At 46.3% G+C, this 142,560-nt stretch overlaps 8 protein-coding genes across 9 annotated transcripts in view; 4 read left to right on the top strand and 4 right to left on the bottom strand.

The window, feature by feature from the left end:
* Positions 1-22,708: 22,708 nt before the first annotated feature.
* On the bottom strand, positions 22,709-32,767 carry LOC8041852 (HCLS1-associated protein X-1). Its single transcript, XM_040219729.3, has 7 exons — positions 32,536-32,767; positions 31,178-31,329; positions 29,703-29,797; positions 28,211-28,283; positions 25,880-26,019; positions 24,897-25,050; positions 22,709-23,129 (listed from the first exon to the last, which is right to left on the bottom strand). Exons 1-7 carry the CDS (start codon positions 32,592-32,594, stop codon positions 22,978-22,980), a joined length of 825 nt encoding a protein of 274 aa, XP_040075663.2. The 5' UTR covers positions 32,595-32,767; the 3' UTR covers positions 22,709-22,977.
* A 421-nt stretch (positions 32,768-33,188) lies between these two features.
* On the top strand, positions 33,189-49,070 carry LOC8041851 (cytosolic iron-sulfur assembly component 2A; the record flags this gene model as incomplete). The annotated part of the gene is made up of 5 exons (XM_040219731.3): positions 33,189-33,249; positions 33,305-33,466; positions 45,368-45,417; positions 45,992-46,037; positions 46,566-49,070. Coding segments are annotated over 5 exons (420 nt in total), but the record flags the coding sequence as incomplete, so codon positions are not given.
* On the bottom strand, positions 48,076-64,335 carry LOC120847834 (cAMP-regulated phosphoprotein 19). 2 transcript variants are annotated; one of them, XM_040219732.3, is made up of 3 exons: positions 63,862-64,335; positions 60,402-60,509; positions 48,076-51,222 (listed from the first exon to the last, which is right to left on the bottom strand). In XM_040219732.3, the coding sequence occupies exons 1-3, from the start codon at positions 63,937-63,939 to the stop codon at positions 51,040-51,042; spliced, it is 369 nt and encodes a 122-aa protein (XP_040075666.2). In that variant the 5' UTR covers positions 63,940-64,335; the 3' UTR covers positions 48,076-51,039. The 2 variants fall into 2 exon arrangements, with proteins under 2 accessions (XP_040075666.2, XP_040075667.2); XM_040219733.3 differs by having other exon boundaries at positions 48,076-51,219; positions 63,862-64,082.
* A 945-nt stretch (positions 64,336-65,280) lies between these two features.
* LOC120847831 lies at positions 65,281-66,245 on the top strand. The gene has a single exon (XM_040219727.3). The coding sequence runs from the start codon at positions 65,329-65,331 to the stop codon at positions 66,169-66,171; it is 843 nt and encodes a 280-aa protein (XP_040075661.2). The 5' UTR covers positions 65,281-65,328; the 3' UTR covers positions 66,172-66,245.
* A 2,512-nt stretch (positions 66,246-68,757) lies between these two features.
* Positions 68,758-90,003, top strand: LOC120847832 (probable ribosome biogenesis protein RLP24). The gene is made up of 5 exons (XM_040219728.3): positions 68,758-68,939; positions 85,477-85,663; positions 86,295-86,358; positions 86,447-86,529; positions 89,855-90,003. The coding sequence occupies exons 1-5, from the start codon at positions 68,859-68,861 to the stop codon at positions 89,932-89,934; spliced, it is 495 nt and encodes a 164-aa protein (XP_040075662.1). The 5' UTR covers positions 68,758-68,858; the 3' UTR covers positions 89,935-90,003.
* Positions 90,004-94,164: 4,161 nt separating this feature from the next.
* Positions 94,165-111,893, bottom strand: LOC120847835 (mitochondrial RNA pseudouridine synthase Rpusd4). Its single transcript, XM_040219736.3, has 8 exons — positions 111,381-111,893; positions 110,279-110,344; positions 108,027-108,162; positions 103,625-103,732; positions 102,163-102,250; positions 97,963-98,095; positions 95,627-95,769; positions 94,165-94,411 (listed from the first exon to the last, which is right to left on the bottom strand). The coding sequence occupies exons 1-8, from the start codon at positions 111,610-111,612 to the stop codon at positions 94,187-94,189; spliced, it is 1,131 nt and encodes a 376-aa protein (XP_040075670.2). The 5' UTR covers positions 111,613-111,893; the 3' UTR covers positions 94,165-94,186.
* Positions 111,894-112,099: 206 nt separating this feature from the next.
* On the top strand, positions 112,100-119,837 carry LOC120847837 (6-pyruvoyl tetrahydrobiopterin synthase). Its single transcript, XM_040219738.2, has 6 exons — positions 112,100-112,222; positions 112,388-112,467; positions 112,558-112,580; positions 114,253-114,309; positions 116,628-116,698; positions 118,420-119,837. The coding sequence occupies exons 1-6, from the start codon at positions 112,134-112,136 to the stop codon at positions 118,556-118,558; spliced, it is 459 nt and encodes a 152-aa protein (XP_040075672.2). The 5' UTR covers positions 112,100-112,133; the 3' UTR covers positions 118,559-119,837.
* A 5,088-nt stretch (positions 119,838-124,925) lies between these two features.
* The window catches only part of LOC120847836 (aldehyde dehydrogenase, mitochondrial), a 38,192-nt gene continuing 20,557 nt past the window's right edge, over positions 124,926-142,560 (bottom strand). Inside the window, exons 6-12 of the mRNA XM_040219737.3 lie at positions 139,669-139,911; positions 137,138-137,240; positions 134,639-134,823; positions 133,729-133,893; positions 130,464-130,621; positions 126,764-126,878; positions 124,926-125,047 (exon numbers count right to left, since the gene is read on the bottom strand). Coding sequence (XP_040075671.2) covers positions 125,015-125,047; positions 126,764-126,878; positions 130,464-130,621; positions 133,729-133,893; positions 134,639-134,823; positions 137,138-137,240; positions 139,669-139,911 — 1,002 coding nt within the window. The 3' untranslated portion in view covers positions 124,926-125,014. The remainder of the gene's footprint in view (positions 125,048-126,763; positions 126,879-130,463; positions 130,622-133,728; positions 133,894-134,638; positions 134,824-137,137; positions 137,241-139,668; positions 139,912-142,560) is intronic.

Here is a 142,560-nt window from a genome sequence, read left to right as displayed (position 1 = left end):
AAGAGGGAGAGAGAAAGGAGCGGGGGGAAAAGGGGAATGTCTAATAGCCAAAAGTTTCTTGCTTAAACTGGAAGGGAATTCCATCTTGAGGTTAAAAATTAGGCTGTGTCTACAGCGCTGTCTGATGGCACCCCACTTGCGCCTACAAGTGTCATCCGAAAGGAAGTCTGACGGTGCGCGTATCACTGGAGAGCTCGTTAACCCACCCCTCGCCTGCATTAACGCCGCTTCGCGGCGACGGTATCTGATTGCTAATTACATAACTATAGTCCGTTGTAACCTAAAAACGAAGGGCGAGGGTAAGACGGGCTGGGGAGGAGGAAGCAGACGGAATGCTGGAGAAGAGATGGGGAAACCTCCTTCTCTCTTTAGCGTTCCGTTTGCTTCCTCCTCCCAGGCCCGTCTTACCCTCGCCCTTCGTTCTTAGGTTGCAACAGACTATAGTAACCCACGTGGCCCCGTCGTACACGCTGCTTTGCGGCGTCCAGCCGGCAACCCAATCCCCGCTGTCCCCCATGCACCTCCGGAAAGGGAGTCCCATACCATTTTGTTCAGCAAAAATTTGCCGACAACCTTTTTTTTTTTTTTTTTTCACCTTAATAGTAAAACAGAAATGTCGTAAATATCGCCATATGCCTATGACAAAACAAAATGTTTGAAAAACAAAAATAAAAAGGTAAGCCCACGCCGTGGATCGAACCCGGGTCAGCTGCGTATGAAGCAGACATCTTACCACTGAGCTACGCTACAGCTTCGAAAAATTCCTTTTGACAAATCGCTTTATACGAGACTTTTGGACGGCACTTGAACGCTCTGCAAGAATGCCGTCAGACGGGACTCTAGTCACTGCGTAAAAATTACATAGTGTCCAGAGTACCGTCCGACTGAAAGTCTCGCACAAAACGGATCGGCAAAACGAAATTTTCGAAGCTATAGCGTAGCTTAGTGGCAAGATGTCGACCTCATACTCAAGTGGTCCCGGCTTCGATCCACAGTGCGGGCTTAATTTTTTTTTTTTTTTTTTTTCTGGAACATTTTGTTTTGTTGAGGCATTTGCAATGTTTACGACATTTACTTTTTACTATTAACACTGAAAAAAAAAAAAAAAAAAGATGAATGTTGTCGACGAAACTTTACTTCACAAAATGGTATGGGACATCCTCTCCGGGGGTGCATGGGTCACGGGGGGCTTGGGCAGCCGGCTGGGCACCGCGTGTACGATGGGGCCAAGTGTGTCAGTACTTTTGTAATTAGCAGCCACATACTGTCTTTGCGAAGTGGTGTGAACGCAGGCGGGAATGTGTGTTAACGAGCCCCCCGTGATACACGCGCCGTCCGGCTCCTTTCTGTACGGCACTTGTACGCGCGAGTGGAGTGCCGTCGGACGGCACTGTAGACACAGCCTAAAAATTAATCTGTTTTCTTCTCTTTTGCACGAGGTGGGTGTATGGAAGCCCAACTTGACGCATACTCGCACGTTGAGTTCGCAAGTTGGCCCACCCTTCCTATTGTGACATGTCTGCGCATAGCCTCCTTTATACCGATAATGCCTGCCCAATGGTTGGGTTCCCCATGCTTCGTCGTCCTTGCGCCTGTTTCACATATTTGCTACTAGAGGCGCCAAAACCCCATACAAAAATGCAGACGACGCTTCTCCGCTGCCCGCTGCTACAGTCCACTGTGACGCCATTTGTGAATTGAATACATTCGTAACCCGTGCTACATAGCTAGCGCAAAGCACCGTCAGTATAGTTTTCATATATAAAAGAAGTCTTAACTTTTCTTTTAGCTTTCACTTCTTGGTTTTGTTTCTATGCTGAAATGTTACCAGACCCCTGGTGCTTGTCATAGTGACTACAGTAATAGTCAATCCAAATCAAAAAGGAGACAGACAGGCTGGCGAACGTCCACGACGTTGCAACAGCAACCACTTAGCGTTTTTATTGCTTCTGGAGCAGAGCCGGAAAACATACGGCCTGCGGACCACATGCGGCAGTCAAGGGATTTTTCTCAGGACCGCGAACGAGCTTTCGCTGATCGAAATCCGGCGCACCCGTCGGCAACGCTCTGACCGGGGACCTTAAAATACATTTTCAATTTTCTTTTTAGTTTTTTTTAAGCTCACAGTTTTTTTGTTTTTTTTTTTTAATGTTTTTGACCGGTTTCTTTTGGTCTGCATTGTTTTTCATGGATGCAGTTCTAGAGCTTTAACGATTTTCTAGATCGTGGCTTGTTGAAGATCTTCTTGAGGTCATGCTTGTCAGTCACGGATGCAGAGTAGTTTGTGAAAATTGGCCTGAAATACTTAGTACACAGAATTTGCAGGAAATCTTTGTAATGGTTGACATCTTTATCTGCCTTTGCGCATTTCAGAGCTCCATGGTGCGTAAGTGTATCTAACGCAGTCTCAACAGTTGCATGCAAAGGCTTTTTCAGCATATTTCGTTTTTTCAGTAAAACCTCTACGGAGTTCTTCAGCGCACTACTAGCTTCTCCGATGGATAGTATAGTCCTCCCCTGTCCTGGTGCCTGATGAGGGAATCACTGTGAGCCGTAGAAGCATGTTTAATGACCAGTAGGAAGCAGTCACTGCAGTTGACATGTTCCTTCACCACCCGTGCCAAAAATATCCATTTAGTACTAGATAACGCCACACGCACACCGTGTGGCGTCACGGCGTGCGTGCCAGGAGCCGCAGACAGCCTCGTGCTATTGAGCTATGCCGGCTATGGCTAAGAGCTCTAGAGCTCTGCGAGTCGAACGACGACCGAAAGAAGTTACTCGTTTCACAAAACATTACGTGATCACGTGACCTATTTGAACACGTAAGGTCACGTTACCGCATAACCTGACATGGAAAATTTACGTTATCACCATAGCTTAACGTGATAACGTAGCTTACGCTAGCTACAGTGAACTGTAGTAGCAGACAGCGGACAAGCGTCGTCTGCTTTTCTGTATGGGGTTTTGGCGCCCCTAGTAGCAAATATCTGAAGTAGGCGCGACGACGACAAAGAAACCATTGGGCAGGCATTTTCAGTATAAAGGAGGCTATGGTCTGCGGTGTTCTCGGAAGCGTTCGCGGAGTCTGCGGCCAGTTTCGCCGATATATAATAAGTTCCTTCAGCCTATTGTACAAAACCTGCTCAGTTACGTTAAGGACATAACAGACCCTCCAACGCCTTTCCAATCTGGCCCGGACCCCCGACACTATTGTCTTCACAATGGACATTACTTCTGCCTCACGCCGAAGAACTACAGGCTCTCTCACATTTTCTTGATCAGCGTCAATCTCAAAACCCCCCGTCTCACGCCGTAATCCACCTCGCCGTGTAAACCGAGTAGCGACTGCAAAGCTATCGTATCCAGCGCTTTCAATGAGCGTACTGGGAAAACGTGGTGTTGTGTTTTAATATACATTTTTCGCGCAACTAAATGGTTAAATACTACTGAGAACAAAAGTTAAAGTACGTGTTCTAGGAAGCTGTAGGACCCCGTGGCTTCGCACGGCGACGGCTGTTAAATCACCGGGACCGGGGTACTTCAGTGATCAGGCTTTTACGCTAGAAGCATACGTAGATAAAGTACTCACCACACTCTCGCAAGTTCGATCACTCTAGGGCCAAGAAAAGATACCATTTTCAATAAATGTTTAGTGAGCTGCCCTCAGTACCGGGTTCACCTTGAAGCTCAGCCTCGGCCTCCTCAGCCCTCCAGCCACTTGGATTCCCAAAGGATTGGATTGACTTTAGCCACCCTACTTTAGGCTGACGTTGCTGCCACCTCCGCCGCAACTACTGGTGTCGCCAGTGTCGCCAGCGACACTTAAAGCACTTCAGTGCTTTAGGTGTCGCGCGGTTCGCTTGTGGGGACGCCTTTTTTGGAGGTTTCATTGCCTTTTTTTTTTTTGCGTTTTGCGGAGAGTTTTTTGCTGGTTGTTTGTCTCTGGTGTGGGGGCAGGGGGACGCGGCGGTTGCGGTGTGTGTGGTGCTACGCGCTAAAGAGCAGAGGTCAGATTCACGAAACGATCAGTGGTCGCGACTAGAGCACTATATAGCTGTCATGGTGTAATACGCCAAAACAACAGGGACAGACAAAACGAAGGTAGAACTAGACAGGACGCGGCATAACTTTCAACTGAATTGTTTATTTAGAAGACAGAATTTAGGAAAAATATAATATAAAAGCAGGCACACGTGGCAGAACAACAGATAAGGTCCAAAAACACACCCCCCTCAAATGCCAGTGTCATTGGTTCTTCAAATAGTAGAATTCTTTATCAGTCAATGACAAAGAGGGAGCGCTTATGCAAGTATTGTCGTGGTGGGACTAGACCTGTGCGCCGCCGCGCCGCGCCGCCGCCGCCGACTGTTTTGCTCTCGCCGCCCTGCGCCGCCGCCTGAACCACCAGAGGCAGCACGCCGCCGCCGCCGCCGCACAATAAATCCGGCGCGCCGCCGGCGCCGCCATTTTTTTTTTTTTGGTGGGGGGGGGGGGGGGGGTATTTTTTTTCTGCTTCTGTATGAGTTTTACCTACTATATTATGCATAAAAAATGAATAGATTTTTTTGCCTTTCATTTTTACTCCTGTAAATATATCAATAAATGTAGAAGTTCCATAAAAAACGGAGACAGGGAACGTTAAAAAAAAACCACGGACGAAACAACAACTCTCAAACACCGTTTCTTGTTTATTTGAACAATGAACGTTGTTACACATATCTCAAAACCCTCACCACCAAAAAAGAAACACCTCCTCTTCACTAGGTCACCGAGAGCCGGACACTCAGACAGAACCCATATGATTCATGATTCAGACATATCTGCATGATTCACACCAACCAGCCACCCTGATGACCTCGCTTGAGGGCTGACCAGCCACATGCGATAACAGGCAACTCCAGCTCCAGCACAGCCCTTACAATTCTTAGAAAACAGACATAAAAAACGCTTCATGCCACTGTCCAATGCCAAGGACGGTGTGCTTACTCAATTACCAAAGGTCAAAATACCCATGGTCTCCCTCAGAACTCTCCTACCATTGCTGATTGTTGGGCGAGTTGGTATTGTGCGTGAGAAAACATGATTGCGCTTTAAGACATAGACAGAGGAAGAACACCACAGAGCGCTTACTTTCAACTGATTTAATCCAAGAGCCTCAGCGTAGATACACACTGCGTCAACGCACCACATCTCAACCAATCCGTGGCCCCGCCGCGGACCGCAAATACACTATTTCTTTTTCTGCAAAGTCGATTGAAACCACGCATGACTGCAGGTGCAAACCATTATTTGCTTCTTCCACTGTTCTCACTGGGCACAAAGATAAGACTGTTAGAGAGATAACTGAGGCGGACGCCACCAATAGTTCCGGCACGTGTTTTTTTCTGGCACCCCTGAGGACCACCCGAAAAGGAGGTTAACCTTTCTAATTTGTGCTGAGCTTTAAAAACTAAATTTACACCGAACCTCTCTGCCACTGATATAAAGTTATGAGGGATTCCAACCTAGTAAGGCACACACACAACATTCTTTACAACCGGTTTTTTCCACAGGAGCCGGATTGAACGTCCGTTCCTTACCTTGAGCACAACTGTAACAGTCCCATCCTGCTGTAATTGTTAAAATGGTTGTGAACGAAAATTGAGCTTGGCAGAATGTATTGTCGGTTTTTATCTAGAAATGCCTGACAGGAGTGGAGGAACAGTCCATCGTCACTCAAAAACTCGGAGCATTTGATTGAAATATTGAATTCGCATCATGGGAGAAGGTGCAATGTGACAACTGTAGACATCAAGAACTTATGTTACTTTATGGATAAGTCGGAGCTGTTAATAAGGGTCAGGAGGTGGTGTGATGATAATCTAGTGAAGTTGCAGTCTGCCACTGGGGTTGATGTAGATAGTTTTATCAGCATTCTGGAGTTTCATTTAGAGTCCACTGCCGTAGACTTTGATGGTTCTCTTTTTATTCAAAAACAGGGTGTGTGTATCGGGTCGTGAATTGTTCCAATGTTGTCCGAGATTTTTTTTTTTAAAACGAGACTTATGTACACGTTGATACGGTTGTGCGGTCCTTGTCGATTGGACTGCACAACCCTGTCATCGCAACAGTCGAATTAAGCACTTATAGACCTACTGTTGCACACGGAAAAGGGCCTGTGCTGGAGGTACGGCAAGGAATCAGCCAAGCCCCTGCTGGCAGCTGACAGCTGTCACTTGAAAATAGCTAAGAGTGGTGTAATTCCGTCTGCGATGGATAACGCCTGTAAAGAATCCCGTATGTTTTGGGTTGGTGAGGCAGTTGAGTTGCAAAAGATGCGTCGTCTGGAAGCGGGCCATCACCACAATGTAATTGTTAGAGTTGTGCTCAAGGCGCTGAAGGTTTAATCCGGCTCCTGTGGAAAAACCGGTTGTGAAGAATGTTGTGTGTGTGCCTTACTACCATGGAATCTCTCATAACTTTATATCAGTGGCAAATAGGTTCGGTGTAAATTTAGTTTTCAAAGCTCAGCACAAATTAGAAAGGTCAAACCCCTTTTTGGTGGTCTTCAGGGGCGCCAGAAAAGCATAAGAACCCAAATGTAACTTTTCAGGCAGGAGCGGTGTACGGGACCCTCTCATTTCGTCGAAACTCGTTTCGTGGAATTACGTATCGCAGACAACTTTTCATGAGCACACGTTTCATGGACACACGTTTTGTGGACACGATCGTTTCATCGACACTCGTTAAGCGAATTGAACGCTGTAGGGACATCTCGTCACGCGCGTATCATTAGTAAGGGTTCTGATGGAGTTGCCTGTTATCGCATGTGGCTGGTCAGTCATCAAGCGGGGTCGTCTGGGTGGCAGGTTGGTGTGACCATGAATCATTTGGATCTGTCTGAGTGTCCGGCTTTCAGTGACCTACACTCTAAAAAAAAAAAAAAAGGTGTATTCTTACACCTTTTGTCCCCTATAAGACACCCCAAAACTTCAGGTACGTCGATCTGACGGTACTACCTTTCACAAGAGGCTTGATAGCCGTGTGGTACAACTTTTTAACATAGCTAATGTACAGAGCGCGACACTGTTAGCGCGAACAAGCGATCACCGGTTTTTTCCGTTTTTCTCTTTGAAAGCAAGGGATGTCATCCAAGTTATTATTTCTACGGAAAGAACTCATTTAGTTCTATATTGTAAGCTATGAAATTTTGTGCTCGCTAATACTATTTAGGAGTAAAATGCGAAAATGCGTCGATGTCGTGTTCGCGCTAACAGTGTCGCGATGTGTACGTGTTACTGACTACAAAAAAGTAATCGAGGTTTTCTTGGCCCTACTGCAAAACCTCAGTGTTTTCTTTCTGTGGTCTTTGATACGTACTTTAGCTATTTAATCAGTTATATCGCTCCGTTATCAAGACCCTTGTAAAATGTATGGCTGTCTGTGCGCTGTGCGTCAAACTAAAGTTTTGGGGTGCGTTATATGGGACAAAAGGGTGTATGGTGATACCCTTTTTTTTAAAGAGTTCTTTTTTGGTGGTGAGGATCTTGACGTATATATAAGAGCGTTCCTTGTTCAAATAAACTATACCCGTTTTTTCAAGAAAAAAAGAAAGTTTCGAGCATTTATTTATTTATTTATTAAAGTACCCTCAGGGCCCGAAGGCATTACAGAGGGGGAGAGCACATACATGAAACAAAGATGTTCGTATACGCGACGCTAAGTCTTACGAGATTTGGTTGTCGGAGAAAAAAGCGATAATTTTGGCGCTGGAAGGTGTACGTTTTGATAACATATATAGTAAATTCAAGCTACATATATCTTAATTCTCCACATAAAGGTGGAAATTAGTAATGGTTCGCAAGGAGTCGGACTCTTTTTACAAGAGTTCTCGACGTGAAAACGGGCATAAAAGCTGTGTTTGAGACTTGTTGTCTTTTGCGTTATTTATATCGTTCGTGTCTCCCGTTACTATGGGAGTTCTTCACCAGCTCGCCTGTGTTTTTAAAGTGTTATAGCGGACTGAACGGTTTTGTAGACCGCTAAACGATTTAATGAAAACTTTATGGAATAATTTGGTACAAGAGGGCTATATTCGCGTCCGTTTTCAGGCTTCTTTCAGACGTATTTTATTTTGATCCACACGCCTGGCTTGTTCGTGTCACATCGTGTTTCTAGGGGTTCTTCTTTCTCGTTTCCGCGCCGGGACCCAGCATCGGGGGTCGAAGTCGAGCTCCCATCCGGTCGAGTCGGGGAGGCTCTCCTTACGGGTCTTTGCCGCCAGCGCATTTGCTTACACTCCCGAGCTCAAAATCCTTGCGCCCTCGCACACTCGCACATTTTGTTAATGCTGTCATGATCCTCTATCTAGCTATCGTGGAGGGCGGCGTCGGCGTGATGCGCTTGTAATCGGAGGATCTGCTGCGGTGCAAGGCGAGTTGGTTGAAATCGACGTCAACCGCTGCAAGTTGTTCGTAAAAAAAAAAAAAAAAAAGAGCTATCGTGCGGCAGCTTGGCGGCAATCCGGTGTGCCTTGCGGGGTTAACCTGGAAATGGTGTAGGTTTGATTGTTCACGTTGGTGATGACTTAAGTGTCCGTGGAAAAGCAGGCCAAGTTTCGAGTAGGAAGGCCGTTCGTGTACCATATACCCTGTCCCTGACGCTGTATGGAGCTGGTCGATATTTTGCATCGTAGGAACGCTTCATGCCGTGAAGGTAAGCGAGGTTCGCGTTTGCAGCGTCGCAGTTCACGCGGACGTCGCCGACCTCGTCGGGAAGCGGGGAAAATTCCATTGGTCGACGTGGGACAAAGTTGAAAAGGAGTTCGAACGGTGATGTCTGGAGTGCGGCTGCTGGTTCACTCGAAAGCATGTTGCCTGGAGATAATCGCTTCAATGGTCGATGTCGCCGTTGACGCTCTTTCGCGCAGACATGGAAGGATTTTTCCGTTGGCGCGTTCGACAAAGTTGTTAGCTTCGGGAGCGTAAGGTACTGTTAGGGATGCTCTGAATGTGCCTGTCGGCGAAGTACCGCGAAGCCGAACGAGAGGTGAGGACCACTGTGGTTAGGACCCTGTCGTTGTCGGTGATGACGGCTTGCGGCGTACCGAATGAGTACGAGTTCTGTAAATCGAAGGACGTGCTCGGTCGACTTGTTAGGCATGGGGCGTGCGACAAGCGCGTGGTGAGGCGGAACGCGGTGATAAAATACCTGCGCCGTCGGTCCTCGTCTTGCGAAGGATCTTGCGCCGCGGCTGCCAGCCGGCGACATATTCTCTTACAAATGAGAATAAACAAGGCTAACGGACGCACTCTTCACAGCGAAAGCAATGTATACCATCTCCATAAAAAAAAAAAATGAAACAAAAAATTGTGTTCCTTTTTATGGTTATTTCCATCTTGCTTTTCAAATTCAAACGACTCCCTGCGACTCCTTTCTCTCTCCCCCTCACTCTCTAATTTACACCCCCCCCCCCTCCCTTCCCTCTTCCGCGCCACGCCGCCGCCGATCCGTTGATCCCCGCGCCGTCAACACGCCGCCGCCGGAGGTTCAAATACCGGCGCGCCGCCGCCGGCGATTTCTGACCGGCGCACAGGTCTAGGTGGGACCTAATCTATCAGGGGGGTAAAGGTGGGTGAGGAGGAGTGGCAAATCCCGTGCGCCGACATCCTGGGTCCCGAGTGAACGAACGCAAAAGAGAGCGACAGAACACGAGAGAAAGAAAGCAACGTTGCCATGGTAACGCGAAGAGTGAAAACTCTTAGCAATATAAACAGTGATAATTTAACGTTGTAAACTAAATTATGAGCTATTCTAACGCTTATAAAAAGCAATAAACTCATTACGCTGCATTAACTTCCCTTCTCTCGAAATCTCGGAAATCTGGTGGTTGCGCAGTTTCGTATTCCTCAACCGCGCCCAGCCGCGCCCCACTGGCGAAGCCGGGTATATGGTTTTAGTTTAGCGTTAATGCGAGGCCGTACATCTGCGCGCTTTTCAAAAAGAAAGCTTCGAAAGGAACGTGAATATCTTTCCACCGGTAATTTCGTGAATTGTTGAAGTTCACGAAACTGCTCTGATGATGTAACCGTGTTTGGGACCCAGAAGGTCTGCCTGCATGATCCGCCGCTTGCGGCAGCCAGAATGTATGGGAAAATGGCGGACCTTTTCCTCTAGAGTTAGTATGTATGATCTCTATGTAATCTATAGACCTTTTCCACAGGGGCGCCGCCATCTTGAATTGTCGTCACTTCCAGTATGGGCGACGACAAAATAGTAAAACGTTTCAACCTGTAACCAGTAAAAAAATAGAGGGGAGTCAAAACGAGAATGTGTGACGGCTAGGCTTATATCCCAAATGTCTTCTATTGGCGTGGCGACGGCAAAGTAATGTTTTCGCCCATACTGGAAGTGACGGCAATTCAAGATGGCGGCGCCCTTGTGGAAAAGGTCTATATAGCTGCTCCGAAGCTATATAGTGCTAGCGCAATCTAGAACGCCGCCTCTCGGCGACTAGCGGCGAACGCCCGGAGGTTCCAACTGCGGTCAGAAATGCATGGAGAACGTGAGACAATCGCTGTTTTTTCAGTATTGTGGGGATGTACGGAGTGGCAATCATTTTTGACATAATAATGGAACATTTTAGAATAATTTGCGCTAAGTTTTGTGACCCGCAAGAACCTGACTTTTTTTAAAAAATTACTTGAGCGGCATTATGCAGCAGACGACACGGCGACGTCACACCATTCACGTGACCCGCTCCGGCCAACCCGAAAAGCCCATCTCCGCTGCGAGCAAAAATCGTCTGCTTCAAACGCCATTGCCTTGGAAATTGCCTTCTCAAAATTTGCACACGCATCTGATATTATTAAAACTTTGACAAAGTGTTTAGTGCTTTACTAACTTCACGACAGACTAGTTTTGAAAAGTGTGAACTCACCGTTCATTTTTTAATCAGCCGTGTTTTATCGATCTCCATGTATTCTCCCATAGGGCGGGCCGCCTCTTGGAACCCTGAGTACCACGTGACTCGCGCCGAGCCGCTCTGTCGGCCATCTTGTCGGCAAAACACGAGGTTCAAAGGATTGCGCTACTCTGCAGAGTAGCGCAATCTAGAACGCCGCCTCTCGGCGACTAGCGGCGAACGCCCGGAGGTTCCAACTGCGGTCAGAAATGCATGGAGAACGTGAGACAATCGCTGTTTTTTCAGTATTGTGGGGATGTACGGAGTGGCAATTGTTTTTGACATAATAATGGAACATTTTAGAATAATTTGCGCTAAGTTTTGTGCCCCGCAAGGACCTGACTTTTTTTTAAAAATTGCTTGAGCGGCATCTTGCAGCAGACGACACGGCGACGTCACACCATTCACGTGACCCGCTCCGGCCAACCCGAAAAGCCCATCTCCGCTGCCAGCAAAAATCGTCTGCTTCAAACGCCATTGCCTTGGAAATTGCCTTCTCAAAATTTGCACACGCATCCGATATTATTAAAACTTTGATAAAGTGTTTAGTGCTTTACTAACTTCACGGCAGACTAGTTTTGAAAAGTGTGAACTCGCCGTTCATTTTTTAATCAGCCGTGTTGTATCGATCTCCATGTATTCTCCCATAGGGCGGGCCGCCTCCTGGAACCCTGAGTACCACGTGACTCGCGCCGAGCCGCTCTGTCGGCCATGTTGTCGGCAAAACACGGGGTTCAAAGGATTGCGCTACTCTGGTCGCGCGACTAGAGCAAGGTATATGTACATATGGTAGCGAAGCTTCCATAGAACCCCACGTGTCGAAAAAATGGCGGCTCATGGGGCTTCGCTAGCGCCATCTATGTGTCGTGATAGCATTTCCGGCGGAACAAAAAATAAACAGGAAGTGACGTCACTTCCACGAAAAAAAAAACGAAAAAAACGTGACGTCACTCTGATGTATTGTTTGGCGCGAAAATTAAATATAACACGAAACCGAGACTGCAGGCAAAAAGGACGATCGTCCTTTTTGCCTGCAATCCCGATTTCTAAAAAAGTCTCAAACAAAGCTTTCTGGTACTAAAAAATCTGAAACAAAGCTGTGCCAAGCTATGTTGGACTTCTTTTAGTGTGTTGTCCTTCTTGCCTGCAGTCTCGGTTTTTTTATGTTGAATTTACACCACTCGTTTGGACTCTTAAATCTGCGCGAAAATAATTTAATTTTTGTATGCGGCCGCCTTTTTTAGGCAGCTCACTACGAGAATAATTTTTTTTCATCCCACAGAACTACTTTTGCTTTTTTCTTCAGCTTTTCAGAAATGTGGGAGCGGCTTTAAGGTGATTGACCTCACAAACAAAGTGACTAACAGTAACGTTTCTCGAGTGTGTTAGCGTTGAAGATACACAGCAGTAACTCTAATGCAAGTCCAATGTTGCACTAACATTTTATTCACTTCATTCACTGCATTGTGGCGTAGGTATCCAGGCCGCAGGAAAGCTGACTCCTTGAAATGTAAACAGCAAACAACCATGTTTCGTAGCTGCCATGGAGTCTTCCCCTGTAGGCCCCGGTTGTTGGAGAACCGAACCCATGCTTCACGCCTGCGGATGAAGCGCAGTGCTATCTAAGTGTCTTGCGTACCTGCAAAGAGCAAATGTAGCCAATATGTGCACACACCGAAGCAAATCGGAGCGAGGACATTCACAGATTAGTGAGCGAAACTCTCTGTATGAACCACAAAAAGGTAAACATGAAGCTTTGTCGAAACCATTGAGCCGAAGCGTTGATGACTACAAGAAAAAACACTACTTTAATCACCGGTAGCTGCTTTACTCACACTTCCCAGTTCCGAACGAAAATCCCCGATAGAAATTGTAGCTCGCGCTCGGGCCAAGTCCCCGAACCTCCTCGTCTTCTTTTCCGCTCCGCTGAAGGGTTTCTTCATCCACCCCCCAAAAGGGAACAAAGTTCATTTTTAACCACTTTCTAGTCCGTACACAAGTTGTATTGGTCGTTTCACAACCGCACCAGCGGGAAGTCGGATCTCGCAGACTCGTACTCTTCCGTCTCTTCCGGAAAACAATGTTTTCACAACTCCCATCTTCCAGAGCTGGCGCGGTTGCTGGCTTTCGTGAAGAATAACCAGGTCCCCAACTTTGAGATGTCGGTTTGACCTCCTTGTCTTGTACAGTGATCGGAGTTCTGTTAGGTACTCCTTTGACCATCGTTGCCAGAACTCTTTCAGGAAGTCTTCTCTGAGTTTCCAGAGCCTTCGCAACGATTCTGCGTCTCCGTTTTGCAAGTCGGAGTCGGACGGTTTTGGTAACGACGTAAGTCTTTTCCCTGTCGTGAAGTGCGACGGTGATAGTGGCTGAGGCTCTTGTGCTTCACTGTACGCGTAGGTCAATGGTCGGGAATTGATGATTGCTTCCACCTCAGTGAGGAGAGTCACTAACTCTTCTTCTGTCAGGACTCTTCGTCCGATGGCTTTCTTCAAAGAGTTCTTGACTGACCTGATCAAACGCTCATAAAATCCGCCCCACCACGGGGCACGTTCTGCAATGAACTTCCATTGTATCCTGCTGTTTGCGAAGTAATTCCGCACTTCTTCATCTCGTAGAACATTCCAAAGCTCGCTTAAGTCTTTCTTGCTTCTCTTAAATGCCAACGCATTATCAGAGTAGATCACTCTTGGCACGCCTCTTCTTGATACAAATCGTCGGAGCGCACGCAGGAATGTTTCTGCCGTCATGTCCGGTACCATTTCCAAGTGTACTGCCCTAGTAACTGCACACGTGAACAACGTGAGATATGCCTTCCTCTTTGTTTTCCTCGCTGTGACCCATACGGGTCCCGCAAAGTCAACACCCACGACCTCAAAGGCTTCCGCTTCTGTGACACGATCTGCGGGCAAGGGCGCCGTCACTTCCGACATTGGTCTGGCGTTCAGCTGTTGACATGCGATGCATTTCTTGATTTCTTTTTTTATCATTTGCCGAGCTCTCACGATCCAGAAGCGCTCGCGCAATTGCACGAGTGTGTCACGCACTCCCGCATGCAATAGTCTACGGTGTGCTTCAGTTATCAACAACTTCGAAAAGTGATCGTCCTTTGGCAGCACAACGGGATGCCTTTCTTCAAAGGATTTTTCGGAGAACTGTAGTCTTCCTTCTACCCGAAGTATTTCATCGTTATCCAAAAAAAGAGAAATGTCTCTTATAGGAGAATCTGGCGGTAGTTTTTTGCCGTCTTGAAGATTCTTTATCTCCTGTTCGAAGGCTCTACGTTGTACATTCTTTATTATATATTTTTCGGCTCTGTTCAATTCTTCCGCGGTTAATGGTCCAGTTTGAGCGCTAATTCTTTTAGACTTCATTATAAAGCGGAGTACCCACGCCATTGTTCGCCGAAGTCGCATAGCTGTGCTAAACCGCTCAATTTCTGGAACCATCGTTTGGTCTGCTGTTGCCGTGGGTAACGCTGCAACCTTTTTCTTCTCTGTTTCTTCTATTATGAATTCTTGCGGTTCAGACTTCTCTGGCCACCGCTCTCGTACTGTTAACCAGCTAGGTCCTTTCCACCATACTTCACTGTCGAGCAGCTCCCTGGCTGTGATTCCTCTGGTCACCAGGTCAGCCGGGTTCTCTTTGCCTGGGCAGTGTTTCCAAGAGCAAGGTTCAGAGTTTCGCTGGATTTCAACGACTCTATTTCTTACAAACTGTTTCCAGTCGTTTGCTTCTCCGAGGATCCAATGAAGAGCTATCTTCGAATCGGTCCACAAGTGCGCTTCGTGGATGTTCTCCTGCAGCTTGGTCTTAATGTAGACACTTAGTCTGGTTGCCAAAAGACATGCCAAAAGTTCTAGCCTCGCTACAGAAAGTTCTTTTAGAGGTGCCACTCGAGACTTGCAAAGCAGGATCGTGGATGTCGTGGTGCCGGAATCATTCGTCATAGTTACGTATGCTACGGCTCCATACGCCTGAGGACTTGCATCGGCAAAGATGTGCAGGTTTGTCCTGATCGTCGCTCCCTCTATTCCCCGTCTGTAGAAACGTGGAACCATGACGTCACATAGCAATGGAAGATCGGCACACCATCGGTGCCACTCACTGCGCAGGTCAAGAGGCAGTAGGTCGTCCCACTCCATCTTCTGTTTCCAGATTTGTTGAAATAGGATCTTTGCTCGCACGACAAATGGCGCGATGAATCCTAGGGGATCGTAGAGTCTGGCTGTAGTCTGTAGGACAAACCTTTTTGTGTCTGAGTGCTTCTCTACGAAGTTCAGAACATCGTCTGGTGCAAATTTTAAGAGGTCTGTGGCAGGGTTCCACGTTAGTCCCAGCACCTTGAAAACTCCCGCAAACTGCCCCAATGGGTGTTCCTCGTGGTGATTCGAGTCGACCTCATTTAAGAGCGTTTTCGAGTTAGACACCCACTTGTGCAGCTTCATTGACGCTTGCTCGAAAATTGCTGTCGATTCCTTGAAGATCTTAGCGGCTTCTTCTTCGCTGGATGCACCGGTAAGAATGTCATCCACGTAAATGGAATCTTGCAGCAGCGCCGCGGTGTCTGGATACTCGTTCTTCATTGTTTCCAGGTGATGTTTTATTGTCGCAGACAATAAAAATGGGCTCGATGTAGTTCCAAAAGGAACTCTCGTCATCCTCCAGATGAGAATTGGAGGAAGTGGTCTTCCGACCTGTGGGGTCGTTTTATACCACAGGAAGCGTAACGCATCGCGATCATCTTCTTGTATACTTATCTGAAGAAACGCCTTTTCGATGTCGGCCACTAGGGCGATACAATGTCTTCTGAAGCTCAGAAGCAACGCGACAATATCCGGGTTCAGATTGGGGCCACTTTCCAAACAGTCGTTCAACGACTTCGAGCTTTTGCTATGGGAAGAAGCGTCAAATACCACTCGCAATTTAGTGGTGGTGCTCCTTTCGCTACAAACTGATTGGTGTGGCATGTAGAACTTCCGAGATCCAGTCTGCTCATCTGACACTTCTTCTGCCATTCCACCTTCGGTGTACTTCCGGATCGCGGCGTCATAGTCCCTCATCAACTTAGGGTTCTGAGTTAACTTCCTTGTTAGCTGCTGAAGCCTCCTCTCCGCAACTTGTTTGTTATCGTCTAAGTTCACTACGGGTTTCCACGGGAGGGCCACCTCGTACCGAAGACCGATCTTCTTAACTGTTTCTTTGTAAGACGCGATCACGGGTTCTGTCTCTGGATGAGGTTCGTCGGTTATACCAATCGATTCAAGGTTCCAAAACCTTTGCATTATTTCAGATGCATCCATGTTGTTTGTCGTTGCGTTGAGAACGACCATCTGTGAGCTCTTGATGACAGATGCTGAAAGTTCTGTTGGACCGTGTACGGTCCAGCCAAGCGACGTCTCGATTGCTCGAAGTTTTCCGTCGAGTCTCTTAACTTGGCCCGTGACGAAGTTCCAATAGCAATCGCCTCCAATCAGTATGTCCACGCCGTTGGGTCCCTCAGCTTCGCAGAAGTCCGCGGCCGTGTATCCCATTTTTTTCAGTTGGCGACGCAATTCTTCTCTTGGATAGGGCAATCGTTGACCACAAATACGGCTTGTCTCAAGTGCTTCCAAACGGAAAACTTCACCTCTCTGATTTTCAAGAGTCACAAGAACTCTGCGAAAGTTTCGTTCTGTCGTGTGGTCGCCAAATGCTCCTACCGTCAGTCTTTCGTTTCCCAGGTGCTTGCATCTGAGCTTTCGTGAGAGTACTTCTGTGACAAAAGACCTCTGGCTTCCGCCGTCGAATAGCACTCTTACAAGGATGCGCTGTTTCAGTCCCAAGCTCCACACTGTCGCTGTTTGCAGGAGGACGGTTTTGTTGACCCCGTCTTTAATCGTAGATTGTAGGGCCACTGGACCAGCAGAAGTCAGTTTTTCCTCTTGTCTGCCTTTGTCGTCTCTTGAGCTTGACAAGAACGTTGGGTCACACATGACCGATGCGTGTCGACCTTGGCAGTTGGAGCAAGAAATGTTTTTTCTGCATTGTTTGGCCAGGTGGTTTTTTTTCGTGCACCTAAAGCATCTTCCCGAGCTCGTTAAAATCTTCCTCTTCTCGGGAAGTCCTATCGTTGTTGTGCACAGCTCTGTCTCGTGGTCTGCTGACTTGCAGAAAACACAGCTCTGCTTGTCACTTTTCTGTAGAAGTGTCGCGGCCGTTCCTTTTGTCCATGGTTTTGAATTGTGCCTTGCTGCACGTGATGCTACTCCACTCTCTTTTCCTGCTTTACTTCTGATGCCTCCTGATTCTGGTTTTTTTGTGACTGTCGTTCTTTCTCTACTTTCAACTTCAATTCTCAGAAATTGCATAAGTGATGGTAGTTGCCTTAGCTGGGACTGTTCTACAACGTGTTGGTTTCCTTCGCCAGCCGCGTTTACAGCCTCATCTTCCGGGCGACGCTGTTCTTTCTTCCGAACGACATTTCTGTTGAAGGTTAGCACAAGATCTTCTGGAATCAGCCGAAGTACAAGGGGGCAAAGGAGAGTCGAATAAGAATCTTCGTTAACCCCTAGAGACTTGAGTCCTCTTATATGCGCTTGGAGGTCATCGTGTAGTCGTCGCAGTCCTCGGACGTCTTGCGAGGTTCGAACTGGCTGCCGTTCTGCCAGTTTCATCATGTGGTCATCTACTAGCAGCGCCTCGTCGCCGTAACGGGACTTTATGATCTCCCGCGCATCTTCATAACAGCTGGCCGTTGGTGGCAATCCGGCAATCGCTGCAGCAGCCTCTCCCGACAACGCCGATCTGAGGTAGTGGAACTTCTCGGCTGATGACAGTTCTGGGTTACCATGGATGACCTGCTCGAACTGCTCCCAGAAGGGCTGCCATTGTTGACGTTGTCCGTTGAATTTCAAGAGTTCAAGTTTTGGTAGCTTGACCTTGACTGACGAAGTGGGACTGCGGTGGCTTGTTGTGATTTCTTGACCGCTTGTACTCGCTCTTTCGTGTAGGGTCCGCACCTTGAAGGCCAGTCTTGCCGAGTAGGTGACGATACGATCGCTGTACTCGACGGTCCGAGCATACTCTTGTTCGATGTCACTTGCTGCCAACAATGGTTCGAGGGCAGAGTCCGTTTCGGTAAGCTGACCATGTAGCGCGTTGAGACGAGTCAGTAAGACGTTGAGCTCTTCCTCAATCGGCACTTCGGTTTGGGTAGCTGTATCGATTTCCGTCAGCAGCTTTGTTACCTGAGAACGCAGGGCTTTTCGCTTCTGTTTCAGCCTATCCATGGCAGCGTCGTTATGGTCCCTTGCGTTCTCGAGCTGGATGGTGTCTTGTCCTGTAGCCTCGTTACATCAACGCTTGTGACACCTTCTCATCTGGCCCATCGTACAGTCCTGATCCCGGGTTTCGGCACCAAAATGTCGAAACCATTGAGCCGAAGCGTTGATGACTACAAGAAAAAACACTACTTTAATCACCGGTAGCTGCTTTACTCACACTTCCCAGTTCCGAACGAAAATCCCCGATAGAAATTGTAGCTCGCGCTCGGGCCAAGTCCCCGAACCTCCTCGTCTTCTTTTCCGCTCCGCTGAAGGGTTTCTTCAAGCTTTAGTACAGAGGCTTTTAAATGTATCTATGTCGTGTTGCATCCTTGATTAGAGCGTCGATGAGTATGACCCCATACTCCTGAGGGGCAAACCGGTTCAGGTAAATTCAAATATCCTGGGCGCTTTCGTAATGAGCGCAAACAACGCTGCAAAGTCAGCGAAAACTAACAACAGTTAAGAGAACATTTTACAAAGACTTAACACAACACAGCAGGCACCTCACTGACAGGAACAAAATGTCACCTTCGAGTGTCGACAGGAAACCGGTGCAGCGAGACGCCAGCCGTGCGGTTGTCACTTCGGCATTCTTCCACGGAGCAACGCCTCGTTGCATAACGTGTTGAGCTCATTGTCACGAAGGACGTTGAGCCCTTCGGACGCAGCAGCGTCCAACCGCACGAAGGTGACTGTTTCTATATCACGCTGATATTACGCTCCTGCGCACGTAACTTGCGTAATTACGCTGAGCGAACGAAACTTTTCAAACTATTTGAAGTGACGGTAGAACGATTCATAAAGCACGTGGAGACCTGAAAGAAGCAAGCAGACGGACAACAAAACCTGCCTCTTCGCGCAGCACGATGCCTCTGCAATTTATCGCTATTAAAAGCCAGCCTTGTTGCTTGTGCAGTACAGAGGGCGCTAAGAGCAAGTTAGAATATTAGTAGTAATAAAAGCTATTTTAGCTTTCTCGAGCGCGATAAACCTTATTTAAGACCACTATAATAACAACATACAAAATTTAAAATACAATTTAGTATAATTTAAATTAAAGTTATTTTATTTGTATATAGTTTGCCATAACGTCTCCTAGTCGCGCTTCAGACGCACCGTAACCACGTGACCCTCCTGGTTGATGTCGCTGGCAATTTGTTTTGTACCGTGCTTTGGCCCAAGTTTCGCTACCATCTGTACATATACCTTGGGATGAGTTTTAGGGGTTTTAGGGCAGCACCGATTAGTAAATAAATTAAGTTATTACCTTCTCAGTCATTAAAATTAGTTTCTTTTAATTGCAACTGTTCATAAAATTAAAATAACCGACCAACGTTTCAAAATGCAATCGGCGGCATCCAAAATAAAACATGCTTATGTCAAAATAACTTAAAATACTAGAATCTTGACGTCATTGGCCACGGCCACGCCTTCTGTACTTTAAATCGCAGAGGTCGCGCCGACGCCTGCCGCCGTTTCCGGCTTCCGGCGAGAGCGCGCGGGGCGTCTGCTCTTCTGCCCCGCCGTGGTCTGCTCCTCGTCCCTACCAACGGCCCAACGGCACTCGTACGGCGCCGCGCACTGTTTCGGTTGCGTTTGAGTGACGAGCGAGTAAAATCAAATTATGGTTCGTTCTGAATTGCAATAGAGCCTTTGGTCCTTCGTCCTCAGCGTATTCTTTTTTTACACCGACTCAATGCAGGTTGTCCACACCTGCATCGCTCCTTCAGTGCGGGTTTGTGGCCGAGTGCCCCCGGCCACAAACAGACGCAGTATCTTCCATAGCTGAAAAGTTGCGAAAGATACTGCGCCGCGAAGTGGTTCGGCAATACCAGTTTAAACTTGAGAGTTTCCTTCTTTCGGTTCCTACTGGACGATTGGTTGAGGTTGTGGAGATCCCTTGCGCGAGTTTATTTTTCCTTGAGCCGCACTGTTATGTTTCAAGCTATTTCTAAAAATTATATATATATATATACAATTTGTAGAGAAAATTAATAAATTGCATGTGAAATAAGAGTCTTCTCGTCTAAACTAAGCCAGAGAAAAAACAGCTGACCATGTCGGTTATTGCCTTGTTTAAGCAATTAAAACACAGGCAGCCTATCTCTTGTAAAATTTAGTTTGTAATATTCTACACTGTTATGTTCAAGATGCAGTGGAGATCATACATTTTAGTGTACGAGAAGTCCAGTATCGACACAATGCCGCAATGACAAAATCAAATATGGTCAATCAATCAGCGTCAAATCGCAACATAATGTCATTCATCTTCTTACACACAATTTTTCATCAGCTAGAGAAATCAAGTGCAGCAAATGTCCCGTGACTTGCGCTTTTAATATATGTGTTCGTGGTTGTATGCATTTGAACCTTCGACTGTGCTCTGACCTATGATAAACAAACTATACGGCAAGTAGAAATGTGTGCAATATGTACACATTTGTACCATTTTCTTTTCCATCTATTTCCTTGAATACTAGAGTCGACATATAATGAAATATCTTTATTTTTTCTCACTGGTGCCTACTTGGCACAGGTGTGGCACAATTCTTAGCAAAATTCTTAGCGCAGCACTTCCATCGCTGCATAGAGCTCTGGGGCCCTAATCTGGACACCTGTGAAAAGGTCGCCAAGACATCTGGCAGCTATGACAGGCCAGCGGCAAGGTCTAGTGCGGTGTTGGCCAATCATGGTTGCCAGGTTTCTCGCCGACTTTTTCGCCAAGTGTCCAGATTAGGGCCTCTGGCTGGAATGATTAGTGTACAGAAGCAAAGCTTTGTCTTCACTACTCATTGAACATGTTCGAACGCGAACGCCAAACGCCAGATGCCAGCGTTCTCCGTGTTCTAACACGTTTGACGAGTGCAGTAGAGACTAAGGTCCCTTTAAAATTTATACAACCAGTGTTCTCCATCCAGCCATTCGAACTGGGTCCCATGGTAACAAAAAAAGCGGCCACGGCATCGCACTGATAACGTGTCAATAAAATGTTTATTTTTGAGCCGCAGCCACTCGTAACACACATTCCAAAGGCATAAATTAAAAAGGAAAAGGGAAACCATAAACTTTCACGCTAAAGAAAATTGAACATATAAACAAGGCAACCACTCACTGGATAAAGAGGGAGACGTACAGTGCAATCCACTTATAACGATACCACATATAACGATGTACTGCTTATAACGATCAGTTTCTAGGTTATAAACGCTCAGTTTCTAATCCAGATACATTGATAATCGGTTGAATTTTCGGGTTTTGTCCTTATCGTTATAAGTGGATTGCACTGTACTAATCTTTATTACCATCACCAAATTAGTTGAGGTGCGTTAAATTATAGAGACCTAGAAGGGCATCTTTTATTGTTAATAAGTAACAAGTAGACTAAAACTAGGCACCTCGAAGTGCCCTCGAGAAACTTACACGAAATAAATAGATGGGACATAGGACACGCCAGAGCCAACTTCATTTCCAAAGCTATCAAGAGAAAGGTAATAGGACACGCCAGAGCCAACTTCATTTCCAAAGCTATCAAGAGAAAGGTAATCAATTAACTAACATTGCCGTTTTCAGTATAAATAAGACTCTAAACTGGCACTCAAATGTCTGCACATTTTCGTTCAATAGCAGGACAATCTCACCTAGCTTCTCTGACCCTAGTCAAACGTTGAGCACTCTTATGCTAAGCACGTCGCCATTTAGTTCAGCCATCTCCTCTTCAGTCTGCTTCTTCCTCTTGGGAGGCATTATGCAGACTGTGGTGCATCCAGTAAGCACCTCGTTCTACGTATGTGCACAATAGAGGACGACGACATATGTACCCCATGCTCCGATGCACGTGCTAAGTGGTTTGACGTAACCAGAATTTTTCAGCGGGGAGACTTTAAATGATACAAAAATTAAAAGATATTACAAGTTTCCAGAATATCCAATTGTCTGCTCATCCCTATAAATGGCTTCGAACCTGGCAAGCTTCAGCGACAATCTGCTGGGTTCGCCAGCTAAAATTTTAACTACGCTGCAGTACAAAAACTCGACAAGGTCCTTCGATACAGCACCCCCCAAACTGTTTGTTGCTTTCTGAAATAACTCGTGACAAGCTTGCCATCAGACTCAAAACAATGGTATCTTTCTATGTCAACCCCAAAAACCAGATTGCAAAAGCTCGTGTAATGTCGGAGCGTATCAAAAGATTAAAATAGAATTAACAAAGATTGCATCTTTTTGTTACCATTCAATGACATACACAATGCAAACATGTGCCATAAAGTAATGAACGCTCCTACACAGCATGACAAAGGCTCCAATTTAATCAAGCCATACTGGTCGTGCATGGAACTGGGGTCGTCCTAGAGTCCAGGAACAGGTAACACGAACCGTAATCGATGTCTCAGTCTATCCTTGAAAGGACTTCAAAATATCAGCAAACTTGAAAGAAGGAACTAAGAAAGCTGCACCATTTCTACATAATAGGAGAATTCTTTATTCCTATTCCATATACTATTTGTAAAAACTCTACAAGGAAATTTTAACACACCAGCAAGACAACTGACTTCAAAAAGTAGCGAAAACAGCTGGTTTCCACGAATGAGCTCCGACTAGCTCTTTCGCCGGCTACTTCCACGTCTGCTACCTACTTCCACGTCTGCCACAATGGAATCCGCGTTCCACTAACACGGAGGGTCTAGGAAAGTTTGCGGAAAAACACATGTCCATCCGGAAAGGGTTTCAGGGCCGGCCGGGTGGTGCAAAGCCAAACAGCTTGCGGAAGATGCTTCCGTAGCTTGGATCACCGGGCGCAGATGGCACCAGCTGACGAGGCACGAAAGATGGACCGCTGCTTGCACTGCCCCACATTTCGTCGAACTTGGCTTTGTCTCCTGCACAGAATGTTCCCGGTGTCAACAAGGGTATATACCATATTTACTTGCATAATGAACACTTTTTTTCCCAAAAGAATGACACATATCTTATTACGCGGGGTAAAAGTTGTGCATTTACATACTTCGTGCAAATGTCATATTAGGTGCCAATATGACACGGCAAAGTACTGCAGCACGTCTCCACCGATGGAGGCGCACCCATGGCTGGTCGGGGACGAGCTACAGTAACCATGCTTTATAAATTGCTTTCGGCGTGGCTTTTGCCGAAGGAAAAGCGCCTTACGAAGCTTACGCAGCACGGAGAGCAATGCGACCGTTCTTAGGCCCAACCACTTTCTCAATTTCACTGTCCCGAAGCGGACCACAGACGACTGCATGTTTGTTGACATCAATGCATCCGATAGGCGAAGAATGCCAGGGGCTGGGCAATTCCTCGACCCAAGCTTCGTCAAGTGTGCGCGCCACTCAATTTCACGGTTGATCACTTCCGCAACTACACCGCTACGCACTTGCAGCCACTACGAGAGCGGCTTGGCTTGGCTTGACTTGGCCAGACCGCTTGGCGACAAAGAAAACTGGCTTGGTGGCTAGCTAAATTGGAAGCAATTCAAAACTTGTGGAGCCGAAAACTGGTAAAGCATTCATTATGCGAGGGAAAAAAAAAAGTCAAAATATTAGTACTAGGGGTGTGCGAATAGTGGTTCGAATCGAATAGCGAAGTGCCATTCCCAGCATTCACACTACAACGAGAACCGATAGATCTTGGTTTCCCCTAGCGCTTTCAAAGCTATAAATGACGCAACGCTATTCGATTCAAACCACTATTCGCACACCCCTAATTAGTACCCGTTGTAGGAGGTGCGTTTATTATGCAAGTGCATTCATTATGGAAGTAAATATGGTAAACACCCTTTACACCCTGATAGGGTGTATAAGACTATATACTCTAATAAAGTGTAAAGATTTTTTTAAAAATAAACACTCAGCTGAAAGTACCGCTTTGTTGTGTTGTTCCTCTACTTTTGTTCCTATTTTACGCCGTATATTGTTTTAAAGGTCATGTACCAACTTGCCCATCTCTCCATTTTCAAGCATTCTAGTCATTGCAGCTTGTAGCAAGCTCCTGCGCTGTGCAAGAGCTGTTAAGGTTGGTTGGAATTAAGTGCGCTGTGCAGACTTGTACCGTCTTACGAGAAAACAAACTGCCATGCTGCTGGCATCTATGTGGTTGTGCTCTGGAATTTTAAGTGCAGGTTTTGAAGTAGGCAGTCACTCTTTTTGACGTCTACAGTCAAAATAGTTTTGACTATCATTTTGACGTCCGTGGTGCCACTTCCTGAAGACTCGAAAACATTTTTCCAGGAATTTTAATGTCCCCCGTCAAAATATTTACAGCACTATTTCAATGTCTCCCAACAATCTTGCCACCAAACTGACCAAGTCTTGAGTACTTCAGACTAAAAAGTGACTGAAACTGGTAATAAAAAAAATATTGCCCTGCTCGCAGTCAGCGTCCCGATTTTCGCATCAGGAAAGAAACAAAAATCGCGAATGTTCCACAGCTGCCCGACAGATGGCGCTAGTGTATTCTATCGTCGTAAGAGGTCACGAGACAACACAATGCACTCGGGTGCAGCTAAACTTTAGCCGGAATTGGTTGCAACCTGAACCAGCCTCTGGCCGGAATCCCAGTAGCCCCGATGCTTTTCTGACGAAGAGCTCCGTGTCAGGGGAAGGAAGGCAGGGGACGTGCTAAGCACTCGCCTTCGTCCATATTGACGAAGTGCTCCTCGGTCTGGACGCTGCCCTGGGGCCCCGTGCGAGTTGTGACCGTGTGGGACCGGTCCCCGAGGCTCCGCGTGATGCTCACCACCCGGTTTCCCTCCGCATCCGTCGTTACCCGCTTCTCCTCCACTTTCTGCACACCGGAGGAAAACCACAGATGAGCCGGTTTGACGACACCCACAGGTATGTCACCCGGCGGCTAAATCACCTACAAGAGAGACCTCAAGCTCGCGCCACTGGCTTCTTGGGGACAAGAAACTAAGTTTTGCGTGGTTTCGCAAGCATTGCGCACGCAATACGTTTATGGGCTCCGCGGGTTTATTAGAACGATTAAGACAAGGTAAAGTTTACCGTAAATTATTTTATTTTCACGGGCTCAATTTGTTTTGTACAAATCTGTACAAAAATTTGGTGGAGTGTGAATTTCGAGAATATCTCGCGGGTACAAAATATTGCGACTGGGAGTGGTACACTATGTATTAGTTACCATAGGGTAAGTGTACTCCCGGGATTTATTTTTCACCATATTTTTGAGTTAGCAAAAATTTCAATATATCGGTCTTTGCGAGAGATAAATTGTTTACAGTATTCAGAAGGGGTCTATGAAGGGTATGCTTTAATCGGAAGTTTCCACGGGTACTGTCTTTTGAGGGTGCGTTTGACGCCTCGTGTTTTTTGCGCCCTCGGATTGCGAGCAGCCCCCTGCGGCAACTGAAGTGATCACGAAGGGAGGAGGTATATCATGTACACTACCACTGGCTGCTGCGCAAAGTCGTGGCACGATACGCCCGCTGCACTATTCTTTGCCGCGTTTTATTTCCTCCCACGGCTTCCCGAGATCACGTGAGCAGCTACGCTTCGTTATTCGGGAACGTGTTTTCTGTTGCCATGACACGTGTGCAACGCCTTCTCGCCACTCTTAAGCGCTTCCTGCCGTAGAAATGGCGATGCACGACACGCACCCCGTTGATGGAGGTGAAGGTGTGCATCGAGGTGCTTCCCTGAGCGTCCGGCTGCGGCTGCACTCCGACCACCACGCCCGGGTCCGGCGGCTGTGCCAGCAGACTGTCGATGCCCCTCGCGGCCACGTGGTCATCCAAGTCTGCATTGGTACAAGGAACGTTTGAGGAAAACATTTACCCCCGGCGTTCGCTAAAGCAAATTTTGTGTCTACACCGACATCTTCAATAACTCACTTTTCCCATGCTTTTCATGGCACTGGAATGAGTTATCGGAAGATCTGGTCTCGCAAAAAGAGAACTCGCAACTTTTTCAATCGTTGGTCACTGAATGTATGTATTACTGGCAGACCACGAATAGTCCACTGGCAGGCCCGTACACAGGCTGTTTTTCTTTAGGCTCTGTAGACTTTTTAAAAAAAGCCACGAAAGCTACACATTCGAGGTCTGTGCAGGCAAGCTGTACGGCCAAGAGGACATAAAATAGAGGGCTTTTTGTCGCGATAAGTCAATTAACGTAATTTTGTTCATCGTTCATCAACTTTATAATTCGTGAAGGTAAACATATGGTTTCAATTAGAAACTCGCTGGGCGTTGTCGAAAACCTCCTAATAAGTAAATTTTTAGACAGATTCGGTGCACATGGGGACTCTAAAGTAACCACTAGTAAAATGGGAACGAGGCTGCCCAAACCCTAATGTGCCCTCGCAGTTTCTGTCTCTTTCAATCTGCGTTTCTGCAGTGCCGCGCTTCCCACACAATCCAAACTTTTCTCAAGTTATGTATTTGTTTTCGATGATGCTGAGCAAGTTTCTAAATGGAACCACATGCTCACCCCTTCCCTAATAAAAAGTTAATAAACAAACTTTACATACTTATTTTACTTATCTTGACCATTCCCCCCCCCCCCCCCCCCCCATGTTATGTCTCACCAACCGTGTAACTTGCCTGTACAGACTGCATTTGTATAGCGCATAAGCATGTGTTAAAAAATTAGAATTAACTGTTGGGTCAGTTGGTTGTTCATTACAAAATCACTGTAAAACCCTTTCTATTCGCTGCCCCTATTTTTCGGGAATCGGTCACAAAGGACATAGTCGCGGCCACTAATTTTCGCGAATTCCAGACGCCTGCAATGAAACTCCGCAAGGATCGAAATCTTTATGTGCCCTTAAATTTCGCGAATATTTCAATTCACAAAAATTAGGGGCTCGCACACATTAAGGGTTTTAGAGTATAGTGCAAAAGACTAGGACAGGAAGGAACAATGGCGCAGGACAGAGCGCTCTGTCGTGTCCCATTGTTCCTTCCTGTCCTAATCTTTTGCACTATAATTTTGCAATGGCCCATATTATAGTTAGAGAGGGTTCCGAGTTTTCGGATAAATCTCAAAAACACTTGCCGGTAAAATATTCCGCAATTGGGGAAAACTTTGAATTTTGAAGTCACGGTGGCAAAATAAACAGCAAAAAAGACTGTATTTTACAAACCAAGCTTGTCGAGCACGAGGCTAGCGATTCTAAAAAAAGGCCACTTCATTATTTTTTATATCGCGTCTATGGCAAAATTGAGTTTCCCTTCTATCTTGTCAAAGTGCATAAGCACATCAGGTCAATGTATGGGTCACGAAGGCCACTGTTCCAGTTTGGACCAGACTATTTGGGCTTCTTAGATAGAGGAGGGGTTGTGTCTTCATAACAGTCAAAAAAGCTGTAGATTTTATAGAATGCCATCTGGAGGTTTGATTCTTCCCAACGACTACATTCAGGAGTATGGCTATTTCAAAGCACTGATGTTTATTGAAGCCGAGCTCGTTTGCAAGATTTGCCATGGGACAGTTAGTACTACCAATCGCACGGGCGATTGGGAGTACAAACTTTTGTCGACTTAGTGTGTATTTATGTCCGGAATTGTTTATCTCTATTTAGAATCTCGAAAAACTGAAAACACAATAAAATGAAACTCTGAATTTGAAGCCATTGGGAACCTGACAAAAATAAACTGCGATAAACCCCAAATTACCAACAAAAAATTACAATAAAAAAAATTAATTACCCAATTGTATTGAGCACTAATCATTTTTCTTAATGGGCCCTTTGGCACAGACCATGACGGCATCAACCTCTTTTCTGCACAATGCATAGTTTTTGCAGGAGCGATCTGAGCTGCATTTTCGAAGGCACCCTATATATTAAATAAAAGCAAAATAATAAATATATCTCTGTACACTCAAAGAGGAGCACAGGAGCACGACTGGAGTGCACTTTGCATCGGTCAATGGATATCGCGACGGCCCTTTCGCTCAAGCGCGAGGAAGTAACGATGCCGGGTTACCCATGTCTCGGAAACGGTTGTCTTCCAACTGGCCAGGACCGGATGGAAAATGTGGCCCCACCGGAAGATGTGGCTGGAATGACACAAGCACAGACAATAACTCACTTTCAACATTAGAGGAAGACTCGGCGATCTCATGCGAGAGCAGGGGTGACCAAAATGCAGCTCATGAACCACATGCGGCCATTCACTGGTCAAAGCGTGGCTCGCGATTCTCTGGTAAGTAACAGCTTCCCCCCCCTCCGACTCCGACCCCCCCCCCCCCCCCCAGAAGAACAGTAAAAAGGAAGAGATATACAATTAAAAATACTGCTAGAGTTTGGCAACCTCGTGCCACCTAAACATAGCTTGCAGGCCAGAAACTTTTGTCAATATTCGGTTCAATGTAATGCTGTGAGCACACTTCTTAACAATGCATGTGGTAAAAACAAAAGTTGTGTGCGACCTTGACGGGCAAACACCTAACAGAGCTGCTCAGAACTGCAACGACAACAACACTAGAGCCAAAACATTAGAACCACTCTCAAATGAAAGAAATTTAAAAAAAAAACAAAAAAACCTGCCACATCACCTTTGTAGTGTGGCTCTTCACTCAAAATTATTTTTTATGGCTGTTTGCATGTTTGTATGGCCGCCCATGTGCTAGAACAACACTTGAAATTTAGTGCATGATAGTTGAGTCGGTTAAGTGTGATGTAGAAGATTAACAACCATTTGCACACTCGGTGCAGCGGTCGTTCAGGGTGGTGACCAATGATGAGAACCGCTATTTTTGCAACATCATCTCGTAACCTATCTTGTAAAAAAACAAAAGAAAGAAGCAGTGCAGGAAATGTTACACAACCCTCGTTTCTATGTTTCCTAAAATATTTATTTTTGCTTTCACTTAGGTAATCACACAGGCTCAAACTATGCAAACAATTGTACACCACACAACTGCAACTTGCCAGGAAATTCTGATGCAAGCAATCAAGAGACCAATGCAGGTGCAACTTGATAAATACTATATTTTCAAACTATAGTCCACAGACAATACACGTTTAAAAGTTCAGATTTTATGTGGTGTGGACTAGCTACAGATGCGGACCATTCAAAGATTTGTAATTCTTCAGTCCTTCATTTTGACGAGATGTGACGGATTTTGTAAGTGACAGACTACGTGACGATTTCTGTGTGATACAAGTTTCTTTGTGCACTAACAAAGCAGGCCTCTTCAAGGTGTGCTGTTTATGAAAATCTTTTTAAGTGCAGATTACACACAAGATACAGACTATGCACCGAGTTTGGACTATGCACCGGATGATGCAGAATACGCACTGGTGGCAGACTAGGCACCAAGAGTGGACTATGAAACGGATGTGAACAATTCTCCAAGTGTAGACTATACTTTTAAAAATACAGTAAATGGTGCCTCAAAACGACGGGCATTGTAAAATAAAATCCCAAAGCGCTACGGCAGTTGGGGCGTGCGTGTGAGCAGCGAAACACCCACCATCTGGCTGCCCCAGAAGGGCTCCGTGTAGTCCGGTACCTTGAGCATGCGGTCCCTGAGGTCCTCTTGTCGGCTTCCCTCATCCACCTCGGCCCCTGCACAGGCAATGCACCGACGTCTTGATGACATACTCAAGACGTCAAATTCAGGACGAGTTGTCCCAAGGAAGTCCCGAATGACAACCTGAAACGATCCTCGAGAGGCCATTTTGTCCGGGCTTAATGCGTCCTGGGGATAGCCTGATATTGTCAGCTCTGACGACAGTATGGGGAGGTTTTTGAAAATGTCTGAGCTTCATCTTGGAAATGTCTAAGATTTTGATCTGCAGAAATCAAGAAAAAAAATCAAAAATCAGGGTTTTACTAGGTACCAAACCAGCAAAGGGCATCTGGCACGTCTCAGCAGAGGACTGAGGAATAATTTCGACCTATCGGGGATTTTTTTCGATGCGCTACCGAAATCTCGGGCTTCTTGGCAATAAGCCTCCGTCAGACTGTGGGCACCTCGGCCAGGATTTGAACTTGCCACCTGGGGACCCGCTGGCCGACGTGACTCGCAGCCACCGGAGCGGCTTATTGATGGGTAGAAACATGTAGCTTAGCCATTTTCTTAACATTATTGGGCAATGCTTCCTGTCCAATTGACGTTTGCTTAGGTTAATTCAAGCAAGTGCCAAGCCGTGACTAACAGCGCCGGCTATTTGGGCTACTTTACTAGGCATGAAGCCAACAAACAGAGAAAATTCAATTTATTGAAAGACGCGAGTAGGTGGAAAGTTCCAGCCAAAGCTTTATGAAAGGAAATGAGGAAGAACCATACTTACATTGGAACGATAAACTAATGTGACAAGAGAGAATTACCTGAGAAAACAAGGAAGGCAATGGACAATGTAATAAAATTGCCGTGCTCCATTTCACCTTATGATGGACCGCAGCAGATGCTACGAGCCATCGGAGCAACCAATCTAATGCCGTGTGTCACATGACCTTCAGGAGGGGTGCAGCAACGTGCAGGGTGCATAGTAACGTGATACGGATGACTCGTTGCGTTCACTGCGGTCCATTGTGACATGAAACAAAGTATAGCCTGTTTTTTCGTGGGCAGCGCCATTTTGAATATTGCAGTGCCTCCTGGAGTGCATTGAATTCTGCAGCTGCGCCGGGCTAAGGTAGAAAATGACCTTTTTCGTCTACCACTGACTGGCAAAAGTGACAATGTCCGATGAAATACAGTTTTATGACCGCCATTCGGGTCTTTCTCTCATTTGTCCCAACCCAGAAAGAAGAAAAGCATGTGGCAGCCCTTTCCCACTTTTCTCTCATTCTTCATTTTTTTAGTAAAATGGTCTATGGGAACGATAGAATGCCAATACAGCGAGAGCGACTTCGCTAGAGTTGTGTGGATAGCCCCGAACCGCCTTACAAACAGTCTCTACCGTCAATTCCGTCAAAGGGGCTTTCTTTCCCCGGACTCACCGTGTGGGAACTCGGCTAGTCCGAAGTTCCTAAAGACGTCTTCGAAGTGCCTCAGCATCTCCCAGGGCTCGGCGAAGAATGAACCGTCATAGGGGCTGCCATCGCCTCCAAATCCGCTGCCAGAGTCGTCGCGGTACGCCGGTTCTCCCAGTCTGGACGGGGAGCACCCAAGAGTAAACGAGTCACAAAACGAAGGCATCAGAGTCGGCAGCCAATCTGCAAGCACGTAGCAAGGCGACAGCAATCCACTGGTCGCATTCTTGCATAAGCCTCCAACGGTCCATGTAAACCTACTACCACAAAGTGCAGAGCTGGGCTAGTTGGTGGAAGCTTAACATACTGTAGGTGTAACAGCGCGTAACAACAAAGACTTGGAGAAGGAACACACGAGCGCAGTTACATGGCGTAGGTGTACAGCGCTCGTTCTGTGTTGTGTTCCTTCTCTCAGTCTTTGTTGTTATGTGCTGTTACACCTACGCCATGTTAAACCGACTAGACTCGCCGAAGGCCCAAGAAACGCAGGATGTGGGTTATTATGTTCACGCATCTCGCATTGTAATTTGCTCTTCAGGGTCTCTGATTGGCTACGGAACGATAAGGCTGTCAGCGACTATTAGCGTCGAGACGTGGCGCCCTATTGGAAGGGGGTTTCGTTCTTGACGTCACAAGCAGGATTTCCCTCGCCGTGACGTCAGGAGCTGTAATCCTGAATACAGCCGGTGACAGGTCAAGAACGAAGTGGAAGCATTTCCCACCTCTTTCCACTTTAGTAGCAGAGGGAACGCTGGAGTGGAGGCGACCTCCTCTCCAGCGTCCACTCTGCTTAAGTGGAAAAAGGTGGGAGGTGCTTCCACTTCGTTCTTGACCTGTCATCGACTATAGTGATGATCAGTTGCAAACTACAAGCTTGGTGGTGCGCGTAAAAAGCAAGACGGAAGTTTGGAGTCATTGCATTCCTAAACCAACACGCAAAAGCGGACAGTCTGACGCTGTTCCCATTTTTGTCAATGAAAGCAAAATTAATCAAAGATGTCGTATGGATCGTTCGGCAACTCCACAGCGAGCCTTTTTTTTCGCGCACGTCGCGAATAATCTATATCTCTGTCGACGTGAGCAGTGAGTGTCCAGATAACTTATGCCAAGAAACTCAACGTCCTGCCGATTCATGCTCGGCGGACATTGGAACTGTCGATCTAAAGTGCGACCTTATAACGTCTTTTTCGCACTGTGCATCGTGCAAGAGGATGTCGACTACTCACAACAAATCGATCAGCTTCGCCCTCGTGCACACGTATACGTAGAAAATAGGTGAAGAGATGATTGAATTCTCACATATGGGATCACCTCCAGTGACTTACCCCGGGTCCCTGCGGTTTGGAAATCCCATGAACGATCGGAACAGTTCGTGGAGGTTCATCGTTTCGTTTTGCTGGCCCACGCTACGATTACATACGCTTGTTGTTAACGCAGCTGACCCGAATTTTGACGTGTAGAGGAAGCAAAACAAATATAAGACAGCCGTTTAACGGGAAAAATGAGCGTTCTCAAATGACGCAATCGTATCGTATAACGGATAAAGCTTAGCTTGGCTTGGCTATGGACGCCGCTGGGCGGGCTGGGCTACGCATCCTACTACGCATCACCTGGCGACAGCTCTGCCTGGCCGTCGCGCGCAGTCACTTCGGACAGTCTAAAATAATTTATAAAATTACGTGACTGAGTCATATTTTTTAAGGAATAATAGAACTCGTCAAAATAATGCTGGAATATTCGGAAGAGTCGTGCGATAGTGGAGGGAACAGCGGCTCCAAGATGGCAACTTTGACAGGTTAACATGGTGCCGTGTGGCGTCTGCTAGCGTTTCTTCTGCAATCTGCTGTGTACGTTTGTGCCGTTCGATTCTTACGTTTGTTCAGTGTCATGTCACCTTTATTAGTGCTTCACAAAGTTTGAGTTACCTATTAATGTTTTGAGCGTTTTAACACACTAGAAGGCGAGGTGACACCTCCCCCCGTACGCCAAGATGCAGAACAGCGAAGGGGAGGTCCGCAGGCGGGTGGAAGAAATATACGGTAAATAACCGAGTCTTGGCCGTTCCAATAGATGTCATTGAATGCATCCATGCAGACTTGATAAAGGACATCCGGGACCCGGAAAAGCCGCAAACGCTGGAGGAACTCGGTGTCGTGACCGAAGACGACATTCGAGTGGACGTGCAGGAGCACTATAGCCGAGTCAGCGTCACTCTGGTGCCGACGGTCCCACACTGTCACCTGGCCGCAATCATAGGCGAGTGTCTTTCTTTAGTTGGCACTGGTACGCACTTGCAGACCTTTCCATCGCCCCGTATTGGGGCAGGCCGCGTGCACGACCAAACGTCAGACGGGATCACCTCGATCAGCGTACGATGCGTCGGAAGAATGGCCGAATCCGAACAGGCGCCGGCCAATCAGTCCCCGCGTGGAAGCAGGTAACGTTGCGATTGGTCAACACCTAGTCAGACTCAGCCATTTTCCCGACGCGATGTCGTGAGCAAAAGTCTGGACAACACGGGAGCGCCGACCGAATCGCATCGCCGCCCTCCCTAACGGCGCGGCGCCTGGTGCCGAGACCCGCGCAATGCGCACGCGCGACCTTTCATATCTGCTGGCCCACTCGTTCGCTCGCTTCAACGCGATGCGCTCCTGGGCAATTAAATGGGCGCTAGGTGCCGCCCCGGGAACCAAGATTCCGAGAGCCTCGCTCACCGCTCGGGACGAGCTCGCGTGCTCCGCGGCACGCGCCGTTCAGGCATATCTTTCCCGCGACTCGGCGACGCGTTAAAAACTGTCGCTTCCCTCCATTATTTATTTTTAAGCTTCCCACCCTAAATTTGCCCCGGCTACAATGCAAACAGCTGCTGCTCAATTTATTATGCACGCGTTGTAAAGGGTCACGAAGTCGATGAAAACAACGAGGAAAAATAATGGTACTGGCCGTAAATTCTCAGCATGGTTGTTCGCGAAGTGACCTTAAAATGTTCAGTTTGACATCAGCTGTGATGACTTTACTGCGCGTGCATGATCACTCGGAAGAAAGCCCAAGGCTGCCTCGAGTACGCGAAAACAAGTTCTACAATTCATTGCGGCTGCATCAACATAAGCGACAGTTTTTAACGCATCGCCGAGTCGCAGGAAAGATATTCCCGGGGCGGCACCTAGCGCCTATTTAATCGCTCAGGAGCGCATCGTGTTGAAGCGAGCAAACGAGTGGGCCAGCAGATAAGGAAAGACGCGCGTGCGCATTGCGCAGGTCTCGGCACTAGGCGCGCGCCGTCAGGGAGCGCGGCGATGCAATTCGGTTGGCGCTCCCGTGTTGTCCAGACTTTTGCTCACGACAGTACAACCACGACAGTGGGTCGTGTGTATGACCCGTCGGACGTTTGGTCGTATTTCCTCTTTCGAAAGTCTTCTCTCTCTCTCGTCAGAACCAGCGTTATTAGATTAGCTCAGTTAGTTACGGAACTGTTCATAGACGATGCGTGCACGAGCAGTACTCCCCTCTCACCACGTTTCGCCTCCCGTCGTTCGACGCGCTGGACGACTGCTATGGTAACTGCAGTGTGTTTTATGGATTATGTATCTAAATGGTGTTTCATCTCTGCTCTATGGAACGCAGCTATGAAACGAAAATCTAGATGGCGCTTCGAACGACGGGAGGCCAGAGCCGTTTATTGAGAGAGTTTGGCCATACATTGGTTTGAATAGGCGAGCATCTCGGGGCCAACCACAGGCCGCGAAACAGCCCCTAGCGGTGGTTGTGTGATCTAAATATGTGACACGACTATACTTCGTTTCACCTTATGTGCGAGCGAAGGCAAAACTGGAAGCGCGAGCACGGAAGCTCCGTGCTTTCAGGCTTTGCTCGAGCGCGCGAGCTGGGGAGAAATGCAAAAAGCGCTGGTCTCGCGCTTCTAGCTTTGGCTTCGCTCGCAGATAAAGTGAAACGAAGTATAATTTGAGCCGTGCCGAGCGGAACTCCGCGTCTCAAGACGCTCGCGCACCCCACCCTTTGCACTGTTTTCTTTCAGCCAGTCTCAGGACGCTGCTCTAGCAGTGCAGACAAAGGCATGGGCACGAGCGCGTGGCTTTGGAAAGTGCTTCATATGCACGAGGTCTCGTACAAACAAAAGCGTTTCGCTGAGCTAGGCTCACGCGCCTGTGCCTTTGTCTTCACTGCAGACATTTGTGAGATGGAGTAGAGGTCTCCTGATTGGTCGACGCATTGTCACAAATTTAGTTTACGCTCTAAGCGTAGGGGGAATATTCGGCGCTGGCGGCGGCCTTTGCTCCGCCTATTGGCCAAACTCTCCCAATACACGGCTCTGCGGGAGGCTACAGCCCCTTTATGTTTCAAAAGTAGCGCAAGGTGCGTCGAGGCACGTGCGACGTGCAGCTCTTGGGAAGATCATGGCAGCACAGAGCAGCTAGAGTGTACTAGAAAGGATGAGTGGGGCCACCGGAGTGCTATTTTGGTACCTTCGCATGTGGAAAAAAACGGCTAATCCAAGCCACTTCGCTCTTAGCGCCCTCTCGGGCGGTGCGAGCGAAGTGGTTCGGATTAGCCGCTTTATATAAAAAGACGCATTTCGTTCCAACGAAAAGCTTGAGCGGCACACTGGTCAAGGTCATAGAAACGATAGAACGCCGGACTATATTTTTTTATACAATCTGGACGTCAGGCGTCACGTACATAAAGTCACCGCGACCTGACTTGTCGTCACAACGCCATGCGACATCAGGACGACGCCTTGACTTCAATGTCGTCATCGACGTTGACAACGAGCGTTACACAACATCAAAACTGCGTTCCGACGTCATATCGCATTGACCACGACGACGATGTCAACGTTGACTTTGATGACGGCGATGACAACGTCACGGAATGTCAAGATGACGGCGTCCTTTTCAATGCAACGTCATAAGGACGCTTTGTGTCCGGTCGTTGTCAACATGACGCAACTCGACGTCACGAAGACGTTCCGACAGCTTCACGACGTCAAGACTTCGTCGTGACTGTGCGTCGACGTTGATGCCGGCGAAGGCGACGACGTTACATGCCGTCAAGGCTTTGTCGTGATGTTGACGTTCACGATGACGTCAGGCAGACGTTAACGTGACGTCAGAGCAATGTTTGACGTTGCGGGGGGCGTCAACATCGACAACCACGTCAACGTCGTCCTCGATGTGGCGTGCGACGTTATGACGGCGTTACAACGGCGACTTGATGTCGGGTAACGGCGTCGTCCTTAACGCAACGCGATGTCACGACCGCGTCACAACGGCAACTTGATGTTGCGTGACGGCGTCGTCCTCAACGCAACATCATGACCGCGTTACAACGGTGACTTGATGTCGCCAAACAGCGTCGTCCTCGATGCAACACGATGTCACGACGGCCTTATGACGGTATCTTTGTGTTGCGCAACGTCGTCGTGTCGTTTGCTTTGACGTTACCTCCGACGTCAAAATCATAAAAAATACAATATAGCCCCTTAGGGGCTATATTGCCCACATGACCTTGACCTGTGTCGTTGCTTGATCGCAGCGAAGGTGGCGCTGCGATCAAAGTGGCTTGGTTCCACCTGATCGCTTTCCACATTTTGAGGTACAACTGAAACTATGACCGGAGCCTATAGCTCGTCCCACTCGTATCTTCTAGTACACTCTAGCGCAGCACTAAGCTGGATTTCAGACGCCATGAATTTCCCAGAATCGGCGCGCGGCACGTGCCTCGAGCATTCAAACGACAATGAATGACGCCACTTTTCCCAGGAAAGAGGGGCTTTATGGGAGGCCGGAGCCGTATATGGGGAGAGGTTGGCCAGTCTATGATCTCGCCGGCATAACGCCCCCCTCCCAAGTGAGCCAATCGGCCCGCGTTGTAGAGCGAGAGGCGTGAGCGCACGAATTCTCGGCTGCTTCCAGCTCAACGGGGAGGGCCGCCATTTTCATTCATTCGCGCAACAGAATGGGATCAACATCTAAATTTTGGTTCTTTTCTTTTATCTGGCAGGCTCTGGCAAGAAAATGATATAGTGTCATTTGCCTGTGGCTTAAAAAGCTAACGAATGAAGTTGCTCTACGTTTGAATGCAAATTTTGTGAAAAAGAAATACCGTAAGCCCGTAGCAGACGACACATAGCCTCAACAGTGCTCCACGCTGACAGCGTTGCGTCAAAATGGCGATCGTCTCCTCTTTGCTCCTTCTTTCGCTCTCCTCCCTTTCCTTCACTTTTCTCCTCTCCAGTGCCTTCTTCACCACACCCACTGGCCACTCTCCCAATATAAAGCTCTGCGGGAGGCAAACTGAAGTGAGTGAGGGGGGTACCCCCCTCCGCGGGAGTTCCACAACTGACGTAATCTAGCAATGTTGGTCGGAACGAACCACGACACGTCATCAACACCGGCCCCTTGTTGATTGGTTTGAACTAGAAACAAACATTATATCAAACACTGTTCCATCACACTATTTTATCAAAACCATCAAACTGAATGCCTTATGAAGCAGTATTGGAGAGCTCTCAGGAACTCAAAACAGAGTATCTTACCTCAATAGATTATACTATACCATACAATTTTACTATATTGTATGGTAAATTCTACTACGATACAATCCACTTATAACGATAACGAGAAAACCCGAAAATGCAATCGTTATAACCGATTATCGTATCTGGACTGGATTGGAATGGATACACGCAATTGGATCCAAGTCCTCGCTGAACGCTGACGCAGCGCTCGTTTTCAATAAGAGCCGAGTGGAGTTCACGCCGAACGCAGACGCAGCCTTCGTGTCCAATATATGCTCGGAGTATGTGAGCAAGCAATGGCGAAAAGGCATGGCGCAGACTTTTGGAAAGGGTTTATTGCGGTATGATACTCTGTTTTAGTTCCCGAAAGCTGTCCAACACTGCTTCATAAGGCATTCGGTTTTGATCTAGACCATCATCATCATGATGATGATGATGATGATGCGGCTATTTCCCTTTGAATCGGGAGGACTCAAACAAGGTTTGTGCCCAAGCCTGGGAGCGTAGGTGTCTTAATGCTCCCTGAGGTGGATCTTCTGCCACCAGTCCTCCACTCTCCTTTTTGTGTCTGCAACAAGCCTTTTTGTGTCGTTGGAGGCTATCTTCAGCCCCGTAGCTGGGCAGACTTCTGTGGATTGTCCGATTTCACTGTCAGTGAAGCCCAACGCTTCAGAGAGCGCTAAAGGTCCCGGACGCCTTGGGCCATTGTCCTGTGACCAGGACGGCTTGAGTCTCGCGCAGTCTAGCACAATATGCTCCACCGTTTCGTCATATACCCCACACACCCTACACATTGTTGACATGACAGTGGTGTCGAAACGACGCCTATAACACAGCGTCCGCAGTGCCCTGGCACGTGCCTCGAACAAAAAGCGGCTACCCAGGCTGTTGTCATACAGCCGGACTTCCGAGGCGATGGTTATTTTGTTGGTGAGGTACTCCTCCAGCGTCGATTTCGTTTGGGCTTCTTGAAGCCATTGTTGGGTCTCGCAGTCTCGGACTCTCTTCCTAACTTCCGACGTCCACTCAGTCTCTGTCGACGCATCAACAGGCTCCGAGAAGAAGCCGTACTTGTGTTGAAGCTGATAGAGGCGTTTCTGCCAGCGGGTCCGCAGCCCAGTCAAGTTGGTGTATATAAACAGTCTCTTCGCCCAACGGCATCTATCCATAAGTCGAAGGCGTCCGTCATACGCAATCTTGCTTGAAGCCTCCCGAGCCTCAAAGGAGGACCAGGCCAGGTCACCCTGCACTGCCTCGTTGGCGACCGCTCCATGGCAGCCCAGTGCCTGGCGTCCCACGTCTCTCTGCCTACGCTCCATATTGGCGCGGACATCTCCTGGGACACACACCACTGCATTTGCAAATGTTAGTCCGGGTACCATTACTGCTTTCCACAATTCCCGCGAAACGATGAACCTGTTGCAACTCCAGAGGCTTCGCTTACGGAGAATGCTGGCTCCTCGTAGGGTTGCTTGGTGGAGATGGGTGTGATGGCCTTGAAGGTAGTCCGTGTCGTTCGACATTGTGATGCCCAAGTACTTGTAAGAATTAAGAATTGGTACATCGGACCCTCCGAGACGAAGGCTATCGAGAGTTGTCTCGAGGGAGCCCGAAAACACTACCGCCGCTGACTTGCTGGTATTAAAATTTAAACGAAGTCCCATAGCATCCTTGGAGCATATGTCAAGAAGTTTTTGCATTTCCAACACTGATCCTGCGGTCAGTACCACATCGTCCGCGTACGTCAATCCCGGTAGAACCCAGTCAACTCGATCACCATGCTCCAAATGTGCTAGTGAAAAGCCCAGTCCTGATTGTATAAGTTGCTTCTCTAGGGTGGATACATATAACATATACAATAGGGGAGAAAGTGGGCACCCTTGGCGTAAGCCCCTCGTCACCAGCACCTCATCAGAGTGAGCATCATCAAGGTGGGTCATAACCGTGTTGCCATGGTATAAGCGGGAGATGAGTGTTGTCCACTCCGGCGGCATGTCAAGCTGTTGTAGGCTAACAATAAGCTGGGCATGGGAAACACTATCATAGGCCTTTGCGATGTCAAGAAAACAACATATTAGGCTCCTCTCCTCTTTCCGCGCAACCTCAATACATTGTGTTAAGGTAAAAAGATGGTCCTCTAATCGGCATCCCCGTCAGAAGCCTCCTTGGATTTCTCTCAGTATACCCTCCTCCTCTGCCCATGCGGTCATGCGCTTTTTCATGATGTGGGCGAATACCCTATACACCGCACTTGTCACGGTCAGGGGTCTGTACTGTCGAAGGTACTGACGGTCACATCCTTTTTTAGGAATCAGGACAACCCTGCCGCATCTCCAGTCTCGAGGAATCTCTTCTTTCTCAGCTGCAATATCATTAAAAAGTGCTGCGAGTTGGTCCCTGGAATCCTTGCCCAGTGCTTTGAGCACCCTTGCCGGAATGTTATCTAATCCCTGGGCGGTGTTGTTCTTAATATGCGCTAGTGCGCGTATAACTGACACCCTACCAATTGTTACATTATTGCAATCCGGTGCACAGTCTGCGGCGCCTTGCTTGGGGCAGAGATTTTGTAGTGGTGTCTCTCCTGGAGGCGAGAAAATTTCAACGAGATGGTCTGTAAGGCATTGCCCAAGTCTCTCTGTGGGCAGCCCTGTGTCTTCGTCCAGGATTGCTGGGCACTGGTCTCTTCCATTGAGAGTTCCCATATATCGCCAGAACTTTCTGGGTGCGTCTCGACCACTTGAACTGATGTCTCTCATTGTAGCTACATCAGCCTGGGCCATTTTGTCCTGCACAAGCTGTTTTACGGCCTGCTTCTGCAACCAGTACTTTTGCCACCTTATTGCAACAGCGTCTGCCGGGCCGCCATGGAGAACCATGCGATGCTCCCTGTTTAGCTCCTGTCTTAATCTGATGGCGGCTTGAACTTCCGCGTCCCACCATCGCTTTCTTAGTCGTCGCCCACCTCGTTCCTTTGTAGAATGTTGTCGGATGAGGCGCTTTAATTCTGTCAGATATTCTGCGTATCCAGCCGCGCTCTTTCTCTTGGTGCTGTTTTCAAACTCCTCCACCAGCTTCTCCCTTGCCGATGGAGATAGCCGGGAACGACCTGTCGGAGAGTGCTTTTCTCTTATTATTTTTGGTGTAGCTTTGGAGAATTCTAACCGTATCCGGTTGTGATCACTCCCAATACTGTGTTCACCAGCTTCATAAATGTGTGTGTGAACCAGATAGCGGGCCAAATTCTGTGAGACTAAGGCGTAATCAATGCACGTTTTGCTCTCCCGGGCATTTCATGTATATTGACCCTCACATGAGGCCCTGAGATTTAGTATCTCCAAGGCGTTAACTTCGGCCATCCGCAGCATCACTCGCCCATTTTCGTCTTCCCATCCGTCCAGTTCATGCAGGTGTCCATTAAAATCCCCCATGATGAGAATGTCTTTAGTAGCAGCCAAGTCCTTGACTTCGGTTTCCACACAGCTCATTAAACTTTGATTCTCCTCTCTGCGCGCAGCTCCCACCGACACGTATACTATACAGACGGCAACAGGAATCCCGATGATCTCTCCCGTTACCCAAATATGGTCCCAACAGTCTCGTGGCTCCTTGCACCATACTGATGTACTGCGCCACACCACGCCAACTCCCCCACCTCGACGCTGTCCCTCCACACGATTGCGTCCAGCCCAACACCAATTTGCATCGGTTGGAGCTTCTTCAATATCATATAGGTACGTCTCTGCCACTCCAAAAAGCGTCATTCCTTCCGCCTCCAACTCCCTATATAGCTCTTCCCATTTGTGTTCACGTCTCGCTCCTTGGAGGTTGAGAAATCCTACCACATTTGTCAGTCGTCTGCTGCGTCTACGTCGTCTCCGTCTTTTTTTGCCACACCTACTTTTGTTTCTCACCCTCTTATCTCCGACCCCCCTCCCCGAAAGCGGCCCTATATCCTGTGCCGCTGGTAGTGGTAACCGAGTTGTTGGCTCACCATCTCGGCCACGATTGCACGCAGGCCTTGGGGTTGAGGCAGCGCCGGTGTATACATTTGGGAGAGACGTGTTGACGTTGGGGGTGTTCAGGATTGGGGGTAGTACCGTGGGAGTCCCCCGTTTGACAGTGTTTGCCTCTGAGGCTGTATAGGGTCCATTTGTGGAGCCGGCCCAAGTGCTACATGACTGTTTTGCGATGGTGGAAGTTGCCTGTTCAAGTCTAAGCAATGTACTATGTCTTGGGGTCGCGGTGTCCCTCTCTCCGATTCGCAAACTGGGCCCAATGGCGGAAAACTTCTCTGGTCCGAGCGTTGCTCTGCGACCGGATAGTGATCGCAAGGCTTTCCAGCCAGCACTTCGGTCTTGCCGGCATGCCATCTGTTCGCGGGGTCGTCCGTGTGTTGTGCATACAGGCACCCCATTGCTTGATGCATCATGCGGTGCTCTTCGGCTGGGCGATAATCTTGAGGTTTGCCATACATTGTTGTTGTATTCCGTCCCTGCACTGGTTCGTTTCTGTGCTCTACCAGTGGACTCCTCTGCTGACCGATCTTCGAGGTTGGTGAATCTCTTCGCCATTGTATGCCTAAAAAAAGGCTGGCCACGGCTCCTAGCCTGTTGACCACATTTCGCACCCCATCTTCCTTCTAGTGTAGCCTGCCTCTCTCCATTGCATCCTCAGCTTTGAGATCTCGGCTCAGGTCTATAAATCGCGCCTTGAGGTCCTTACAGAGCTTCTTTAGTTGGGCATTCAGCAGCATGGTTGCTGCTTGAATTCCTTTGCCTCTGCCCTCAATCTCTGGTATTGAGCATATGGCCAATGCGTCTTTGTGATCTGTCCATTTCAGCCTCAGTTGCTCTACAATCGCCGCAGGCTGTTCGCCGTGCAAGATGTAATTTACACCCACATGCAATATATACATTCGGGGTACTTTCCTTGCTTTCTCTTCATATTTGTATATTAAGTGGTGCACATCTGCGATTGTTCCACCTCTGTTATATAGGATTTCCATTCGGCGATGGTCCCCTACTCATCTACGAGTGCGTGCAAACCGTGCAACATTATTATCACCTGCAACAATCACTTCTCGTGTCACTCCTTGAGGAGGTCGGATATGTTCATCGATGTGCCTTTGGTTTATGTGAGTCCCATTCATGGTGGTAGTGTTGCTATTGTCTCCCACCTGGTTGGGCAAGTCCTTGACTGATGTGGTTGCCACTTGCTGCTCTGTTTGTACCTGCATCATGCCATTTTCATGTTGAGGGTGAGGTCCTGCTCCGCTGTCGTAGGTCTCAGGAAGTGGGGTACCACTTTCGAACATCACAGGCCCATGTCGCTGATAGTCAATCTGGTTAGGCGTTTTTTCATTTTCTTGCTCACGTCGCGCACTGTACTCTGGAGAATCCTCCATTGTTGTGTCCAGAGTTACCTTGTCAGTTCGACTGGACGACATTCGCTTCACAAGCTCTTCGACACAATGCTCCAATTTATCCACCCGGTCAAGGAGTGCATGTAGCATGTCGGTCTGATCCACGGCACCTGCTTTGTTGGTGTCTTCCCACCTTTTAATCATGTCCGTCATGGTCGTTTCCAGTTCCTCATTCTTGTTTCTGTGTGTCGTGTCCACCTCGTCAACCATCTTGCATATTCTGCAGACGAAGTCAGCATTTTCAGCCTCTTGAGTGTTCTTGAAATCGCTCTCGGAAACGTATGCTCATCTCCCGCATTTGTCGCAGCCGATGAGGGGGTCCTCTGGCTTCGCAACCTTGCGGCTCCTCCCCTTGGACATCTTGGCAACGGTGTGCGATTGTTTCGCGTGAAAAAAACCACGGCGTCAAGCACGTCGCAACGTCTAAAGGGAGACCCCGAAAAGAAACGATCCTCCAGATTCAAAATTAGCACCAAAATATGCGAAATGACCAGCGCCATCTAGTGGGGCCCCGAAGAAGATTCTCCGTCTCACCAGCTGGCTCCGGCGCTGGCAAAGGCCAGGCCATGAAAGTGTAGTTCTGAAGAATCCCTCGCTTGCACAAGCATTCGTGCAGAGAAAGCGCTTTCAAGAGCCAGGCACCCGTGCCCGTTCCTTTGCCGGTACTCAAAAAAGCCAAATTACGAGCTGAAGTGTATGTCCACCATGTTAAATGTGGCGAGAAACCAGCGACCGGCGAAGTGACGAGCACGTACGTGCGCAAGAAGAGCGTAAAACTATACTAACGTTTACCTCGAAGGTCTGGGTGAAGATCAATGACGGTGGGCAGTAAGCCTCGATTGTCACCAAGAATGCCACAAAATTGACAAACGGCAGAGGAATCTCGACTCAGCAAAGATGGCAGTGCACAGAGTGTCGCCAGACATTCAAACAACTTTGCATATGGTCCATTATGGTCTCTTAGGTTGGAGGCATTCCTCGTTGTGCTGAGTTGCTTAAATGCATGACACAGCAAACATAAAACTTAGGGTGCTAAAATGGTATGAGTGAAGAAGTCAAGACTATGTGCTTGCACCGGAGGGCACCAATGCGCATGTACGGGAAGTTCCCAAGAAAAGAGAACAGTGTGTTTCGGCCCAGGTAAATAAACTATTCATTGCAGAAAACTCAATCTTTGTAAGAATGTGACGCTAGCGGTTGGGAAGAACACGGAAGTTTGAGAACATGACGTTACCTAGATCAAAATATAATTGAGAAAAACAAAATTTCTCTACGAGCTGATATCCACTTAAGCCTAATATCGTCAAGACAGTAAATGACCCTCTGGCTGCCTGTAGCATCTATTTATTTGAGAAAGTCCTGTCAGCAAAAAATAAGATATGGTTTTCTGCCTTGCTGACAAGTTTTTTTTTTTTTTTTTTTTTTACTGAAATAGATGCTACAGCACCCAGTGTCATTTCTTGTTTTGACGATATTAGGCCTGGTGGATGTGAAGTGAAAGAGAAATTTAGTTTTTCTCAAATATCTTTTGATCCAGGTAACGTTGTGTTCCCCAGCTTTTGTGTTCTATCCCAACTGCCAGCGCCACATTCTCACGGATTTTGAACTTTCTGCGTTGCATAGTCGATTTACTCGGGCCGAAAAACACGATTCTCTTTTCTCGGGAACTCCCTGTACTTTCGAAAACACAGGAAAAGAATAAACAATAAAATGTGAGGGCTGTCATCACCCTCTAAAGGACTTGTATGTAAGAAGATGCCCTAGACATTCCCATGATGCACTTTAGAGGTGGCTTGAAAAAGAAAAATATTCAAAGAAAACATTAGATGAAACAACCATCAGCAGTTTAATGGTATGGCGTTCGATGAAATGTCTGGGAACCAGTTTTAGCAACTGTGCATATGGCACCAACTTAAATTTAAAAAAAAAAATGCTTACCACGAGGGGCTTTATTTGTCGATGGCACTGCAGTGCAGCAAGCCAGTGTAACACCTGCCTCTATTTGTGCTGCCATTCCATTTGAAAGCAAGGAGGCTGCGTGTGTAGCATGGTACCTGGGCTCCATTTATTTTGGGCAGCTTACAATACTTCTGTACGATGACCAAACCACAGCAACAACCAGTCAGAGCCACTGTCAAAGCGAAAGGCCAAATGCCTTTCATTTCTGGGTCTGATGGTCTCTTGTCTTTGCCTCCAGGGCTCTGTGTTCGAGCAAGACTAGAGAGGGATCTGCCGTATACCTTTAAGGTGAGCCTCCAAGCAATCTTTCCCACTCAAGGCCGGTGAGGGTGTGCACTTGGCCAACATCTTTTGCATGTGTTCAGCCAGGAAGTTGAGACGTCTGCAGTGGCAAGCACACCTAATGGAGCAATATTTAATTTTCACACGCGGACGTCACCAGCTTATGGAACAAGAGCAGTTGTGCGCTTAGCACGTCTTTGGCTTTGCTAACTCTATACGACCTAGCAACTGCTACAGGACAAAAGACAGGATGTTTTCCAAGTATGCATATAGCATGCATGTTCTCTGGAGGTTAAAGAAACCTATGACCCTGTCATGTTTTCGTTGCCATAAGCCCAAATAGACACCGGTTTGTTTCTTTGACATCGAAAAATAATTAATCTGTGAAAAGGAACAGAAAAAACCTACGAAAAGCAAACCCAAAAAACTCGGAACCCTACTCAAAAAGCAGATGAAACTGCTTCATATGTTCACAAAAAGAATTCAGAGCCCGTCCGCATGACACCCGCCAACTTCCGTATGCCCAGTGCACAATGAACCGCAAAAAATGAAGTCGCATGTGCAATTTTGTTTTTCTCAGTTGGACATCTTCATTAAAGAAGGCAGCCACACCACAGCGGCTGAACGTAAGTCGCCAAGTTGTTACAATCATTTGCAGTGTACAAAGCTTTTTTTTTGCTTTTAGATTTTTTTAGAAGTAAGTTTTGGAAGCTACATTAATGCCGTTTGTGCGAGTTTTACAACCAGTGGAACAAAATATAGGAGGCTAATCGTCACGATAAGATGGACAGTAACCTACAATTTGTTATTCAACTTCTTAACTAGTGAAAATAAACATGGTTCCAATTGGAAACTTGCCAAGCGTCGTTGAAAATAACTAAATTATTAAATTGCAGAAACATTTGGTGTGCATACTTGGTTTCTCTTCATTCACGTTTTTGCACTGCCAGCCCCGTGCTTGTAGCACCACCACGCACCACCACACTTCCCCAAGCATTCAGTCTTTCTAATATTTACTGATCTACAATATTCACTGATCACGACATTCCCAAACTGAACCGGACCTGAACCAGTTTCTGCGATTGGGTTAGACTCCATGTGTAACACTGAGTACCGGTCTGACACCGATCCCCCACGCTTCTCACCCCAACCAGTGAGCAAGCAGATCAACGACAAGGAGCGGGTGGCTGCCGCCATGGAGAACAAGAACATCCGCAAGATGGTCGACGGCTGCGTCTCGTACGAGGGCTGTTGATGCCCACCGCTTCTGGTGCACGTTGCTGTAGTAACAAAACGGGAGTTGCTGCCCAGAGGGACGCACATCTGTATTGGGAAGTAAACTTGCAGATATGGTCAGTGACAGGCAAAGAAACGCAGTGTCATTACCTTTATTTATTGATTTACAATACTACTAATCCCAATTTGAGTATTTTTTGTGCCAAACCAACGAAGGGCATCTGGCCCGCCTTAGTGGAGGACCGAAGATTAGTTTGGACCACCTCAGTTAGAAGGCAGGCATGTCGGTCAGGATTCGAACGCTACTAGTAATCGCATTCGGGATTGTTATAGGGTGGTACAAACTGAACACAACACAAAATGACCAAGGATTTGCTATGCACACTCTATGAAAATTGCACGTTAGTCAACATCGACAGCTGCGCTTCCAAGTTAATCAAAAACAATTCTACGACAAAACTCCATTCGTTAATGGCTCGGGGGAGACGGGAACTCTTCCTAAAAGTTTACCGCGATTACACCTCGTTAATCGTTTACTAGTAGCGATTAAATAATTTTCTCCGGGAATATCGAAGTTCTTCCCCGATTCGCATGATAACTTAAGTCCCACAATTTGTGCCCCCCCCCCCCCCCCCCCCTTTTTTTAGGGGAAGATTTAATTGTTTGCATAGTTGGGTGGAGGGGTCACGCTCCTCGCTTCACAATTTGCTCCGCAGCATTCCCATTGGCTGCGAGGTGACGAGATTATGTCCAGGAGGCTCCGCGCCGAGAGTTTCTGAGGTTCTCAGCAGCTGCAGTTCTCCGAGCGCCCACACTGTGCCTGGAGCGTGTCTCCAACTTGCGTGTTTACCATGTCCTAAACAGCGGTTTCTCGATTTCTACCAGACGTCGTGGAAGTGTCGTTCAGTTTCCCGTCGCAACCGGGCCATTAAACTGCAACGGTGGCCGCTCACAGCCCCTGGAACCAAACCTGGGACGTATTTTGCCGCCAAGGGAACAAAATTTGTACGTTCACTGGATGAGTTTAGGAGGGCACGTCGGTGGAGCTGTATATTTTACCGAAAGAGTAAACACGCTGGATTGTCGGGCACTTTTGTAGAGAGAATTTTTGCTTACAATTTGGCGTACGCTGCAGGATTAACGCCCGTTTTTGTCCAGTTCTCACTGGGACTCTGGCGGTGGCAAGATGGGGTCGAGAAACCTGCATGTCGGGCCAATGGCGCGCTGCCATATTTTGTTGGCGTTTGAATAAAATGAGCGTCTAAAAAAACTGCCCCTGAAACTTCACTGCACAAAGCAGTCAACGGTAGCTTTTACCAAACATCCGAGCTGCACTTGAAACTGACGTACGCGCCTCAAAATTATCCAACTTACTTTCACTTTGCTTGCGGCTTCTCTTAAGTCCAGATTCAAAGACACCAGAACTTGTAATCTGCACACCTTTATTTACAGGCAATACTCTTAACACACACACACACAAGTATCTTCTGAGCATGGCGAAGACAAGATATAGCCAACTGAGCTAATAAAAAGCTAATAGCGAAAGACTTCACTCGCGTAAAACGTTCCAAACTGGAAAGATCTACCCAAATGCAAACTTCCGCAACTAAGCGATGGATACCTTAATAAAAGTGCACACAACAGACGCCCGGCAACGGCCATTCCCAAGCCCGTTCAGAAAGCACGCTACGACGAAAACACAAAGATTGGCTTTGGCCGTTTTTAAGAGTGCAAGGCGTGTACAATCGCGGCCAAAAGGCTCGACAACATGCTAGAAATGCAAGCGGCGAATGTGGCGCAGAACGGCGTTTAGCGTCCGCCGCCCTGCTCGCCGACTTGCGCGACTAACTCGGTTCAAAGAAAAGTAAGCACGAAAGAATCTACAATCCATGCATGCCTATGTACAAATATGTCGTCAGTACTTTCTCGAAGGCCGGTTGAACCGTGAAGAGAAACACGTCTGCCAACACGTAAAAAGAAGTTCATTTTCAGGGCCATCGCGACAATAGTAAACAATCGTTCTAGGCTAAGAGGCTGTTTATGCGACCCCACCGCCCACGCCTCATCACCCATTCCAAAGGAATATAGACTGCCTGGCAGTACAAACAGCCATGACTGCCAATTGAACCTGCCGCAATATTCACAATTACACTCGGCTTGTGAAATCTTTTCGGCAGGAGGTACATTCCCACTGGAGAGGACATCCTTCAAGTGTCGGAAGTGCACCCATAAGCACAGGTCTTGAAATTATAAAGCGCAAGGGCTAGACAGGACAGCGCTACGCTCACGACTGGGGTTTTAATAGAAAACTAAGAAAGAGAAGAGAGAAGCGATAGAAGTTATACAGAAGACAAAAAGGAAGAAAATCAAAGAAATAAATTTAAGTAGGAGAATCGTAGCAAATGTAATTTTTAAAAAAATTATTATTAAAGACATTAAAATAAAAAAATATAACATTTAACATTATTTCAACACGACTTGGAAGGATGAAGTTTGAGATGATCATCCACCTAGCTAGAAACCTTCCGACATTTCATGTGGGGGGGTGGAGGTATAATGAAAAAAGAAACATTTGAACGCATGAGGTGTTCAAATGTTTCTAGTTAGGTGGATGATCATCTCAAACTTCATCCTTCAAAGTCGTGTTAAAATGATGTTAAAAGTTATTATTTTTTATGTCTTTAATAATAACTTTTTTTATTTCGACATATAAATTTATACCTACAATTGCTGTGATTCTCCTCCTTTAATTTGTTTCTTTTATTTTAGTCTTCCATACAACTGCTATCGCTTCTTTCTCTTCCTTAGTTTTCTATTAAAACCCCAGTTGTGAGTATAGCGCTGTTCTGTTTACTTTATGTCAGTGTCCGTCCCTGGCACTTTATAATTTCAATAAGTTGAACCCACCTTAATACTTCAAGCATGGGTCTCGAATCCCTCTCTTTGTGCAACGAGTACCTTACAAATAAAAAAAAAAAACAGCTAAATCTAGCGTGCTTGATTTGCAGAATTGCATTGAAACTTGCCGGGCATGAGAGCTTGTACCCATCTACCTGTAGTGGGCTTAGGAGAGCTCCTTTTGAACCGAACTGCCGATAGTCACGACCCCGGCTCCCGATACTGCCGTCCAGAGCCCCAGGCGGGAAACGACGCCATCCCCCTAGAAAAATGTGCCTCCCCAGGCTTGCGCCACCCAGACCGAACCTCGCCGCGCAAGTCGCAGCGAAAAGGTCGCCTACGATCACGCGTGTCGTTACACCTCCGGTTGACCGACACGGACAACTGACCTTGACCCCCTCCGAAAGGAGTGGCAGCTGCACCTAGGCTCTCTAAAACAGACACCGAAAACGTCTCGTCCACCGTCCCGTTTTAATCCAAGAAAGACGCACAAAAAAAGGATGGCCTCGTCCTCAAGTCTGACATTAATGCGGAGAGGGAAATTTTCTCCCGACAGCATCAGGGTGGGAAGAGAACACGGTTTTCCCTCAACCCCGATTCGTATGAGAAATGGGGTCCACTTCAAACCCCGTTCCTCGTACAAAATTGGGACGTGCCGGCCAGCTTTCTTACGTCTCACTCGGAAACTTGCGTCACCGTCCTTAACCCAACAGGAACTACGATGAAAGCCCCAATTTTGTGCCCCATTTTACCGTCACTCTCCCGTCAATCGATCATTTTTAATTAGTTTGTATCCTAATTAGGCTCGGACTGCATCTTAGGTTGGATCATCTAAAAGGGGCTGCGGAGACGCGCACGTGCCCCAAAAAAAAACATTGATAGTCTGTTGCAGGTTCAGGATAACGGAACAGGCCTCGCCCACAAAGCTCTCCACCCACCTCGATTGGTGATTTCCTCCTTTCCAGCGTTTGCCCTGCTGTAGCGGAAAGAGCAGAGAGCTTTGTGGAAGAAGCTTGACCCTCCATTTTTAACCTGCGACAGACCGCAGTATTAAATTACGGTGTTCGCCGCAGCTCCATGTGGCATTGGACGAAACGGACCGAAGGGCACACTGCGTTTCACGAGTCCGACTACAGCCGATGCCACATTCTGACAGAAGGTATCAGGTGGCACCAAAAGTGCGCCTGCAGAAAAAAGTGCACACACAGAACCAATTGCGCATAGAAAAAGCGCAGGGTTGCGGGGCATTTACTGTGTGTGATTGGTTTGGCCAGTGATGGCAAAACGACCGCCGTGACATTGCACTTTTGGCACCGCTCGATAGATTCCGTCTGAACATGGCGTCGGCTGCAATCGGACTCGGAGCGAAACGGAGCGTAGTGTGTCGTTTTAGAGCGCATTGGCCACCACTCGTCTCGTTGCGGACGAGGTCAAGGTCCGGCTCCCTCTTAAAGGAGCGGCGTGCCCGGCCAGAGACAGACGGCGCCGGTGTCCTTAGGAGAGCCCCGTGGCCAGCTTGCTCTGCACCAGGGAGGTCTTGCGGGGGGGCAGGGACTCCACGGTGGGGATGGTCTCTCCCGTGGGGTTCTGGGGGATTGCCGGGGGCACCCGCGGCAGTGCCGCCTTCTGGCCCTTGGCCTTGGCCATGTTGTAGTCCCCGGAGTCGAAGTACTTCTGCTGCGCTCCACAAGACAGTGGGGAACGCACACTCAGGGAGGAAAGCACTCTTGCTACATGCATACTGGCATTGGAAATAATAAAAGCCTGTTTTCGCACTTTCTTTTGCTTACGACCGAGTTCTTGCAACCTCTTGTGACAAAAGACCATGCTGGTGCCATCTATGAGGTGACCCTGGAACTGCATTTCGTTAGAGCGAAGGTTGTGCGGTATTTGCGAGATTGAATGTATGCACCGTACGAGAAATGGTTGAACGAAGAAGTGCTCGTCAGGGTAAGACACATTCTTTCGGCGCTCTGCCGACCAACTAGTTTTTTTTTGCAGTCGAACCCTCACCTAGACAATTTGTATTGAATTTTCGCGAGATGAAGACAACCTGGTCAATGTTGGACAAAAGAATGTCGGCGAAGGCCACTAGCAACAACTTTTCGGTCCGAAGACCAGAAGGACAGTTAGGATTGACAGTCACCCATCCAAACCTTGCACCCAAACGCAACCCGATGTTCTCTCCCATGGAGACCGGGGCCATGCCCGGAGAACCACAAAGCCACCAAAAGGAAACAATACAACAACCCTCAGGCAAAAATAATCATTCAACCCTGCAAGAACTGCCGACAAGTCTATTCTAGGGACAACCACAAAAACATGGACGAAGGTGCAGAAAGCCAAGTAAGCCAAACGGACGAGGATGTGGGAAAAAAGCATAGTACCCTAGACCGAAGTCCAACGAAGAAAGAGCCTCAAGCCTCCTAAGGGGACACACCTTGGACGCTTCGACCTTGAGAAATTCATTGTATGCATCGAACCGAGGGGATCGATCGACATCACAATGACTCGCCCGAAAGTGATTCACCAGCAATTATTGAGAGCCATAGGAAGTGGAGTATTCGAAGATCGGCTGACTTTCAAGACAAACGCAGACCAATACAAATACAGTAATGGAGAACATCCTCCACAAAAGAAAAATTGAAACCGCAGATGGCGTGGCAGAAGTTCCCATGCGGCGTAGTGCGAGGCATTGACCCCACGGAAGCCATCGAAGACTTCTTTGAGAACATAGATGCAAACTACCACGAAATAATTCGAGCGAGACCGCTCGGCAACAAGGGAACATATTTACTGATTCTGAAAGCAGAGACTCGAACTGTAACTGAAACCGAAAGCGACTTAGGAACAAAATTTTTTCAGTAACTGGAACTGGGATGAAAGCATTACTTTAAATTTATAAAAAACCGTAACCGTAAATTATTTACCGGTAACCAATATTAACTGAAAAATAAGAATGTTAGTTTTTCTTAAGAATGACCTCGAGGAGGGATCTTGAAATGTTGTGGCCATTGGACAGAGTTACCGTCAGCAAGTGGTGCATCTGGCAATACATTTCCGTCCAATGTAACTTTAGAATTAAGAACACTTCGTTGGAATCACTGGTCATGTTTATAATAAAAGGTCTATTTCTAAATCTGCCACACTCCTATAACCGCTCCCATCCAGCGTGTGTCGTCTTCAGGGTATCAACTAACAAGTTAGAATTCTAAGATGTCCATCCAACTCGGTTCTATCAAAACCACCGATGTTCCTGACCTGCAGCAGCCAGTATGAAGAAACGAGGTAAATTGACCATCATGCCGAGCTGGCAGGAAAACAAAACCTGGCAATCATTTCATCTGAAGCGTGTCACGAATAACAATTTTAATACAACACAGAAAACAAAAAAAAAAGTCAGACACTTTGTTTTGGCATTTTGTATAAACTCACTGATAGGTACATGTATATATATATATATATATATATCGTAAAATGCCATGCATCTGCCCATTTTGCACTAAGCGCCCACCCCCAAAATTTGAAACATCTGAAAAAATGTGCGCAGCACATATGGGTGGTTTCATCTCAAATCGGGCAGGCTAAAAGAATTGAATTGTTTATTTTAACGAAAAAAATATATGTTTTGGGGGCATTTCTCAAATGAAGGAGGGCGCAAACCGCATGTTCCCCAGATTTTTTGTTCTCGAGTTGCGGAGCGTAGAAGCCGCAGTTGCAGAAACTAGTATATTTGCCTGTGCCGCAGGTCGCGTGTTTGACACCCTCTGCTACCGCTACTGTTTTCCTCCACCATTTTAACACTTTTCCCTCATTTAATAGGTACTATAGAGATACCTTGATGTATTCGAATATTTTTAAAATTTCATTTTTTTTTCTGAAAAAAAAAAATTCTAAAAAGTGATGTGTGTGGCATTTCACATGCCCATCTGCTTCAAGACCTTCCACACCCGCAAGATACTACGAGTGCAATGCTTCCGGAAGACATTCCTAAATAAGATAAAGTAAAAAGTGTTCACCTGCAAGTTATAGAGCAGAAGTTAGAGCTTTCTTTACGACGCCACACACGGCAGTCCGCGTGGGGGAAAGTTGCGCGGTACAGCTCACAAGAACGGGCGTCGATGCCACGGAAGCGAAAGGGTTAAACCGGGGCAGCAAATTTTGAATCTGTTAGATCAAGACACGCGTGTAATGGAAGACTTTCCAGAACAAGTACCACATTAGGAACAATGGTAGTTCCAGCTACACCCATTCCCAAGAACATTGGCCCTGGACATCAGGAAAGAAGACGACACTGCGCCAAAAAGCGTGAGGAAATCGAGCTCATGCGTAATGACCGTGAGGTAGCGATATACTGCACGGACGTTGCAATGGGCAACAACAATGCTATGATAGCATTCCACCTGCTAAACAAAGGCACATGGGCATACCCTACATCAGCAGTTATTCCAAAAGAAGCAGAAGTGCAAGCCATTTTGGCTGCAATAATACCAAGTGGTAAGCCCGACAATAGAAAGAATACTGAAGGTGGCAATAACGATACAGAAAAACGAAAATACAACAATACTCCTGTGTTGGATCCCGTGACACATGGGAATCAAGGGAAATGAGATTGCTAACAAAGTCGCAAAAAGGTATAGTCGTTCCATCCTTTCCGACAATGCGAACCAATCTCAAAAAGATCACACATAGTCTACTAAGGCAAACAATTGGAATCATGAACATGATCCAAGAGCTATCATAAAGACAAAGAGGCAACTAAAGAAGCAACTTTAAGACAGACATCCCAGAAAACAAGATTCCATCCCCCTTGGACTCAGAGATATCAAACTGTTCTCCTGAGAAGGGTAAGGACTGGCAGCGCCATAATTCCGAACCTTTTTCAAGAAACGGAAAACACAAACCAAAATTGGCAAAATCCACAATTTATGCCAAAGCCACCCGAACGCACCTTTGGCAGAGACAAGACGCCACCCAAAATTGAGCGCCTTCTATGGGACTGCAAACACTTTCGAAAAGAAAGCACTTGGAACAATAGTGCCCCAAGACACGCCGAAAGACCTACAAGCATCGATAAAAAGACGACTCCGTTGTGCCTCAGTAAAACGTTTTAATTTTCTCTCCTTGTCAGGCTATGCCATGTGCAACAGCTTGTTCTTTTTTCACCAATAAACACATTTTCATTTGTTTATTTAAGTTTTTGCCGCATTTGGGAGATCAAATGTGAGTAACCTCTATGAAAAATGGTTGTTTATAACGTTGTCAAAAGCCTTCTTTTAAGCCAAAAAAAGAAAAAAATATGTACAAAAAAAAATTAGACTTTACAATTCTCTGTAATGCCGAATTAGAGCACAGCTCTTGAGGAGGAGGAGGGAAGGGTTCTATTTAGCAGGAAATTTTCGCTAAATGTCCCGCTAAATTTAGCAAAAAATTTCCCCACTAAATTTTGCAGGCAAATTTTTCCCATAATGCAACGCACGGTTACGCCCCCTTGCATTATTCTGATAATGCAATGTGCACGGTTACGGTGACGCCGCTCAAGCCAGAAACAAGCGCCTAAGAGCGCCGCTCTAAAAAATGGGGAATATACGGGAATGCCAAGTGTTCCAATCACCCGGTAGACGGCGCCAGTGCATTTTCTCGTTGTCTGAGATTTTAAAAGGTTTTAGGGCGCGCGGTCGTAAGCAGTCTCAAGTGTATGAACCAACCTTAACGCATTGCAAGTAACAATGTTATTGGTAACATGTTACCTTCTTCAGTGACGCACTAGCATACTGGTTGGAATCCGAAAAAACTTACAAGTGAAGTGACTTTGTTACTATTTCATGGGATTGTCTGTCGAATTAAGTTACCCGTCGCTCATTACTTTTCACTAAAATGAGTCATGTTTGCAGTTCCTTATCCCATTATTGACAAGACACAAGAAATGCTTAATACATTTATTTTTTAAGATATTAAGGAAATCAAAAAATATTGTCAGGTAAACTTGCAAGTTATATATTTGTTGCCTCTGGGCAACACCAGGCAAAAGTTTGAAGGTGGCTCCCTTGCATAACCTCTAAGGATCACTACAAAATGTCAATAATATATGCGCATGCAATAGCCTAAAGTAAAACAGTCACCTATCTAAAAATATTAGTGACGATAGAAACATTTAACTATATTTTTCGCCGTTCCACCGTTCTCGGTCGCAGCATATTTGCGCACCGAACTTCTTTTTTCTCGTCAATTATTTGCGTACCTTTTTACAAGACGGCGCAGAACGATGAATGGATGGTAATGGCTATACCCTTTGTAACGGGCGGCAGCTTGCGCCACCTAGCCTAACATTTCATCAACTTTTTCTTTTTTTAATTTGTATAAATTTTGTTTTAACACAACCCCCCCCTCTTTTAAAGTGTTACCCTTGCTTATTTTTATCTGTATTTCACCCCCCCCCCCCCCCCTAAAATTTTCAACCAATCTTCCAAGCTCCTCTAAGTTACCGTAATTCTTTCTTTATCCATTCGTCCATCCGTATACAGAAAACCCAGTGCCCCCTCCAAATTCGTAGTCCCCCCCACCCCCTCAAGAGCGTGGGACGAAGCTCCGTGCACCTTAAAATTACATGTTCTATAGTTGCCCTTTTGCGTTGCATACGTCGCATAGAGTGTCTATTTCCTGGAATTTAGCCCTATAAGTTTTCGTTCTTAGCACCCCCCGTTCTAGCTTCAAACAGCAATGAGCTCCCCACTGAATTATCATACAGCTGTTCCTTCTTTATTTCTTGCTTTTGTGCCCTGTATATTGTTAAAGCTAATTTCCCCCGGATTCTCTCTTCCCACAGTTTCCCCTCAGTTTCCTTTACTCCCTTTTCTACTGATATGCTCTGATCGGCTCCATCTCGTTGAATGTATTTAAATCTCAGCTTGCGGGTTTGGTTTGTCTTCAGTAGTTTCAATCTTCAAGACTGTTGCCAGACTATAGTACATTAAATAAAGATATACTGTAGACGACTAAATTTTCGCGAGGACCTAATTTTTCGAATTTCGCGAATTGCCTACAATTTGCGAAAAATATGTCCCGCGAACAATTCGGGCTATGTGTGAACACTACGGAAGCTCAGTGATGGAAGTGCCATTCGACCTTTTGGAGCAGGCCTTGTAGCAGGCAAAATGTTGTTTTGGAGCAGGTAGTGGCCCTTTTGGAGCAGGGTCCGACATATGTTGGCATGTTACTTGAAAATGAAATAATGCTGCATTGCTATATAAAGCCCATCTCTATTATTGGAACACAGCGCCTGTCGCCTTTTTAAGAGAGGATATATAATATTGAACAAAGTAAACACAAAATTTTTTTTAAAATAAAGTTTATCTGCTCGTTAGATAAAAAAATACAATTAAATATGTCACACTGAGTCCTGATGGTACAGGATATTTAGTTTTATCAGCCTGCACCTCTTTTAAGGTATCTGCAGCAGCATCTAACGACCCTCACTGTTGTGGAATGTTTTAGTTCAGATTTGCGTTGTCTTTCGGGCAGAAGCTTCAAATATTGCGGTATCTGATATTAGCTTCAAAAATTCCGATTCATTTTCGATGTGCTAACGAAGTCACGATCGGATCAGGGTGAGTTAACCCGTTGAGTGCGCTCCTTGGCATGCACCAACGCGCTGCAGAGAAGCGACACCCGCGGAGCTGACATCGCAGTTGCGCGAGTCGTGCAGTGCTTTGTGCTCTGAAAAGGATGGTGAGGCTTTACCAGCACTACATCCAGAGTTTGGTGCAACTCAACTATACTTCGTTTCAGCTTCGGTGCGAGCGCAGCCGAAGCTACAAGCGCGCGCATGGAGCCCGTAACGGTGCCCACATTGCACGAGCCCACGCGCGAGTCAGGAATGCACAGAGCATTGGGCTCGCGCTAGCTTTGACTTTGCTGGTAGCTAGCGCACGGGAACAGGGAGGGCCAACACTAAAAACGTCCACAAGCTCGGCTTTTTTTTTTTTTTTTTAAATAGGCTGCTCAGTGGGATGATTCTTCGCTTAGCCTCTGCGGCTTTGATCTCCGATGTTGCTAACGTTGTTCCTTTCAGCGATGATGATGATAATGCGCCCTCGCAGTTTCGGTATGCGTAACAGTTGCAGTGCAGAAAATACCGCGGTACCGCCACGCGCTCTGATAAGACTTCAATTTTTATTTTTTTATTGCTACATCTCATCTTGGCGCAGGCGTGGCGCAATTCTTCGGTAAAATGACAATTTGGCGCTACATGTAGCAGGATTGCGTCCTTCGCGCAATTTGGCGCAACTGGCGCAGCACTTCCATCACTGGAAGCTACACTCGATTTGCGGAAATTAGAACCCCCAAATAATTTCAAATTTTCAGCTTTGGCCCGATTCGCGAAAATTTGAGCCCGCGAAAATTAAGTCGTTTACAGTATATAAAACAAACACTAATGAACAAAAAACATTATGTAGTTCCTTGTGAAAAGTTATTATCTGGTTTGTAGCCCACAGGCAACATTCTACCAAACGACTAAAGAGTCAATGAACCATTAGGACCGAGCTGCATTCAAGAAATTTGTTAGAAAAAGGATAAAAATATTGTCAATCACTCTGTAAAAGCTTAATTGGCGTCGAAGTTTGTAACTGCGGCTCACCGCTGCCAAATACCGAAATCTAAGGTAATGCAAAAGTAATGTTTGTTAGTTTTTGGAAGTAATGGTAACAGTATTTCGTTACATTCACGAGGCAGTAACGATTTTCAGCAATGCATTAATTTCTGACAAACTAACATTATTCCTTTACATATTTTCGGCAACGGCCGCAACACCGACACATACACACAAGTGAATGGTGACACTGCAACGTGCGTGACCAAAAGAGTCGCTGCAGTCGACCCTCCACGATTGGCCAAACACTCGCTACCACATCTTAAATGTGACAAATTCTACTTTTATTAATGGCGATAAGGGAAAATTGAACTCTGATGGGGTTGATTTAGGGACGCAACGACTCCGAACTTCTGCCATGTTTCATTACACACGCCGTCGTAATTATCGCTGGCAATCGATAGCACCGGTCGTGATATCGCAGATAGGAACCGAAATCAATTGCCTTGCTTCCAGTGCGAGGTTTCAACATTCTGCAAGTGATTATAAGGATATGGCAAACTTCAGTTGAACCCGAAGTTCAGCAAAACCTCAAAGTTTGACTGGCACGGCGAACCTTCAAACTTTCGATGAAGGTCAACGACATTCGGCTTACAAACAGCATTGCCCGACCCCTACACGAAAATTTCAACTTGGAAAAAACAAACAGTTCATAACATGTAGTTAATTTTACATTTTAGAAAGTTAGTGCCAATATTTATACAATCTAAAATCAGACGCAAGTACTTCCATTGCTTTTGTTAGTTTAACAATGAGACAATATACCCAATAAATATTGCATATTCCCTATGCCAGATGGTGTCGGCTCATTGTCGAACTCGGTGTCTGAAGTTGGAAACAGTCTAAATCGATCAGGCTTTAACCCCAGCAGGTTTGCAACGTCCCTGATGGTAATCACTTCTGAAGGGGGTTCTCTTATCACGAGGAACACCTCTTAATCTCGGCATTGATTCAATCGTGTGGCACACGAGCCTGCACACCCCGTAGGCAGCAATGCACGTGCAAGGAAGTGTTTGACTCATACTTATGCATCGACAGCTGGTTCACATTAACTGGAATAGTGCTGAAACCGTAAATAAGCCCTTAGTGACGCAAACAGTCTAGGAAATACGGGTTCGCCAAGCTTCCAGGCAATTCGAGGATCCCAACGTGCATCGAGCTGGGCTGCACTGCACTGCAAGCCCTGGCCCATCTCCGTTCCACACATTCTCAGAAGTGGTATAGGGCTCTTCCACGAAAGCCTTTTCTCCTCCGGTATGCTGAGTGTTGCCCCATTAATGAACAGCGTCCGCCAATTTTGACGTCTGTTCACACGCAGACGCTTATACTCAGTGTCACTAGTTGCGTACAGTACAGGCGGAGGCAACACCAGGTGAGGGGAGAAAGGGCGACCACTAGAAAGGCTGGCGAGCAGAAAAGAAACCACTTCTCCTCTCTAACGTTCCTAGTGCCCTCCCTTTCTCCAATCGCCTTCCACTGCCCTCTTCTCCCATCTCGCCTTCCTAGTGCACGCCTTGTTGCTCTTCGCCTGGCGTTGCCTTCGCATGTACCACACATAACTGGTGACACGGGGTATAGTTATGGGGTCGGTTTTAGTGTAGGCAAAATGCCGAAGCACTGCGAGTGCCTCCGTCAACGAAAGAACCCGGTAAGCACGACCAAGGACGCATTTGGGTAGCATAAAACTGAGCGCATTCCTGTTTGCTTTCTTTCAAAGTTGCCCGTGCAACCCCTACTAGGGCCTTCACAAACGCGGACGGGTCAACTTCTTTATCACCAGCTCGCCTTAAGTTTGAATAAAGTATGCAACACATAACAATCGTGTATCAGACGATGCTCCTTCGCGTCGCCGACTACTCCAGCAGACGCAATCGTAACGCAAAAAACCTCGATCTGGAACACACTGCCCTTGCGCATAAAGAGACGTACGGTGAAAGTCTCTCAACATGGCGTCCGGCAAGATTTCGAATCTGAAGTATGTCATGTGAAACCCCTCTACAGTCGCCAGCAGGGTGAGAAAGGCAGAGCGTCTTTTCCGGACCCCCAATCTCCAGCATGTGCTTTGGTTGCACAACCGCGCTCGAGGCTTACGAGCTGTCGAAGCGCTACTGAAGGTAAGAAGCTCGTACTACAAATAGGACAATGGTAGCACTTCTCTGCCGTTCTCACCACGTCGGCGGCTGTAGAGTATGGCGCCAGTTCTCACCCCTTTGTTGAGCCTCTTCTGGAGGAAGAGGGATCCTCCGGGCCGGACATTCTGTGGGTACTTGGACTTAAACTTGGCTTCCTCCTCCAGCTCTGCACTCCGCAGGTTCTGCACACAAGCGATCAGAAAGACCTTTCATGGGGCACCTGGCTGTCGTCAACAGCAAATGCCATGGTACGGTGCCTGGAATGAGTCTTTGACTGGCGTGTTTAGCGTCCTTTCCCACCCGTGCACCGAAAAATAAAGCCGAGGGACAGTTGCATCGAAGGCAGCAGGCTGAACCTGCCATCCTTCTGCCAAAGTTGCACGACCCGCACATGCCTTCGAGGGCAAACTGCACCACCTCCTACTTCAGGCAGTTGCTTCTACGAGACAATGAAAATTCTGTCACACTGTCGGTTCTGTGTTTACGGTACAAGTTTTACCGATGGCAAAAAGTTACAAATATGCAACTTAAAAACTAAGAACCTATCCAATATTGCCGTTGCTAGTTTGGCTCCTATAAAGTCGCTGGTCTGTTGGGAGAGAAAAATAGAGTTCAACTTCAGTGCTCCTCTCCAAAGAAACGATTAATGTTGCTAATGCCCGTTAACATGTTCGCTCTGTCGTGGTCACACTCCATAGCCAGCTGTGGCGCCTCGAATATTGTCCTTTAGTGTAGTGCGGGGCCGATATCTCTGCAAAAAATTAACACCGGTGAAAACCATCTTTTGCTTTTGATTCCATTAGCCATGACCAACACCCGCGCTGGGCCGACATGCCGCGACCTGCCGGCAACCCACAACACACCACACAAAAACAAATGACATCCAGTGCAGCACGGGTCAGAGACGGCCCACGCGATTTACTTAAATGTTCTATCAAAGAACCCCGGACAGTGCTGCTCTCTTCAATCGAAGAGCATTATTAGCAATTCGCTTGCTAAATAGGCACGATTGTTTAATTCCGAGAGGTGGCACACTCTTTTCTGCACACCCCACAACAAGTCCGTGACGATGTGCGGGAAAAAGCGCACCCACACGCTCGAGAGAGCCAATTGACCTACACGAAAGATTTGAGGACGGTGCACGGGCCACTATGCATTGATCGAGTGGTAACAAAGAAAGTCGTCACTTTCTGTGGAAGCTGTCCGGGGAAGCCAGTTACGCGCCTGGTATGATTCAACGCTGAGCATGAATGTTGACCGCTTTTGCGACCGTTCAAGTAGATGGTGGTACAGAAAGAGTTCAGTTTTCTTTTTCAGCCAAGTGCTGTGAGTGTGCTTCCAGTCAAATGTGTCATGAAATGTATAAACTGATGAGCATCAGCGATATTTAGAAGTTCACTGCACCAACATCTCTATTTTTTACCCAGAAAATAAACTAAAACTTTGATATTTTGGAGCAAAATGTCAATGCTTTCAGCAATACTTGCAATGATGTGATTGGTCAGCCATTTTGGAGCACCTCTCGGAGCGCAGTCAAAAGTTTACTTTGGAGCAGCTAAAAGCACGGACATAGTTTTTACTCACACCACTGTGAACATTATGTTAAGATTCATATGTTATCTTATCCAACCAAAAAAAATGTCTACATTGTCTTCCCACTTCTGTGCAACCATTAGCATCAACTGAACAACAGGTCTGATTATCTCAAACACAGAAGTAGCTGTTTAGTAACATGTAGAAACGCCAGGCCCGGTAACAAATTGCTGATTAATGAAGAGCAGAATGAACTGATGGGAATGATGCTTTTAGGGATGAAATCAAAGGTAAACGGAACAATAGATTCCATAAAATAATGTTAAAATAGAGTCATTTTGAGCACCCAAATTTATGTTTCGTTCAAGCTCTAAAAGCTGTAATAAAACTGCAATTCCCTCAAATAATAAAAGTGTGATATAAACTTTAATTAAATTTTTCTTCATATAGAACTTCACGATAACGAAAATTGGCAGGTGATTGACAAATATGCCTTGTTAAAAACAATCCAGCTGAATGTGTTTATAGTCCGTTGCAACCTAAGAACGAAGGGCAAGGGTAAGACGGGCCGGGGAGGAGGAAGCAGACGGAACGCTAAAGAGAGAAGGAGGTTTTCTTATCTCATCTCCAGCGTTCCGTCTGCTTCCTCCTCCCCGGCCCGTCTTACCCTCGCCCTTCGTTCTTAGGTTGCAACGGACTATAGTTACTGCCAAGCTTCTATACATTGCTCTAGCTAATTTAGTTTTAATTTACTTTATTGACTTTGTCATCAAACAGATGGAACCTATTAAAAATAACTAAATAAGACAATTTCATAAGAAATACACCTATAGAGCAATTCATATAAATCTTCTCGCAATGCCCACATATCATTCCTAAATATCTGATCTGAAAAAAGTGATGTGCCGAGAAAGTGAGGGAGACGAGGAGACGATGGCTTTTAATTCCACGGAAAGGTCTTCAACACGAGGATAGCAGCACGACGGTGAAGTGTCGTATTGCATACATTGTAGAGTAGTAAACCCCTGTCCTGAATCACTGCTTCTCTTCGAAGCTCTGAAAACACTGCAACATGGTGGAAGGGCCAACACTGCCAATAGGCACTTCCAGAACATGCAGCTGCTTGGATTGGAGGTGAATGTTTTCACAAGTGATGGGCGTGTCACCTCGACGGTCTGTCGCACGTACCGCCGTGCAAAATCTCTAACTCTGCCAGAGGAGGGCTGAACTTCAAAAAGGCTCTACCGCAAAGGTACCACATCAAAAGGTGTGGCCCTGGCAGCACACAATGCAGGACCCCTGTAGGATCTGAAGAGGTCTCAGATGGTCCCATCTGGCAGCTACATATGCCTCGTATCACGTGAAATAGTAACATTTCGATCAGTATTGCGCCGGTAGTAAAACGACCACCGCTGAAATACTTCGTCTCATCTAACTGAACTAGCAGAGATTCAATTGTTTACCTAGTGTAAAACCCAAAAAACGAGGGGGAGGGGTTGGAAGTGTCGCTTTTAGCGACAAACTCGGGAAACTCGACTGGACCACTGCTTCTATGCATCTACTGGGCCGTAACGAAGCTGCAGTAATCGAGCAGCCGTGGTGTGTGCAACAACAATTTGCGGCGTTTTCATCGTTAGTAAAAACACCATGCACCGCAAAAAAAAAGAACGGGCGCGCCGACTCTATTTTTACTTGCACCAAGAAGCGACGGCGCAAGTTCAGACCCAGCAAAGTTCCGTGGCGCAACCATTTGCTTGAAAATGACCGTTACATAGCTCCAACGGCAAGCGGCGACAGCGCACCTTTCGCGCCCGTCTGTTACGTAAAATTCGCATGAAATGTGATGTTGTAATCGGTTAAAACCACCGAGGCTCGCTCGAGCGAGCATTGCCTGGAGTCGCTCGTGTATTTCATGGCGCCATACGACTTTGGCAACGAGTTTTTGGGAGATTTGCGGGCTTTGGTATGAAGCCTAAACACGGCCAAAGTTTCGCCGCTCACCTGTTCGTCTTTCTCCGTTCCTTCGGGGTCGGGCTTGCCGCCACCCGTGCTCAACTGGCTGTTTTCTACGTGGGCCATACTAAGCAGCGAGAGCTGGTCGTCGCGAATGGGACAAAACTTCAAAACCGAGCAGAATAGACGAAAAATGCGGAAGCACACATCAACACGGACCAACACAGACGGTGGTTTCAAAACTACTGATGGAGTAACTTGAGCTCAACACCGCATGGATGCTGGAGATGCAAATTGAATCCACTTATTTGGCCGGTGGCTTGCGCCACCTAGCACTATTTTGACTTAAATTATGATCTTATGATCTGTGTGTGTGACAGTATGACGCTACCTCGTTGGAGTGACGCAACGCACAGTACCACCAATCTGGTGGTACTGTGTCCGTTGCGTCACACCAACGAATCCCGATCTCACTGCAGGGCAGGGGGGCAGGGGTCTCAAACACGCAGCCCGCAGGCAACCGGCTACGCGTCCCGATTATCCCATCTCGCCGATTCATTTTCGCTCGAAAAGTCGCTCCGCTCTTTCAACGTATTCACATAGTTTTTAGTAGTCATCTGTGTTCATGTGTCCTTTCTTTCGCTTTATCTTATGCTTCCAAGCCTTTTGTAAGCGCGAGCTCTTCGTTGAAGGATGCATTTCGGCTGCGCGAACTCACGATCAGCAGGAGGAACTGCCGAAGATAAAGGTACGAGCTCGGGAATCTCGTCTTATTAAAAGACGAGTAGGAAAGCAAAAACTGCCAAATAACTTGTTTTTTTTTTTTTTTCAGTAGTGTTTTTTTTTTTTTTTAACAACGGGAACGACTGTGTACCAAGACATAAAACTTTGTACAAGGTATGTGATCATCCCTTTGGGACGCTGATGACATAATACATGCATTTACAAAATAATGCAAAAAGAACAAACCTTATCAGTTTACTAAACCAATGGCGGAATACTAGACTGCTGTCAGTGGCAGATTCAGATGGGGGAGGGGGGGCAGGGTCCGGATGTCCTACGACACTGCGCTTCCGTAAAAATTTTCACGTGTGCACAACGACAAGTCTCACGGCTTACACACAGTTAAGAAACAATTTTTTTGGCAAACGATGACAAACAAGTAGAAAACGTGTCTTCAACACGCTGCCGCCAGACTCTGCAACGCTCCAGAAACACAATTTCACGGGATGCAAGATAACCGTCCGATGGCCGCACTCGCAAAGCGGGGACAGAGCGGGGATGCACGATCCAGCAATTGTCATGGAAATCAGTGGCGACTGACAGATGATGCCGAAAACTTCAATCTTTGTCAATTTTTAAAATAAAACTAGAACGTGCAAGCAAAAGCGGTTTTTGGTTCTTTACTTCAAAAAGGTCGCTGCCAACTGTTTATATTGTTGGCTACGCCACTAGCTACACCAAATTTGGCTACACATCCAATCCAATCCAATTCATGACGCCATTGACGCCATCATGGCGGCCGTTGCAAAATCGAGTCCGAAACCGCGCCAGCCGCGTATCATCAAGAAATCGCTCCTAGCGTCCCCCTTCCCGGCCCAGAAGTGGCCGACGGTGAACGAAGACTGCCGCGCGAAACTGCTCCGATTCTTCGAGGCCGCCAGGGGCCCGTCGAACGAATGGAGGAAGCACGTGGTCCTCGGCCTCAACGCCGTCACGCGCGCCCTGGAAAAGAGCCGGCTGTCGGCGATCTTGCTCAACGTGTCAGCCGACCCTCCCCGACTGCTCCACGGCGTTCTCAGACTTGCTAGGGTCCGATCCGTTCCCGTGCTGTGCGTGCGAGGCCTCGTGGACTTCGTCGGGCATCCAGGGGTGTCCTCCCTACTGGCCGTCGGAGTGCGATCCACTCCGAAACCGTCGGCCCAACTGAGCGCTTTCGTGCAACTGGTCTCCCAGAACAGTCCTTCCGTCCCAGAGGCGGCTGTTCAGCCGAACCCGACTCCGGATGATCGCGTTGCTCCCGTTAAGGAACGGACGTACAGCAAGGTACCCAAGCCTCCGATGCCAGACTTCGCCGAACTCTACGTTGTGGCGGATCCGCAGATTCCGCAGTTGTTTTCGTCGCACATCGAACTTGTGGATGAGAATGCCTTGGGGTTCCCAGACTACGGTGCGCGAGACGACGGGCCCGCGGTGTTCGAGAAAGGCGAAGTTGGGGTGGAGAGGAAGGCGGCGAAAAGGACTCCTGGCAGGGGCGACGGACAGACGTTGTCTCATTTCGTCGAGGCGAATGTCAAACAGGTCTTCTCCCGTGGTAGACTCAAGGAGAAGCGGAACAAACTCAAAAGGAAGCAGTAGGCGCAGTAATACATCCACGGTCTTTCGAGATGCCTTGGCTTGTTCCACATAAAACTAATATGCCCTTTGCAAAACATTGTGGTTCACCATCTTTTAGGCTTGGGCTAGGTGGCACAAGCTACTTCCCTCTACAAAGGGTATAGCCAGTAACATTCATCCATCCATTCATCGTAGGCATGATATGATTGGATCCGAGTCCTCGCCGAACGCTCACGCACACTCGATTTTGATATGAGCTGAGCCAAGTTCACGCCGAACGCAGACGTCACCCTCGTGTCAAGTACATGTACATTCCGAGAGTACAGTGGACTCGGATAATTGATACAGCAGCTACTAGATAGTGCACTTTTGAAGAAAGGTCTGTTCCTTGGCCTTTGTAGCTTACTTGTGTTTGAACTGCAGTTCTCCTTCAGCTCGGAAAGACTTTAAAGTGTAATTTAATTAAAATTACAACTATATCTGTCGGCGGCAGGCGCGGCAGGTTAAGAAAAGAGTAGGTGCTCTGCCTCGAGCAAGTACTCGTTGCTTTCCGCCGGGCCTTGGCTTCCTTTGATTTTTTCGGGATCCTAGCAAAACTGGTTTTCTCCAGAAGCTAATAATTACAATTGTTACTAATGCACAAATATCAATTCGTTATTAGTGTGTTACCTTTTAGAAAGTAATTCAATTGCTTTGGCAACCTTTTTTTATGTGTTGAAAGATATTTCTTCGTTCCTCCGCTTTATCACCTCAAGATTCAGGATTCGGTGCACAGCGTATCACATTTATCCTTTGTTTCGTCAACTTTACTAATATTATAGGGCATCTAGCTCAAAGTTTGATGGGGTTCTGTCTACCATGGTCACGGTGTAAGATAATACTCTTTAGGGGAGGACAGCGCGCTCCTCGCGACGTGCCCGATAAAGTTCGCTCTTCACTCTCTCTCACTATAGTTTCAAGCAGCGCCGGCAGGTGACTCGTCGACCCGTGGGCACGTTCCAGAAGGCTCGTGCCGCCTCATTTACCACACGCGCAGAGCTCCAGCGAGGTCGCACGTGCAGAAAGACCATGGTGTACCGGGGTGTCATGGCAACATGATAATTTTTTTCGCTCTCGCACAGTTTTGTTGTTTTGCCGCCAGCGACACTGTCAGCCGCGGGCACGGTGGCAGCGGAATGATGCAGCCTTTCGGATGCCCTTCGAACGAACACTATCTGATTCCTCGCGCCGGGCGTTCAGCCCCGCCGTGTCCACACCTAAAGAGTGTATCTTACACCGTGACCATGGCGAACTTCCACCAGCTCGCCTGTGCACTGACTGTATTGTCACCAGTCTCTTGTTTTATAGGTTCCCAAAACCACAAAGAATTCAATGTACAACAAATTGAGACGTCGCCCTGTCTATTTTTTGTTTCTTCTACGTTTTGATGTTTCTTCTCTACCCCAGTCTCAGGTTAATTCAACATGGTTAATATTCACCAGCTTGCCTGCACCCTTACGATTTTTTCTATGATGTAACACTTTTAGGGCACTTTAGAAGACCTACGAAAATTGGTTTCTCAACATATCGTGCTCCAAGTTACTACAGAGGTGTGAGCAGGTGGTGTAAGTTTACAGTGAAAGAATCAAGGAATGAACTTACTTCCTTTAAAATAAAAATAAATAACCTGTTCTGGAAAAGGGGTGCATGTCTTGGGGGTTTGTTTTATTTGAGGTTGTTTTTTTGTTTTTTTTTGTGGTTTATTAATTTTTCCAACAAATTTTTTTTTTTTATATGTAGCTTTTTTGTGTACCAAAAAAAGTCTGCATTGTGGCCTCTGATTATGAAAACAGGACATGCACATGGGATTCCCCAACTTCCAAGCAATATGTGTGTGTGACCCAAAAACCAGGAAAATGTTTTGGTATTGATAATTAAAAATGAAAAACCCTAAGTTTGGTTCGCTACAGTCTGTTGTAGGTTAAAAAAACCGGGACCAGGCTCCTCCAGCAAAAACCTTCACTCTTTTCACCTTAGCAGAGCAAATGCTGGAGAGGAGGCGAGGATGGACTCGCCTCCTCTACAGCGTTCGTTCAGCTTAGAGTTCAGCTCAAGTGGAAAGAGTGGACGGCTTCGCTGGAGAAGCTGGATGGAGGACCTAGTTGTGGTGGCTGTGAAGGCTGTGTAGGCAGCAAGCAGCCGAGTCAGAGTTCCATAGAAAACTGACTGATTTTAAAAATCCGAAGAGAGAAAGGGCAGTGCCTGCTCTTGGCTCGTGCAAACGGCCGAACGCCACAGATGAAAGAAAGGAAAGTGAATTCAGAACCAATCTCAACATCGCGATTTCAGTGTGTGTAACAGTACATGTTTTCGTGTATTTTTGTGAAAGTTATTGTTTACATGTTCCCATTCGTTAAAACGTATCTTGTTAGCCACACAATCTAGGTGGCGCTAGCTTCCTTCCAGCTTCTTTTGCTACATGAATTGCAAGCACTGATTAAACCAATTAAACGTCAAAAGCGTAGAGGTAAGAAATATTAAAACTAAATTAAGAACTGATATATTCACAAAACGTCAGATTCGCACTTTTCTCCGCGCCCCTGGCTTTTGCTTGAGTTGCCCCTTTCACTTTCCGCTTCCGGTCTCTACAGGTCTCTCCCTCTACATTCTCTCTGTCAGGAAAGCACGCGTGCAAGCTTGCCGCCTGCGGAAGACGCGTAGCAGTGAAAATGCGTATCGAAAAGTGCTACTTTTGTTCGTCAAACATCTATCCGGGTCACGGAATTCAGTTCGTGCGAAATGACTGCAAGGTACGTGCCTCTCAACCTTACGACGCCTTCGGCGACACGGGAGATCCATGTTCACCGCGTTGCGACGATCACACATTCCCAATCCCTTTGCTGACGACGATAATGACGATAATTATTTCTGGAGAAGGGGAACAAGGGGGGAAAGGACAAACACAAATCTCTAAACACAGCCAGGTAACTGGTGCGCGACCGAAACAGTCCGCGTGGTCCTGCCATCGAACCAGGGACCTCTCCATTTCCAGTGGAGCGCTCTAATAGCCGCGTCCCACTACAGCGACACACGACAACGAGCGACAGACGCCGACAGACCATCAACTCTGTTACGTCACGGCGCGGTGGTGGCTCGTCGGGCGCACTTCCGGTCTGGGGCTGTGGGCGGAAGTCCCCATGTGAGACCTGTATTCCTGCGTTGTTTTGAAAGGAACCAGACAAAAACCTGCCTTCTCGTCAAAACGCCGCGACTGGGGCTGTGCCCAAAGAGTCGAGGAAGGTTTAAAGACCAGTTTTCATGTGTTAGGTTCGTCCGAGAACGTGGATATGTGCCGTCAAAAGGGAAAACCAGACGCCGTTGACCACGATTGCTTGAGCTGAGTTCACGGATACATGTGGCCATTATTTGTTTTAACATGGACGCCGGAAAACTGTCAAGTTGTACGAACCACCTGCGGACTATGTTCAGTGCATCTTCAAGTTCAAACGGCCGCCTGATCGTTCAAACTTTCGTCTGCTCCTTCAGACGTTTCTGCTTGTTGTCTGCTCTTTTAGACGACACCGGCCTGTAGACCAAATGTTGGCCTGGTATTTGCGATAAGAAGTAAGTGCAGGCCTCAAAAGATTTAAGTTTGAAGGTTGGTCAGCAGGCTCAATGTAAACAATAGATACGAGGAGATGTTGATCATTGTGACCAGTGGCCATCACTGACTTGTTATGCCTGATTCACTTGGTTCGATTCTGCTTGCGATTTTCAATATCGACGTCGACCATCTTAGCTACGGTTTGTGCTTTTGCAACCCGAGTGACGTTGCAACTGAAAATTGCGAGCGAAATCTCATCATGCGAATCAGGCTTTAGCGTACATTCTGCGGCGTCCACGCGGATTTAATCGCCGCATGTCACATTATTCACACGAAGTTTTGCGGAGTAACTTGTGGGATCTTGCTAGCTACCAACTAACACAGGTACCGATGGAGTAACCAAAAGGCTATCTCAACAGCGGCGGCGATCTCAAAGGAGACATCAAACCTAGTAGCCCGCGGTCCCCACATCTCCGCGGTAATATAGACGACGTTTAGGGCTACATTACTGCGGGTCGGTTCGATTAATTACCTCCGTCGGTGCCAATGATCTTCTATCTTGTCTCACTCTCTCGAATATGGCGGAAGAGAAGACACACGTACCAGAGTATGGACAGAGTCCAAGAGCATTTATTAACATACTCTTCTAAATTAACTACAATGTCCCCATCCAAAATGCCCCCCGCGCCGACAAGGTAAGAAAAGGTCCTTACCTGGCCAGACGCGGGGTTCCGGAAAGCCAAGATTGGGGAAGCGTCGGAGAAGTCGCCGACACACGTCCTATCTCTTTCGCGGTCACCCGAACGAGTTCCCTCCCGAAAGCGGGAAAAGTCGAGGCGAAAGCCTCCTCGCCTGTCAGCAGTGATCCGCATCCGAGCGGGGGAACGGAAATCGGTCCCCCCGAGAGAGAGTGAGAGGATAGTTCCCCAAGCCAGGCGGCCCTCCGCCTCAAGAACAGGTCAGAGCTCACGGTGAAGGTGACCGAGCGTTCCGACCCGCGGCCGTTATCACAGCCATCGCGGAAGGGAGACCAGAGGAATCCCCACATCGCCCCCTCCTTAAAATGGTAGGTGGGTCTCAATAAAGAATAAAGGAGGCCCACCTGCTCTCATAAAATAATATCGAACCCCCAACAAATACACGCGGCACCCAGCGCGCGTCTTCACAGTGTCTGCCGTCAACAGCTGGCCCGCAGGACTGAAGACCCGGAAAGTTCAAGTCCCCAAGCACTTGACAGTCGCCGCCACAGCCCCGCAGAGCATCACAAACACCGTGCCGATGCAGCTGGACGCAGGTGTCGCGGTACGAGCTGGCCAGCAGCGGGTGCAGTCAGGCAGTCGTGAAGTCGCTTGTCCTGTGCTCTTCTCTCATGGTCATTGTCTTTTTGCGCGCTGTTTCCAATTTCCTACACCAAAAATACCAACGACCGCTGCCCACCAGCGGAGACCAGCTGGGGAAGTCCCAGACACGCCGCCCGGAGGTTTCGGTGCCATCTCGGCCGCAGTGGGCTGGTGAAGGGGGGGTGGATGACCTCGGAGCAGACCTGCGAAGTCGAAATGCGCCAGCAGCCAACACGCCCAGAGCCAGCTGCAGACCTCCCTAAAGGGAAGAAAGGGCGCCGCAACGTCCAAACGAGGGGGCGCGCGCAACCGACGCTCGCCTGCTTCGGGCCGCAAAGGCGGCAGAAACGGGCAGGAGCAAACGACAAACAAAACCCTCAAAAAAGGTGGCCAGTTTGTCAACGGTGACAGGAAGGCGCTCAGTAGGGAAACGGACCTGGCGAGCGGCCAGAGGACATATGCCAGAGTTACCCGCTTTGAGACCGGAAGAAGAAGCCATAAAAGGGGGCCCCTCCGTTCGAAACGCGTCCACAAACCAAGCAAACTAATGGAGTTCACTTAATGTAGACACCGGGGAGAGAGCTTCTAGGAAAAATGCCGAGTTCTCAATCTTTTGCGCAGGCAGCTATCGCAGAGGCTGCCTACAATACCCGGTTTTATAGTTACCGGAAGAGTCCGTTGACTATAAGTGGCCAAAAACAGATAACAGTCTGCAGCTGGCCCGTCATCTGAAGTCGAGGTAAAGGGATACGGGGACTTCGAAGGAGCGGATCGAAAGAAACCGCCATGCATGTGCGTCTGCGAGCGGGGAAGACGCAAGTTCCCGCGCAAAATAGCCGCCATCTTGCTCCCCATGGAGGAAGACAAAAGGGGCCGCAGCTCACACGCTCAAACTTGCTAGCTTCGCCAAATATGTGAGCTAGCTAGCTTACCGAGCCTAGAAAAACATGTCTTGCACTCGATATGGCTTGATCAAGGGCTCACAACAATGTGGACCCTTCTTTTGAGGCAAGGCCAGGTTTCAGAGCAACGTAACTGCTAAGTGTCTTAGAGTTGCTTTTCTACCTGGATCACGCAAGTCTGACAGATATCGCCAAAGGGCGCTCTGGCTACGTGGCGCCTGGGTTTCAGAGCAACATAACGTCCGAAAGTCTTAGAGTCACTCGTCCACCCAGATACTGTCACAGTGCGCCTCAGACCGCGTAGCGCCACTACAATGAACGCAAAACTAGTGTCGTTCTTGGAAAATAACAACAGGCTGCAGGAGTACGTTGGCATAATGCAGAAGCAAATCTTTCCCGAAGAAAACCCTCCGCGCCCACTGCAATACCAGCAGTGAACACAGCGCGCGCGTCAACAGTCTGCAAACTGCTTCTCGACGCCGACGGTTACGCGGCCTGGCTCCCGGAGCCCGTCAGTAGCAGTACCAGCTACTTATCGACGTTACTGGCAGGCGTACCGTCCGACTCTAAATGAGTGTCCGCGACTACTCCGAGTCAAAGAAAACGCGGATATTTACATTCCCAGATTGCACTGCTGATCCTTCGCTACTTTTTTCTGCCAAGCCTCGCTACCCGCTGGACATAAAAGTCCACCCGGTACTCAAAAACATCATCAAAACTTCTATTTACATTTTCCCTTCAGGACAAGTTGTTGGTGGCGCGCAAAGGAACCCAAATACACACAGGTGAAGGGTTCGCCTCAAGCATGGAGAACAAAGGGTCTCCCTCAACAACGAATGTTGCTTGACGAACGCAAATTCAAAACAGGAACGCGCGTACGAATCACACTGCGCTTGCTCAAAAGAGTGGCACTGCGGGTTGCCGACTCGGCATTAATCGCTCAGCCATATGTGGCGAGATGAGGACGCGCGTGGTATGGGGCGATCAAAGGCAAGGATGGTCGGCAAATAGACCTTTTCATCCTCCAACGCATGGGCGCTGCCATCTTGGAATCACGTGACGCGGCAGCCATTAGGTTGCTTCAACTTGCTGCTCCGCTCTCCCCGAATACACGAATACAGCGGATGCGCTGTATTGGTGTTTTTCGTCGCGTTTCACCACGCTTCATTGCCTTACTTCGGAAACTAGTTCGATGCATCTACTCGGCGACTAAAACATCACGAGGGTTCAAAGGTCCTCATGACAACTGAGGTTTGTTTACTAATAGTGGCGGAACATTCTCAGTAAGAAGCGCGTATATTTATATCGCGCATTTAGGATTGGAAGACGTCAAGAATAGTCAGCGCAAGGAGACTATCTGTATGTCCTGAAAGTATCGTTCTTTGTATTCATAATATATCGAAAACAGTTTATTTTGATTATGTGAGGAAACTCGCAGAGGAGATAGACAACGACCGTTTAACTTGTATTTCATCTGAGGCTAGAAGTAATGGTACTTCAACATCAGGCGATTTGTTTGTTCATAATATCACAGGTACATGTGTATGGGGTACTCAATCCTTTTTTTTTTTTTGCGGTGTAAACATTCGGTTGGTTGGTTTACTTATAAAGTTTAAGAAATTGTATACCATGCTCGCTCCCATTTCGACAGTCATTTAAGTGATTTATTGATTATATTTAGATAACCAGTGCCATCCACTTAAATAAAATTTATTTTAATACAAATGTACGGACTTCCCGCATAAGAAACTACCACAGACACTTAACAGTAGCGAGATTTAGAATAGCATACACAAAGATATAACGTTGTTTCTATTCGCAAATCCAAAACGCGGTTTGTGTTCGACGCATGCGCAATAATAACGACGCTTTTTTTTTTTTTGCGTACGCTGTTTTAATTGTTGTTTGTATCTGGGTTCCCCAAAATTTGACTTCAAAAAAAAAAAGAAAAAAAAAAAAAAGCCGTTTGCTTAATAATTACGTCAGTCCAAGATTGTCGATGGCGAATAGATGTCTCCTTTTGGTGGCTGGCGACGCCAAAATTTACAAAGTGAATCTGTTCAAACAAATAAATATTTGCCCACACAGGTCCGTGAACTGGTGCCTAGTGCTAGAATTCAGCCAAACTTTCCGAGCTATTTCTCCTCCTGCGCCCTTTAATTTTATTTGGCCAATATTGCGGAAGACAAATGCCAGATTTAATTTGACGGGCCAGTCACTTAATCATATTTTGAGTACCAAATGTTCATATATAAATAATTTATTTCCTAGGGCCAATATCGCGAAATGCTGCTTATGAGTACTTTAGCAGGGTTGATAATTTAAGAAATGTCCTACTCGGCCTGTCAAAACATGTTCGAGTATTGAATTAAAAAAGAAAAAGAGGCTGAGACTTCTTTTTCTATTATCTGCCTCATTACACAATACGTTTTTAATCTGCGAAGTTCACTAAAGGTTGGGTGCCCACGAAAACCAAACGGTGAATAGTAAACTTGCGAGTTCATCTGTTCTGGCAGATTCAGCACATTGCTAATCAAGCTTTCATTATGCCTCTTTACATTACGTGTTAGTCTCTTCATCAGTTTGTTATTCTGGAAGCTTCTTTCATCGGGTATGGCCGTAGATGATGGTAATCTTCCCTATACATGAGTCAGCCGTTTCGCAACTGACCATAATCAGATGCATCAAAGGAGTCGGTAAAAAAAGCCCGCAATTTAGGCTAAAATACACCTTGTAGTCCTCAAACTGGCTCAATACCACGGTTTCATTTGTTGTGTGCTACAAAAAAAATCATCGTAACACAAAATTAAGCAAAAACAATGTAAAACAGCAACTTAGCCGCCGTTCACGTAGAAACCGAAACCAACCAAATTGAAGCAACCTAATGGCGCCGAGTGCATCAGCGCCCTCTATCCACCGGTGAGGCAACTACTAAAATGAAAATGTCTATAGGCCGCACAAAGGGACGGAGGCCAGGACCACCATAAAGGAAGCCGTGGCCCCACGTTGGGCGCCATTTTATGTGGGATCTTGCTAGCTACCAACTAACACAGGTACCGATAGAGTAACCAAAAGGTTATCTCAACAGCGGCGGCGATCTCAAGGGAGACGTCAAACCTAGTAGCCCGCGGTCCCCACATCTCTGCGGTAATATAGACGACGTTTAGGGCTACATTACCACGGGTCGGTTCGATTAATTACCTCCGTCGGTGCCAATGATCTTCTACCTTGTTTCACTCTCTCGAATATAGCGGAAGAGAAGACACACGTACCAGAGTAAGGACAGAGTCCAAGAGCATTTATTAACATACTCTTCTAAATTAACTACAATGTCCCCATCCAAAATGCCCCCCCACGCCGGCAAGGTAAGAAAAGGTCCTTACCTGGCCAGACGCGGGGTACCGGAGAGCCAAGGCCGGGGAAGCATCGGAGAAGTCGCCGACACACGTCCTATCTCTTTCGCGGTCACCCGGACGAGTCCCCTCCCGAAAGCGGGAAAAGTCTAGGCGAAAGCCTCCTCGCCTGTCAGCAGTGATCCGCATCCGAGCAGGGGAACGGAAATCGGTCCCCCCGAGAGTGAGAGGAGAGCCCCCCAAGCCAGGCGGCCCTCCGCCTCACGAACAGGTCGGAGCTCACGGCGAAGGCGACCGAGCGTTCCGACCCGCGGCCGTTATCAATGCCATCGGGGAAGGGAAACCAGAGGAATCCTCACAAACTAGCCTCGGTAATTTTGCTGAGGCCGCTCAAGTAGTCAGACATTGCCAGGAAGACATAAAATCAACAATTCCAATGCGAAAATGGGCAGGGGGTCACACTTATGCCGACAACATCGCATTTCAATGGTTTGTTTATGGGCGATGGCGAGCTTCTTGCCCACACTCCACCGCGCATGTGCGACGCCTGTGGCATCCACTAGGGGTGCTCCAGTTTGTTTGTAAACATGAGTTGGTGTATATACTAACTTTATAGGAAAAAGTCCGCCATTTTCGCATCAGAGCCGTATTCGCTACTCCAGCGACCTATAGGGGGCGCCACCACCAAACAAACATTTCGGCTGGGAACAGGTCGCGTCGGCTTGGCCACGCCGCCTGAACAGGTGGCACATTCAATTTGACAAATTTTCCTTTGTTTAATGCCCTATTTTATAGGTATTTGTACCGCGACGGTTAAGTATAGCCGGTACACATAAACTAGCAAAGCATAGTTTTGTTTTCCCGGTGCTTTTTGTTCTTTTCATGTCAAACTTTTGTTTCAGAGATTTCGTTAACAACTGAAACTATGGGCTCCAGAGAGACGGTAATAGTCTCTAATCAGTTTTGATCAGCTAAGGAAAGCTGCAATAACTACAGAATTGTTCCACCGAGTGTAATTTTCAACCAACTCACATGCCTTGACCATGCGACTTATCTGTCCGCGATATCGAGCTTTTGTGTGTATCCGTGTTTACGAAACAGCTCCAGGTCGTCTGCTCGGTCAACAACACAGGCTGCAGAAAAATTACGAAAATTAAGCAAGCGCTTCTTGAGGCAAGGAGCATGTTAACTCGCTGGCGCCCCACTAAGCAGCTGATACTCATACTTCAATTCAGGTTTTAGTAGCAATCAAGAAGTCATTTTGACGAATGTGTGGGTTATGTATTATATTACGTACTACGTCCCACTAAAGCGATATTAGTATTTTCTTCAGGTTGAAATATGAGCTTAGTTGACTAGCTATAAGGTGAACTGCTGAAAAAAAGTATTTTTGACAGACAGATATATACCACTTAAACTCAGCCAAATGGTTCTAGCCGGCAGCACGGAGACAAATGGGGACAAACTGACGAGAGTCTTCATCGGAGCTTCATACACAACCTCTCTGCATTGAACTTGACTTCGAATCCTGAACGGAGAAATTGAGTATCTTTTGTCCAGGCAACCTGAGCAATGTAGACGTATATTGCTGCTGACTTCGACGGGGTATAATATAAATATTGGAGGCGCGATAGATCATAATGTTATTAATCGTATGCAGCGAGCAGGTTTTCTGGAATTAAGGAATGGCGAAATCTGTTTAACTTCTTCGGTGTGGTCCAGAGGCTTTTTCGCTGAAAAGCAGCCAATATGAATAGCCAACGCACCAACCGGCGTGGGTGGCTCAATCCTGAAGCTAATCAAACACAACCAAATTCAAGAAAAGCAGCTATCAGCTTTCCCATTCACTTGACTGCAACATTGGTGTTCCCTCCAGTGAAACACCTCGTCTGTCGTCCTCAGTCCACTGTTCTACATCCTTATAAGGAAACCACTTATCAGTTACCAAGTAGTAGTCACTTTGAATGTGATTCGAGACAGACAAAAAATTAAAACATTTTTCCATGATTCCTCTTTATCCAAGAAATCGAAAGCACGCGACCGTGTGTTATGGAGTAAACGGGCTTCCAAACACATGATGGAAGGAAACAATTTACTGAGGCTTCACCTCACTAATGAGCACTCAGGCAAACTTAATAAATATTCAAACCTTTGTCAAATTACATTGTTCGCCACCACGCCGACAACTCGTGTCTGTCAAAGCCGCCAGAGACGCCGAGAGTTGTAAAGCGACCTGTTCCGTCTGGTTCCCGGTTTTCCCGCTTGGTGGCGTCCGTTTTGCTGGAGTCACGAATATTGGGAGAGTTTGGCTAGTGGGTGTGGTGACGAAGGTTCCGGAGAGGAGAAAAGTGAAGGAAAGGGAGGAGAGTGCCGAAGGAGCGAGAGAGGAAGAAGGGAGCAAAGAGGAGATGACCGCCATTTTGACGCAACGCTGTTGACGCGGAGCACTGTTGAGGCTACGCGTCGTATGCTACAAGCTTATTTCTTTTTCGCCTGAATCGAAATTTGCGTTCAAACGTGGAGAAACTTAATTTGTTAGCCTTTTAAGCCACCGAGGAATAACACCATGTCATTTCTTGCCAGAGCCTGCCAAATAAACGTAAAGAACCGAAATTTGGATGTCAATCCCATGCATTCCGCCGGGCGAAAGAATGAAAATGGCGGCCCTCTCCGCTCAGTTGGGATCGGCCAAGAGTTCACGCGCATGCGCTCAAGCCTCTTGCTTTGCGTCGCGGGCTGATTGGCTCACTGGGAAGGGGGATGTTACGGCGGCGAGATCGTAGACTGGCCAAACTCTCCCCATATACGGCTCTGTTTCCCATGCATTCTAGCTGCCGCAAGCGGCAGAGCATGGAGGCAGACCTTTGGTGTCCCACACATGGTTCCCAACAACCTTCGATTTCACGAATATAATTATATCATCAGAGCAGTTTCATGAACCTCAACAATCCACATACTTACCATTGGAAAGACATTCGCGTTCGTTTTGAAGCTTTCTTTTTGCATAGCGCGCAATTGTACAGCCTCGTGTCAACGCAAAACTTAACCAGATAACCGGCTTCGCGGGTGGGCTGGGTGGTGCGCGAGTGGTTGCACCCCAGGAATACGAAACCACGCAACCACCAGATTTCCGAGATTTCGACAGAAGGGAAGTTAATGCAGCATAATGAGTATATTGCTTTTTATAAGCGTTAGAATAGCTCAGAATTTAGTTTACAACGCTAAATAACCACTGTTTATTTTGCTGAGAGTTTTTAGTCTTCGCATTACCATTGCAACTGTCGTCCTTCAGCTGGCAACATTGGTTTCTTTCTCTTGTGTTTTGTCGCTCTCTTTTGCAATCTTTCACTCGGAATTCCAGATTTCGGCGCATAAGATTTGCCACTCCTCCTCACCCACCTTTACCTTCCTGCGACAGACAGCCTGTTTGTCGGAGTCCGCCGTCCCACCTGGCAAACACGACGCAGAGCTTGGGGACAAGGAAACTTGTTTTCTAGTGGGACTGGAGTTGTCAACAAACACTTAAAAAAAACACAGACAGATTATAGCGATGCGGTTTTCGTGTTTTGCTCTTTGGGCGTAAAACGCGCCGACAAACACGGTGAAGGTGGAGACGATTTCTTTATTTCTTGATCAAAGCTTCAGCTTCTCTTCATTTGCTGTTGCCGACTTTCCGCAAACAGTCGTGACAATCGACACCAAACTTTTTCGAACTAGAATTCCCGAATAGTTCTTTTTTTGGGTGTTCAAAGCATTTTAGTTGAGAGCCATGGAATTTCATGCCGATTTTGAGGATGTTGATATCCGAATGATTGAGGGTAGGCATTTTTTTGGGGACAGTACGGCATCCTGATTATTACAGAACATGATGACAAGTCTCTCGTCTGCCGGAATGGCTTGCCGCTGCACATTGTGTCCTACTTCGTGGTGAGCGGTCTTACTTTGGTCAGTTTTTTTTAAAATTTGTTCTTAGCTTGGCGGATTGTGCATCCCACGTGGCAATATACCACAATTAGAATTCACTTCCTTAAAAATAATTGTCCTTTTTTTTTTTGTAATATTCTTGAAGTTTATTGGGCATATTTTAGTGTTGTGTGAATATTCTAATAGTAGTTTCGAATATTACGCTATTCGATTCGAGAGCATTTGTAATATTCGTGCTTTTCGAAGTGTTGGCAACCTCGAGTCGCATGTTTGTCCACTGTCTAAAATATGTAAGAAACAATTTCTAAGATCAAAAATATACTCATACGTTTGGCAGAACGGTAAAAATATTATGGTGGGAACTCTCAAATATATTCATTGTAGTCATTTCATCAACTTTGTTTAAAAACGAGGAAAAAAAAACGATCAATGAGCTCCAGCAACACCTGCGCCATCTTTGCCAATCTTGGTGCCTTGTATTCCAATAAATAAGTCATACATGAATTAATTAAGGTCTCATTCTCACAAATCAGCCCACTTAATAATTGCACATCTGCAATAATTATCTTGCATGCCACTTTGCGGCCAAGATTTTTGAACAACAAGTATTCAATAGTTGATTAGAAAATATTTGGCCAAAATCACTATTCGCTTTGAATTCGATTCAAAATCAAAATCCACTATTCGCACTACCCTAGCATATTTACTTGTTTGTCAGAAATTAGTAATCACCCATTTTGTATATTAATGACGCCACAGATATAAAATCAGAACATAGGACACCCCAAAAAAAAGAGACAACAATTTATTGGCAGCTTTACTGTGTGCCGTCGGCAACTCCATCAGATAAAGAGGTTTGTTTTTTGCAATCTAATATGAATAACGGTCTGTGAACCATTTCAGCTCCAAATATTGTGTGGTGCTTGATAGATACGCAAGTTTGTCGATGTAATCAGTGTCGGCTACACTGTTTTCTTTCTGTTCATTTCACTAATAGAACTTTTATTGCGAGAATAGCTTCTTCCTGTCGTGTTTATTGTCTTCACTCCGTCTTCATCGTTTGAGCGGTTTTAATGATGTACGACGTTTACCAACTCGCCCGATTCGCTCACTACTTTACAGAAGACTAGTTCTTACATAGGCCACGAGTAACGACAGTGACACTGTGCAGCTTAGAAGGCCATGGGTGGCTTGCCATAGAAGGGCACAATCACAGAAAGACGTGTGTAAAAATCAGCACAAACATGTAGGAAACGTGCATGCCCATGGAAGTAAGAAACCTCGATATCCTACCGACCGTTCTATCCTGTTTTCAAAGGTTAACAAATGCTTCAAAGAGAATTTCAGGCATTGCGTTGTTGCACATGCGCTTTCGGGTTTTCGGCATTTACGGTCTTGCTTTTTTACGCTTTTAAGGCAGTCATTATTAAGTTTTCAAACCTTTTCCTGTTTTTCGAGTTCATAAAGTTTTCAGTTTGGCTTTCATTTCCTAGAGCAGTGGTTCTGAACCATTGATGTCTCGCGGACCACTTGTGGATCGGCGAAGATGATGGAGGACCCCGTTCGTGTTAAAGGGAAGGGAAAGGTATATGTTAATTATAATAATGATTTAATAAGGGGATGTAACAAAGGGCTAGTGTGAAGTGGACTTCTCTCGTTGACATACACACCAGAAAACTCACCCGAAAATTGGAATGTTTCTTCTGAAACATTCTTTCAACCTGAAAAAAATACAACTTTTATTATCGGGCTTGACTGATGAGGCAGGGCTTCGCCGACCCCTAAATGCCTTTGCGGACCCCAAAAGGTCAGTGGACCCCCATTCGAGAACCACTGGAGTAAACCACAAAAAACACTTGCCCACAATTATTAATTTGGGAGAATAAGCTTAACCAAATATGTTTAACAAATATAACAGAAGAAGACATTAATGAAAAAACGGTTAAAGTGCAGGCGAGCTGGTGGATATTTACCATGATGGAACTTAACCCGAGACTGGGGTAGAAACAGAAACTTAAAAGTTTCTTTCCGGACAAGTGGATGGTTTGCCCCGGTTCGTAGTATTGCTTGAGGGGGCGTCCCTTTGCATTGTTGTCTTTGGATCTTTTTTTTTTTTTTTTTTGTGCCTTTGAATGGGGCGTGTTGAGTGTCTGGGTGACCTTGTGGTTGTGAGTATATAAGGATGTGGGACTAAATAAATCTTTTAGCTGCGTTTGAGACGTTCTCTTCTTCACTTGTCTCTGTCCCTTCTACTTTTAAGTTTCTGTTTCTACCCCAGTCTCGGGTTAAGTTCCATCATAGAAAAAGACATTTTCTTTGAAAAAAGAAATTTCTTCGAAGGAAAAAAAATTGGGCTTTTCTCCGATACACTTACTGGCCGGTGAGCTTCTCTCCGCATGTGCCAATTTTCGCGGTGGGCTTTTCTACGGTGAGGGTGAGCTTTTCTCCGGGATTCACAAGGGTGGACGGCCTGCATTTTAAAGTTATGATGACAATGCAATCAATGCAAAGGTGTGTTTGTTTGTCCTTTGTCCCCCTTATTCCCCTTCTCCAGGGATAATTATCGTCATTCTTGTCCAGCTCGCTTGCACCTTTGCACTAATTGCCTTATCATCATAACCTTAAAATGCAGGCCGTTCACCCTTGTTGGTGTTCGACTGGTAACAGCTGTTAAAACCCGTTTGCTCTACTGACGTATAGCTCCTGGTTAGCTCAGTTGGTAGAGTGCTCCACTGGAAATGGAGAGGTCCCTCGTTCAATACCAGGACCAGGGGGGATTTTGGATGTCACCCACCAGTTTTACTGTGTTTGGAGATTTGTGTTTGTCCCTTGTTCCCCTTGTTCTTCCCCCGCGCCCACACACAGGGGGCATCTGTGAAAGCAGGTGTTTTGAGAGTGGCGTCTCCATGAACCCCGAGCCATGCGGGTTCGCCCCCCACATCCAGTGCCTCCGTAGAGCGCAATAATTTACTTTTATCAGAATTTAGTGCGCTACTCTGGTACTTTTTAGATTTGGGTATTTGGTACCGTACTCGGTTACTTTTTAGCCTGTTTTTCAGTAGCTTAACTTAAATACTTTTTTTTTTTTTGTACAAGTCTGCTCTTGTACAAAGCTTCGGAAGCCAGAAGTTGGAACGCTGCGACGTCAGCGACATTCGTGTTGACTCATGCTTTCGGCCTGAACTCCTACGGCCAACCAGCAGGATCACGACAGCATGACACTCCGGCTTTTGTGAGGTCAATTGTTGCCACTCGGGGACCACTTGGGATGTATAGACGGAATACGACGCTAAACACACCGATGGATGGATGGATGGTAATGGCTATACCCTTTGTAATGGGCGGCAGCTTGCGCCACCTAGCCTAACATTTCGTCATCCCTTTTTTTTTAATTTGTATGAATTTTTTTATAACAGACCCCCTACCCTCTCTTTTAAATTAAATTTATTGCTTATTTTTATCTGCATTTTTTTTTTTTTTTATCCTTCCCTAGATCTCTTCCACCAATCTTCCAATCTCCTCTTGGTTACCGCAATTCTTTCCCTATCCATTCGTCCATCCATGTCCGGAAAACCCAGTGGCCCCTCCAAACCCGTAGTCATCCCCCCCAAGAGGGTGGGACAAAGCCCCGTGGACCTTAAAATTACATGTTCTATAGTTTCCCCTTTGCGGTTGCATACGTCACACAGAGTGTCTACTTCCTGGAATTTAGCCCTATACGTTTTCGTTCGTAGCACCCCTGTTCTAGCTTCAAACAACGAAGAGCTCCCCACTGAATTATCACACAGCTGTTCCTTCTTTATTTCTTGTTTTTGTGCCCTGTATATTGTTAAAGCTGATTTCCCCTGCATTCTCTCTTCCCACAATTTCCTCTCTGTTTCCTTTACTCCCTTTTCTACTGATATGCTCTGATCGGCTCCATCTCGTTGAATGTATTTAAATCTCAGCTTGCGGGTTCGGTTTGTCCACTTAGTGTTTAGACTTTTCCTATACACTTTCGTTGCCCACCGTGTATCCTCATTTTCAGCTAGTGTTTGTTAAAATTTTACTTTACTGATCGCTTCTCTACTCTCGAAAGATGCCCAACCCATATCCCCCTGTACTTCCTCATTTGGTGTATTCCCATGTGCCCCCAATGCCAACCTACCCACACTCCTTTGCTGTATCTCTAACCCTGCCTGAATTTCTGACCTTCACAATACCGCATTCCCAAATGACAGTGCTGACACCATGACTCCCTTCTATAGACCATTCTATTTAGCGCTCTCTGGGCGGCACCATTTTGTTCGACCGCAGCGCCCTCTCCACACATCCGGGAAGTTCAGCGGGTTCGGCGGGGTAAAAAGAGAGAGAGGGCACGCGCCCGACTCCGCTAGCAGACGACAAATCGGGAGGTTGCCGTTCTCCATCTTTGGGCTGTATCGGCGGGCTCTACCAAAAATCGAACTCTCGCTCGTGGCTGCCATTGTGAAGTGGTTTGCGGTCTTAGAATAGTTATGGCTACTCCAAAATCAGCCCAATAGCTCTCTGTTGTTCTATTTTGCTGAATGACCAACTAGCATACCTTTTTTTCGTTACTTAAATAGCAGTTGAGTCAGCCGGCAGTACTACCCTCAACTACTGCGTGTATTGCGGCAGGAGAGCACGTTTTATTTATTATTTCAGACTTCCACTCATGGTCCCTAAAGGCCTACACCAGTACGAACTTTGTATAGTAAAAAAGGTACAGCAACCGAATTTACTTTTCGCCAAAGAGACCGGCCAATCTGAAACAGTTTTCCCTATTTTTTTTTTATTTGCACGCAGGTAACTGTGAAATTGGACCCTGTGAGTCTTTTTATCTAGCATTACGCGACAACTGGCATACCAAAATCCGCGCATGTGCGCTTGAAAGTTCCAAAATGACGCGATTTTAAACAGAGTTTGCACGCCAGGCGGACGCTAGCTACAGCCCACTCGGCGGAGCTGACGACATACGGGGTGAGAGGGGGAGTGCATTTTTTTCTCTTTTACCCTCTCTGCTATGACCCTAATGGAACGGTCTATACACCCCAAACGACTTCATATCTGTTATAGTTTCAGAGTGCCCTGTGTTTCATGATAGCTGAATCTCGTTTCCCTTTCTTTATTACAATATCTTCATGTTCTTTTAGATACTTGCTTCCCTAACTTAACCATACTCCCAGATATTTGTACTTTTCTACGTGTTCTATCACTGTGTTCTGTATCTTCAGGGGTTCCCCCTTCTCGTTGTTCAAAACTCCCGTTGAATTTTAGGCCTAAATTGTCCCCTTCTTTGCTGCAAATCCTGATCAGTTCCTGTATTGTCTTACAACTTCCTGATATGAGTACAACGTCGTCTGCATACATTAACCCTGGCAATACTTGATCTCCTATAAGTCCTTCCTCCATGTAAGTCAGGTCAAAACCTAGGTGGCACTGCTCTAATATTTTTTTTTCATCTCACTGAGGTATATCATAAAGAGCAGAGGAGACAATTGGCAACCCTAAGTCCTCTTTTTATTGCTGCTGGTCTTGTAGTTTCGGTCTTCCCATGTTAGAACCACACTATTCTCCGTATAAACCCATTCTAGAAACTTAACCATGGTTCTCCCTAGCCCATATCCCTTTAGTTGGTCCCAGGGTCTTTCCTCATTCACATTGTCATATGCCCCTTTGATGTCCAAAAATGCTACCCATAATGGCCTTTGACTTGCCATTGCTATCTCTATGCACTGAGTGATTACGAATAAGTTTTCATCTAGTCGTCTACCCCTCTTTTAAACCGTTTTGAAGCGCCCCCAGAATCTGCTTTCTCTCTGCCCATTCTCCCATTCTTCTTTTTACAATTAAAGGTATTACAACGGGAAGCGACATCACGCAGGCAGATTTCGGATGAGAACAGCAGCAAAATGCCACGAACTCGCACATCACGGGAACAGATACCGCAGATCGTGGATGCAGCCAATTCACTTGTCACGGCGTGATAAAAGCTCGGGAACCCGAGCATTTATTTGCGGCACATGCCGGTACCGCAGATTGCGCAGTTGACGCTATTCCTGCCGGACATTGTGCGACCGATCGGGGGAGGCGATGTTTTGGAAGTTTTGTGTTGGGAATGTTTTGCCAGGAAAACGGGTTGGGCAATCTCCTGGGGTAGGACATTCGTACAAAATTTTATGGCATTTGCGTCGTCCCAAACCCTCTCATCGCCCCGGTTGCAGATCTTCAAGTTCTGCCGGTCCAAGTGCCACAAGCTGTTCAAAAAGAAGAGGAACCCACGCAAGACGCGCTGGACCAAGGCCTTCCGTAAGGCGGCCGGCAAAGAGCTCACCGTGGACCCCGCCTTCGAGTTCGAGAAGCGCCGCAATGTCCCCGTCAAGTACAACAGGGAGCTTTGGCAGAACACAGGTACCGCCGCTTGGCAGGTTCACCAGAGACATGCCAAGTGACTCCGATGAATCTGCCAAGATACTTCGATTGAAACAATGCATTCAATATTTAACAGTGTCGGCCCGCTGCGGCCGTGCGACGGGCCGATATGACTAAGCACGTGCTCCATCCACCACCTAGCCTTATTTCAAGGCTAGCTTGCACAAGCTACCGCCCGTTACAAAGAATATGATTGATATCGATCTATCCATCTGACGCAATGGGGCAAACATATCACCCTGGTTCTGGCAAAAGAAGGCGAGGAAAAATATAGTTTGCTGGTTTTGACGCGAAATTTCAGTATTATGGCTTTTGCACCATGAACATTTTGCGATTGTGCAAAAATACAATGCACAACATGCCTCGTACTAGGTATTATGATAATGTTTGTAATCTTCATTAGTCCAGGAAAAAAAATATAATGCATGGGAAAAGAGTTTGCATGATTTTTCATTGTTGGAGATCAGTAGGTGGGATTGTAATCTGAAATTAGATATATTTGTTAACTGACACCTATTAAACAATATAATACCGAAAGCAATTTTTTAAAACACTTTTGTGCACCTCTAAGGTGTAATAGGTGAATTAAAGCGAGTGTTTGGCATTGCAGTGAAGGCCATACAGCGTGTGGAGGAGATCAAGGCAAAACGGCAGGGGCATTTCATCATGAACAGGTAAGCCGCCGCAGCCTCGTCACCTTGGCTCGGGTGTGGTGTGCCAGCATAGATTTAATGTTTGGCTCTGTTTGTGTGTGTGTTAAAGGCTGATGAAGGGCAAGGAGCTGGACAAGCAGAAGGACATCAAGGAAGTCCAGAGAGACCTCTGCCTCATCAAGTCTCCCGCAGGTAGGGGCTCTGGCACGGTTTATTTTTGTATTTAACTTTTCGATAGTTGTAGCCATATGCAGGGTTGTCGAGATAAATCCGAAAAATTCACCATATTTAGGAAAACACGCAGAGGCAAAGATGAAATGAGTACCGACCTTTCTGTGCGCTTTGCTCGGTCTGCCGTAACGTCTGCCTGGCTGGAAGATTATCTGAGCGTCTCGGCAATGCTGCAAACTCTTTTCTTTTAGCCATACCGCACAATAATTTGCTTAGGTGACTTTCCGGCGCGAAGCAATTCAAGTGCAATACGGCCGTTTAGCCTCACTGTATGGTTGACAGACAGTATCTGTAAAAAGTCCGTATTTATCTCGACAACCCTGTACAGCGTATCTCCCCAAAAAAACGTACTATACCCGTTTTCACCTCAAGAAAAAAGCAAGTTTTGCGCATTGTTCATACGCGGCACGAAGTAGTTCTTACGAGATTTGGTTGTCGGATGAAAAAGCGATGCTTTTGGCATTTGGAACATGTGCGTCTTGATAAGACAACATAAAACTAATCTACAAATCACCTACATCTCAATTTTTTTACATAAAGGGGGAAATCAGTAATGCTCCGCGAGAAGCCGGACTTTTTTTACTATGGTTCTTGAGGTGAAAACAGGTATAGTGTCTTTCTTGCCGCAAAAATAAACTACACGTTGCCGAACCATCATTCTCAGCCCAAATGTAGCGCTAGCGGTCTGGACCAGATGCCAAAGTTTAAAAACTAGCCATTATCTCATTCAGATTTCATAATGGCTAGTTTAAAAACTAGCCATTATTTCATTCAGAGGGTAGCCGAGTGGGCTAGCGCACACCAGCTCGGAGGAGCGAAAGCTTGCACTGCAGAACCCAGGGATCCTGGGTTCAATTCCTACCCCTGCTTGTTTCGATCTGGATGAGCATCGTACCGGTGTGCGGTCATCTATCACTACTGCATGATGCATGTTAAAGACCCGAGGCTAGCGGTTGTACTGCACTGACCAAATTTCCTATCTACAGCTGGGAGTCAAGTCGCCCGTTGAGGCAGACTAAGTTCTAGGCTGTATAGACATACACACACCCCAATTTTTTTTTTTTTTTTAAAGGTTATAAGTAGTTTTTAATGGTGAAGGGCAAGGAGTAGGGCCTGTTTTCGTACGGGGCTCTCGAGTACGGAGCTCTGCGTACTTGAGAGGCTCTGTCGGCCGCCATTTTCCCATTGAAAATTTCAGAACACCACGTATAACTTTTGAATGAGATAATGGTTAGCTCTGAAACTTTACCATCTGGTTCTGACCGGGTGGAGAATGAGCATTCGGCGATGCGTGGTTTATTTTTACAGTGAAAATAACCCTGTATAAACTTGTGGGGGGAGACACACCCCATATGTCCGGTGGCAGTTGCGCATTTGAAAATTTGGACCTACCGTAAAATCCCGAGAGATGCCCCACCCTCGAAAGATAATCCATGCGTAGTTTTGGCTTGATTTGCTATATTTCTTCAAAACACCGAAAGATAGCCCACTCCTAGTAATATTAGTGTTGGGATCAATGATGGCCTCGGCGAAAATGTGGCTGGTTCGCTATGGCGGGATATAAGCGAACATTGCTGACTGAGAAATACAGTCATCTTTGCATCGTTGCCCCTCGCCACCATAACAAGCTTGGAAGGGGCATGACCTAAAAATAGCAATGTTTTAAAAACTTTTCTCGATTGTACACCGAAAGTTAGCCCACTCCATATTTTCAGCCGATTTGCTCTTGATGTTAGGTGGGCTATCTCCCGGGATTTCACGGCAATTGCGAAACTGCCTGCACCCGGGGAAATGTTGCTATTTGTTCCGTCTCTGGGGAGGTATAAATGTTGGATGTACACCCTCCTTTACCTTGCTGGAACTGTTTATAGTCCAGAAGTTAGATGCTCCGTGCACACAATACAAGCAAGATGATTACTCACTGTGGCAGTGGTGACAATTGGAGTGCTGGCTCTTACAATTCAGGCTTTTAACGCTTCTCAGAATTAAAATCAGGATTAGAGCTCATCATCCGATGGAAAAGCTCTGTAAAGTAACTTATTTCCTGGTCTACAAGCTTCACTGTTGTACAAGTTGCTCGGCGTTTTCACGATAAATGGGGTGTATGAGTCCCACCTTTGCAGGAGTCTTATTTTTTTGAAGAGTCAGCATGGCAAAACTGCATTGGTCGATAAGCCCATGTTTGTGTATTTGAATCACGGTATATGCGCAGGTGGGAGCCAGTTTCAATATTCTCACTAACAAATCAAACGAGAAATATAACCCCCACAAAAAACTCCACACAGTATATGCGCGGGTGGGAGCCAGTTTCAATATTCTCACTAACAAATCAAACGAGAAATATAACCCCCACAAAAAACTCCACAAAAACTGTTCATACTTCTAAAAAAAATTTTGAGAAGTCTCACTGTTGTATAGAGTGCACTGCCAAAAAGTTTAGAAAAATATTTTCGACTAGGACACCGGAATATATGGTACCTCCGGTTCGGAGTCTGGGACCGCTGGAATGCCGCGGAAGAAAACATGCCTAAATGAAACTCGATGAAAAAAGCGACAATTTTTCGGCCTCAATATTTCGATTTAATGTTTCTTAATCAGGACGGCTTGCAAGCATTGCACACCCTTTCAAGCACATTTACAGCACAATTTCTGAGGAAAAAAAAAACCCGACCGTGAAAAGGTTAAGTACCCTCAGGGCGATCAGCATTTCAGAGGAAAGTATGACAAAGAATAAGAAAAAAAAATACACAGTAGAAATCACATTTTCTACAGAAAGAAAAAGTTTGTTGCATGCTATAACGCGTGCAGGTGTGGCCCAGTTGTGCCATTTTGATCAATTCTAGCTGGCGTGCACCTTGCTGCGCCCAAAGGGAAAAAATCACCGAACTACACCTAAGCAATTTGTGAACAAATTGGTTTTTGGAAAAGTTTTGTTTTTGTCTGGAAATTGTAAAAATCCAGTGAGGTTTGGCATTCACAAGCCAATCAAAGTAGGTGAGTTGGTTCATTCTTAATAATTGGTGAAAGCACAATAAACAAGGACAGAGACAGGCAGTAGAAAAAAATGAGTGCTGAACTTCAACTAAACATTTATCGATAGTTGTTTGGTTGAAGTTCAGCACTTGTCCCGTCTACTGCATATGCAGAGCGCAAGTTCGTCTGCTTCTTTTGCCGGGGTTGTGGCGACGTCCGGCATGTGTAAATTGAAGTGCAGAGAGCCACAGCATTGCACTTGCTGTGGCACGATGTTCACACGCACGCCTCCTTTTTTTTTTTTTTGACTCAGCAACCCTCAAAAAGATGGAACACCAAATCGTGGAGGTCATCGAGGAGCATTCGGACCAGGAGGAGATGGTGCAGGAGTGACCTTCCTCGTGTCACCCGCCACAGGAGTCATTCGCGTACACAATCATAAAGGTTTATTCGAGATGTTGAGCTGTTCAGCCCCGTGTCGTTTCTGCGCTTTTTATCTAATTTAATTTACCGACCCTCAATGCATGTAGCATTAAAGAGGGGAAGTGGGAAAGCAATAATTAGCCAGTATACATCCAAATGTTTTTTATCTCGATCCTACGGAATGTAAATCCAGGGCATTCTTTGGGGTTTGTGGTGGACATTTCTTTATTTTTTTGGTTATAGCATAGTATTTTATTCCAAACTGTCCTTTTTAACTTAGAATGTGTTGTATGGCTGGCACTTAAACATATCCATTTAGGTACCAGACAATGAAAGTCAACGCTTGTCTCATCGTCGTTTGGGAACCAGTGTTTGCCAAACTTCTTCCTTGAGTGCGTTCACGTTACTTCTGGCTGGGGTAAAAGTTCCCGTGTTCAGAAATACAGCAGCGCTCTGCTCTGTGAAAAGAACACGCTCCGGGCTTCCCCGGAGAAAGAGCGTAAGGCTCCTTTGCTGCAACGGGCCAAGATAGTTACGAGTGCTTTGTTCTCTTTTGACACGAGCTCGCTCTAGGGCTCTGTTCAGCACTGCCGCGTTAAAAGATCACAATCGGCAATCAGAAACAATAGAGGCTGGGAGGCGAGTGGTATAGGTTTATTAATTGCATTAGAATTGGTACCAGGGATGCCAACTTTATGATGGAGATACAGGCACAGACATAAAAAGGAGTGAAATGAGCCTTTCATGTAATGTCGTAACAAATTTTACGAAATAAGCCAAGATGGAGCCATTTTCTGCAAACCGGTAGATTTGGGAGTGAAAGACTAATTTTCGTTGTGGAAACACTTGCATTTCGACGGTGATCGCAGGAAACTGGGACATCATCGAAGGTGCTGGGCAAGTTTCCTGAAAACAATGACCAGTGGGAAGGAACGAGATTTGCAATGATCTGGCACCGATGCAACTTTTCTGGAGATACCGGAAAATGCTTGGCGTATCTGTTAGGAATTATTTTCTCGATGGATATGCCAAATCTCGCCTCATAGTCATCTCTATGGAGTGTCCTCTAAATGTATCGTGCCAGCTAGGCACAAGAGAAAAGGACACGTCACTTCCGAATGCCTTCAATCTAGCAGCTGCTGTGCTGTCATATTTATTTCATCTTCTCATTATGGCTCTTGCATAATAGGCTAGCTTCATAACCAATGCAGTAAAAATACTTTGCGCTTTTTTTTAACCGCAAACATTTGGTATCTACTAGTGATGGGCTGAACTTTTGCCGAATCTTGGGATTTTGCTGAGCCAAACTTTTCTAAAGATACAGCAAAAATACATTGTTGCCAGACTTAACATTGATATTTAAATTTTTGGCAAAAAAAGGATTTATGCTTTTTTTTTTCCTTAACTTGAATGCAACATGTAATATATGTTGATGCAGTTATTACTAAATAGGGTGATATTCTATCGGTGTTCTTGTGTGTTTACTGGCATTTTTGCAGTAACTTCTTGCAGAAATGGCGTGATGAGGTTGGGTGGTAGCATGCGCAAATCTGAATCGCACTACGCGAGTTTCGGTTGTGAGGCCTCATCAGCACAAGCCTGCAAATGTGTGTGCATTGTTAAAATGAAGGCAATAACACTGCATTCTCATTTTCTCTAAGAGTCACAGTTTCGTGCGCGAAAATGAATGGCTACTGGTTGCTGAGCCTTCACCAAAAAGATAACAGTATTATTGTAAATATGCATGTTTTTTTACTTGAGTCACTTGACGTCAGCATTTGCACGAAAGCGTGGGTCTCGGTTTCTGGTGTTGGGGCACACATGGATGTTTAGGAAGATGGGGAGAGTTAGGAATGCCGGATGTGCAATGTCGAACATGATAGTTCTGTGTTCAGTCTTATGCAGACACATGAAAATTGCGAAATAATGCTAATTAAAATGCAATATTTTGTTTCGGCACAAACTACTTGCGAGCCGAAAACAGGATTGTTATAATTGCAAGGAGTGCTTTAAAGTAATTGCCAGTCAATGTTTCAACTACTTCATGGCATTCCTGGAACGGTCAAATGATGTACCACATTATTTGTCACTTGCACAGTAGTCTGCGTAAATTACTGGTTGAACTTCTGTTCTTGAGGCAGAATATATTGAAGAGAACCACACTCGCAAAGGCTCATAAACATACAGTTACCGTGTTGTCTACTCCACACCTCGCCGTGACCGCTGGTTGTACTTCATTGTACGAAGGTAACCGCACAACTGCACGGTGACCGTTTGCATTCCATGGCCCCAACGCGTTCTCGTGCGTGCGTATACATTTGTCGAATTTTCGCCGAACTTTCCTTCAAAAGTTTTGCATGTGTCAAATTTTGCTGAATCTGAAGTTCGGCAGATTCGGTCTATTACTAGTATCTACCTAAACGCAATGCCGGTGGTCCGAACCGGTTGCCAAGGTGCAGAGCTTACCAACCCAATTTTTAAGCGATTTTCAGATATTTTCAATGGCAAAAAGGGTTGAGTTCCCCATAGCCATCAACCTCTGTTTCTGGGCTTTGTCGGCTGCCGTTTTCTTACCGAAAATGGCTCAACTTCTTAATCAAACAGCAGGAAGCTCCGAAACTCTGGCATTTGGTCTGGACCACCAGTGCCACTTTTGGGTGGAAGCGTTTGGCAACGCATACTTAGGACCAACTCTTCAAGGAAGGAAGTTGGGATGGGACGGGACAAGACGGGTTGGGGGGGGGGGGGGGGGTCTGGGTCTGGCTGGCTTGCTTGCTGCGGGTATAGTGGCACCAGTGTCGCTCTGATTTCCGGCCTGCCACAACTTTTCATGCTAAAGTGGCTAAAGCCTCTCACAGCCAACGATAGCCGCTACAGCATTGCTTTGTGCGATTCATGCCAACTTTGTGCTTTGCAATGTAACGCACGTTTTTGGCCGTGCGACCCTTAACGAGTTCCTGTCATGGAGCTGGAGATGGAACCTTGCATCCAAACAGACGTATGACAAGCAGTCGGACAGAGCGTCTTCTCTTGGTGTACCACTGCCTTGACAAAATTCAAGTGAAACAGTGATGCAAGAGCATTTGGCAGATGGAAGTTTTACTAACTGGACTGGTGGTAGCAAGGCACCCAGTAGCGAGATTGTAGCAAATCTGGCCGACACCTTTTGAGTTCCAGTCGTGGCACTAGACCGGATCTTACATGCATACAGGCATATGGCAAGCAGTCGAACCAGTCAACATCTTTTGTTGTACCATTCGCGAGGCAAGATTCAAATGAGAAGGTAATGTGGGAAAAGCATTTGGCAGAAGGAAATGAGAGCAAGCCTTAAAGGACACATGCAAAGGAAAAAAAAAATTTTTTTAGACAGCTTAGATGGAAAAAGGATGTCATAAAACGATTTTACAACGAAGAAACAAAATTTTTAGAGCTATATTTACGGCGCTATACGAATTTGTAGTTGGCGCTCGCGGGAGCCGCCGCTGGTCACGTGGTAGGCCCGCGCGCCGCCGCGCTGCGTCGCCGCCGCACGCTGAGCGTTGTGCGAACGCCGCTTCAACGCGTTTCTCCACGGCGCCGTCGCCGCCGCCGCACAAGTTCGTCTGCTTCGGGGCGCCGCCGCCGTCGTCTGACCGGCGCACAGGTCTATCACGTCTGCTTGCGCTTTTTCAGGAGTTTCCTTTGGACTCTAAAAGTTACTTATTCGTCTTGGTTTTTTGTTATACTTCAAACAAAGATGAATAAGTTACTTTTAGAGGCCATAGGAAGCTTCCGAAAGAGCGCAAGCACCACGTGATAAATAAAGACCAGTCACGTGATAAATACAGACCACTTTTCCGCGGTGCCCGCGGGCGCCAACTACAAATTCGTTTTGCGCCGTAAATATAGCTCTAAAAAATTTTTTTCTTCGTTGTAAAATCGTTTTATGGCGTCCTTTTTCCATCTAAGCCGTTTAAAAAAAATGTTTTTTTCCTTTGCATGTGTCCTTTAAGGACCAAATCCGGCGCACACAGCTGTCCCAACAGGGACGATGCAAAACTCGGGACGCTTCATGAAAAGTCAGGACAGTCCCGCAAAATCCGGGACAGGTGGTAACCCTATGCATACTTTATTGTGGTTTATATGTGCAAGTATCCTCTCGGTGTACCCAAATGGGGCTAACCTGACCACTGACGAGCAAAGTACCAAGACCCGACCATGCACGCTGGAAGAGAGGCAAACTTTATTCAATGGCTTGCGAGGACGCTTCCCCAGAGTCCAGTCCCAGCCTGTCCAGTGTCCAGGCAAAGTGCCTGGGCAGCACTGGGTCGACCAACAGGAGGTGCTCGCCCTTGCCCCGGTAGTGCGGCAGGAGCAGCGACCGGTAGTGCACCATGGCCGGCACCATGCGGTGGCCTCTGGTACCCTCTGCCACCTCCAGCCGCCGGCACACCGCCTCTGGAAGGGACTGTCGCGCACAGCTGTGAGCATGGGGCATTGCGAATCGAGGGGCTTGCCGCAAAAATCGGTGCCCACAAGCAACGAGCTGACTTTCTCCAAAGGCCTACTTAATGGTGTGTTTGCACGAAAAAGATTTTTTTTCGGAGAAGGGGGTTAAACATTATAGAGTATTGAGGTTTGATTATTCCCCGAGCCTAGAGCCACAGTACAGCGACACAATGCAAAAAGGCCTAGATGCACAAAGTCGGAAGCGCCAATAGTGATCTGCATTTTGGGCCACGGTAACCAAGCTGCTAGCAGTGCCTGGTGGCTTTCTTATTAGTATGACTTATTTTACCTTTTTATTGAAATGAGGTAAAAGTGAATAAAAGCCACATAAAAGCATGGTTGGCATACTGCCGCAGGCATATCTGAAGTTTTGAGCGCCTCGCTATGCTCAATGCAGGCAGCGATGCGCAGTGACAATCTGAACTTCGTGCTGCTCGATAAACGAAAGAAGCAGATGGTGGGTATGCAGGCGGTGCTCTGGAATCTCCCAACGCTACTTTGGCAGATGTCGGCGTGTTTGGCTCTGTCCGTTCATGAAACAAAAAACTCCGCTGACTCGACTAAAGGCAACTTGGTCTTGCAAATGCTAGCTCAATTTCTGAACCACCTTTTCCTTCTCGCGGCCTTTCCGCCTTGTAGCTCTACGGCATACTCGGTTTTCTTCTGTGATAAAGATTGGTCGCGTGATAAACACAGAAGTGTTTATCACTCCCAACATTTTGAGGCCTAGCTTCGTTTCCCCGAGAAATGATGACGACATTATTATCGAGACTTCCAACGACAGGCACTGATGCAGACGATCGAGTGCGGTGCCCGTGGCGCCATCTCTCGACAAATGCAGCAAACACTCGCAACTGTCGTCTGCTTTCAAGAGGTTGCTTCCCGCCCTTGTCAGGAGATGCCCCCACAAGCACGACTCTGGCCACGTTCCAAATTTTTATTTGGTTCTCGCTCCAGAGTGAAGAACCTTGCCATTCTAGAACCTTCCTGCATCCAACATCGCTCTATCTGCGACTGGATGTGCTTGTCACTTGACAGGACACGCTGCAGTATAACAGGCACCCCTTGCATTCGCCTCCACTACTAAGTCGTCCCGGTTGCAGCGGGCAACAGCAGGAGACCTCTGCGACGTCGTAAGGCGTAAATTGCGGGGCCACATGGGAGCGTAAGTCACCTGTGGAGTAGAGGCGGCCGCCGCCCCCGGGGACAGCAGCAGGGGCTTCCCGAGCACGTTGGCCACGTGTGAAGCATAGCTCAGGTCGCCCAGCACGCACGAGGCCTTGCTGGCCGAGTAGGCACGGAAGAAGTGCCACTGGGCTGCACAAAAGACGCATGATTCGAGAGGCGTCAAAAACTGGAATAGTTGGCACTCATTCACTATAAAACGGAGCACACAGAAAAAAGCAAGACGTACGACAGATGAGCGCTCATGTGTCGTAACAGTTCTTTTAGCACCAATAGTGGGAACCTCCTCCGGAAATTCCGTGGTCGCGTAGCAAGAGCATGTTTCGAAAAGCAACGAGCGCGCACTAGAGGCCAGGTGTCCGAAAGAGATGCCATGCCGTTCGCACTTTGATGGTGGCTGTAGCCAACACCTTGTTGTACCGGCGCCTGTGCAAACCCCTCTGAGCAGACAAACTCTCATACCGTATGACTATACCTCGGAAAGTTTGTGTTGGGTCCGAAGAACGCGACTTTCAGTTACGGCGCGCCGAGGAGGCTCATCATAGACTAAGTGTAGATTGGACACGGGAGTGCGATTGAGAGCAGAAGCAAAAATGGAGTGAAAATCCTTAGAGTCGTGCTCGGGAGGAGGCGAGAGCCAAGATGGCGCACATTACGTGGCAGCATAAACGCACTCAGATTCTTTTTGTTCCTCTTTTATAATTGTACAGCCTCAGTATTTATTATCCCAGGCCCACAACATTTCCTTGAGGGGACAGCCAATCAGGTAGAATAAAATAATAAAAAGAAAATTTGTCTCGGGACTTAGATTATGATGTTCCCTAACCAGCTCGCCTGCATACCTTTGCTTTTTGCTCTTCCAGTATACACCTTTCCAGTGCTAATCACCAGGGTAAAAAATGCAGAGTCGGTGAGCCGCGCAGCGTTCAATATCATGCAGAAGAGAGCTACTGCACGTGCTTGGCACGCGTACCACAGCCCGATAGGCAGAGAAAGCAGCGCACCGTTGGAATGACCCATGGTCGCATGGCAGGTTCATGAAGCCCAAAGGCTGGTTCACACATATGTGATTGAGTGTGCCCTTGTGCGCTCTGTCCTTTTGTAACCGCCAACAACAGAGCACACTGATACACAGGCGCTACCAACCAGATAGCCCCAGGTGCTCGAACATTCTAGACAAAATGCTCGAGATACCGAGTGTAGATAAGGAGGACAGTGTGGCCTTGCCAACTCACTCTCCCGACGACGACAGACTCTCGCGCTAGCCAGCTGTGACGCCGACACCTCGACGCTCGTTCTTTCTGTTGTTTCTGGCACAAGCTCACCTTTCAAACCTTTATTTTCAGTTTTATGCTGCTGAAGCCTTTTTTATCTGCGACAGTATAACTGTACTGGTGGTTTTGCAGCACCTGCGAGGTCAAGTCTGCGGACAATCTACGAGAAATGGTCACTTCTAACGCCGTTGAAATCGTGTCGAGCCACGATGAAAGAATGATGCGTAAAGAGGTTACAAAAATATGCCCACTAATTGAAAAAGTTCCAGGGCCACCTAAGAGATGGTGCTACCGTGCCAGTGTGTCCAGAGCCGTCTAATGAGAAAGTCTGGCCGGTTTATGATCTGGGCGCCATATCCACAACCCTCTCGAGTGAGTCAATCAGCCCGCGGCGCAGAGCGAGAGGTGCGAGCGCATGTGCGTGAACTCCCGGCTGCTCTCAGATGAGCGGGGAGGGCTGCCATTTTTAATGATTCGCCCGGCAGAATGCATGGGATCGGGATCTAAATTTTGGTTATTTCCTTTTATATCGCTGGCTCTGGCAAGAAAATTATATACTGTTATTCCCCAGTGGGTTAAAAAGCTAACGAATTAAGCTTTCTCAATGTTTGACCGCAAACTCTCATTAAGGCGAAAAAAAAAGTCTGCCCGTAGCAGACGACGTGTAGCCTCAACAGTGCCCTGCACCGAAAGCGTGCTGCGTCAAAATGGCAATTGTTTCCTCTTTGCTCCTTGCTTTCTCTTTCGCGCTCCTTCGGTGCTCAATTCCCTCTCCTCCACTTTTCTCCTCTCCAGCACCTCCGTTGCCACACCCACTGGCCAGACTCTCCCAATATACAGCTCTGAGTGTGTCGAGCCGTTACAAAGAAATCGACGCACTTGAGCGCGGTCGTATGCAAATGTGCAAAGTATGCGGGTAGAAACCGAGGGAGAGGAGGAGACGAGAGCGCGCAGGGTAGTCGGAACACCGAGCCCTGGTTGGAATGATTAGTGGGCAGAAGCAAAGCGTCAGTTAACGTTCTGGAAAAGAGCATGCCGGACGTAAACATACCTGAGGTGGTGGCGATCTCGAGCAGGCTCACGGAGAGGGTGGGGTTTTTGGCGAGCGTCCGGCACTCCACCGTGACGGGCTTCACAGTACCCTTCTTGACCGACGCACTGCCAAAGTCCCTCACGATGACCGCCTGCAGTGCAACGAGTGACGCGCCTTGGAACATTTCCAATCGCTTGCAATGCCGCTATTACGAACCACAGTTTGAACACGGACATACATGTTGCCCGGATTTCTAGGCCGCTTCGAAAGCTGCCGTTCCTTCGAGCTAGAGGAATTGCTCTCGGCATTGTTTCTAGACTTATCGATTGGGTTTCATGCAAAAATGTCAAGTGCGACCGGCAAGCAATTCAGACAGGAATATACTACACGAGTCGGAGGAATTGTTGGCCCTTTGAAAAAAAACTGTATAAATCAGTTTCTGAGCCTATTGACCTAAAATATTGTACAGGGGTGGCTAAAAGTGCTGCACTTTCAGAGAATGAGCTTACCCGAGCTTATTAGAGAGAATTCGCTGCCTACGATGGCCGTCTGCTAACAAAAGGCCTCCCAATGGTGCAACAGCCGGCGGATAAAGGCGGGATAAGCATGAGGGTGCAGACATCCAATATAGGACGCAATGTTTTGAGCCAAATGCTGCTTGGGCTTTTTCGGTGTAGTGGATAATTTTATTTTTACTAATGAAATGCACCGAATGGAGATAACGCCCACAAGAAAAATGCTTGGTCGGGCTATTTCGGCTGCGTCAACAGCTGCCATCGATTTCTGCACCGAGTGGATGCTTTTTGTTAGCAGACAGCCGCCGTAGGTAGTGGATGCACACTAAAACTTTTTTTACTCTTTACTCCCTTAAGAATATTCTTTGAAATATGCACCATCTTCTCCCACTTTCGCACAAGATCATAGCTTGAGACGCTAAGAAACCGATTTCTGCAGTTCTTTAAAGGGACACTGACAGGGTATTTATGCTCGCCGAGGTTTTTATTTGAACATGACCTATAGAAGTCCAACTGCCCAGAACACAATTTGCGGCTCAAAATTTGTTTTCTTTCCGCCCAAAAAAAGCCGGTCGAGAATTAGCCGGTTTCAGTCGCGCTCACTCTCATTTCCATGGTCACGTGGGCATTCAAACTATATGTACCATATATATTCAAAGTTGAGGGCCATCTAAGGCACACATTCAATATTCAAGATGGAAAAGAACATGAACCCCATTTTCGCGGTCTCCAAGAAGCTGCAAATACGTTGATCGATACAAAACAATGTTGTTCAAGTCACAGGACATAATTGTGCATGTCATACTCAATATGGCGGCGTACCGCGGGCTGGACGACGCCATGGCGGCGCACAACAGACCAACACTGCGACAAACGGGGGGCCGCCAATTCAGAATTGTTTTTTGTAATACCGGCCAATCTATCTTTAAGCGCAGAACATCAGCACAAGAGATATAGATGTGAAACAATCGTACAACAAATGGTTCATGCAAGTTCGTCGTTGTCGTCCTCTGCTTCAAAAACTAGAGGAACGGAGGAAAAAAAAAAAAAAAAAGGCGGTCGGGTGTAGTTACGTGATTGCCAGCCATGAGCTCCCGTGCTTGTGTTTCAGTTTCGAGCAGTAGAGCTTTTTGGCTTTATCAAAACTATGTGACTCTGTGGCAAATTATTTAATGGGTAGTCTCCTGAAAAAAATTTGTTTGGGGGGTGTCAGTGTATTTTTTTAAAAGGACCAATAATCCCTTTGACTCGCGCAGTAGTGAGGAGACGACTTGCGCCGGGGCCTATACCGTCTATAATTTTCCACTTGTTTCCAGAGTACAACTGGGGTTTTGTGTTTTCGGTATGCACTGAAAAACCCCAAGAAGTGGCCTGCCAAACAGTTTTATCGAAACCCGAAAAGCCCCAAATCAGAGCTGTTCTCGAATAAGAAGAAGCCAAGCTTGGTGAAAAGAAATCTTTTTCTATGGGGTGTTTACAAGCGCTATTCAGGCGTAAAATAATTCATGGAAATAAACTTATGAGCGGAGCACATTTAAAACTTTTCACAAAGGTGTCTTTAGGTGGCACATTTATGTCACACTCGAATTTCACTAGAGCGGAATTTAGAAAAAAAACATTTGAGCCAGTAAAATCTTGTCTCTTCCTGCGCACAGAGAGGAAAGACAGAAACAAACTGTATGGTTTGCTTTGAGGTTACAGCACATTAGACAAGGACAAACCGAGAGACACACAAAGAGACGAAGACAAGTGCTGACTTTCAACTCCTTTGTATTCTTCTTCTCCTTCCTCTTCACAAAACTATTTTAAATACCAGATGATTATAAATAAAAACAAGGAAAAAATTTAAGTCTTCTCACAAGTCATTGCGATCATTGAGCTAAATATTCTAATTCTTTTTCAGATAGCGTTAGGGATGGGCTACAGACACAATTATCTTTTAGGCATGCAATCATCTCTGCCTTTACTGTTTCTCTGGTGAGAGGGTTCTTACTCCTAGCTATGACTGTACTTTTCTCGAAATCTGCTGAGCACCCGTAATCCCTGCAGTGGATGCCGAGATGTGCAGAAATGACTTTGTGGGTATTATAATGGTGTTCTCTTAATCAATCATTTAAACACCAGCCAGTCTGTCCGATATATTTCCTACCACACCAGAATGGAATAGAATAAACCACTTCTAAGTCAGCGCTTGTTTTTGTCTCTTTGTGTGTCTCTCATTTTGTTCTTGTCTTTTGCACTGTAATCTAAACATGAATCACCAACTCACCCAAGCTTCCGTAAAATGACCGCCGCATTGACTTTCTTTATACGCGCATCCTGGACATCGAAACTAACCCCTGCCCGAGGACCTTCCTTGAATCTTAGCACATTCAGACACCGCAAACAAACATTAATAGCTCTCTTGGCGCACTGCCACCTGTGTATGTGAACGAGCTCGACCATGTGTCATAAAAAAGCAGCCACAGAGGAAGCAGAAGGAATCGTGCACATTTGCCACCGCCATAAAAGAAAAAGAAGATTGCAGCTCCTTTCTTCGGTAGTCGCCCCTAAAGAAGAAGCCAACCAGGCTTCGAAACGTCGGGCCTCTGATTTAGATTGGTTGGTCATCCTATTTTAATATTTATTTCCCCTAACCAGAGAGACGTCTGTCTAATGTTTACTTTCAAACTTCCGTATTAATGTATGGTTTGCGCCGCCGCTCACAGACGGCATTACACACGCTCAGATCTGCCAGATCTCCTTTTGGGAGCATTTGAAAGAAGCTTTCATGCTCTTGCTTTATGTTGCACCATCTGTGTGGTATCAACTATATGGTATTTGCCGCTTTCCTCTTTGTGCGTAAGAAAAACAGATTTCTTAGGCTTAGATTTATTTTTCTGAAACCTGTACTCCTGAACTTTGAGTATGATAATGGCACCACCTAGAGTCTCATGCCCACGTTCCGTTTTCCTTGACGTGGGCCTCGATAAATGCCCTTTCTTTTCTGTTTGACACTGAAAACCGACACCAGAAAACGCCTAATCTGTGGGGGGGGAAGGGGGGGGGGGGGGGGAAATTAACTCAAAATTACAAGAAAACTAAATTATAAACCATGCAACCCCTCTCTCACCACCTTTTTGCCACATATGTTGTTGTAAAATTTTCACCCCAACTTTCTGCCCACATGTAAGTTGTACTTTTTTTTTAATTTACGGCAAATATAATATAACTATTTTTCTAATAGTGCCCTCTTCTATTTGATTTGTGCTTTCAAAAGTCAAAATACTTCTGCGTCGTCCACAGTGTACGAGACATTCGTTGTCGGTAGGCGCGAAAAATAAAATTAGGAATAGATCGATCAACGAAGCCGCGAATTAGCGCCCTTTCACTTAAAACCGAATACTTGTGATCTCTTACGACGAGAGGACACGCTGGCGCCTCTCTGAGGTGACCCTGAAACTGCATTCCACTGGAGCGAAAAGTTTTGCGGTATTCGTGAGATTAGATTTATGTTACTAACTACGAGAAATAGCCACTTTAAACATTGGTAAGAGTGTTTCGAGCCATGAAAGAAATAACGATGCGCGAGAAAAAATAGGATATCTACGGAAACCATGAATGTTCCACGGCTACCCGACAGATGGCGCCAGCGCGTTCGCTCGTCGAGAGAGACGTTAAAGGGTTTTTCGCAGGTGTGCGAACCGGCCTTCAGGGGCATTACCTGTTTTTCCTCCTCGTCGACAGGAACAAACTTCATGCCCACCCTCTCCCGAATGGTCTCCTGGGTGGGGTAGCCCTTGACGATGACCCTAGGAAAGAGAGGAGAGTCGCAGTCTCGGACCGAATACCACCAACGCCGCGAGGGCACGAGCAACAAGCTATGCAGAGAGCAAGTCGTCCGCTTCTTGCGCAGGAGCTGCAGTGACGCCAGAACGACGCCGAACTCCGATTAGCTTTGATTAAAAGGATAGTGGGTAGACCTCGATGCTAAATGCCTCAAGGTCTCAAGGTCCTCCTCGGTTTCTCGGCGCATAGTAATGCGTGACCTTTACAACGTCTGTGGGCTTTTGCGCCACTTTATTGCGTTAGTGGCGAGACTAGGAGGAGCCCCTCGGCGGTGGATCAAAAGGGTCAGGAGTTCCTCGAGATAGAAGAGATGGAGAAGCCCCGTGGCAGAACACGGCCTAATTACTTTGAATAAATGGCCGCTACAACAGATACATGCAGAGAAGGTGAGAAATGTTATGGTAGAGAGATTGTCGAATAATTTCCAGACTCTAGATAACTACTATTTTACTCAATGTCACATCGAGAAAAAACTAAATTCCGCAGATTATTCGTAGGCTGCACAAAGTAGCTCTTACGAGATATCGTTGCCAGAGAAGGAAACAACGCTTCTGCCGTTTTAACTCTGTAAGTCTCGATAAAATAATGGCAAGTTATTTTAAAATTCACCCATCTGGTGGCGGTGTGCGCGACCAACAAAGTCAGTGTCATCGGCCTTCCACAATTGGTCAAACACTCACTATGACGTCTTTCGTAGGAAGAGTTCTGCTCTCAGCGACAGAAATAAGAGCAAAGTCAGACTCTGAACTTTGACGGCGTTGAATTAGGAATGTGATAACCAGGCCTCCACCGCACTTTTTACGCACCATCGAACTTGTCGCTCGCTACTAATATTCTCGGTCCTGATGACAGTGATAGGAACCACAAGAGAGCGCCACCGAAACATCTCGTCGCCAATAGTCGGTGACAGGTTAAGTATTCAGGGGAAGCTCCTCCCACCCCTTTCCACTTTAGCAGAACGAACGCTTAAAAGGAGGCGACCTACTCTCAAGCATTCGCTCTGTTAAAGTGGAAAGTGTGGAGCTTCCCTTGGGTGGAGCTTCCCTTGAACTCTTAACCTGTCACTGATTATATATATCTTAATTCACCACATAAAGCAGTAAATCAGTAGTGCTCTGTGAAAAGCTGAACATTTTTTACTATGGTTCTTGAGGTGATTATGAGTATGGTGGTTAGGATGGATTTGTTGCATTCAAAAGCATACAACAGGTGTGCCAGCTCTCGAAAGAAAGGCGTCGGTGGGATTTGAATCTATTCTCTGTCCTACGGTCCTCTTTTGTCCAGCCTAAATAGGCAAAGGGGGTGGAGCGGGGACGACGGTACGACGTGTGACCCACCATGCGGTGATGTAGGGCAGCAGCATCGGCTTGGCCCTGAGCAGGGCCCTCCTCGCTTTTTCGGCTGCCCCCTCATCTGCCGCCAGCAGCGTCAGCCCACTGGCATACCTGGGTGAAGCAGTGTGCACGGAATGCTGAACAGGTGTCTCATACATAGGATTCCGTGTTCTCTGAGCCTACTTCTTGCAAAATTCAGAGGGTGTTTCTATGAGTTTATCTCTTTTTGCAAGAAATTCGGGGTCTATCAGAGTTTGCTTTTGTTAGATTCCCAATTCTGTGAAATTATGAGTTTAACTTTACCCTGTTTTCATTTTTTTTAAATGAACATACAGTTGGCTAGCGATGATTCAAATTCGGATATTTTGTACTTCTGGCTAATTCAAACAAATTTTTAAATTTTGGATGTTTTATTATGCTTTTAAAGGGTGCTGAACCAAAATCTGGATTCCACAAAACACAGCGGCAAAAGCATGCACGGGATGCTACAAACAGCAAAACATCACTCGTACAATGATATCTCGAACGGATGACCATATTTTTCAAAAAAAGGAGGCGCATTTGACAGATAAGTTGACGTCTTGTTTTTCCGAGAAAGAGAGGGAACGGCCTTGCCTCTTCTCCGCCTCGCCACCTTGAGGGGGCGAGGCTAAAAGAGGAGGAAATGAGATATGTTGACGTCAAGCGCCTCGTCAGCCTCGTTCCATCTCAACCTCTTTTTCCAAAAATACGGCCGTCCATTCGAGATATCGCCTTACAAGTAGTGTTGTAGGGATTGCAGCGTCCCGCCTACAGCTCCTGCATTGTTTTCTGAAATCCAAATTTCGGTTCACCATCCGTTTAATGTATTCACAAGCCGCTTAATTCGAACGGCGTTTTTATGCAATTCATACTTTTCGCAGCTTCTCCGCCTACTAAAATAAATACGTAAAATAGTTCGCTTATCGTTTGCAGATAAGCTGAGAGAAAGGCTACTCATGCATCCATTGTCAAACCTGGCAATATGCTTTGCTTCAATTATTTCCCTAGTTAGTTGATCGCTGTTTCGGTCTAGCACGGAGCAACTACGTAGTTAGGCCGCACACCCGCAATCCTGGCAGTGCAGATCTAGATGCCCTGAGTTGGCTCTAGTAATGTTATTGTGGTGTTCGCGAAGTCTATCGTTGAGGTACTGTCCAGTCTGGCCGATATAGCGTTTTCCACAGGAGGGAGGAATGGAGTATACAACCTTTTCTGTGCAAAGGACAAGACTGGTTTTGTGCTTCTTAGTGCAGCTCTCTGATCAATTTGAAGGAGTGTTCACTTTCTTGCACAAGCTGGAGAGTTTGTTCGTAGCTGAGAATATCCCCTCAACGTTGACTTTTTTCAGTCCATGGGACAAGTTGTGAATATAAGGCACAACAATAGGCCTAGTTGACCTGTCTCTTGGTGGAGGTTGAGTGACCTCCCGTCTTTTCATATCTTTGAGGAGGTCCTCTGTAATCAACGTTGATAAGACACTGCGGTACCGTGTTGATGTTTGTCAAGAGATTTGCTCATCGAAGCTTGTTTTGATCAAATGTTCGCATGATTTGTTAAAGGGGTACTCCAGCGATTTTTTTTAGGTCGCTGATTTGCCTCAAATTTAGCTCAACACACCGATACACACGCCTGTACCAGTTCCCCAAGTATTGTGTAAAAAGAAAAACATTTCGCAAAGTTCTTGAATTTTCGAATTTAGCTTTCATTGTGTTTCTTAAACCCAGAGCCCCTACTGGCAACATTGAAGTGTGACGACAGAAATGGTGCAAAGTGGGTAGTAAACCATGTTCCCAACTGATTACAAGACGTTTGATGGTGGGAAAAGGATGCTTGGTAGCTGATTCACTGAGAAGCACGCAAAAAACACAAGACATACCCTGTTTAAAACTACCTGCGTGACCTGAAAGTCTGTACCATCTGCGACGTCGCACCGCTGGAGAGAGCATGCAAATTTAAACGCTGGTTTCGGCATTACCTTCCATTTACGGTTTCCTCAATTGCTATTTTGAATTTCGAGAAAATAAACACCATGCTGTGAAGACTCAAGTCCGGGTAGCCAGAAAATTCAATTCGTTTGGGAAGCTCAAAAAACAGCCCGAGTGAGTGAGTTTTTAAAGCATAGATTCACGATGCCTCTCTTGACCAGCTTGGAGTGTGCAAAGTTGAAGTGAAATAGTGGCTTTTTTCCCCATGGCTCATATGACCAGCATATGTGACCACTCTATAAATATAGTCGTAGATTCAGGAATCTGATGGATTTCTTGTCTGAAAGCTCTTGGATAAGCTCCAACAGATTCATGCAGCCTTTGGAACTTGCAACTCGCACACTGCTAGGAAGATCAAATAATCATTGATGTATCGAAATATTTTCATTATATCTGAGGTGTTTAAGCTTCTTTGCAACAATCTATCGTGGTATGCAAGGTAAAGGTCGCTGAGCACCGGGGTGATAACGACCCAGTGGCAAAGGCAGGGTGATACATGACCCTGGTGGCAAAGGTGGATTGCAAATACAAGGTAATTAAATCAATGAATTTGTCTTGGGCGATACCCGTAGCGTTTTGGAAGGCGACGGTACTAAAGGAGTCTATGCTCTCTTCAATGCAGTGTAAAAGACGGTCATGAAGTAGCGAGCAGTAGAAGTCTTTGATGTCGATTGAAAAAACGTTCAAGTTGTTGTCACCACACTCGATTAAGAACGTTGTTACTTCGTTTGAGCTCCTAATTAAATAAGGATCGTCAATCGTGAGTAGGTTTAGTCTTTCTTGGAGTAAAAATGTAACTGACTTCTGCCAGGTTCCCTTTTTGGAAACAATAACTCTGAGATGGGCAATAGGTTTTATGTGCTTTTGCACTGAAAAATAATTCCAGGCTTAAAAGTTTGCTGCGGTCTATGTAGGAGCAGAGCTTTTTTTAATTCCAGCGACTGACAGTCTTTTAGCTTCACTCTCGATCTTACTTAGTCGTTATGGCATTAGAAAACAGACTCAATGGCTGAAAGGGCTTGTGTTCCAAACAGGTTGTAGTGTATCAACACAAAGCCTCCCTCTTTATCCGCTGGCATTAGAGCCAAGTGGTGCTCCTTAAGGTAGCTCACCACCTTCTTGGTAGGGTTGAGGCCTGTGATTTTTGTTGCAAAAGTATGTCAACTCCTTCAGGGGTGACGCGATCAGATTCAGCTTCTGGAGCAGAGTGGGAAACTTGTCTGACCGTCGACAGTAGCTCTGGTGGCGACTTTCCTGGTTGTACAGCGAACTTAGGACCAAGGCTGAGGATGAGCTGCACCATCTGTGTTGCAGAGGTATGTCTCCGATAGCGTGCACAGGGTTACTTGGTGCCAGCACTTTTTGCGCGAAGCTTGCTTCCGGGGGTGTTGCTTCTCTACAGTGTACAAATGCTCAGTGAGAAACGCACTCAACAGAGCTCAAGCAGGAGACACATGAGCTATGCAAACGGGCACCACATAGAAATTTCCATAGCAACTTGCACGGACGCTATGACATGGCGGCATGGATTAGGTTCACGTCACAACGTCCGTGCAAGTTGCTACGAAAACTGCGGCATGGTGCTTGTTTTCATTTCTCATGTGTCCCCTGCTTGATAGTCCACATTAGACAACTCCTTGGCCTGATGAAAAAACTTAGTTTTGTTTTGAGTTGTCATGTGCTGCCTAAACAGTTAACAATAAATTGCATCTCTGACAGCTAAATAAACTTGTCATACATTTCACAAAAGTTTTATGAGTGGCATACCTACTGCACATAAGGCCTATGTAAAGGAAATCATCAAATATCTGCTTTGTATGTGTAGCCATTCATATGGCAAATCATAATTTTATCTTGCATCATATTTAAATGAATTTATGATAATTCAAACAAAATTTGTGGCTCCCTGGAGTTTGAATTGTTGAGTCTACCATAAATAATGTCTGGACAAAACCAATGTTGCATTTGGCATTGGCGCCCTTGCGATTGGCAGTACTAATTGTCCCATGACAAATCTTGATAATAATGTTACTCCAATAAACGTCGGTACTTTGATATAGCCAAACTCCTGGACACATAAAACCTCCAGCTGCCCTCCCCATCCTATGATATCAACAAGTTCACATCTTTCACTTTTAGGAAAACACAACCTTTCCTCCCTCTAAGAAGCACAAATGGCATGGTTCAAACTTGAAACTGAAACAGTGGCTCTTGTTGCAGTCCAGAAATACATAGGCCCATTGTACTGAACAAACCTTGAAGAGATAAACGGGAAACTCCATCTGGTCAATAGTCCGAGATAAAAAAATACTGAATTGGCCTTTTTTCAGGACCATTAACCCTGCGCTCCGATTAACTTTATTCGTAAAATAGCCGCGGGGAATGCCGAGGCGACTGACCTCTCCGCGGACTTAATGCAGAAGAGGCGCTTGTGGTTCAGGTGCTGCGAGAGGCCCTCCAGCGCATCCTCCAGGCTGTACGGCGACTCCCCGAACCCGGTGACGTGGTGCCGCCGCTTAGTCAGGGACACGGCTCCTGCGCTCATGACGTACATTGAAGGCTGGTTCTCACATACGGCGAAGCGCTGAATCGACACTAGAAAAGCGCCGATTTGGCGCCGATAAAATGCGTATATCACACAATGAACTTTCACCAAATAAAATTGTTTTCAGTGCGATATGTACATCGCGAGGCTCGTCTTGAGTTGGGAGTGATTGTTAAACATGCTTCTATCGGTTCTGGAATCGTTCCTAAGTCAAGATCGATCTCGCGGTGTAGATACTGCACTATATTCCTTCTTTCAGAGACAACTTATTTCGTGGCATACATGTACCACCCAGGTGTTTAGAGAGGGACAGGTATTTAAAGGGACAATGACAACCCCCCAAAAACTTTTCCTTAACTTTTTGACAGCCAATCCATTATAGTGTCAGAAGACTAGCCAATCAGTATTTTGCTACAGTGTCATGTATATTTTTAATAAAGTAAAAAAACGCAACTGTTCGAAACCAAAACTGGACTGGGGAGGAAGAAGAAATATAGAGGATGAGAAAGATACCAAAAATCATGTAATTGTGCAACCTATTTTTTTTTTTAATTAACGTATTTGCAGTTTTTTAGAAGCTACAAAAAATGGCTATCTCATCTTTTGTTAATTTCTAGTATTGAGTGTGTGCCTGTGATAACAAACGAATTTGATTATCTATGGTGGCTATGCCTAAACCATACAAAATGGCACGTGACCACAGAGAAGAGATAGAGCGAGACTCAAACCGGACAGTTTTCGATTGGCAGTTTTCGGGCAGAAAGAAAATTAATTTTAAGCCGCAAATTGTATTCTGGGTAGTTGGGCTCTCATATGTCATGTACATATAAAAATCTTGGCGAGCATAAATACCCTGTCAGTGTCCCTTTAGAGGGACACTGACAGTGTGTTTATGCTCGGCGAAGTTTTTATTTGAACATGACCTATAAGAGTCCAACTACCCAGAACATAATTTGTGGATTAAATTTCGTATTCTTTCCGCCCAAAAACAGCCGGTCGAGAATTGGCTAGTTTCAGTCGTGTGCACTTTCTTTCTTGTAGTCTCATGGTGTTCAAACTATCTGTACCGAATATATTCAAAGTCGTGGGTCATCTAAGGCACATATTCAATATTAAATATAGAAAAGAATATGAATTCCATTTTTGTGGTTTTTAAGACTGCAAATACGTTGATTGAAAAAATAATGTTGCACAGATTATAGGAATTACATGTACAAGTCATTCTCAAAATGGCAACGTACCGCAGGCTGTACGGCGCGATGGCGGCGCAAGGTGACAAGGGGCTACTACTTCGGAACTTTTGTTTGTGGTACCGGCCAATAGGTCTTTAAGCACAGAACATCAAGTGGAAGAGACATAAGTTTACAACAGTCGCACGACAAATGGTACCTGCAAATTCATCGTCGTCGTCATCTGCTTCACATGCTGGAGAAGCGGAAAAAAAATGTGGTCGTGTGTAGCCACGTGATTTCCGGCCATGAGCTTCCGTGCTCGTGTTTCGGTTTCGTGCAGTAGAGTTTTTTGCCTTTATTAAAGATATATGCGGCTCTCCAGCAAAATACTGATTGGGTAGTGTCCTGACACCATATTAAATCATACAGCAAAAAAAGGTACACGGCTGTACAAAAAAAAATGTACCATATTAAATTATATACAAAACAATTGGCACGAAGGCAGAAGGAAGTGAAGCGCAGTGACCAAAACTTGTCTGACTGGTGCGTTTATGTCCCATCCCGCACATGCATCAAAAATGGTTCCCAGGTGGCAACAAATGACACCATAGAAACTGGCATGTCATATGGCCGGATGCTGCAATCCAGTTGGTGCCTGAAGTCCCAGCAATAGCACGAGCAAATGCGAACATCTCTGTTGTCAAGGGGTCCCAACTCGTGGCTGCAGAAGCTTCTTTAAACCATCGAGTGACCCAGCAGAGCAAGCATCTGCCACACCCACAACTGCTGCCTTAACACTGCCAGGAATGCGGCCGGCAACACAACACTACTATGAAGTCATCAGGAGGAAATCGAGGGACCACTTTTCAGGGTGCGGGGAAACACACCAGTCAGAGATTCGTTCCAGGCACCATAACGAAACTGCAGCACTTACTCCCACGCTGTGTGTAGTCCACGGTGAGGGGAACACCGTAAGGTTTGCTGAGCACCACGAGTCCATCTGAAAGTGTAGCAGAATTTCCACTGGTCGTGAGTGTCTTTGTTGCTACCTCTCTGGTGCCAAAATTTACTTCTGAATATTTTTTTTAAAAACGCAGCAAATATTGATATGGAAAAGCAGATGCGTTTTTGTGTAACTACCTCCGTCGCCCTTTGACGTAAATTCTGCGTGTCATCTCTTATCCCAAATTTTACCACGTGGTACAAAACTGCGACAAATTTAAACATGCACCTCCAAAACTAGAACTTAGCGTTAAAAGGAGCACTTTGGAGAAACACATATCGAAAACAAAATATGATAACTGATAGAAGAAAGTGTTACACATTACGTTCCAATAAAGATCTTTTTAGCAGCTCTTTACTGATGACCTGCTTCGTCAGAAATATGCCCAATCAGGCATATTTGTGACGAAGTGTGGCAAGCTGGGCCAGTTGTTATGATGAGATAGTGAAGAGAACAGCGCACAAAAAGACAAGGTTCAAGGTATTATTTGGCACAACTTCCACACAGCCGAGTGCCTGAGGCAGCCAAAAGGCAGAAGCCCGTACGACCAAGAGCTGGCTACCTCCTCGGCTGTGTGTTAACAGATGAAATGATGATGATAAATATACAAATGAAAGGGAGGAAGAAATGGTAGTTGCACAAAGTTATTGAGCTCGGAGGGCACGCGACACAGCCAGAGAAAAGAAAGATGCACGACACACAGCGCTTGTGTCCTACATGTTCCTTTTCTTTGTCCTTGTCTTTTATAGTGCACTGTTCTGTTCGCTTTGTAACATAGGTTGCTTCTTTTTTTTATTACTATTATTACATACATAAAACCACAAGCTTAGTGCTGCAAGGTGCTGGTGATAGGCATTGCACGAAAGATTAAAAGAGAAACGGTAACGAAGGTGGACTACCAGTTTCCTTGATGCAAAATTAATATAGAATAGTGAAATAAAGACACAAATGTTGCTGACCAAATAGCACCAGTAAATGCATTGACGAACTTTTTTGTAAATTATATTAAAGACGGCCCGAAGGAAATCCATACCTTCGTTGTAACAGACGGTCTGTTTCAGCTGTTCAACGAACTCGGCTTTCGAGCCCCAGGGGTAGAGTGTCTTGTACACGTGCTTTCCTCTGCGTCCTCCCTCGCCGACCTCTGCGTCGCGCGCCTTCTCTTCAACGGCGTGCCCATACCTGACGCTACTGTGACACTTCACACACACTGCTACGTACGCTGACGCAGGATTGCGGGTGAGCTTAGCCCACAGTCCCGACATGGCGGTTCGATCCGTTTAGCAGACGATATTTGTATTCGACATTTAGTTGACTGGACGAATGTCGCGTCTCTTCACGTTTACTGAGCCACTTTCATGAAGGAAAGCCGGAATGCCAGGAAGTATGTCACATATCGACTTACCACTACCACGCCACACGAATCAATTACACGTTAATCGGTCAGATTTATGCTACACCACATCCTAAACGGTTCGCGGATAACAGGCGGATAGAATGGGCGCCGCCATTTTCAATAATAAAGAAGATCACGTGACTACAGGTCAAAGAAATAGCCAAAGCTGAACCGCTGAACCGAATAGCAAGTTTCAGGTGCACACAATAAAGCAACAAATATTTAAAAAAAACGACTTTACACTTTATAAACGTCTTATTTTATATTTATCTTAATTGTACGGCTAAGAAACCTAGTCAAATGTACGAGCTCAAGACCGTTATAATCGTTCATGACGTCATGTGTTATTACGCGACGTCCAGATAAGTTTCGCTTTCGAAACACGCAAAGATGGAGGGCTGCAGAGGAAACGGATTTTCTCAACCTGTTGCATCTGTCACCCGCATCGAATGCTTCAGCGCTTGCCATCGACTTCACAGGTGTGTGCGATTTCACTTCGTACAAGTAGCACTCTTAAATGTTAGACGACTTTATCTACGAAACGCTGTTGCAACATTCCGCTTCGTATGCCAAGCTGTCCCATCGATCCACTGACGGCCCGTCGAGTCGTGAATCCTTGCATTTTTTCCTCCCTTCCACTTCAGCCCCAGCCTTTCGGACGGGGAGAACGCTCAAGTGTACGGCAAGTGCAACAACCCAAACGGCCATGGCCACAACTATAAATGTAAGATTATCAGTTTCTTGACATTTTGTGTTATCCACCCCAAAAGATGATAATAATGATGATAGAGCTGTGCTTTACTCTCTCCTCCAGTGGAAGTCACGGTGCGCGGTCCGGTAAGTGATTTTCCATCTATATTAGCCTATATCGTGGATTCTTAGTCAACGCCGATCAGTCAACGTTCATCCCAGTTTAAATGCACAAAATAAAAGCGGCGAAAAAAAAAGTTTTACCGATTGTTTGACGGGCTTCACCTAGTCAGCAGGGAGATTAGGTACAAAAGGAGGGGAAAAAAAAAACAAAACAATAAATGTATTAAAAAGTTTTTTTTTTTTTTAATTGATGTGTGATGATTTAAATTGTATAATCTCTTTTAAAAAGAAAAGAACTAATTATCTGTTGATATCTTTTTAAAGCATGCAATAAATTTTAGACGTCAAATAAGTTGCCTGTTTGGCAAATTATATATGCAGCATTTTATTTCATCGGGTGGTGTTTAAATATCAGACACTACGGTGTGTTACTCCAAATACGAAAAACATTAGCTCAATAGTATAACTAAAAAAAAAGTATAACGAAACAATTCTAGAAAAAATCATAAGGGCGAGCTGGTGAATATTAACCTTTGAACGTGAGACTGGAGGTAGAGAAGAAACATCAAAACGTAGAAGGGACAGAAAATAGACAGTACGACGTCTCAAACTCGGCTCAAGCTGAGTTATGAGACGTCGCCCTGTCTCTTTTCTGTTCCTTCTATGTTTTGATGTTTCTTCTCTACCCCAGTCTCAGGTTAATTCAACATGGTTAATTCCAGAAAGCTTCGAGAAAATTTTCCTTTCTTCAATCTGATGTTTAAATAATAATAATAATAATAATAATGCTGTTGAACACAGGTTGAAACACGCCGTTCGGGTTCACCCCTCAATACCCTCAACTCGCAGCCAGAACAGGCGGCCACGTGATTCGGTTATGGTCGTCATTGCAGCGATTGGACACGGGCTATCGATTATCACGATCCAAAAATCAAGTGCGCAAGCGATGCTCGGGTCCGATTCTACGAGCCGCATTCAATTACCGTCACTGGGGCTACTGCCGACACTGCGACCCTCACGCTACGTCACCAAGTTCTGCGAAGGAGACATTGAAAAAAAAAAACAAAAAAAAACGCTCGCTTTTTTTTTCGAAATTGCACTGCAACATTGGAGTTTCTTGGTCAGCGAGTGCCAGTATAGCTCGTGTAATGTGAAAAAACACTCCACTTGAATATATCGTTGCACCGTCCCTTTAATGATTAAAATCTTACTTCGCTGCAAAAATTAACATTCACAAAATTTCTACTTTTTCTTTTTTTTTTTATTATTATTTTTTTTTTTTTATACGAGGCACGCACGTGCACCATCCGTATTTTTCAGAGTGCTGATAGCGGCGGGTTTAGCCCCCTTGAGTGCGCTTCTTACCAAGCACCGGTGCACTGCGGTGAAGCAACAACCGCGAAAGCGAGCGCCGCCGGTGTTGCTTCTCCGCAGTGCACCGGTGCTCGGTAGGAAGCGCACTCAAGGGGGCTAGATTGCCACGATCTACGCTTCATAAAAATATGAATATTACAGTTCATCTCGAGGTTCAAACCTACTATTCGAATATTCGCACAATCCTATTAGGGATCGATAGCAGCGTATATTTGTTAGATCGATGTTAGACCCCTGCCCTACTGACCGAGCCGCTTATTATCATTATTATTATTAACCCCTGGCTTTTTTTTAATCTTTGTTGTGTTATTATATGTTTTAGGTGGATCCTGATACTGGAATGGTGATAAACATAACTGCTCTAAAAAGCAGCATACAGGTTGGTGCACAACCCTCCTCGTATACATTTATGATGCAAACTGCATGAAGATAAAAAGGGCAATTTCTGTGGAGTGTTCATTGCCCCTCTGATATGAACTCGGATAGTGGAACTATAAAACATGCAAATAGAGTGGCGACGTTGTGTGCTCTTTTGACATTTTATTCTGTAACCTTGCTTGTTTTGGCTCCAAAGAAACTGTAACATATTATCGAATCTCACCAACAAATTATGTTGACATACCTTGATAACTCATTCAGAGTGATTCTAATGTACACATGTTTATAGGGTTGGTAAAATTTTACAAGTATGCGTTTGCAAAACATTACTAACATCCTTATAAAATGTTATTATTATAGTCAGTGACAGGTTAAGAATTGAAGGAAGCTCCTCCCACCTCTTTTCACCTTAGCAGAGCGAACGCTGGAGGAGGTGACCTCTTCTCCAGCATTCGCTCTGCTAAAGGGAAAAGAGTTGGGAGGAGCTTTTCCCAAATTCTTAACCTGTCACTGAATATAGTAATATTACTCCCGTTTCTACGTCAGCACCAGGCAAGGGAACAGCTCGCCCAGGCTCAATTAGGTCGAGTTCAAGTTATTAGACAGACAAAAAATTTTCCTAAAAAAAAGTTTTAGAGCGCAGCTCTTAGGCGCCCGTTTTCGGCTTGAGCAGCATCGGCGTCGCCGTAACCAAGGTCACCCCAAGGTCACGTGACCCCCCCAAATCATGTGACCCCCGAGGTCACGTGACCCATCACAAGGTCACGTGACCCCCCAAGGTCACGTGGCCCCTTCCCAAGGTCACCTCAAGGCCACGTGACCCTCCAAGGTGACCCCCACGTGACCCACCCAAGGTCACGTGACCCCCTGAGGTCACGTGGCCCCCCTCCCCGAGGTCACGTGACCTCCCTTGAAGTCACATGACACCCCCCAAGGTCACGTGACCCCCCCCCCCCCCCCCCGAGGTTAGGTGACCCCCCGGAGCATGTTAAAGAATGAAGGGAGGAGGAGGAGAAGGGGTCTATCCTCCCTTCGGTACCCTTCCCTCCTCCTCAAGAGCTGCGCTCCAATTCGGCGTTACAGGAAGTTGTGAACGGCTTTCACTTTTTTTTTTAGTTTACACAGAAAAACTAAAAACACTAAAATGGACGAGGGACAGTCCCCCGTCCATTTCAGTATTTTTTATCCTTTGTGTGAACTATAGTCTATCCAACGCACTCTGCCATGTGTGTATTTTTTTTTTAGGTTTAGTTTAGTCCAGCATTCAATTAATACTCTGAAAAATGTGCCTTTTTTTAGCTGGAGATCCAGTGGAAGTGGCATTTAGCTCAATGTCATTTGAGCAGTGGGAAAATCAGCTAGCAACTATAGTTTGCCTGGGTTATGGTTAGGAAAGTGCAATGGGGGAGCAAATTGGCTTAAGAAGGGTGTGGGGATGAATCATACTTTTGGTCTCTAGGCTATATGGCGCAAGCTTCTGTACAGCCATTAGCATCCACCCTTTGGCTAAGAGTAATTTGGCATACCCAGATGACTGGGCCACACCAAAGCCACTAGACAAGCTATGCGGAAGATTATAATGACACATCAGCCATCTTGGTGCCTAAAAACATTGTTGCCAGCTATCTCAAGCCTTATCCGAAATCGCTGGAAATTATTTTTCATCCTCCGGCAGAGCTAAAAACAGTCCACAACGAAGCTGAACAATGTCGCCTGGGTTTTCCGGCATCCAAGCTTAAAGGGTAACTGAAAAAAAAAAAAAAAAGTGTTTTTTTAAACAGCCCATATGGGACAAGCATGTCACAAAACAAATCTTCCGCGAAGCAACAAAGTTTTTCTAGCAATATTTACGCCGCAGGACGTAAGTTAGTCGGGAGTCACAACTTCTCCACATTTGAAACTCGCGCTCTTTCGACGCGCGCGGAGTGGCTGTTATACGTCACTCCGTGACGTATAGCAGCCACTATGTGACGTGTAATACCAACTTTGTTGTGCGCGATTTAAAACGGACAAAATAGCCGCAAACTAAAATCAGTCTCACGCAACAAATATTGCTGTAAAAAATTTTGTTTGGGCGGAAAAATTGTTTTGCGACATGCTTGTCCCAATTAGGTTTAAACATACATGTTTTTTTCTTTGCAGTTACCCTTTAAGAAGCTGCATTTTCTAGTCGCAACGAATGCCAGTCGAGGCCGCTTTGCACTAGGCCCCAAAATGGCGGCACCAAGATGAAAATCTGGAATAGAGTGCCAAAGCTCATTAGTGAATCTAGGTTACCCGTTTGACCTGGACTTCCATTTCAATATTTCTCTATTTCAGCGTCAAGTGCTGGACGAACTCGATCACAAGAACCTAGACAAAGATGTGTCGCACTTCAGAAACAAAGTGAGGTAAGCCTGCAGTCACCATCACCAATGCAATGTTGAAAAGTCAAACACCACCGTCTTTTGTTGTAAAAAATATGAATACTGCAAAACTACCCAACAATAAACTAGCCAAGCTCCGAGAAGTTGGTCAGGCATGTTTGATGGCAAAAAGGTCCCAAAAACGCAAGGTCAGACATTCCGCTGCACTTGTCAGAAAAGAACCCGCTTCGTATATTAATAAAGTTATTAAAAGCGGTACAGGATGGCCCCTGGGTACCGATAGTCAAACCAACGTTATTAGATCAAGGTCATTTGACAAGTCTTCTAAAATACCTGGCGCCTTTCGCTCACTACGCTATCAACCCGCCCTATAGACAGAAGTGGTGGAACGTTGGATGCACATTGCCTGCGGTGTAAAGTGATTCTATTGTAGCTTTTATGGTGAGAAAGTTTTCACAAATGTTTGCATAAAATTAAACATGTTTACAAATCTCTGCAGCGCGAAATTAGAGCGCAGCTCTTGAAAAGGAGGAGGAGCGTACAGAGGGGAGGGTATGCCCGTCCTCCTTCCCCTACTTTCCTGCTCCTCCTCCTCCTTCCGCTCCTCCTTCTTCGCACATGACGTCAATTTTCCTGCTAAATTTAGCGGAGAAACTGAATTCGTTCATAAGTGACGTGACACCAAGTCATGTGATGTCATTTTCCCCTCTAAATTTAGCGGGGAAATTGAATTGCTGTTGCGGTCACGTGACGTCAATTTTTCCTCTACATCTAGCAGAGAAACATAATTTGTTCATGAGTGACGTGACACCAAGTCGTGCGACGTCATTTTCCCCGATAAATTTAGTGGGGAAACTGAAGTGTTGTTGAGGTCATGTGACGTCATCCCGCTGAATTTAGCGGGGAAACTGAATTGGTGTCGAGCTCACGTGACGTCGATTCTCCCGCAAAATTTAGCAGGGAAGTGAATTGCTGTTGAAGTCGCACGACGTCAAATTTTCCCGCTAAATCTAGTGGAGAAACAGAGTTCGTTCACAGGCGACGTGACACCAAGTCGTGCGACGTCATTTTCCTCGCTAAATTTAGTGGGCAATTGAATTTGTGTCGAAGTCACGCGACGCCAATTTTCCTGCTAAATTTACCGCAATTAGGCCAACGGCGCCGCTGCTCAACCTGGAAACGGGCGCCTAAGAGCTGCGCTCTAAAAAGAGCATAGTTTAAAAACAGTCCTCTGTTGTTCGCAGGAGTGGTGCCGCTGGGAGCGCTAGGATAACTACCTGCTCGCGTGCAAACAATAAAGAACAATAAGAACATTACCTCACTAAGGCCAATATTACTAGATTAGTTCAGTTGCAGAACTGCCCTTAGACGCTGCTTGCACAAGCAGTAACCCCCCCTCCGTCTGACGCGCCACCGTTTCGGGGGGGGGGGGGGGGGACGGCTGCTGTTGTAACTGCAGTGCATTCTATGGAATACATACGTTTTAAAGCACAGCATCTAGATGACGTTTCACCATACTTTATGGAACACAGTTTTGAAACGAAAATCTAGATGGCACTTCAAACGACGGGAGGACCCTTCTCAGTAGCGAGTTCCACAACTGAGCTAATCCAGTAAGGCGTTCCGTGGTTGCCAGAGTGACGTCCCAAGTTTTCCACCCACAGTGGTCAGACTAGCTTTTTGAAGTGTGGCTGCTTGCAGAAGTTCACCTCAGCATTGTGCCAAGCATTTTCATTTTCTCGCAGCACGACCGAGAACTTGGCAGTGTTCATCTGGCAGCGGCTCCGAGACGACCTCCCAGAGCAGCTTCACCTCCAAGTTCGGCTTCACGAGACAGACAAGAATGTCGTCACCTACCAGGGCCCCCATGAATGCGACCGGTGATGGACCCCGCTTGTCCATTTACCGTAAAAATACCGAGCATGCATCTATGTCACACCGAGTGCTCTAAACATTTCAAATAAGTAAAATATGTGTGAAGCGCCCACTTTAGCAAGCTTTCGAGCCCACGGAGCTAACTGAGGTGCTCCTCTGCATCGGCTGCTTCTCCGAAAAGCTAGTGCAAAGCGCACAATGTGCATATATCATTGTAATGTGGTAAAGCTCGATGCGAGGGTGCCGGTGTGAAGCAAGCTTGACAAGAGCGGTGCAGCTGCTTGAAATATTGAACCTTCCATAAGATCAATCAAGGGCCTATTGCATGCCCCTTCTGCTTTTATTTCTAACCTAACAAGAGCCCATTCCTTTTTTTCGTCATTATCTCCAACTTTTGCATGGACACTTGCTCGGTATTTTATGGTAGTCAGCTGGGGTCAACAACCAGCTTAATTGTTCCGTTTGCGATTATTCTGTGGTTTTGTATGGAGCGTCTGCCAATGGAAGAGAGCCTGTCGACATGTGGCATCCAGTTTGTGCGGCTTTTTGTGTAACCTGCAAGGCAAGCTTTTAACTACTACCGCATGTGAAAGGCAACTTCAAGGAGGAGCTTGCAGCTTGACCAAGTTCCAATCCTTGCAACGTCGATGATGGGGACAAGCAAAACTAATTACCAAAGCAAGGCCAATAACTTTACAGCCTAGAGCATACAGGGTGCGGTGCCGTCGGGACCAACCTGTGCTGTGCTGTCCTTGCGCAACGCAGCAGAGGCTGGTTGCACTCTTTCTCCACGGGGTGCGGTGCCATTGGGGCCGAGAAGCGCTCCAATTGCAAACTGAAACTTAAAAGCTCGTCAAAGTTGTGCGGTTTTTCAGAAAGCCGTAAAGTGCTGCGCGTGCCTTCTATCGTTCTGCAATTTGTTAATTTAGAGTTTTTCGATGATGCTGAGCAATTTTCTAATTGAAACCATGCCCTTAAACACAATATTAAAAAGGTTAATTATGCAAAAATAATTAACAACTTAATTATCGCAAGCTTTAATAATTTTCCTAAACGGGCCCCTGGCCCAAAACCAAAACGACACAATCCTTTTTTTTTTTGTTGCGAAGCATTGTTTTTGCTATATTGAATTTGTCCACTTTTCGTGAAACACCCTGTATACAATAAAAGAAACTAGTATTACACAAAATAAAATATGTCGAACAACGCATTAGACGAAGAAAGTAACAAAATGAGTTGCTAGGCGAGTTGGATAGACATCTTGACTTAAACAGCGCAAATAAGTTACGTAAGGAAGAGACAACAGGAAGGAAAGAGCGCCGACTCACAACTGAGGTTTTAATAATGATGTAGTGAAAGAGATGGAAGGTGTCAAGTGCTGTAATATTATTAAATTAAAGAAGGTTACAATTATAAGGGTCATATTAACGGAATGACAATTTGCAATTCTAAGTAACCCAAGTGAATATATCTACGTACAAATATTCGGATGTGATCTACAAAGTTGTCGGTGACCCAACGGTTACTGGTTGTCACAGCCAGAAAAAAAGAAGAAGAATCACAATGTCGACGGTGATCCCAAGGGCGTTGGCTTCCACAGAAATGAAAATTGAGAAGAAGGAAAAGGAATAAGAAAACAGGAAGAAAAATAATTTAGGGACTAAAATTCAAAAATTGGAGCTCTTTCGCCGTCAGAGCAATCGAAGGCGTACTTATGCAGGCTAGGCCCTTATTCGCGATCTTGCACGCCTCGTACACCTCTCTAGTCTTTTGTTCCTTAAAATGTTTAAGCACCTTAGTCTCAGAAAACCTTGGTGTGCACCCGCAATCTCTCACATGCACAGCAAGATGGCCCGCTGGCGTTGAGTTTAGTGAAAGCGCATGTTCCCTAAGTCTCACATTGATGCACCTTCCAGATTGTCCCAGATACACCTTCCCACATGACAATGGTATTTTATATATGATGCCGCTCTGACATTCCACGAACTTTCTTGCATGGTTGATTTTACATAGGTCGTGTGTATCCCACTGCTCGTTGATTTTTGGACATAATCTTTTAAGTTTGTCAGGCGCTGTGAGGAGGATAGGAACCTTAAACTTTGCGGCTACTCTTTTTAGGTTATGGGAGAGACGGTGAATGTAGGGCATTGCCACAGGTCGGATCTTTGTTCGGTTTGGACTTCCTCTTTGACGTTGTTTTAACATGCTCTCCACGATGGTGGAAATAACTGAAGTCGGGTACCCTGAAGCGCGAAGTCTCTGCAGCTGGTTGTTGAAGCTCTCTCCTGCTGTGTGGTCGCAAGACTTCCTCATAGCCGCCCCCAACGTACTGGCAACAATTCCTCTCTTGACGAGCTTAGTGTGTGCGGAGTCGAATTGCGGAAGACTTTTTTTTGTTCGTGGGGCGTACATCCAGCATACACTGTCTTCGTGGAATGTTATTTTGAGATCTAAGAATTGGAGGGACTGGTTTTCCGGCCATTCATGCGTGAACTTTAGTCCCCCGGCGTGTTCTTCGAATGTCGTTTGAACGGAATCCATGAACTGTGAATTCTGTGGAAGCCAACGCCCTTGGGATCACCGTCGACATCGTGATTCTTCTTCTTTTTTTCTGGCTGTGACAACCAGTAACCGTTGGGTCACCGAAAACTTTGTAGATCACATCTGAATATTTGTACGTAGATAGTTACTTAGAATTGCAAATTGTCATTCCGTTAATATGGCCCTTAGAAAGAGGTTAATAATTGTAACCTTCTTTAATTTAATAATATTACAGCACTTGACCCCTTCCTTCTCTTTCACTACATTATTAAAACCTCAGTTGTGAGTCAGCGCTCTTTCCTTCCTGTTGTCTCTTCCTTACGTAACTTATTTGCGCTGTTTTAGTCAAGAAGAAAGTAACCCAACAGAAGCGTGCAACACTTAAATCGTATGCATGCACGACTGATTTGACAAACATACGAAAAAGACACAAAATGCAACCTGTACAGGCAATGTTGCACGAAAAGATATGTCACAGTTGGTACATATTTAGCTGTTTGCATGCCAATATGTTCTGCCGTCTTCGAGCATGTCGTGCAGTTTCCTTTTCAAGCCATCGACGCTTTGTCAGCTCGTCAGCCATTTTGTGTCCCCAGCTGTGAGAAAAATGTGGCATGCTTCTTATCTTAGTACTGGGCAGATTCTTTAGATTTGGCTTACTCACGTGTTGGGGAAAGAGGGGCAAGTCATCCCTATACCCTTTCTCACTTTAAGGGCATTTTGTTCAAAGTCGGTGGCCACCTTTTACAAAGCTACATTTGTGCAAGTTCAAGCCGAAATAATTATGCACTGGCATTTCAAGTGGCTCGTTAACGACACGGAAGTTTATTTTGAGGTTTAATTCAAACTACATCTTTGCTGTCTGAGGATCTCAACATATATTTATTATTCGTGGTTTCTGACGCGCTATGTTTTGTGAAAACTTATTTGTCCGAGGTATGAAAGAAACATTTGACCTCCGTTCTTTTTTACAAAAGTTTTGGATCTGTTAATGTTTAGTGTGCTATTGGGCATGTATTAAATGCGAACAGTGGAGCACGTGGCCTTCGATACATGCTGCACATCTTGGAGGCAACTAGGAACTCTTAACTGAGGAATAGAGAGCGGGGCTACGAAGTTACGCACATCGGAGTAGGTGCGCACCCTCCCAGCCCCTTTCCACCCCGCAGTTTGATCAGTTCCTACCTAGTTGCCTTTACTAAATAGCACAGCATGTATTGTAGGCCAAGTGCTCCTCTGTTCGGTTCATACTCAAGTACCTTTCAATTAAGCTTTTTAAGAATGTGCTATGTTGTTCCACAAATGATGTCACTAGTACCAACCACCATTACAAAGTGCTGCAAAAGGTTTACAATATACACTTCGTTCTGAAATGCTAATATAATTTATTTTTAGTTCTGTTGCCACGCAGACGTGCAAAATTGAACTAGTAAAGAGATGCATCAAGAAAAGCGGTAGCAGATGCAAAGCCCTGTTTATTCGTCTTTCAGTAGATTGCAATAGAAAAATTCGTCATCTGGGAAAGCCTAATTGATAACTAACAACGGCCAGTGTTTTTTTTTTCTGTTTGGTCGTTCAAGAAGCACAAAAATGAACATCAGAATCCTCAAATAAAAAAAATAATTCAGAGTATTTTTGTCACTCAACGAGGCTACGGCAACATTTCAAAATCAAAGTGCAGCAAGCCCATCCCACAGCAGGGAAGGGAAGGGGCTGATCTAGAAGTTGTTTGTGCCGATAGGCATTTCAATTAAGATCAGAATAAATAAAGTATTGGATAGATGCCTGCATGAGCCTTGCCCTCTTAGACCGAAACTTTTCCTCACTTCTAGTAGTGTGAGGGAACTCTTATGTATGCCCTTCTTGGAATTCGTCTTGAGGCAGCTCTTTTGAAATGTAACAATGTCGAAGTGTGTGAGCACGGCGTTAAAGTAAATGCCATTTTTGAATAAATCAATGACACAAGATCCTTGTTCTTTGTTGCATACAGACAAAGGTCAGTTGGTAAATGACTCTGGTGTAGAACCAATCGTGACCTCAACAACACTTTGAGCTCTGTGGTTGGAGCTTTCTATGTGCGTTTGCCATCTCTCCAGCTCATTTTACAGTGCACGGTACACTATGACAAAGTCCACTGTGGCCACCCTGTACTCCAAAAGTCCAGTCAGGTGACAAAATGCACTTCTGACGTCGCTTGAACTAGAGTTGCTAAATAAGCTATCATCAATGTATCGATGCTCCATTCTCCGTTTGTCTATGAACACCACCATTTTGGTGCAACGGGTGCGATTTGCGATAGTTAAGATTAAAAAATGTGACTTCCTGAGCATTAGATAGTGTCGGGCAGCTCGGGCGATATAGCTTTGCTCTGTCGCAGAACGTCTAAACATTTCTGGAGGACAGAACAGAGTCTTCCATGGTTTCAGATAAAACTTCAGATAACTGGCAACACCGGTTTTAAGCAATAGGATGGTTTAAGTGTGCATTCTCTACTGTAGCTTATTCAGCCACACCAAGGGTCAATGGGCCATTAGGCAGCACCAACATTAAGGGAGTGAGAGGAGACTACCTGCAAAAAAGGCTGACTGATGAATGAAATACTTGCCTCAGAACACATACTCTATTATTTTCAAACTTGCACAAGACCCACAGGCCATATCCAATGAATGGTTCATTGAGGAAAAAAATTGCAGGAGGACACTTAAGACTGCTTATGTGAAGGAATGCAAAAGCATTCCTACACGCAGCGGATTCCTACAGGCACCGCGCCACGTCTTCCTATCGCACATGGCGCTCCGGCGGCGACATCACGCTCCCCCACCGCGCAGGCGCGGCGGACTCTGCCGGCTCCACGCCTTCCATGACGGTGCATCTGCGCTGCTGTGCTTTTCTTCCGAGTTCTTTTTTTTTAATGCGAAAGCATTAACTGTCCCATGGAGCGAGCCGACGTTAACAGTTTGAAGCGCAAAAACGGCACCTAGTTTCCCCGATCCCAAAGGAGCGAAGTAAAGCTGATGGGTTTCGCCTTCAATTCCATGGGCTGGCGCGCATCGACGGGGCTCCCATTGGCCGCTGCGCTCGTCAGTTTCCACGACCGCTCACCCAAGGTGCTGCGTGTCCATCAGCGTGCTGTTAACATGAAGACTCCAGGGTCAGCGATGCTTAGAGGAGCACGCGTGCTGACCGGCGACGAAGGTAAGCAGCAGACGAAAAAGGAAGCAAGCGAGCGGCTTGCATGCTTTCGCATTCACAACTCATAAAAAGTGCTTAGGTGTACCTCAAGCTTTTTTTTTTTTTCTTTTAGGCGCGTCTGCTTTGACCTTGGGTGCCCCACCAATTTTCCTGACGAAGCACCTGATACGAAGCGTCGCAGCCAATGGGAACGTGTTGCAGCCATTTTAGCTGCCATTTATTTAGATGCCCGTTTTTCGCGGTCACAGCCAACGTGGGCTGCGCTCCATGGGACAGTTAATGCTTTTGCATCGAAAAATTTGGAGGCAGTCCAATGAAGGACACAGTGGTCCCAATTCTGTAAAGACCGATCTCACCAAGTATTCCATGCATGAATGACGCCGCCATAACTAGTTCACATAGGGCAGGCAGCAGTGCAAAAGACAGCTCGTGTCTCGTGCTCTGCTCGTGCAGACCCGCAGCAAGGTAGTCGCGTGTGCAGGAAGGCTACAGTTCCCAGCATACCGGCAGAGGCAGCGTAACTAAACAGAGGTGGTGTCTGTCTATAGGAGAAAGCTTCATGAACAGATCAGGCCTTCTTTGCATCCAGCATTGCGAATAGACCTACGTTCGTTTCCCTAGAAGAAACACTTCAGACTTTTGTTAAGAAAACTTTTTATTCGAAGTTCACGTAAAAATTCAAAGTAGGCACTTGTTTTGAGTGTTGCAAGTTTGATCGCATGCTTGTTTGACCTAGCTGTTCTTTTCGGCCATCTTGACGACAACCTATAAAAAAGGATAATTTCCCCATACTTGTTATCAATACCAGCAGAAAAGCATGGTCTGATCACAGTATACTTTATTAGAAAGAACCGGAGCATCTAGACAATGTTCTGCACTTATTTAATAGGTAACTTCTTCCAGCTCTACACAGCAAACTCATATTCCAATTTATCCATTAAAAATCCATTAAAAGGGTTTGAAAATTGAGTTGCAACACTTATTTCCTTGCTCATGTATGAGCAACGTCATAGCACCATTTCAGAAACAAATTTTTCGTCGGAAAACACGAGAAAATTGAACTTAATAATGCAATAAATGATTACCCAATTATCCACTGGTTGCAAGTCAGTAATCATTTCTTGTGTTTACCAACGAAAAGTTTGTTTCCGAGTTGGTGCCATAACACTGCTCGTATCTAAGCAAGGAAACAAGTGCCCCTACGCTTCAATGGAATCTCCTTGCGTTGTAAGTTTCGCAGAGCAGCGCCGCTCCGTAAAAGTACTGCTCACTTGGGTAGATAATTTATGCTTGAACACAATCGCAACCATTTGGTGGAGGAACCAATCATAGAGGCAGTTCACACTGGACTCTGCAGTGTGTCTGTTCTATAATACTCACCCATCAAACAAAAGATGAAAAAACAAGAATGACCCCAGTGCAGCTGCCAGGGGGCAACCATTCAAAAGCGACCTGTCCTCTTGTTTCCAGCTGCCAACTACTGAATGTGATACTAGTATCGCAATTTTCCATTTTAGTATTCCTTTCAGTGGAGAAAAATTGTCTGACTTAGTTAAGAATGCCTTTTTTTTGTAATGAACTTTTACATTTTATGCAAATTGTTGAATATAGTAACTGACATTTGTTTTTATTTGAAATTGTTTAAATCCCAAGTATTCTTGAGTAACCAATGTGCTGTTTATGAATGGCTAGCCTCCTGCAGAGCACGAGTGTAGCCAATCATTGCGATTGACAGCAGGGAGCCCAGCGACGTCTGCAACAGGTAACATCCTCGAGCAAAAGTGCTACGTGCGGAGTTTGCATTTACGGAGAAAATCCTTTTCTGGACCTTGTTACTATGTTTCTTGCACAAATGCAATAACTGGGTGTACGTGATTGACTGCACGAGATTGCTTGGTGTGACTGAGTGTGGGCGGTTGGCCTTGTGTGATTGGCCGTGTGTGATTGGCCGTGTGTGATTGGCCGTGTGTGATTGGACGTGTGTGATTGGACGTGTGTGATTGGACGTGTGTGATTGGACGTGTGTGATTGGACGTGTGTGATTGGACGTGTGTGATTGGACGTGTGTGATTGGACGTGTGTGATTGGACGTGTGTGATTGGACGTGTGTGATTGGACGTGTGTGATTGGACGTGTGTGATTGGACGTGTGTGATTGGCCGTGTGTGATTGGCCGTGTGTGATTGGCCGTGTGTGATTGGCCGTGTGTGATTGGCCGTGTGTGATTGGCCGTGTGTGATTGGCCGTGTGTGATTGGCCGTGTGTGATTGGCCGTGTGTGATTAGCCCTATGTGAATGACCACATGTGATTGGCTATGTGTGATTGGCCACATGTGATTAGCCCTATGTGAATGACCACGGGTGAATAGCCATGTTTTGATTGGCCTAGTGAATGACCACATGTGATTAACTGTGATTGTATGTGAAAGGACATTTGTGACTGGCAGTATGATTGGCAGTGTGTGAACAGAGGCTGGCTCACCGACTTGACTTGGGTGTACGCCTCCAGGCCGTACTCCCCGAGCTCTCGGCCGATGCCGGACATCTTGTAGCCTCCGAACGGGACTTGGGCACTCAGCACATCGTAGCAGTTCACCCTGCACATATTCAACTGGTAACTCCACAATGCCCCACCACCTCAAGATCGCATCTTCCGAGAGATCTCCCAGAAATAACAATTCTTAGACTTGTATACGGTAGCAACGGGGGCCCCAGAGTTTGAAATTCTGAGCTACAAAAATTCCCCGTATAGTACACGACCCCATTACATTTAGACCCGTCTGAAAGAGAAAGCTGAAATCCAAATTTGCATTTTGGTAACCATAGAATGCTCACAATCATTTGCAACTGTGGGTTTCGCTCGTGTCACTCTTTTTATTACTGCAGGTGTGAATTACATTTACCATTTCTGCTGGTATAATCCGACAGAAGTTTGTCTGCGAAACTGGAATATTACATAGGTTTTCAGTGCACTCAAGCAGAATGGATGGTGCTTGCACTCGGGTAAACTTTCATACTTAAAATCGAAAGAATAGAACACGGAGAAGCACAGGACAACCACATTCTTTAAGCATTCATGTACAACTTTCTCGCTTTTATCAGTCCAACTCATTCTTGCGCAAACGCTTCACGTAGCCTTTGAAGTGCTTGGAATCTCTCAGTGACGCTCTTGGTTATAAACAAGTCTCAGTGCTTCCGGGCCTATTTGTCTTCAAATTCAAAAGTGTTCATATCAAGCTTCTGACAAAAAAAAGAAAAAAAAAAAAAGCAGGACACGGGCAGGGGTGCCCTAACCTCCTGAGAACATATGCGTAAACCGAATACTTAGTAAACGTCGTAGCACAAGCAAGAGAAAAAACCGGCTGTGGTTCCCAAAGAAAGAAGCAGTCTTGCAAACAGCGCATGCTGTGTCCAAAGTGAGCAAAATAAAGCCGTAAATGAAGAGTTTCGTCACGTAAAGCTTAGCATATTTCTATTTGAGGACAGCTCCAATTCGAGGTTTTTCGGCTTCCACAGATTTAGATAAAATCGGTTAGGGGATTAACTTCTCAGGGTTTATCGACACACACCGAAAACGCAGACCCCTGGTTACAACACTGGCGTTTCAAACCCACTTTAGACGGTCTGCAAAAATTGGTTTCTCAATGCGTTGTGCTGCAATTTACTACAAAGGTGCGGCTAGGTAATGTTCGATTACAACAAAAAAAAAAAAAAATTAAAAATACACTGAAAAAAAAAAAAGTTCTGAGCAATTTTTCGGCAGCATTCGCAGATGATGTCTCGACCATGCTAGCCTAGTTTAATTTGCGGCTGACAGATGTTGGAAGCGTCGAAGGTGCACTGGTGCCAAGCTTAGCAGACAATTTCATTATGTTGGTGTGTGTCTCTCTAATGCACAATTCTTAAAGTGCAATAATTTATTCATAAAAAGTAAAAATTGAATAGGAAAACAGGCATTTAAATCCCTTGGGATACCCCATTTTTGGTACGGATATGATTGGACCAGGCGCCGTATACTCTCGTCTCGCGCTGCGCCATCTGTCGGTGGCAAAGCCAACTATACGAGCACTGTCAGGGCGTCGTCTGTAAATGCTACCGTAGACTGTCCGAAACAGGTTTTTCTTTTAATGCGAAAGCATGAACTGGGGGGTCCCATGGAGCGAACCGACGTCATCAGCTTTCAAACCACGCCAAACGTTGGCCAAACAGCACCTAAAATCCCTTTTCCGAAGTGAAGCCAATTTCTGGTGGATATGCTCCCATTGGCTGGGGCGCGTCCTCAAGGAATGAGACTTCCTTTGGCTCTCGTGCGGCATAATTCAAAAAAAAAAAAAGCCACCAGAGAAGCCCTACCCATGGCGGCGCAGCGCACGCAGCGGCGCGGCCACTGGTAAGAAGAGGGAGCAACGGCGGCAGAGCCAAAGCCTGTCCGGGCAACCCCTTGACTGGAAAGGCCCTCAGAGCTCCTCCTCAGATGTTTCGAGCAAGTCGTTCTCAAAGATAAATCTCTGAACGGTGTACAGCTTGTGGTGAGGAGTCGCGCTAACCTCGTGACCGAAACAGAGTTCAAGGCGTTAGGGCGTTACTTTGTTGTTTCATGTTTATCTCGACCGACGCCATGTTTTTGGCTCTGAAGTTTGTACAGACAACACCTTCGAGTACTTTTGAAACGAAAAAGGGAGAAAGCTTTGCAAGTGACTTTTCAGCCTCAGAATGCATGACAAGAAACTTTGTAAATTTAAAAAACTCGGGACTTTGCGGGATGGTCATGGACTTCGGTGCGGGCCTTTTTCAGGGCCTGATTAAAGGTTTAATTGAGCTTGGGGCCCATGAAGATTGGAAGGAAATTCAGTACCCGGGTGCACCGCCCACCACAGTGCCCGACAAGGGGTAGGTGCCATAACAAGAAAGGCTTGGCTGACAATTACTTTACCAGTGCTGCCCGGGCACTATACCCAACTGCGGTTGCAGGGACAAGACCTGTCTCCACTCGAGGTTGGCCCTTGCCGCCTAAGGTGAAAAAGGATGGAACAGATCTGTGTAGAAGAAAAGAGAAAGAGGTGGAAGAAAAAGTGAAAGATGAAAGAAGAGAGTAGAAGAGGCGATTGACTGAATCATCTTGGTTGGGCCTAGCCAGGACATCCGTCTACAAAAAGCAGGGGTCAATTCAGTATATTGCCACACCCGGGGGGTCCCAGAGGGTCCAGACATACCCCGCACTCAGCTCAACCACCAGGATCCTCTTTTCCCCAGGTATGGGTTAAGCCACGCACAGCCAGGCGTGGGTCAGTGAACCCAAATGGCTCGGCGCTCATGATGACGCCACTCACCAAGCACCTACTAGAGCAGGTGCCCCCTGCGTGTGGGTACGGTGGCCCACGTGGCTGGGGTCCGTGGTGATGCCACTTACCAAGCACCTAACACCGAAAGTGTAGGCAACCCCTGTGGGGTCTCTTACTGAAACTACACATTATATTCGCATAATGTTTCGCTTATAGTTCCACAACTACCTTAATATACTGGGCAAGCGCCCACTCAAAATTTAAAGACAATTGAGAACAAATGGGGGTGGGCACTTGTCCGGTCATCAATTTTACATATATAAATGTACTGTGCGTATTTCCTTAGATCTTACAAATTCGAGAATGGGTGCTTAATGTGGAATGGGCGGATGCACGGTATTCTATGGTAGATGCTCCGTGCATGCGATACGCATGGTATTGTTGCTTTGCAAGGTGGTAATCAGGGCACCGTGACTCTTCCAATTCAAACACTTCATGCTTCTGAGAATTTAATACGGAAAATGAAAGCCAACAGAGAAGCTCTGTGAAGTACTTCTGGCTCAAAACTGGAGACCATCGAAATGTTGCAGAAGTGAGCGTGCCAAAGTGAAACAAATGGAAGAAAGGCAACAACATTTTCCCCTCAATATATCCATTCAATGCTTCCCATCCTGAATAGCAGCATACATGCTCCACCTAAACAAAAATAAACCTGTACATTGACTCTTTCTTTGTACTATCCCTTCAAAAACAAAACCCGACCACTGGGAAACATTTAATTTATTATAAAGAAAATTTGATTGTGAAAGGTTTAACAAAAACGTTTTGGGAGAGTTTGAATTCAAAGTCAGACCGAATACGCCTAGATCATTTGCCGACGACAAAGACTGGGTGACTCACCAGACTGTGCCGGCCTTGAGGCCAGCGGAGAAGTGAAGGGCTTTGTCGATGTCACGCGTGAAGAGGCTGGCGGCTAGGCCATACTCCGTGCGATTGGCACGCTCTATCAGCTCGTCCACATTCTCAAAACGCAGGATCTGCATCACGGGCCCAAAGATCTGCAAAGCAGGGAGAGCAAAACAAAATGGCTGCTGTATTTTGATCGATCAATGAAACCGTCAGATGCAGAGTTGTAATGCATGACAAACAATGGGTAAGTGCAGCATCTTGTGTTGCCACTTCGTTTAATCACGTGATATGGCCATGTGATATCATGTCATGTGATATGTACGTGGCACCGCAACGTGACCCGACATCACGTGACCATGCCGCACAAGTTCGCGTGACACTGCGACTTGACAGCCAACGTAACTAGATCGAATTGCATTGTTGAACATGATGAAATACAGCCTCAGTAAACATGGACAACGAAGAAAAGAAACAAACACGACAGGAAAACTGCTGACTCGTAACAGAAGTTCATGAAAAGGAAACAAAGTAAACTTAAACAGATTACACACACAGATTAAAATGCATGCCTACCACGCAACTAGAGGCCGCAGAGATATCGCCTTACCAATTGGCACTCATGTTAGAAGGTACGTTATCTCCTTTTCAGGTAATGCCACCGATGGCTCACTGACACATCTGTCTGCCAACGAAGAGAATGCTTCAGTTATCTCTCGAGTCATTCTTTCTAGGTGTCTGCCCACAACAACTTTGCGCCAAAAGGGAGGCATGAACAATCCCTGTAATGTAGTGGTAGGAGTCCTCCGACCGCAGCCCTAAGAGAGTAAGCGTGCTCTCTCAACCTTTTAAACACCTTCCTGTCTGGCCAAGATAAGACCTTCCACACGACAAGGGTATCCGGTAGACGACACCAGATGTACGGGTCACAAACAGTTTTGATGTTTTCTTGTGCACTTAACTTGTAGACGTACTTCAGCACTAGCACTAACTCACGCGCATACCTGGCTCATCTTTTGTGGAGCTGAGAACACAACAGGCATCCCGTACCCACCAGATGACACCACATGGCATCAGAACTTTCCACCACAAGTCACGCGTCACGAGAAGCGACTTGTTAAGTCACATGACATGCCTTGTCACAAACAAATTTGAGTTGGCTTCCGTTTGAATGTAATTCTGCACAAATTGTTCACCACTGTGGCCTGCCAGGATCAGGCAAGAGTCACTAAACCTCTGCCAAACACTGCATCTCCCAAGCTTCCAACCCTCAATCATCAGTCACTATATTAGGGTGATCCAAATGAACTGAAGGGCTGGTTAGCTAAGCACGGCAACGCACAAGTAACTAGACGGACAAGAACTAATACAAGAAGCGGACAAGACCAATGCCACCTAGAAACGGACTTACTTTTTGTCCATTAGTTGGTATTTTTTATTTTATTATTTATATATGAACACTGCAGACTCATTTGAGTAAGCAGGAGTGAAAAACATGTACCGTAATATCCCGAGTCATCGCCCATCCCCGAGCCAGCGCCCACCCCATTTTTTGGGCCAATATCGATTTCCGAAAAAACACCGAGTCATCGCCCACCCCTTCAAATACCCCAGCGCTGACTCTCCGATCCGCGAACACTCATCCTATTCGAATGACGCGGCCGCGGACCTTACAGTTGGAGGACGTCCGTGACAAAGTAAAACGAAGGAGGGAAAGACACTTCTTTTTGTTTACGAATTTCCTCCGTGAGTGACCCCAAAGTGGTCGTGTATCCGTGCGAAAAGAAAACGATGGAGATAACAAAATAAGAGTTTGTTAATGTAACCGCGGAGTGTTAGGTCAAAGTCTGTCTCCGCCGAAGTAAGGTCACCGCGAACCCGCTCCTTCTTCCCGCCCGTCGCGACCGCGGTTGTGCAATATTTTAGGCAAAGCCAACGCGTAAATAAAGCTTTGCTGGAACGCCCTACACAGACGTTTGCAGAGCGTCCCAACCGTGCATCGGCAGTTGTGTCGGTGAAAGCGAATTATTGAATGACCACGGCCTCCGACGATCCGCGTTCATATCCCGCCGTGCACGGACGCACGTATGTACGCACCAAACAAGAAAGTTGCGCAAGAGCTTGCAATTGACAAGGCGCCCGACTTGGCCCGACGCCAAAGTATTTGCCAACGCGACCGCCGGCTTTCCCGCTTTCCCATCATTGCTCTGGGTCGCTTCTTTGGTCCGTTCGCTCGCTCGCTCGTTGCGCCTGGTCGGTTTTTCTATTTTCTTGTAGACTTTTCTTTCTTTTTTATTTTACTAACTAGGAGAACATAGTGGTGACATTCTTTCACGGAACAAACGTTTGCGCTATATGCAGATCGGCGGTGTTTCTAGCGCGTATGCAAGCAACGGACTTCGCTATAGTAAAATATTCTTTCATGAGCATCTTTTTCTATAAAACAATGAAACTAAATCGAGTTTTGAGTTTGATGTATCTCTTGTGCATCAGCGCTAGAGATACGCAGAGAAAAATAGGCGTTTTTTTCCGTTTTTTTTCAAGTGTTTGTGCTCACCCACCGAGACATGGCCAACCCTACTTTTTTAATGAATTTCAGGCGGTAGGGGGGTGGGCGATGACTCGGGATATTACGGTAAATGTAAAACAAGAAGGCATCAAGAAACCATCTAAAACAGCAATTATAACAAGGTATAAATACAATATACTTTCATTGAGAAGACCGATCAATATTATATTTATATATCGCTAGTCCTGTCCACTTCTACTAATTTATGTCTGTTTCTCTGTTTCACCAAAGGGTGATCTCCGATATAGTATCACCAGCTCATTGCAAGGGCTTATTAACCAAACCTCAATGCATATTAAACAAATACGGCAAAAGACTGGCAAGGACACGAAGATGGGAATAGCACTATAGTCCAGTCCTATTCGTGTCCTTTTTTCGTCTTCTGCAGTATTTCTGTTTAATATGCTTCATCTGCTAGCCATCTTAATTTAGCACAGTTCCTTCATGCATGTTTTACTGGTAGGCCATGCATCGAGCTACAATTCTAATTGAACCTGCGTGCACAGCTTCCTAGCAGATGTTAGCCGACGCAGCTCCATGCAATCTGCACATTCCAAGGATGTTAAATATCTCGATTCGCCGGCTGCCATCTAAATGCCATTATCCGGCCAAATTTCATTGGCTAACCAATTGCCATATAAATATATCCATTGGACGGCCAACTGTCGTCGGACAGTCGACACCACTGACCTCCTCCCTGGCGATCCTCATGCCGTCCTGAACATTAGCGAACACCGTGGGCTCCACGAAGAAGCCCTTGGAGCCGTGCCTGCCTCCACCACACAGCATCTTAGCACCTTCAGCCTTGCCGGAGTCGATGAGTCCTAGGATCTTGGACATCTGCTCCTTGTCCACCTGCGATTGCGTGGCACATTGGAGACTGGTCGAGTACCACCTCTACAAGAACCACTTTGAAGTTCGATGTTGAGCAAGCAACTCATCACAGTAACATAGGCTCAATGGGGACGAGTTTATTAAAGTTTAGAGTAGCGAATAAAGGGTTAACGTAGAAGACAACCGATGCAAGAACCTTTTTCGTATCACCCTCAACCAATGTGCTCTGCCGTTCCTTTTGAAAGAAATGCACATGTGTCGCTTGTCCCATATTTTTATTCCTTCTTTGTGACTCAACTTTCCAAGGAAACTCGTCTCCATGTGGCCCCGCAGTACTTTTGGTCGTTTCTGCTGCCAAAGAAATCGTTCTCGCATCACCTAGTGCAGTGGTTCTCAAATAGGGGTCCGCGGACTCTCTGGGGTCCGCGATGGCATCCTAGGGGTCCGCAAAGCCCTGTCTCATCAGTCAAACCCGGCAACATAAATTGTCTTTTTTCACATTGAGAAGAAACGTTCCAATTTGCGGGCGAGTTCTCTCGTGTGTATGTCAATAAGATAAGTCTACTTCACAGTACCTATTAGTTATATTCATTTATTAAATCACTATTACAATTAACCTATACCTTTTTATTCCCCTCACTCAACAGGGTCCTCCATCGTCTCCGCCCATCTACAAAGGGTCTGCAAAACATTGGTTGAGAACCACTGATCTAGTGGAACATGAAATGGTTCAACTTAGAAAAGAGGAGACTGCAGGGGCCCCTACCTGTGGCCCCTGGGTGGTGCTGGAATCAAAGGGGTCCCCCAGCACCCTCTCCTTGGCAAGCTCCACGCTGCGTGCCACAAAGTCATCGTAGATGGCGCCTTCAACAAAGATTCGAGAGCCGGCGCAACAGCACTGGCCCTGGTTGAAGAAGAGGCCGAAATGCGAAGTCTGGATTGCCTCGTCCACTGCAGGGAACCGCAAGGAAACACAATGTGATAAGAGGCCGCAGTCCTCTGCAGTTCACACAGCTACTGACCCGTGCAGCGTCATCCTTACACAGTCCCAGCTGAAGGCTGCCTACTCCGTACTGTCCGTGACGGTACCGACGGTTGTTGATGAGGAGTTGCAACTTGTAAGCGGCGACTCGACAACTGTGTTTCGGACCACATAAACGTGCCATGTTTGATGCATGACATTTTATAACACATCTTTTTTTTTTTAGCACGGAATGTGGCATATATAGCACAGAATGTGGCATATATGGCAGACTCCTAGCAGTTTCTTGCAACACACCCGTGTTACAAAAGGCTGTCACACTGTATCAGTATTTGGCTGGATCTCTTGTCCAGACTGATCCTGTGCCCTGCACTGGCCTCCAATAAGTGACCCAAAGAAAAACCAGCACTATGACTTAACAGCAGCTTTTTTCTTTCATGTGAACTCACAAATTTGTGCATTCGACAGCGAACGCACAAAACACAATGATGCATCATTTTTGCTTTAATCGTCTGAAAACAAAGAAAAAAAACAACAAGCAAACATTGTACAAATGCTGGACCTTTTCAAGTCCATCTCCCGCCAAAAATCCGCGAGTAAAAAGGCGCTCGACTTTCAGTCGATGCGTCCGCAGACGAGATGCGGATCGCAAGAATCTACGATGCCGTCTGCGGACGAAAAACGCGGTCAGGTCCGTCATGTGAATCGGCTATAAGCTTCGTGGGAGGTGTATAAGTCCTGGTGACTTGTGGTCGGAACTGATTGCAAGTCCTTGTAATGTAAAACAGTACCGCAAGAATGGGTTTTCTGGGAAGTGTTTGCAATAGTGCTCCCACATATGGAGGGACAGTGTGTAGGAGGCAAGAAAGAAGAGAACGAGAATGTGCCTTGGAAGAAACTGGAAGCCACAAAATAGCAGGGTCAAAGCTGGGACGTGCGAGATGCAAGCTTTGAGTTCCACTCTCGCTGGAGTGCCGAGCTATGGCGAGATTTTATTTCCAAGGTGCTACACACGGCGTTTGTGCAGTTGAGGCCCAAAATGCGTACAATGCTCATCTGTGCCATATCGGCGTGAAGCAACTCTCAATACATTTTCTGCATTACCACCGACTTTGCAACAATGCTGCGAGAAAGGGGCAATTTTTTTTTTTTTTTTTTTTTTTTTACCGGTGACATTTTGCAGGTATTTCGGTGTCAGCATTTCTTGCCTGTCATTGCAGCGGGATAAAAAAAAACCTCTCCCCCTCATGGTGTTCGGAAAGAGAAGTCGGGTGTTCCCATTGGCTGTGCCATTGGCTGTGCCATTGGCTGTGCCATTGGCTGTGCCGACAACCCGCCGATAATGGCGCAATGATCAGAAAGTGTCGTCTGCCAACAACAACTCCAAAACAGGCGGTTTCGAACATTACTCCTGTTATACAAAATCCCATTTTTGCAGCATCCAGTAGCTACGCATAATAGTATTTTAGAAACTTCCATTGCGTTTGATTTTACCATAACATCTCTACTTTTCCAGTGGAACTCGAAACACAAAAAATATGTTCTACCAAAACTAGTCTCCTTGCGCCTGCCATCTCCGCAGAGCTTCGCCTCGTTTCCCTGCCGTGCGTCCCCCTCTCTGCTCATCGCTGAACGTCAACGTCGCTCCTGCCCTTTACCGCTCAACAACACCGAAAAAACCTGCGCCTTCGCTCGCGTCGGCGCAGGTTTGCTGTAGCACTTTAGCCCAATGAAGGCAAAAATTGTGTTGTCATATCCAGTCTACAGGGTACTCAGCTACACGACACCACTTTGCCCACACAGCTGTCGGTTTCACTTCTTCCCACAATGTGGGAAAAATGGCAGCCTTTTTAATGATGTATGTACATTTTCTCGATCCTGGTGCACACTTATCGCTGCTATCAATTTAAGAAATTAAATGAAGCAAATGATAGTGAGGCATTTATACTATTTGCTTAGAAAAGTTCTCATCTGGGAAGCTGTTGTTAGGAATAAAACGAATTGAGCTACTACCGTAACATTCCATAAGGGCGCCCTCCCCCGAGAGATTGCCAATCCCGTTTTTCTGGCTACATATCCATAGCGTAAAAATTCCGAAACATTGTTGGTTTAGCCAGTGATCAACAAATGCACTAAGAAGACAAATGGTCGGATCGCAGCGTACGCTACACTCAGACTTGGTAGAAATGGTACAACATTATGCACGCTTCCAATAGGGGCACGATCGAACAATCTTGACGGCAATCTTTTCACGCCTCGTGCAAAAATGGGGAGACAACTCACGATCGGCGTCCTTAAAGACGATGTTGGGGCTCTTGCCCCCCAGCTCCAGAGTGACCTTCTTGAGGTTGGAGCGGGCAGCAGTCTCCATCACCAGCTGCCCCACCTGGGTGGAGGCAGTTGCCAGGTTAGACAGGAAACTAAACCAGACATGCTGGCACAGAACAACTGAACAGTCAACTAAGAGGACATTTCGTGTAGGATTATTATGAACGTGGGAAATTTGGAGAGACATGCTAAGAAAATTGACGGCAAACTTTATCTCCAAAGTCCTACAATGCATGGAATGCAGTACTTAAGGACCGATCGTTTAAATTTGTATAGAAGACATTCAGCAGTTCCTTCAGGGAGTGAAGAAAAACCTGAATTTTTTTCATTTTCCCAGGCTAAATTTAACATTGAAACTGACTTGGTACAAAGGTCATGTTGAGTCCATTTTTCTGCCAAATTTAATGGGAACTAAATTAATATCTTGTAGACCCCGAGATGGGAAACAATAAAAAACGGACGAATTGTGTTGGTCCTTTTTTTTATTGCTCCCCATCTCAGGGTTTACAAATATGTCGATTCATTACCAGCTCGTCTGCACTCTATCACTGCTTAAATTGGTACATAGCTCATCATGAAATCAGGCTACGTGACATCGATTTTCCTGAAAAATTTAGCGGGGAAACCGAGTTGGTGCTTCGGCTAAGTTTTATCAATCTCCCGCAAAATCGAAAAGCAAGGACGGAAGGAAAACCTTTTGGGATAGGGGGTCCCCGTTAAAAAGCATTTAATGGTTTGAAACTCAAATGCACTGCGCGACACCGTTGGCACAAACACCATTGCCGCTTTTTCAAATCTCACTTTAAACGGTATTGGCGGGTGCCAAAAAAGATCCTCACCTGAGCATTTTGCACAATGCCAACAGTTTGGATGACAGACCTTCACTTCTAAAAGGGAAACGGAAAAAATGGGCAATCGCTTGTTTGTGCCAACGGCATCATGCTGTGTACACGGACAGTGCTACATTTTTTAGTCCTCATCTCTTTCCACTTGTCCAGTCACAATTTGGGAACCTCCGAAATTTAGTGTTGATGCTGTATCGTTGGCAGGCCCAGGTCTGCATGCTAAACAAGTCATTAGTGCAGTGCAGGACCATTAAAACTGCCCAACTCTGAATGGTGAAAACATTCATTTAGTCGTAGCAGAGGTGTCACAAACATATGCCAATCTTCAATTTTCTCGACCGGATATTGGGTGCACTTTGCTTTCACTCAATTACATCACTGATCGAGTAAACAAAAAATGAAAGCCAACATACAACTTTTTAATGCGAAAACAACTGTCTCGTAGAGCAAGCTGACTACATCAGTCTGAAGCACGAAAACGGCTCCTGGTTTCCACGATCCCAATAGGAGCAATTCGCCCTCCGTTCCATTCGCTGGCGCGCGTCAACGGGGCTCCAATTGGCCACTGTGCCATCGCCTCCGAGATCCCGAAGCGTACGCGCGCTAGTACACAGCAGACGACAAAGGGAGCGGATGAGCAGACGAAGGAAGTGGACGAGCAGACGACGAAGGGAGCGGACGAGCGGCTTGCATGCTTTCGCATTCACAACTCATAAGAAATGCTTAGATGTACCTTGAGCTTTTTTTATCACTGAAGCAAGTGAAGCAATGAGGTGTTTAGTACTTTGAAGTCTTTACGATCGAGACTTCGATACAATCTGGCATTCCCTCGCATTCACATTCGTCAAAGGCTGACAATTTCTGCCGGCCTCCCTCCCGACACGATGAGAGCCCGCCTCGGCGGCAGCCACATAACGTGGTCACCTCCGAAACTGCAGTAGTCACCACTGCCGCTTTGAGGCTGCAGGGCTCACCATTGCAGACTGGAATAGGTCTCCAAATGGCGCATTTACCGATCCCTCGTTAGTTTCCTCTCGACTTTTGTCCAGCGGCGGCGTCACAAACAACTGTCCGCAGCCGTGAGTTGGGACGCCAAAGCAACGGCGACGCTCGCATTTACTTGTCTTTCTAGCCGGAACTTCTATGACCAACCGCACAACATCCGACAAAATGACACTCGCACAATGCAATATTTGGCCCCTTCGAGACCACTTTCGATGTGTGGGCCCCATCGGGTGCAACACAACAGCCCAAAGACTTGTTCGAGACACAGTAACAGAAGTGAAGGCCGGAGTGGCTGTGCGGTGCCTGGCCCGAGTCTTCGACCGGCGTGCTTGGCATTCTGTAGTGCCCGTGCGTCGAAAGTTGTCCCAAAGTAGCAACGAACATTGTCACGGGTGGCATTGTTCGTCGACATTGTTCGGCAATCAAATTATTGGAGGCGTGCCCCTCCACACCTCTGGCTTCACCTCTGGTGGCGTCATGTCGCCTCCAGAAGCTTCCTACCTCCGGGGTTGCCAGCATACCCCAGCACATACTTTTACGACATTGTTGGGCAGAAATAGAGGGACATTTGAGGACGCGGCAAGCACACCGGTTGGAGATGCGCGCCAGGCACCATAGTGGCGGCGTCGAGCATACCTCGGTGGACCCGGTGAAGGCGACCTTGTCCACGTCCTTGTGGGCTGTTAGGGCGCCCCCCGCGGTGGGGCCCATCCCTGGCACCACGTTGACGACCCCCGCGGGGAAGCCCGCCTCCGCCACGAGTGAGGCCACGTGCAGGGCGGAGAGCGGCGTCTGCTCGGCGGGTTTCAGCACCACTGTGTTGCCCAGGGCCAGGGCGGGCCCCAGCTTCCAGGCTTGCATCAGCGCTGGGAAGTTCCACTGGGAGAGAGTCGGCGTGCACCCTTTATAGGAAACAACGGCGCAAAACGGACCGGGACATCCGTAGAGTTTGTATAATAACCTAGAGCAGGGGTGGCCAAACCACGGCTTGCAAGCCCCGTGCGACTCCTTGGGTGCTTATAATGCAATTAAATGCAAAGGTGCAAGCGAGCTGGACAAGAATGACGAAAATAATCCCTGGAGAAGGGGAACAAGAGGGACAAAGGACAAACACAAATCTCCAAACACAGCTAGGTGACTGGTGCGCGACCGAAAAAATCCGCCTGGTCCGGGTATCGAACCTGGGACCTCTCCATTACAGGTGGAGCGCTCTACCAATTGAGCTAACCAGGGGTTAGACATCAGTAGAGCAAACGGGTTTTATCAGCCGCCACCAGTCTAACACCAACAAGGGTGAAGCTTGCAATTTAAGGTTATGATTATAATGCAATTAAATGCAAAGGTGCAAGCGAGCTGGACAAGAATGACAATAATTTCAATAATTATCCCTGGAGAAGGGAAATAAGGGGGACAAAGGACAAACAAACACACCTTTGCATTGACTACATTGTCTTCATAACCTTAAAATGTAGGCCGTCCATCCTTGTGAATCCCGGAGAAAAGCTCACCGTAGAAAAGCCCACCGCAAAAACCGGCAGATGCGGAGAAAAGCTCACCAGCCAGTAAGCGTATCAAAGAAAAGCCCACCGATTTTTTTTTTTTCTTTAAAGAAATATTTTTTTTTCAAAGAAATGTCCTTTTTGTGTTATATTTGTTAAACATATTCGGTTAAGCTTATTGCTCCCAAATTAATAATTGTGGGCAAGTGTTTTTTGTGGTTTACTCCAGTGGTTCTCGAATTGGGGTCCACTGACCCTTTGGGGTCTGCAAAGGCATTCTAGGGGTCGGCGAAGCCCTGCCTCATCAGTCAAGCCCGACAATAAAAGTTGTATTTTACTGATGTCTAACCCCTGGTTAGCTCAATTGGTAGAGCGCTCCACCTGTAATGGAGAGGTCCCGGGTTCGATACCCGGACCAGGCGGATTTTTTCGGTCGCGCACCAGTCACCTAGCTGTGTTTGGAGATTTGTGTTTGTCCTTTGTCCCTCTTGTTCCCCTTCTCCAGGGATTATTTTCGTCATCCTTGGGTGCGTAAGTGCGGCTTGCGGCTCAAGATCATGAGGAAAGACATAGAAAAAAAGCACCTTGCATCTTGTCAGCTTTGTGCTATCATACGCACATCGAACAATGTCTGTTTTACGAGTGGGAAGTCACAATAAAAGAACTTATGGAGCCATAACCCCCAACAAAGAACAAAACATTATCTGAAAAGGTGCCACGCTTTTTTTATGGCAGTTTTTCAATTAAATTGGTTCCTTTTTATGGTTTCCAAGCATTTCTGTCTAGTCACCCATAATGTAGAGAAAGGGGGTCATGCATATTGCAGTCAGCTCAGAACGTCTGGCACCGGCGGCTATATCTGTGTGCGCAGTTGCCAGGCACGTACCGACAGTGAGCTTTTACAGTTCTTTCGCAATATGCATCCCACACCATCAAGATTGCCAGTATTAGCAGCCTATTAATGGGACCTGATTCTGAGCATGCACTGTAAACATCGCCTTCAAATATGGCGCCCACGTACTATATTAAAGCGTCGTTGGTAATCAAGGCCCACCAGGACCATCGATGTCTGTCTTCTATAGGGGGTTTATAGAAGACTCAAACGTCGGTGGTGCCAGTGGGCCTCGATTACCAACGACGCTTTAATATACATAAGGAAGCAGGAAAACATCACTTGCAGGGTCTGTACCTGTAGAGTTTGTTTTAGCTTTTCTTCTAGGAAAACATCGACATCACGAGTCCTAAATTAAAAAAACAAAGTCGAAAAGCGCTCGAACAACTTCAGACGGTTATGGCAAAACTAGCATGCCCATACTTCATTTCACATTAAAGGCTCGTTCACACACTCGCGATCCCCAAGGCCCGTGCGCTTTAATATCTTTTATGAGAGAGCAGGCTGGCACCATCTATGCGGTGACCCTGGAACTGCATTTCACTAGAGTGAAGGTTTTGCGGTATTCACGAGATCGGATGTACATATAGTACCTACAAGAAATGGTCATCTAAAACACTGTCCAAAGATTAAAAAAAAATGATGCGCAAAAATAGAAGAATTATATATACTATATAGGACTGACAAAAGTTCCACAGCTACCCAATAGGTAGAGCCAGTATGTTCTCTCATCATCTCAGAGACCTTAAGAGGTTTTAAGGCACACGGTCCTAAGGAGTGGAGAGTGTGGAGAACGCAGCCTTATGCCCAACCGCAGCCAATGTCACGTTTCGACTGAGCCAATCAAGCAGTGCCGAAAGTGCATCGACGTACGGCATTCGTTGTCCATAACACGAGCTAAGCCAATTGCACACAGCGAATGAGCCGTGATCCCGTGACATGGTTTAGCCAATCATGATGCCCTTTCGGCACTGCTCGATTGGCTCCATCGGTTTGTGGCTGCGATCGAACTTAAGAGGGGACACTACCCAGAAAAAAAAAATTCTGCAAAAAACATTGATTTTGAAACATGACATATTTACGTCCACCAACATCTAGAGAGTATTCCCAAAAAATTTAATTAATTTACACTGCATA

This window comes from Ixodes scapularis, unplaced genomic scaffold (genome assembly GCF_016920785.2).
Source record: "Ixodes scapularis isolate PalLabHiFi unplaced genomic scaffold, ASM1692078v2 PGA_scaffold11__112_contigs__length_91849675, whole genome shotgun sequence".
Classification (NCBI taxonomy): Eukaryota; Metazoa; Arthropoda; class Arachnida; order Ixodida; family Ixodidae; genus Ixodes; species Ixodes scapularis.
Note: the sequence above shows the minus strand (reverse complement) of the source record. Positions and strands in the feature narration are given on the sequence as shown.

Bases quoted from the DNA above. Each gene is read 5' to 3' on its own strand.
- LOC8041852 (XM_040219729.3), bottom strand. From the start codon at position 32,594: ATGAACCTCCACGAACTGTTCCGATCGTTCATGGGATTTCCAAACCGC. The intron at 26,020-28,210 runs GTAACCCGGCAT...GTACCAATGCAG, and splicing joins CAACCGTTTCCGAGACATGG to ACTTGGATGACCACGTGGCC. The intron at 25,051-25,879 runs GTGCGTGTCGTG...TCCGGTGTGCAG, and splicing joins CCTTCACCTCCATCAACGGG to AAAGTGGAGGAGAAGCGGGT.
- LOC120847834 (XM_040219732.3), bottom strand. From the start codon at position 63,939: ATGGCCCACGTAGAAAACAGCCAGTTGAGCACGGGTGGCGGCAAGCCC. The intron at 60,510-63,861 runs GTGAGCGGCGAA...GCTTGTGTGCAG, and splicing joins GAACGGAGAAAGACGAACAG to AACCTGCGGAGTGCAGAGCT. The intron at 51,223-60,401 runs GTGAGAACTGGC...TGTGGAGCGCAG, and splicing joins AGAAGAGGCTCAACAAAGGG to CAGAAGTACTTCGACTCCGG.
- LOC120847831 (XM_040219727.3), top strand. From the start codon at position 65,329: ATGGCGGCCGTTGCAAAATCGAGTCCGAAACCGCGCCAGCCGCGTATC.
- LOC120847832 (XM_040219728.3), top strand. From the start codon at position 68,859: ATGCGTATCGAAAAGTGCTACTTTTGTTCGTCAAACATCTATCCGGGT. The intron at 68,940-85,476 runs GTACGTGCCTCT...CCCCGGTTGCAG, and splicing joins TCGTGCGAAATGACTGCAAG to ATCTTCAAGTTCTGCCGGTC. The intron at 86,359-86,446 runs GTAAGCCGCCGC...TGTGTGTTAAAG, and splicing joins GGGCATTTCATCATGAACAG to GCTGATGAAGGGCAAGGAGC.
- LOC120847835 (XM_040219736.3), bottom strand. From the start codon at position 111,612: ATGTCGGGACTGTGGGCTAAGCTCACCCGCAATCCTGCGTCAGCGTAC. The intron at 98,096-102,162 runs GTAATGCCCCTG...GTTGCACTGCAG, and splicing joins TCGACGAGGAGGAAAAACAG to GCGGTCATCGTGAGGGACTT. The intron at 95,770-97,962 runs GTATGTTTACGT...TCTTTTGTGCAG, and splicing joins CGAGATCGCCACCACCTCAG to CCCAGTGGCACTTCTTCCGT.
- LOC120847837 (XM_040219738.2), top strand. From the start codon at position 112,134: ATGGAGGGCTGCAGAGGAAACGGATTTTCTCAACCTGTTGCATCTGTC. The intron at 114,310-116,627 runs GTTGGTGCACAA...TCTCTATTTCAG, and splicing joins CTCTAAAAAGCAGCATACAG to CGTCAAGTGCTGGACGAACT. The intron at 116,699-118,419 runs GTAAGCCTGCAG...ATTTTCTCGCAG, and splicing joins CACTTCAGAAACAAAGTGAG to CACGACCGAGAACTTGGCAG.